We start from the raw sequence: 144,179 nt of genomic DNA, 5'->3' as shown, positions 1-144,179 counted from the left end.
TGCAGAAATTGCAATTGCATTTTGACTCAAAATCTTGATTTGACTTTAGTTAATTTCAGTTCATATATATAGCATGTTCATCCAGAAGTTGGTGTCTTTCCTACCTGTATCCTTAACAGACCTTTATTAGATGGCCCTATATGAGATTAAACTGGTGACAGGTCTCTTACAAGATGTCTAAGGTTTGCTACTCAGGTACTGTGCTTGTCCTATCTCCTGCTGTGGCTTCAGAACCATCTGTCTGGACACTGTGGCTTCCATTTGTCCTGGACTGTCTCCACTGTAAGGACTGGCAGGCACTTGGCACTGTCTTTTTCCACACTGGAGAGAACAATCTTCAGCTATATATGTCACTTTGGTTTATTGTTGTTCCTGGTGTCCTTTCTTAGGATTTACTGAAGTCTTTATGGAGTGAGATACACTCCTTTGAAAACTTTCATGTCATGATCTTCTACTAACAGCTAATACTAAAAATAGCTAACATTTATATAGCATCTACTATATACTAGGCATCTTGCTAAGTAAACACTTTACAATTATCTTATTTGATTCTCACAACAATCCTGGGAGGTCTGTACTATGATTATACCCATTATACAGATGAAGAAACTAAAGCAAAGAAGTTAACTGATTTAGTGAGTACCATATAACTCATAACTATCTGAGTCATTTTTGAACTCAGATGTTCCTGACTCCAAGTCAAGAGTTCTATCCACTATACCACTTAACTGCCTCTTCCAAATTCCCATGAACAAATCTCACCCAATCAAAAAAACCCCAAAACCCCTAAACCTAACTTTTATTGAAGTTTACCCCCAACCCAATTTCTTCAAAAATACTCTGGACATTTGAATGTTTGCTATTTTTCTTATGAGTCTTCCACTGTTCCCCTATATCTTGGATGATATATTTGTAGCAATGCTTTTTATTTTTTAATGCAATTTAAAAACCAATAAAATTATAAAGCTGAGCACAGAAGCAAGGAAGGAAAGCTGTTGTGAAAGACCTTCTTATCACAATGAAGAATTGATTGAAATATCTATCTATGGTCTCCAGAAATGTTGTTTTTTAAAAAATCAAAATAAAGAATCTGCTCTTAGCAAGATGAAAAAAATACAAAAGGGAGAAAAAGCAAAAGAGGAAAGCTGTCAACTGTTGTCTTGCTGAGCATGAATTAAATTAGGTGAAAGATAATTCAAACTACTCTATTTTCTTCCTGCTCTCTAGAAACATGCTTGTAGGATTTTTCCTTCATGGTTTGAATCATGTGGATTTCTGAAAACCCCAAAATATAATCTAGGATATGGGAGACAGTAAATAAATATATGGATATGTGCAACTTTTTAAATTGTAGGAATGGTTCTGATATTTCTCTATTGCATAATTCATTAGTTTTAGGAGTACAGTAAATACTTTTAATTGTGTATAGGAAAATTCCCTTTATATTTATGCTTTTTTCAAACCTTTTTTCTGAATAATATTTTATTTTTCCAAATACATAGAAAGATAATTTTGTGTTCCAAATATTTCTCCCTCTTTCCCTTATCTTGCCCTTCCCCAAGACAGCAATTTGATATAGATTAAATATGTGTAATCCTTTTAAACATATTTCCATATTTGTCATGTTTTGAAACAAAAATTAGACCAAAAGGGAAAAAATTACGAGAAAGAAAAAGTAATCAAGCAAACAAACAAAAAAATATGAAAATAGTATGCTTGATTCTCATTTAGTCTCCATACTCTCCCTCTGAATGTGGAAGGCATTTTCCATCCCAGTTCTGTTGATAATGTCTTGAATCATCTCGTTGCTGAGAAGAGTCAAGTCCATCACAGCTGATTATCATAAAATGTTGCTATTTATTGTGTACAATGTTCTGGTTCTGCTAACTTCATTTAGCATCAGTAAATGTAAGTCTTTCCAGGCTTTTCTGAAATCAGCCTATACTCATGCTTGTTAACTTTTTAAAAAATCATAAATGAATGATGGATTTTAACAAAGTATAATTCTGCTTCTATTAGTAGAGTCTAGGTTTTAAAAGTTCATCATTTATACTTTTAACATGTTGATAATTTTGATATTAAACAAACTTGTATGCCTATATAAACTCTGCTCTGATTGTAATGAAGAATTTTGTTGATATAATAGTCTTCTCTAATATTTAATTAGCACTTTTGAACTAAAAAAAATCACAGCTCTAGACCTTTCCTCCAAATTTTTTTATTTCTTTTAATAGAAGAAAATTATCATTCTCATTATTAATGTTATGTTTTTATCTGATTTTAAAATGAACAATATATTTGTTTTAGATGTTGTGTAATTTCTTTCACCATATTTAAGAATAATCTTCATAAATAGGGAATTTTGTTCTTAGAGAAAATTTGAAAGATTATGCCATAAATTTATGTGTACCAAATCTGGCCTTTTGGTGGGAAGAGGTTGGGAAGTATAGAAATTCTTTGGTGACTCTTATTTCTATTTAAAGCATTAATTTCCTGTGATGTTAGTTTTGAAAATTTCTTGAGTAACATTTGTTGTAACTTTTTGCTGAGTTGGAAAGTAGGTAGGCAAGGCTGTTAGGTGCTCTTATTCTCTCCCCATTCTGGCATTTTTATGATTGAACAACCTTCTCATGGGACTGTGATTTTCTATTCACTCTGTTGGTCTATTGCCCTCTGAAAGACTGGTTTTCCTTTGAAACCAGACTATGATAAGGACAGATATTTGCTTCATTAGCATCCTAGCCAGACAATTGCCCAAACACTGTTGCTAACTTATTTTTCCAATGGAACCCCAGTAAATATATTTTTCTATACTGATGAATTAATGAGCATTCTATCAAATTAGAATAATGTTAAATTGATTCTTATCCTCTAATCAACAAGGATACACTGTTCACACAATTAAGCTCTGTAATAGTTGCAGTCAGCAGATGGACTTCCCTCTCAGATGTATCTGTCTGGAACTTATGCTTATTCTAAATCCTGGTGACAATTTGTATGAGGTAAGGGTGTTACCTGGGGAGAAACAATGCTGTCCCTTCCTGTGATTTCTTTTGTTTACTCAAAGCTTAATACTTCAGTATCAAAGTCATTCAAGAAATTCTCAAAATTATGTCTGTATGACTTGGAGCTGCTCTTCTCTGGACTCAGTTCCTCTTCTCTATTTAACAGAATTTCCCCCCTGGATTTTCCCTGAGTCGATCTTGTTTTTTTTCTTTGATTAAATTCTTACTCTGCCAATGCCCTTAGTGTATATACTCATTCTAATTTTATATGTAATAATTGTTTCTTAGTGAGGGTCCCAGAGGGATCTAGCCAAGGTTCAAGATACCTGGGAAGTTGTATGAACCAATAACTCTCTTTTTCAGTGCTAAGTCCCCAGCTAAAAATCTCACTCTGACAAATATAAGAATTTTAAATTTTTTTCTCTCCCCTCCTCAGAAGTTTCTAATCATCTTCACACAGTGCTATATTCAAGCAATAGCATAAGCAATTCAGCAATCAACATTTTATCACATTTTTTGACTTAAAAAGAACATTTAGCTATTTCTCTTTGATTTTATTATTTTTCTTCTTGTTTATTTAAAAAATTTTGACTGAAATGTTTGTGGAAAAGCTGGGGTTCTCTGGGACCTAGGTATCAAATTTTGAGGCTTGCAAAATTCTCTGAATAAGATGAAGGTGTAATTGGGAACTGCCTAATAAAAGAAATAAAAGTATAATAAAATGTTGATAACATCGATACAGTTTTTTAAAGTCATTATGAACTTACATGGATTCTTATAGTTTGTTGGCCTCTTTTCCTATTTGAGTTTGACATTTTGCTTGTAGGACCTTTTATGTAGACCTCTTCAAAGCTGTCTCTCATAACAAATCTTAACTTATTTGTTTTTTTTAAATTATATTATATTATATATTAACTTGGACCAATTTTTTCTACCTTTTTTTCTTTCACTGCTCAACTTTATATTTTTGTTACTTAGTTGACATTTTCTTACCTGCTACATTTGGAATAGAGATAAATACTTGAAATGAAATGGATTCTCTACAAAGGGAGATAGGTTAGTATAGTATATCAAATGCTGAATTTGAAGGCAAGAGATTCAAAACCCCATCCCCATTTCCACCCCTCAAACACTTAATATATATATACACACACACACACACACACATATATATATACACACACACACACTGACCTCCTAAGTTTGTTGTGAATCTCACAGAAGATAATGGACATAAATTGTTTTGCAAAATGTATTATGATATGAATGCCTTTTATTAATTTTTACTTTTCACCAGGTCTAAATCTCATTACTTTAGCATACAAAAGACACTTCTAGTTAATTTCCCCTTTTGAAAAAAAAACAAAACAAATTTTTTTGTTTTGCTTTGTTTTTAATATTCATTTCACTTCTCTAGGTCATACTGCATCAAGGAACTTTCCTAGGTTTGTAGTGCACAGACTGGAGGTCATAACATATGTTTCTAATCATGGAAATCCTCAGGTAGATAGATGGATGAAATTTAGAAATACCCTATTGTTTTGTTGTTGTCATTCAGTTATTTCAATCATGTCCAATTCTTTGTGACCCCAATTGGGGTTTTCTTGGCAAAGATATTGGAATAGTTTGCCATTTTCTTCTCCACTTCATTTTACAGACAAGGAAACTGAGGCAAATAGCAATAAGTGACTTGATCAGGGTCCCATAGCTAGTGTCTAAGGTCAGACTTGAACTCAGAGAGATGTATCTGTAATGGGCTGAAAATGAGCAGATGCACTGAAGGTTTGAGCACTTAAGGCTAATTTCCAATTGGACAATACTCTATTATCATATGCTTGGAGAAAGAATGGCCCTGCCTACTACTCTCTGCAGGCTTGATCTGTTGGCATATAGAGAGATTGGTGGAAGAGTTAGAGAGTGGAGTAAGACAAGCAAGGTGACTCCAGGGGTAGAAGAAAGAAGAGATTGCTGTGTCTGCTCTCTCTCTCTCTTCTCGCTTCAACAAAGAATAAAGATCAAAGACTTTTGCTTTTGCCTGACTCCAGCTGTTTTTAAAGTATCCAGGGTGCTAACGTGGTCATCACATGCATCCTCCTCACTCCAGGTTCTGTCCTCTATAAACTTCTCCATTTAACTGTCCTTAGAAATAGCCTGGTAAGTCCATAATTATTGGGAATGAGAGGAGAGACAGGAACCAATCAACAAATATTTATTAAGCATCTATTATGTTCCAGGAACTTTACTAGACACTGAAGATACAAATATGAAGAACTGAAAATCCCTACTCACAATGAACTTACATTGTAATGGAAAAGGAATAAGAAAAAAGTAAAATCTGCATAAGGATGGTGAGCAGCATTATTATCCAAAATGGGGATCAAGCATTTAACTGATTAAGGTTATCTAGGATCATTACTGTTGCCTGGGTTCCATACTGGTGATTGAAAAGGTGTGGCAAGATAAAGAGAAATGTGATATATCAAAGCAAGCATCAAAAATGCTAGGTTCTAATCCTAGTCTGTCACTAACTAACTAAATGACCTTGGGCAAGTTAATTAAACTGTTCTGGCCTCAGATTCTTTATCTGAAAAATGAAGAGCTTGATTAGATGAGTCCTTTCTCATCCTGACTCCATAAATTTGCCATTTGAGGACATAAGAAATGAAATGGATACCCTAAAACTATTCTTTTCCCCTTTCAGATGCCAAAATTTCTCTCCCTTGTTATAATTTTGTATTTCATAGACTTAGACATCTGACTCAAATAGTTTTTTTAAGGTACCAGGTTTTATCTCATATACTCTAGAGCAGTATTCTTCATTATTGTGATTGTTTTTTTAAATGATAAAGGAAAGGATAGTTTTTCCCACATTGAGCATTTGAAAATGACAATGCCTGAAATGACTCATTAAGACAAGTTCTACAAAAAAAATGATATAATATGAATGATGTCGTTATGAGCAAATTTTCATATGTCTTAGGGGAAGAATAATTCATAACCTAAGAATAAAGCCAAATTTTACATATTTTGTATAAGTTATCAAATATCAGGCAGCAATAGCACTATGCTTGGTTTCTGCCTCAGAAACTGAATCTAGCAATAGATGAAAAACTTAGTTCTATTTATTAATTGCTATAATCATTGGGCTGCAGATAGATGAGAGATCAAATCTGATGGAAGACTAAAAATTTCAATTAATTAGAATATTCAGTAAGTGGCTTTGTTGTTGTCATTAATCATTTAAAGTTCCTTCTATGGGGAGGGGACATTGTGCTAAGTAGCACTGTTTTAGGTTGTACTATATGATTCTGAGGAAAAAAAAGATTACAGAATTTTCTATTTAGATCTAGAAAGGACATCACAAGTCATAGAGTACAATCCCTTCATTTTTAGATGAAGAAACAGGTCTAAAAAGGTTAAGTAACTTGCCTAGCATTACATAGCTGATAAGCATTTAATTGTATTTTTGAAACCAGGTGATTTCCTGACAAGTCTAGCATTTTATTCTCTATAATTCTTCGTCTTTTTTTTTTTTAATAATAGCTTTTTATTTTTCCAAAATACATGCAAAGATAGTTTTCAACATTCACCTTGCAAAACCTAATATAATGGTATGGTATACAAATACCATATTTTTTCTCCCTCCCCAACTCCCCAACTCCCCAACTCCCCAACTTCCCAACTCCTTCCTTCCTTAGACAAGTAATACAATATAAATTAAACATGTACAATTCTTCTAAACATATTTTCACATTTATCATGCTATAGTGCTTTGTCTTTTGAGATAGACAGATATATAGGTAGATAAGTCAGACAGACATAGATCTTGCTCTCTCTCGTATCCCACAATTCCTCCCTCTTGGATAAAAGAAACAGACAGAAGCTCTCGGTCAGATTTCAGTAGAGTTACGCCAGAAGCCCTCTCTCCGAGGCAAGGCAGAATAAGTGTTCTTCGGAGAGTGAAGATGCTACAAGTCGAGATTTCAGCGGAATGACATGAAGAGTTGGAGCTGGCTGGAGGCTGAAGAAAGCAGAGGAAGAGGCTGAAGGACCAGACCTTTGGATTTGGTGACATTCGGAGAGAGCTCTTGGAACCAAGCAGAGAGATTGGCCTCTAAGCTAACCGGGCTATATTGGGATAATAAAAGATCTGAACTTTTATCACCTGGCTGTGTTTTGAGAAGAAAAAGCTCACCACACTAACTTATTTTTCCAATGGAACCCCAGTAAATATATTTTTCTATACTGATGAATTAATGAGCATTCTATCAAATTAGAATAATGTTAAATTGATTCTTATCCTCTAATCAACAAGGATACACTGTTCACACAATTAAGCTCTATAATAGTTGCAGTCAGCAGATGGACTTCCCTCTCAGATGTGTCTGTCTGGAACTTATGCTTATTCTAAATCCTGGTGACAATTTGTATGAGGTAAGGGTGTTACCTGGGGAGAAACAATGCTGTCCCTTCCTGTGATTTCTTTTATTTACTCAAAGCTTAATACTTCAGTATCAAAGTCATTCAAGAAATTCTCAAAATTATGTCTGTATGACTTGGAGCTGCTCTTCTCTGGACTCAGTTCCTCTTCTCTATTTAACAGAATTTCCCCCCTGGATTTTCCCTGAGTCGATCTTGTTTTTTTTCTTTGATTAAATTCTTACTCTGCCAATGCCCTTAGTGTATATACTCATTCTAATTTTATATGTAATAATTGTTTCTTAGTGAGGGTCCCAGAGGGATCTAGCCAAGGTTCAAGATACCTGGGAAGTTGTATGAACCAATAACTTTCTTTTTCAGTGCTAAGTCCCCAGCTAAAAATCTCACTCTGACAAATATAAGAATTTTAAATCTTTTTCTCTCCCCTCCTCAGAAGTTTCTAATCATCTTCACACAGTGCTATATTCAAGCAATAGCATAAGCAATTCAGCAATCAACATTTTATCACATTTTTTGACTTAAAAAGAACATTTAGCTATTTCTCTTTGATTTTATTATTTTTCTTCTTGTTTATTTAAAAAAATTTGACTGAAATGTTTGTGGAAAAGCTGGGGTTCTCTGGGACCTAGGTATCAAATTTTGAGGCTTGCAAAATTCTCTGAATAAGATGAAGGTGTAATTGGGAACTGCCTAATAAAAGAAATAAAAGTATAATAAAATGTTGATAACATCGATACAGTTTTTTAAAGTCATTATGAACTTACATGGATTCTTATAGTTTGTTGGCCTCTTTTCCTATTTGAGTTTGACATTTTGCTTGTAGGACCTTTTATGTAGACCTCTTCAAAGCTGTCTCTCATAACAAATCTTAACTTATTTGTTTTTTTTAAATTATATTATATTATATATTAACTTGGACCAATTTTTTCTACCTTTTTTTCTTTCACTGCTCAACTTTATATTTTTGTTACTTAGTTGACATTTTCTTACCTGCTACATTTGGAATAGAGATAAATACTTGAAATGAAATGGATTCTCTACAAAGGGAGATAGGTTAGTATAGTATATCAAATGCTGAATTTGAAGGCAAGAGATTCAAAACCCCATCCCCATTTCCACCCCTCAAACACTTAATGGCTGTGTGACTATATATATATATATATATATATATATATACACACACACACACACACACACACACACACACATATATATATACACACACACACTGACCTCCTAAGTTTGTTGTGAATCTCACAGAAGATAATGGACATAAATTGTTTTGCAAAATGTATTATGATATGAATGCCTTTTATTAATTTTTACTTTTCACCAGGTCTAAATCTCATTACTTTAGCATACAAAAGACACTTCTAGTTAATTTCCCCTTTTGAAAAAAAAACAAAACAAATTTTTTTGTTTTGCTTTGTTTTTAATATTCATTTCACTTCTCTAGGTCATACTGCATCAAGGAACTTTCCTAGGTTTGTAGTGCACAGACTGGAGGTCATAACATATGTTTCTAATCATGGAAATCCTCAGGTAGATAGATGGATGAAATTTAGAAATACCCTATTGTTTTGTTGTTGTCATTCAGTTATTTCAATCATGTCCAATTCTTTGTGACCCCAATTGGGGTTTTCTTGGCAAAGATATTGGAATAGTTTGCCATTTTCTTCTCCACTTCATTTTACAGACAAGGAAACTGAGGCAAATAGCAATAAGTGACTTGATCAGGGTCCCATAGCTAGTGTCTAAGGTCAGACTTGAACTCAGAGAGATGTATCTGTAATGGGCTGAAAATGAGCAGATGCACTGAAGGTTTGAGCACTTAAGGCTAATTTCCAATTGGACAATACTCTATTATCATATGCTTGGAGAAAGAATGGCCCTGCCTACTACTCTCTGCAGGCTTGATCTGTTGGCATATAGAGAGATTGGTGGAAGAGTTAGAGAGTGGAGTAAGACAAGCAAGGTGACTCCAGGGGTAGAAGAAAGAAGAGATTGCTGTGTCTGCTCTCTCTCTCTTCTCGCTTCAACAAAGAATAAAGATCAAAGACTTTTGCTTTTGCCTGACTCCGGCTGTTTTTAAAGTATCCAGGGTGCTAACGTGGTCATCACATGCATCCTCCTCACTCCAGGTTCTGTCCTCTATAAACTTCTCCATTTAACTGTCCTTAGAAATAGCCTGGTAAGTCCATAATTATTGGGAATGAGAGGAGAGACAGGAACCAATCAACAAATATTTATTAAGCATCTATTATGTTCCAGGAACTTTACTAGACACTGAAGATACAAATATGAAGAACTGAAAATCCCTACTCACAATGAACTTACATTGTAATGGAAAAGGAATAAGAAAAAAGTAAAATCTGCATAAGGATGGTGAGCAGCATTATTATCCAAAATGGGGATCAAGCATTTAACTGATTAAGGTTATCTAGGATCATTACTGTTGCCTGGGTTCCATACTGGTGATTGAAAAGGTGTGGCAAGATAAAGAGAAATGTGATATATCAAAGCAAGCATCAAAAATGCTAGGTTCTAATCCTAGTCTGTCACTAACTAACTAAATGACCTTGGGCAAGTTAATTAAACTGTTCTGGGCCTCAGATTCTTTATCTGAAAAATGAAGAGCTTGATTAGATGAGTCCTTTCTCATCCTGACTCCATAAATTTGCCATTTGAGGACATAAGAAATGAAATGGATACCCTAAAACTATTCTTTTCCCCTTTCAGATGCCAAAATTTCTCTCCCTTGTTATAATTTTGTATTTCATAGACTTAGACATCTGACTCAAATAGTTTTTTTAAGGTACCAGGTTTTATCTCATATACTCTAGAGCAGTATTCTTCATTATTGTGATTGTTTTTTTAAATGATAAATGAAAGGATAGTTTTTCCCACATTGAGCATTTGAAAATGACAATGCCTGAAATGACTCATTAAGACAAGTTCTACAAAAAAATGATATAATATGAATGATGTCGTTATGAGCAAATTTTCATATGTCTTAGGGGAAGAATAATTCATAACCTAAGAATAAAGCCAAATTTTACATATTTTGTATAAGTTATCAAATATCAGGCAGCAATAGCACTATGCTTGGTTTCTGCCTCAGAAACTGAATCTAGCAATAGATGAAAAACTTAGTTCTATTTATTAATTGCTATAATCATTGGGCTGCAGATAGATGAGAGATCAAATCTGATGGAAGACTAAAAATTTCAATTAATTAGAATATTCAGTAAGTGGCTTTGCTGTTGTCATTAATCATTTAAAGTTCCTTCTATGGGGAGGGGACATTGTGCTAAGTAGCACTGTTTTAGGTTGTACTATATGATTCTGAGGAAAAAAAAGATTACAGAATTTTCTATTTAGATCTAGAAAGGACATCACAAGTCATAGAGTACAATCCCTTCATTTTTAGATGAAGAAACAGGTCTAAAAAGGTTAAGTAACTTGCCTAGCATTACATAGCTGATAAGCATTTAATTGTATTTTTGAAACCAGGTGATTTCCTGACAAGTCTAGCATTTTATTCTCTATAATTCTTCGTCTTTTTTTTTTTTAATAATAGCTTTTTATTTTCCAAAATACATTCAAAGATAGTTTTCAACATTCACCTTGCAAAACCTAATATAATGGTATGGTATACAAATACCATATTTTTTCTCCCTCCCCAACTCCCCAACTCCCCAACTTCCCAACTTCCCAACTCCTTCCTTCCTTAGACAAGTAATACAATATAAATTAAACATGTACAATTCTTCTAAACATATTTTCACATTTATCATGCTATAGTGCTTTGTCTTTTGAGATAGACAGATATATAGGTAGATAAGTCAGACAGACATAGATCTTGCTCTCTCTCTATATTGTCTCCTATTAAGGAATTGTTACTTACGAAATCACAGAAAATTCTCCTGATTAGAAGATATCTCATCAGCTATCCAACCCAACCTAGATCTAAATAAGAATATTATCTATAATATACCTAGTGTCCCTTCATCTATCCTTTGAATGGAGCTCTACCTCCATCACTCAGTAACCTTTACTCCTTTTGAAGTTCATATGATAAATATCTACCACTCAATCAAAATCCTGGTAGTTATTGTCTACAGAATCCCAGATCACTCCCTTTTCTTTCTCAAGAAGTTCAGTACCTGGCTCACATTTTTTTCTCTTCTGCTTATCTTACCTTCATTTCAACATTCCTATTGATTCTCCCTAAAATATCCTAATTACTCAGTTCCTAAAACTACTCATTTCCCATGACCTATTTCTCTATCCCACTTCAGCCACACACAAGCTAAGTCATATCCTTGATTTTGCCCTCATGCTCAAATATACCACCTCCATTGATTGGTGGTGATCTCTAAAATGTCCTTAACTAAACAAAATCTATTGGCTTTCTACCCCTCTCTTTGCATCCTCATTCCAAAGCCTACTCTCTCTCTCTCTCTCTCACCACAACCTCCAATCCCTCTACCTCTCAGTTCTTTTACAGGCATCCCTCTATATACTTGCTATTTTCTCCTCTTTTTTCTATCTTTATACCTTGGAGATCCAGTTCAGTTCCACATTGTCCTTTTCTCTTGAGTCCCTAACTTCATTATCTTATCTCTGATTACGCCCTACAAAGTCTCAGCTTTGGATGACTCCCACTATCCATTGCCTGTATTCCTATGCACGTGCTTCTGTACAGAGATGAGAAAATCACCTAATCATTCTGACTGGGTCTATTTCAAATTTATGTTACACAACCAAAACCAGATATTTACTGCTAGATTCTCAGTCCTAATATAACTTCCTTATCAAAAAACTCTAGCTCTTATACATCTCCCAAATAATATAAAAACTATTGTAAACCCAATTGGAAGAAATACACTGTTTGAATTTGTTTATTTACTGTCAGTGATCCCACTATGAACTATAACTACAACAGAGATTCAAAAGGGCATTCCACTAACAGTTTCAGGAGGACTGTCCTAAGATGATGATGCAGAAATTCTGGATTAAGTATCTTGATTGACGTGGAAGTGTGTATCTCAGGAGCTGATGTGAGCCAGAATTCATAAAAATTTGTGTTTTTCTCAGTCTCACCTATCTGGTCACTGGCAGGGAGCTCTGATTCTTTCTGGGCTTGACTAAACAATTATGGACCAGTGTGATTAGCTATAGAACCCCCTCTATCATCTTTCCCTCTGACATTTGAGCATGGCCCACCATTTTATGTCACTTTTTTGTTATCAACCTTTCTCTCACTCCCATACTAGAATAAACAACCCACCAAAATGTAATAACAGATAGAGTAGCAAATGCACCCTTTAAGGATGCTCATTTAATGATGAGTGGGATACTCTTAGAAAAATCTGGAAAGTCCTCCATGAGTTCATGTAAAATAAAATGTACAATGTACAAAGTAATAGTAATGTTGTGGGATGATCAGCTATGAATGATTTTGCTATTCTCATCAATATAATGAATCAAAACTACTCTGAAGGATTTATGATGAAAAATGGTATTCATACCCGTAGAAAGAAATTATATCTGACTAAAAATTGAAGCACACTTTTTTAAACGTTATTTTTCTTAAAGTTTTTTTTGGGGGGAGGTGTGGAGATCTATTTTTTATCTTTTATTTAAATCTATTTTAAACTTATTTTTTTATTTTTTGTCTTTTTATTCATTTATTATCTTATATTATTTATAATTTTTATTTTTATTTATTGTTATCTTTCATTTATATTTATATCTTTTGCAAAATGATTTATATGGAAATGTTTTGCATAATTTCACATGTGCCTTCTCAATTGTTTTACATGTAACTGAAAAAAATTGTGTGCGTGTGTGTGTGTGTGTGTGTGTGTGTGTATGTGTGTATGTGTAAAAGAAAAAAAAGTGTATTGGATCCATGTCTAACCTGACCTTGGGCTTTTCATTAAAAAAAAAATGATCATTTAAGAACATAAACAAGTATTATTAACTCCCTTATTTGAATTTGACTAGAGTCAAAGACAGTGTTACCTTCTTCCTATACTTATTAGTGCTCTAATGAAGAACAGATGAATAATAAAGGAATTACTCATAAATTAATTCACTTTGCACTATTTTGAACTTAAAGAATTGATGATATAGTTATTTTCTTTCATAGACTCTAAATCATTGGACTTTATCCATTTTCCATTTTAAATACATTATGTTTTAGGCTATTAGGGAAGCAATAATGCCCAGCTCTTTCAAGCACTGTAAATAAATGCATACTACTTCCTTGTGTATAATTTTTAAACATTTACAAGAATCTAAGTCTGGCAGTTGTGGGAGAAGATCCAGGGGTATGAAACATTTTAATGCCTTAGAGAACAATGGGGAAGTAAGCAACTGTCATAATAGAGGAGAGAGATTATCATCTAAAAAGTGATTCAAAATTCAGAAATTTCTACAACAGCTATAATTACAGCAGTTGGCTTTTACCGGATATTTGCAAAGCATCCTGTGTATATTATTTTACTTGATATTTAGAACAAATCTGTGACTTGCATGCTATTATTTCCAGTTTTCAAATGAGGAAATTGAGGCTTGTGAAGGTTAAGTGATTTACCAAAATTAAGTATTAGATGCAAGATTTGAAGTCAAGACTTCTTGACTCCTGATTTATAACACCTGATTAGTCACAATCTTGGTCATTTCTTTGCTACTGGTTTTGAGCTTTTCCCCTTTGAAAGAAAAATGAACTATCGCCAGTATTAAATTAGCTGATGTTTATATGGTTTTTTGCAAACAATTTTACATAATTTATCTCTTTCCTATGATTATTATCCTGTTTTTCACAGAAGCTCTAAGGCCATAGCTAAATGTTGAAGGTGTAATTCAAAACCCACTTCCTCCAGATTCCAAGTTTGCTACTTTTCCCACTGAATCATTATGCTTCTCTTAATGGAAGCCAGTTGATCAGTCAGTCAGTTACCTGCCTTTTATTCAACATTTATTATGTACCCTGAAGGTGCTGTAACTAAGCAAAGAATAATTAATTGGTCCATGCCATCTAGAAGCAGACAGTGAAATGAGACAACATGGAAATAACTAGGTGTAGACAGAGTAGATGAAGGTAATCTGGCAGAGGAAGGTATCAGACCACCAGAAAAATCTTCCTATATAAGGTAGCATTTAATTTGAATCTTGAAGAAAGCTCAGGAATCTAAGAAGCAGAAGTAAGAGGTGATGCCTTCCAAGCATGGGGAATAATTAGTGCAAAAACAGAGATAGAAGGCAATGTGTCAAATGTTCAAGGAACTGCAAATAGGCCAGTATATATAAATCCTAGAATACACGGAAGTAAAGTTAGGAAGGCTGGAAAAGTAGAAAGGGGTCAGTTTGTGACAAGCTTTAAATGCCAAACAGAAGAGTTTATATTTCATCCTGGGGATAATAAGGAACCCCTGGAACACTTGAGCAGAGAGCGTCAAGGTCAGAACTACAATTAGGCAAAGTCACTATGGCAGTTGAATGGAAGATAGATTGGAGTGGGGAGATATGAGGCAAAGAAACCAATTAAAAAGCTATTTGTGTCTATAAGAATAGAGAGGAGGAAATGTAGGAGAGATGTCATAAAAATAGAAAGGACAAGATTTGGCAAGGGTGAGTGACAATGAGGACTTCAAAATGGACACTGAGGCTTCAGCTTCAGGATACTTATGGAGCCCTCAAATAGTTATAGGAAAGTTCAGAAAGAAGGGATGGCATAGGGGAAAGACAGAGTTCTGATTTACATATGTCAAGTTTGCAATGCTTATAGGACATCCAGTCTGAGGTGTTTGAGCAGTAGTTGCAGATGCATTGGTATAGCTCAGCAGAGAGACTAGGAATAAATACATAGATCTGGGAATTATCTGAGATGATAACTGAACCCATGAGAGCTGATAAGTTCTCTAAGTACAGTATAGAAGGAAAATAGGAGTCCCAGGACAGAGCCTCGGAGCAGCCATGTATAATGGCTGTGAAACTGATGAAGGGTCAGTAAAGGAGTCTAAAAAAGAGTGATCAGACAGATAGATGGATAACTGAGAGAGTGGTATTATGAAGACGTAGAATAGAAAGTATACTTGAAAGAAGGTGATTGACATCATATGTTGCAGAAAATTCAAGAAAGGCCAGGGTTGAGAAAAGGCTATTAGATATAATTGTAAGATTATAATTTATTGTATACGTGCATATTATTATAATAATTATGAGATCATTGGTAACTTTGGACAGTTTCAGTTAAATGATGAGATCAGAAGCTAGATTGCAGAAGATTTACAACAAGGAAGAAAGTGGAGTCACCATTGTAGATGGCTTTCTCCAACAGTTTAGCCACAAAGAGGAGGAGAAATATAAACCAATGGAGAAAATAGAATTCATTTTGTAAAAAGTTATTTTCAATCAATGGATGCTGATTTTTAAAGGAAGAGTATTGATAGATTTAAAAATAAACAGTTATTTGAAAAAGTTATAGTCTGTATGGTGATTATTTTTTTCATACCCATACAACTTTCCTACATCACAGAATACAGTAAAAAGAGTAGTTTCACATATTTTTAAAGCTCCAAAATAAATGTGTACCTTCATAAGGAAAAATTACTGCTGTTATCATACACAGTGATAAACTGCTTAGAACTCTTGCATATTTAATTTGTTGAGGAAAAGTCTACTGGTTTTATTCTCTTTCTAATTAGGCTTTATTCATTTTGAAAAATCGCCCTTGACAACTTTAGCATTTCAAAAGACTACCTTCATGTTAATCATTTGTGAATAGTGATAGATAATTCTTGATTACTTTATTATATTGTATGACATTTTCCTCTATATGAGAGGCAGCATAGTTATGTATAATGAATAGAGAACTGGTCTTGAAGTCGCAAAGGATAGGGTTACAGCCTCATTTTAACACATCTTGACTGGATTACCATGTTCAAGTCAGTCTCTCAATGCCTCAGTTATATCTCTAGGATTATAAATTGCATTGGAAATATTAACTTGCATTGATAGACAAATTTCTTCACTATAATTTACTGCATTGGTGAAAGCGTATTTCCTATTTTCAAAAATATTCTTCTAAGAAGTAAAAACTATCTCCTTAGGGAGCCATTGGTTGAATCCATGCTTTATTTACTTCAAATGTACAACTCTGAAAGTACATAAACATGAAACTTGCTAGTTTATGGGGGTCTGTATCTGATTCCTTTCCCTTCTAAATTACATGACATTTTATCAACGCCTCAGATATGACCATAATAAAAGACAACTGACTTGACCTTTGATAGAAAATTTGATTAATGTTCATTCTTTATGTTTGACTAATAAACTTCTTCATGATGATTTTACACAAGTAACTAAAAGTTTTCAAATGTCTTTCACAATGCATTTGTTTTTTAATAAGGATAGATTATTGTTACTTGTAGTTAGTGTTAACAAAAATTGATGATATTGTATAAAATGGATAAATGAGCTGATTTTCTCAGTTGGTCTTTTTTTCCTGATTTTGTTTTTCTGGCCAAATTCTTTTTTTCATCCCTTTTTAGCTTATGCTTCTTTTGAAGATTGCATTTTCTGTTGCTCTAATCTTTTCATCAAAAATTATTGAAAATCTCCCATTTCAGGGATTGAAAGAGTCCTACCAAACTCCTTTTACAACACAGACATGGTACTGATACTTAAACCAGGTAGGCTGAAAACAGAGAAAGAAAATTATAGACCAATCTCCCTAATGAATATTGATGCTAAAATCTTAAATAAAATATTAGCAAAAAGATTACAGAAAATCATCCCCAGGATAATACACTATGACCAAGTAGGATTTATATCAGGAATGCAGGGCTGGTTCAATATTAGGAAAACTATTAGCATAATGGACTATATCAATAACCAAACAAACAAAAACCATGTGATCATCTAAATAGATGCAGAAAAAGCATTTGATAAAATCCAATATCCATTCCTAATAAAAAGACTTGAGAGTATAGGAATAAATGGACTTTTCCTTAAAATTGCCAGGAGCATATATTTAAAACCGTCAGTAAGCATCATATTCAATGGGGAAAAACTGGAACCTTTCCCAGTAAGATCTGGAGTGAAGCAAGGTTGCCCACTATCACCATTATTATTCAATATTGTATTAGAAACACTAGCCTCTGCAATAAGAGTCGAGAAAGAGATTAAAGGAATTAGAGTAGGCAATGAGGAAACCAAACTATCACTCTTTGCAGATGATATGATGGTATACCTCGAGAAGCCCAGAGATTCTACTAAAAAGCTATTAGAAATAATTCATAACTTTAGCAAAGTAGCAGGATACAAAATAAATCCCCATAAATCCTCAGCATTTTTATACATCACCAACAAAATCCAACAGCAAGAGATACAAAGAGAAATTCCATTCAAAATAACTGTTGATGGCATAAAATATTTGGGAATCTATCTACCAAAGGAAAGTCAGGAATTATATGAGCAAAATTACAAAAAAGTTTCCACACAAATAAAGTCAGACTTAAATAATTGGAAAAATATTAAGTGCTCTTGGATAGGCCGAGCGAATATAATAAAGATGATAATACTCCCTAAACTAATCTATTTAGTGCTATACCAATCAGACTTCCAAGAAAATATTTTAATGATCTAGAAAAAATAACAACAAAATTCATATGGAACAATAAAAAGTCGGGAATCTCAAGGGAATTAATGAAAAAAAAATCAAATGAAGGTGGCCTAGCTGTACCTGATCTAAAACTATATTATAAAGCAGCAGTCACCAAAACCATGTGGTATTGGCTAAGAAATAGATTAGTTGATCAGTGGAATAGGTTAGGTTCACAAGACAGAATAGTCAACTATAGCAATCTAGTGTTTGACAAACCCAAAGATCCTAATTTTGGGGATAAGAATTCATTATTTGATAAAAACTGCTGGGATAACTGGAAATTAGTATGGCAGAAATTAGGCATGGACCCACACTTAACACTGTATACCAAGATAAGATTAAAATAGGTCCAAGATTTAGGCATAAAGAACGAGATTATAAATAAATTAGAGGAACATAGGATAGTTTATCTCTCAGACTTGTGGAGGAGAAAGAAATTTGTGACCAAAGATGAACTAGAGACTATTACTGATCACAAAATAGAAAATTTTGATTATATCAAATTAAAAAGCCTTTGTACAAACAAAACTAATGCAAACAAGATTAGAAGGGAAGCAACAAACTGGGAAAACATCTTCACAGTTAAAGGTTCTGATATAGGCCTCATTTCCAAAATATATAGAGAACTGACTCAAATTTATAAGAAATCAAGCCATTCTCCAATTGATAAATGGTCAAAGGATATGAAGAGACAATTTTCAGATGATGAAGTTGAAACTATTACCACTCATATGAAAGAGTGTTCCAAATCACTATTGATCAGAGAAATGCAAATTAACCACTACACACCTATCAGATTGGCTAAGATGACAGGAAAAAATAATGGTGAATGTTGGAGGGGATGCGGGAAAACTGGGACACTGATGCATTGTTGGTGGAGTTGTGAACAAATCCAACCATTCTGGAGAGCAATCTGGAATTATGCCCAAAAGTTATCAACCTGTGCATACCCTTTGATCCAGCAGTGTTACTTCTAGGCTTATATCCCAAAGAAATACTAAAGAAGGGAAAGAGACCTGTATGTGCCAAAATGGTTGTGGCAGCCCTGTTTGTAGTGGCTAGAAGCTGGAAAATGAATGGATGCCCATCAATTGGAGAATGGTTGAGTAAATTGTGGTATATGAATGTTATGGAATATTATTGTTCTGTAAGAAATGACCAGCAGGATGAATACAGAGAGGCTTGGAGAGACTTACATGAACTGATGCTGAGTGAAATGAGCAGAACCAGGAGATCATTATATACCTCAACAACAATACTGTAGGAAGATGTAGTCTGATTTAAGTGGATTTCTTTGACAAAGAAACCTAACTCAGTTTCAGTTGATCAATGATAGACAGAAGCAGCTACACCCAAAGAAAGAACACTGGGAAATGAATGTAAATTATTTGCATTTTTGTTTTTCTTCCTGGGTTATTTTTACCTCCTGAATCCAATTCTCCTTGTGCAACAAGAGAACTGTTCGGTTCTGCATACATATATTGTATCTAGGATATACTACAACATATTTAACATATATAGGACTGCTTGCCATCTATGGGAGGGGGTAGAAGGAGGGAGGGGAAAAATCGGAACAGAAGTGAGTGCAAGGGATAATGTTGTAAAAAATTACCCTGGCATGGGTTCTGTCAATAAAGTTATTATAAAATTTTTTTTTTTAAATCCCCTATTTTGTTGAATGCCCATCTTTTCCCTTGAAGGATAATGCTTAGTTTTGCTGCATTCCAAGCTCCTTTGCCCTCAAGAATATCAGGCCCTTCAATCTTTCAAAGTAGAAGCTGCTAGGTCCAGGGAATTCTCATTGTGGTTCCTCAATATTTGAATTGTTTCTTTCTGGCTGCTTGCGATATTTTCTCCTTGCTCTGATAATTCTGATAATTTAGCTACTCTATTCCTTGGAGTTTTTATTTTGGAGTCTTTTTCAGGGGGTGATCAGTGGATTTTTTTTCTATAGCTATTTTACCCTCTGGTTCTATTATATCAGGGCAGTTTTCCTTGATCATTTCTTGAAAGATGTTGTACACACTCTTTTTTTTTCATCACGGTTTTAAGGTTGTCCAATAACTCTTAGCTTGTCTCTCTTGGATCTGTTTTCTAGGTCAGTTGTTTTTCCAATGAGGTATATTAAATTTTCTTCTATTTTTTTCTTTTTTTGGGGTGGGTGGGTGGAGGGGTTGACTTATTTTTTACGTCTAATTAAGTTATTCTCTTCCATTTGTCCAATTCTAATTTTTAATGAACTATTTCCTTCACTTAGCTTTTTTTAAACCTCCTTTTGCATTTGGCCAATTTTACTTTTAAAGGAGTTGTTTTGTTCATTGGATTATATTTTTTTCCATTTCACCAATTCTGTTTTTCAAGGAATTGTTTTCTTTTTCCATTTCTGCCAAATCTATTTTTTTTAAGAAGTTTTCTTCAGTATATATATTTCCATTTCACCAGATGTGTTTTTAAGGAGTTTTCTTCAGTGAATTTTTGTGTTTTTTTTTTCAAATGATCCTGCAAAACTTTAATTTCCTTTTCCCATTTTTCTGCTCTTTTAAGATCTTTTTTGAGTTCTTTCAAGAGAACCTTTTGAGTTGGAGACCAGTTCAAATCCCTCTTTGAGGCTTCATCTGGAGTATGTTGCCTTTAATGTCCTCAGGGTTTGGGTTCTGTTCTTCCCTGTCTCCATAGTAACATCTATAGAGCTCTTTTTGCGTTTTTGCTCATCTTTAAAGATTTAGGTCTGCTCCTAGAGCATAGGGAGATTGTCTCCCTGAGTTTTCTCTATGGGGTAACAAGAGTTTCTTGCTGCCTGGTAACCAATGCTGCAGGCTTCCCCAATGTGCTAAATGTGCCTGGCCAAGTCCTACCTATTATGCTGGGGTTCGGGGGCTCACTATTTGCCTTCTGTAGTTGTGCTAGAGATCTCACAATTAATCTGATGATCCTACTGGCCTTCTGATCCAGGATAAAAGTATCAACATTGTTGTATTTTAGCTAACAGCCTCCCACTATATTCCCTGCCTGGGTCTCTGCCCTGGGCCTCCCTGTGCCATGTCTCCACTGGGTCTTGTTCCCCCTCTGCCCAATTGAGACAGACTTTTCCTGAAGTCCTTCCAAGATATTTTATACTGAACATTTGTTGTACTCCAAATATCTGTGGATTCTGTCACTTTGAAATCTGTTCAAAGGCTTGATCTAGTGTTGATTCTGAGGGAAGCTAGGAAGAGCTCAGGCAAAGCCCTATGTACTCTCTGCCATCTTAACTCCACCCCTCTGGCCAAACTAATAGAATGTTGATTGACATCATTATGACATCACAGCACAGACTCTGGAGTCCAAGTATTTGGACTTAAATCTTATCTCTAATGCTTACCACTTCTGGAACTTTGGGCACAGCATTTAAAACTCCCCTAAGTCTAACTTGCCTTAGCTATGAAATAAAAGAGTTGCATTAGGTTATCTCTGGAGATTCTTTCATATCTAGAGCTATGATCCTATCTATGGGTTTAAGAACAGGAAGAATTTGGAAAGAAGGAAAGACATCCCCTCTCCCTCAGAAATGGGAGGAAAACAATAATAATAATAATATATTATATGTTTATTTTGGTCTATGATTTCATTGTTTTAGAAAACTCCCAGTGAGGGAAATTCTTCTACTAAATCTTATTAGTAACCATTCTATAGTTTATCATTTGAGTTTCCCTGGGACACTAAGAGATTAAATGACAAAGTCATGCTGTTTGCTTGCCCAGGCAGGGAATATAGTAGGAGGCTGTTAGCTATGTATTTTTGAAAGTAGTCTTCATGATTCTAAGGCCAACTCTCTATTGCATCAAGCAGCCTTTACTTATGGTACTTAACATATTTTTGTATGTTCATCATCACCTGTGAAAGTTATTTATTGTTATTCCTATTTTATAGATGAAGAAACAAACTCAGTTGTTATTTAACTTTTAAAAATTCACAAAGTGAGTGTCAGAGAGATCTAGGATGCTTGTGAATGGCTAATGTGGAGTTGAGCAGAGTAAAGTATTATGAGCATGTAATAGTAAGCATTCTTGTCTATAACAATGGGCATTGAACTAATAGGAAGTATGTATGTGCAATGAGGAGCAGACACATTATATTAAAAACCATGAAGCAATAAACATATAGCAGTTAAATGTTCACTTATGTTCCTTCTATTTAAGATCCTGATGAACTAGGGCATCTCTTTAAGTAGAGAAATTCTGATTCTGAAACCCTAACTCATTTTGTCTTCATTTATCTTCAGTTACTTCAGCCTGATCTACTTTGGCCATGAAGATCAGTTGCCTTCTTTTAGCTCTTTCCTTCATTATCTTGATACCTTTCTCAGGTAAGATTTGATGATAAAATAATCCATTTGAGTATATGTGTATATAAATAAAACATTTACATATATGAGAAAAACACTTATCTATCCAGGCCAATGAAACCACAATTTTGATTGTAACTATAAATTGTACATATCATTTTATCCAATGAAAGGAGAAGCAGCACCAGATCTGTGCCAATGAATTCAAAACTCATTTTAGAAACTTGTGAACTGTGCAAATATTGGCAAACCACTTACCTTTGATCTTTGGTTTCTCATTTATAATACAAGGATACTGATGATACCCATTTGTAATATAAGGACAGTGACAAGTATCCATTACAATAACCTTATGTTTGTTATGAGATCCTATAGTCCTGGAAATATAAAGACAAAAATGAAACCATGTGGTGCTGTGGAGGTTGAGGCTTGATTTGGCATCAGATAATGTATATTCAAAAACTGACTCAATGATTTATTATCTATAAGATCTTGGGCAAGTTAATTTCTCTGCCTGGGTCTCAGTTTCCTCATCTATAAAATTGGGAGTTGGGCAACTAATGGTCCTCCTTTTCCAGTTCTCTTGCATCCTCTGCTTTCCCTCCTGTCTCTATCTTGTTTGTATAGAGCTTATTTGCATGTTTTCTTCTCTATTGACCACCTTGAGAGTAGAGATTTTTTTTTGCCATCTTTGTATATCCTTTAGTTCCTGATATATATTAAGTGCTTAACAAAGACTTTTTGACATGCTGTGTAATTATCAGTGAGTTTGTATCCCCCTTAGTGCCCAGTGTATATAAGTACTTAAGATTTTTTGACTTGCTATGTAATTATCAGCTAGTCTTAGTGCAAGAAATATTTATGTGAGCTCCAGATACAAAATACTTTATATACAAGACACTGTGTTAGGTGTCCAAGTACACAAAAATGGAGAAAAAAAAAACTCCACAACTCTTGCTTTCAGAGAGTTTAGTGTCAGGTAAAGGTGAGACAATGTCATCAAAAATGATTAGATTTATTGGAAAAGTCAAGCAAAGCACTCTTCAAGAAGGGAAGAATTATATATAGGGATATTTGAGGGGAAAGGAAAAAAAAAGGAAGACGACAGGCATTTATGGTGTAAATATATTACAGGAGGCAAGCCTTAAAGTATAGAAAATATAGGATTTGCAACAATAAAAACAAAAAAGTGGAATATGGAATAAGGTGTGATGAAATTTGGGAATTGTAAATTGTTCTGTTAGGCTAGAGTAGAAAATACATTAAAAGATGTTGTGTATATTTCTATTGCAAACTCTTTATATGGCTATACAACCAACCTCCTTTGCCCAATTCAGATAAGATTGAAACTATCTGAGACACCCATTCCCTCTACTCTCTCCTGTATTTGTATTTATTCTTTTCCTCTTATACTCCAAATAGGAGAAATAATAGAGTGATGAAATAAAGACAATGAGGGATACTGGAGAGGTATCGATTACTTTGATCTGATCCCTGTAATGTGCTCATGAAATTCTGGTTTTATGCACATGCCTTTCAGATGAATGTGAAAAATTAAATGATCCTTATATTCTTCCCCTTTTCTCCCTTTAATTGGGTGTTACTTTGTTCTATTGTAATTTTTTTTTACTTACCAAGTTTTGTTTCTCAAAAATATATGTGGTCAACTCAGATATGTATTTCCTTGTGTACGTTATCATGTACATTACTTATGTACATAAGTGTACAGTGGGAGAGGTCTGGGTATTTTGTCAATTGACTAGGAAACTTTTTTAGTTCAGATCATGTTAGCATAGATCATGTCAGAGAATTTTAAAGTGAGGGCTTATTTTATGAGATATCTATCATCTATTTTTGTTCTCAATGCAGAAGTTCTCAAATGCAGAATTCAACAAGAGAATTTGAGACCTTTTACTACCTAAAACTAAAATAGCCAAACTTTTACTACTGATTCACTGCCTCTAAAGCAACTATGGGACTATGGGCTAAACCATTTGGATGGAGGCAAAAAAAGAAAGATGAGGAAGAGAAAGAGGAGGAGGAGGGAAAGGAACAGGAGAAAGAGGGGAAAAAAAGGGGGGAAGGAAGAGAAAGAGGAGGAGGAGGTGGAAGGACTAAAGAAAAAAGCCCTATCTCTGAGCTGTAGTTAGGATTTTGACCTCACCTCACTCCCCCACCCCCTTTCCTGATTTATATCTGGAAGTGAAGAGTGGACCAGCCAGCTTAATTTGCTCCCAACAGCACCACTTATTGCTATAGCATAATAATTGTTAGCTAAATGTTTAACCTCATCGAGCCTCAGTTTCTTCATCTATAAAATTAAGAGAACTGGGCTAACTGACCTGCAAGATCCCTTTCAGCTCTGAATCTGATCTAATGTTGTGAGGTCTCATAACAAAGATTCAAAATCCTCTTAAGTTGTTAAAGTTTTGTCTTGAACATCTGTAGCCTCTGCTTTCAGTTTTCTTTGCTCCTACTGCCATTCTATCCTTCCCACTGCCATCCTCAGGTATATGGTGTCTGTTATTTATACCTTGGTATAAATTTGAGTGTTGTAGCTTATATCTTTCAGAGACATTTTTATTTTTGGCCTTCTCTCTAACTGTAGAATGAAAGGTTATATACAAGACACTTGTTAAAGGAATTTCAAGCATCAGCCAATATGGAAGAGAGCTAAAGGGAATAGGGAACCTGACCAAAGTTCTTGAAATAATATAACTGAATGTATTTAAGTACAGCTTTGATGAGGCAAAAACTGTCTCATTTAATCTTTGTACTTCTAATACCTAACACAGTGCTTCAAAGTTCAGCTCAATCACCTCCAACTAAAAGTTTTTCCTGCACCACTCCCAGTGCTAATGCTCCCTTTTCAACTTGCATTTATTTTGTCTAAACTTATACAGAGTACCTACTTTTATAGACTATAAGATCCCTGAAGACAATGAGATGAACCAAATCAGTTCCAATAGAGCAGTAATGAATTGAACCAGCTACACCCAGCAAAAGAACTCAGGGAAATGAGTGTGAACCACTACATAGAATTCCCAATCCCTCTATTTTTGTCGTCCTGCATTTTTGATTTCCTTCACAGGCTAATTGTACACTATTTCAAAGTCTGATTCTTTTTGTACAGCAAAATAATTGTTTGGACATGTATACTTATATTGTATTTAATTTATACTTCAACATATTTAACATGTATTGGTCAACCTGCCATCAGGGGGAGGAGATGGGGGAAAGGGGAAAAATTGGAACAAAAGGTTTTGCAATTGTCAATGCTGAAAAATTGCATATATCTTGTAATTAAAAAGCTATAATAACAAAATAAGCAAAAAAAAAAAAAAAAAAAACAAAAACAAAAACATCGCAACAGCCCTGGTATTCTTTTTTTCCTCTCTTTTTAGAGGTTTTTACAAAAATTGGAGAATGCAGGATGGAAGGTTTAGAGTGGAAAGAAAGCTATATTTGTTTGATATGAAACTTGCTTAATTTGTTATTTATTTATTATTCTTTTATGACATATAATATACATAAAAAAGATCCCTGAAGGCAGCAACTATTTCATTTTCATCTTTGTATCCCCAGTACTTTTAAGGTAGTGTATAACCCTTTAATTAGACACTTAAAAATGCTTGCTCCTTGTTGCTTATATTAGTTGAATGATGAAAATGATTAATATTTGAATAGCTATAAAACTGAATAAATAGGTATTAATATAGGTATTTGGTATTAAACAGAATATTATATTATTATGTATTAAACTGAATAAGTATTAGATATTAAAATATAGGTAATAAGTATTACTTATAGGTAATTAATAGATATTAAATTGAATAATAAAGTCTCTTTTCAAACTGGAACTTTCAGAACCAATAATATCCAAGGTTACTGGGAGTGTTCCACATACCACAATTGTTCTCTAGAATGGAATATCAAAAAGCAAGAGGAGTCAGGAGACATTAGTTCTAGTCTTGATTATACTGCTAATTAAATGTGTAACCTTGGTCAAATCACTTAAGTTTTCTGAATCTTCAATATCATTTTTTTAAAGCAAGGTGGAAGGGAATGTTACTGAATTGTTACTACCTTCTTAGTTCTATAATACATTGAATCTATAAGCCCCAGAACTTCATATTTCTTATCAGTCCAGGAAAAAGTAAAGGAATAACAGGAATGACACATGTAAGGCTTTAAATATCAGCATATTTTCAGCCTTCCTTATAGTTTCCTCCCCTACTAGCTTTTCCTGGTAGAACCATATGCAGGGAGGAGAAAGGACCTACATGTGCAAAAATGTTTGTAGCAGCTCTTTTTGTGATGGAAAAAAAAGAGAAGATGTCCACCAACGGGAATGATTGAATAAGTTTTGGTATATGAAAATAATGGAATGTTATTGTTCTATAAAAAATGATGAACAAGCTGATTTTAGAAAGGCCTGGAAAGATTTATATTAACTGATCTGAGTGTAACAAGTAGAACCAGGAATACATTATACACAATAACATCAAGATTGTGTGATGATCAATTAGGAAAAACTTAGTTCTTCTCAGCAGTTCAGTGATCCAAGGCAATTCCAATGAACTTTCAATAGAAAATGTCATCTGCATTATGGAGATTGAATATAAATCAACACATGCTGTATTCATTTCTTTTTCTTTTGGTTTTTTTTTTTTTCTCTCATGGTTTTTCCCTTTTTTCTGCTTTTTCTCTCCCAACATGATTCATAAAGAAATGTGTATTTAAAAAAAATTAATGTATATGTATAACCAGGAAAAAAAAGTAAAAAGTAAAAAGGGTGGAGGGTAAAGAACCATTTGCGGGATAAGCTTTATTCATCAGAGGCCATTTTCTGAGGTAATGTAAATTCCAGTTTACTAGAAACATGTACATATACCCTTCATGAGGAATTTGACCTCTTCCTTCATGTTTTATCTATGAACTCTACTGAGTTCTAGGCCAATAATAAATTATATTAGTTTCTAAAATCCCATACAGTTACAATGATGAATTTTGTAACATTGGGCTTGGTGGTCTTGAGACCATGACAATTTTCTCTTAAGAAAGGTTGTAGCTTATAAGAATCTGAACATGGAAACCATTGCTGTAAGATTAATACTGCTGATCCTTGAGGCCATCATGATGGTATCCTCTGTAGGGAAGACGTAAGTTTATAGAACATACTCATGGGAAAGTATTGACAATAATATTTTCTCAAGATTAGTTGAACTCTTTGTCCCAAATAATATTTTGTCTACTATCAGCTTTTTTCTCCCTGATAACAAGCTCCCTAAAATAAAATTTTGCCCTGATTCTTGATATGCAAATCTGCCAGCTCCAAGGGAGACACCCAAAATCACAGTATAAGAACCCTACCCTCAGAAGGTTTCTTTGGAGGTAATACTTCCCTCCAATGGGAGCACACCTTTCCTTCTAAATGGACCTGTTTCTCTGCGCTTCTCAAGGCAGCTCTGCTCTTAAGTGAGTTGTATTCTGTTGGTATGTGTGTGTCAGTTGTAAAATCACTCTCCTTTTCTCTTTTATCTTACTATTCTTCTTCATTGCTTGCAATAAAACTTTGCACTGAAATGATTCCCAGGGTTTTATATGTTATCCATATATCATTATGATTGTTTTTCCCAGACTTATATCTGCCTAATCCTCTCCTTAGACAAAACTGGATACCTGAACAAGGACTTAAAACTATTAATGGCCACATCTACATAGGAAGAGTCTGGGTACAATGATCCCACTTGTAGAAAGCAAGGGTAAATACAGAAAATCCTACATCATCCCAGGAGGATACTGTCACATAAAATCAGATCCTTTCATAGGATAGCAAAATATTGGAGTGGTAGTTAGGATAGTTAGGGTTTGAATCCTATCTCTAACTAAATCTCATTACTTGTGCACCTCTGATAAGTCACAACCTACCCAAGTTTCAATTTCCCAATCTCTGAAATGAGAATAATCATAGCTATGGTACATACCTCATTGGGTTGTTGCTACCTATCTCATAGAATTGTTGTAAAAGAAAGTACTTTGTAATCTTGAAGTACTATATGTGTGGGGAATTATTATTATTAAAGATTTTATTTTTAATCTTTTTTTAGCCTCTCTAAAACTCACTTCCTATGTAGTTTGCAAACCTTTTCCTCAAAATTGCACTGCTGGTAATGGAACAAGCTGTATTGGTGGAGAAAAGACCTGCATCTTACATCTTAGAAACTGCTGTAAGACCAAGAAATAAAAGGCCAGCTCTTGGGAAGTGAAAAAATTCAGAAGGGCTGGAGAAGAAGAGATTATCAACTGTTTCGTCTTATTCAGAGTAAAAGCATTGTTTTCTTCTTCTAAAGTCTTCCCTCTAATTATTATTTGCAATTTATCTGGTATAGATTGTTTTTTCATAAATGTCTTCATTGGACTGTGAGAGAGCAGAATCTGTCATATTTCTCTGAATCCCCAGCACTTAACACAGTGCCTGCCATTTAATAAATGCTACTGACTGATTAACTGACTGACATAAAGCTTTTGATTTAGCCCAGATGAGTTAAGATGCTTTCCATCATATAACTTTTAAGCTAAGCAATACTGTGGACAAATTCTTTTAAGTTTAATTCAACTAGGTGGTGTAAGATGAAGTCCTAGACTTATAATCAGAAAGATAAATTCCAATTCAGCCTCAGAAATTTAATAGCTGTGTAACTCCCAGCAGTTGTTTACCTATTGTCTGCCTCAAAGTCTAATTAATAAATTTGGGGAAAATATTGTAGCACTTATCAGGCTGTTTTAAGAATAAAATGAGTTAAAATTTAAAAATAAAATAAAGCTCTACAAATCTTTAAGCACTCTATACAAGTTAGTTACAATTATGATAATTATTTTTAATTCTGTCAGTCTTACTCCCATTGCTCATTGTAACATATAAACAATCATGGGATCCTGAAAGGTATGTCAGTGGAACAACTATGGCAACCATTTGAATCTGAATTAAAGTCCTAAACTCTTCCTTGTGACAGAGAAAACAATTAATTAGACAAAGATATTTCCAAACTGGAAAGGCTCTAAGAATACATTTGGCACTAGACTACTATTAGAAGGCCAGCTAACTAAGTATGCAGAATTTTATCAGGACGTTGATAATAGCAATCAGGTATTTTTTTTTTTTTTTTTTTGCCAGAGGAATAAAAAAAGACTTTTTATTAAAACTGGAATGATTGCAACTTAAGTATATAATAATGAGGAAATCCTCAGTGCATACAATGAAATCCCTGAAGTAATGAACTAGTTGATTGATAAGGGCATTCCTGTGTTTTTTTAATTTCATAAACTTTTTTCAATTATGTGCAAATTTTTATGAATCATATTTTACAATTTTTTGAATTCCAAATTCTCTTTTCTTCATTGAAAAGATAAGCAATTTGTTATAGATTATACATATGCAGTCATGCAAAATATTTCCATATTAGTCATACATTGATTTTTTTTAAACAAAGAAAATAATCTACAGGATTTACTTAATATTTCTTTTTCTGACCTTTATAATTCAAATAAGTATATCCTGTCATAGACAAATCCTGCGAAGTAAATGAGATGTTTTAGGGGATCTCTTCTCCTTCTTTTTCGTTGGTGCTCTTCCTAAGAATCTTCCTCTTCAGACAGAAAATATCCTCTGACTACAGAAATACCTTTACTGGATGTTCAGTTTTCTCTCCTAAGAGCCCCATTTTTCAAAATTACTACCTCTATCTCCACCAAATTTCTCCTTCTCCCAGCTTCTCCAAGTGTGATGTAAAGGTCAGAATTCATTTCATTCACACTTATCATGAAAGGAGCTGACATTCCACCTAGAAGTTCTTTAAAAAAAGAACTTGTTAACTGATATGATTCATTCAAGAGATTTCAGGTAGTATTACAATATGAAGTGAAAATTTTGTTGTGAATGGTTCAATCATTTTCAACTCTTTGTGATCCTTTTTGGGGTTTTCTTGGTAAAGATATTGGAATGATTTGCTATTTCTATTTCTTCAGCTCATTTTATAGTTGATGAAATTGAGACAAACAGGGTTAAGCAAGTATCACACAATTCTAAGTGTCAGAGGCCAGATTTGAACTTACAAAGATGAATCTTTTTGACAACTGGCACAATATTCTATCCATTGAACCACCAAGCTGCCTCTGAAAAATTTTGGGGAATATAAAAGAAGTGTTTGGGGTTAGGAGTTCTCATCACAAATTGTCACAAAGAGATTACTATAAATCATAGCCAACCTTCTAACAAATTCAATTCAACAAGCAATTATTCATAAATATTGAATTAAGTTGAATAGATCAGATTGCTTTCTAACAAATGCAATGATGTAGTTTAGTCATGTTAAACTCAAATAGAAATGGAGACTATGAATCCACACATAAGTATCTCTGTGGGTCACATATTGGTTTAATTTTAAAATGAAACATTCTCTAGATATTGTATTTTTATTTACTTTTAAAAATATTTTCTACATATCTTTTCATCTGGTTCTGGTAGTTTTCATGACAACAACACAGACTGCATGTTTGATATCTCTGATGTCATTTATTTTCTTTACTGGAAATATTAAAAAAGTGCAGAAAATAAAAGCAAATGTATATCTCTTATTGAATAATTTTTCTATAATCAATAGAGTAGTCTTTTCCCCCACATTGAATATGTTAGAATGAATTACTAACATGTTTGGCATAAAAAACATTACTTCATGCCACAGGAACAGTGTAACATAGTAGAAAGATCAAAAGAACAGAGGCCGGAAGGTCTATGTCCTGTTCAGAGTAAACATTTATGAAGCATTTAAAAAAAAATTCTATTAATGCCTTTTGTCTTTAATTCATAGTTATTTCCTACCTATCTTCCACATTGAACTTTCTCCTGTGACCAAAAAAAGTAATCAGGCAAAGACATTTGATAAATATATTGATAAATATACCGTATCTGGCAAGATTTACTTGAAAAGATCTGAGGAGAATGTTTCATTGTCTATTCTTAAAGACCTTCTCTGGTTTTTTAATTGCTCAGTAGTAGCAAAAATGGAAACAAAATGTGTAATGAGTATACAAGCTAATGCACTGATATTATTATGCAATAAGAAATAATGAATATGAGAATTTCAGGAAAAAATAGGAATATTTACATGAACTTTTGCATGATGAAAATAAGCAGAACTAAGAGAACAATATCCATAAATATTTCAGTAATATAAATTAAAAGATCATTGAATAAACTTATTAATTAATAAATGAGTTTTGACTCTGCCATTTTATGTTTTATGAATGTACAAGTCATTGCATCTTCCTCAGTTTCATCATCTGAAAATGGGCACAATAATGCTGATTACTTCACCAGGCTTTTGTGAGGATCAAATGAAATAATAGCCATAAAATAGTTTTACTGTATGAAATGCTGTATATATGTCAGCTTTTATTATTCCCAGGAGAACTTTGTTTTAATATATATATATATATACACATATATATAATGAATGATGGATAACTCATATTAAAAGAAAGAAAAGCTAAGCTTCTTACATTTTTGCTCTTATTTAAAAAAAAAAAATCAGGCAGCAAAAGCCCTGTAGCTAGTGCTTATATTTATATCCAAGAATTAATTTTGTCAACTGATAGAGAAGTAAGGTTATAATTGCTAGTCCTATCAATTAATTGCAACTCTTTTTTAAAGACAAGCCTTTCTACCAAAGGAAAATGAATACTTTACATAGTTTCTATTATACACCAGACACTGTGCTGTGTTTCTTACAAAAATTACGTTATTTGATCCTCACATCAACTCTGGAAGGTAGGTGCTATTCTTTTGTCCATTTTAAAGTTGAAAAAACTGAAGCAATTTAAGTGCCCAAGATCATATAGTTAGTAAGCCAGAATTGAACTCAGATATTGCTGATTTCAGGTCCCCCCTATTGTATCCACTTCATTATTAGATGTCTATATCATGCTGGTGCTACTAAAATACAGTCGTGTTTACTAGGGTTATAGCTAGGAGAAGAAAAAAATTAAAATTTAAAATAGATTTTAAATAAAGTCAGGGGAAAAAAAAAACTAGAGTGTGGGATTTGGAATCAGAAAGATCTAGATTTGACACTTGCTAGTTTTTTAATTGTAGATAAATCACTTAACCTCTTAATTTTATATGTCTCTTAAATTGCAATCTAGTAAACAGTTTCCCTTACTGAGGAAATCACAATGCAGTGAACTAATTGATGCTAGTAATTTACATCATAAATATTTTAGTCATTGAGTATCCATGACCATAATCAATCAAATAAGCATATATTAAATACTTAATATAAGTTGGGCACTGTATTAGGCTCTAGGGATATATAGGCAAATGGAACAGTACCTGCTTTCAGATAGTTTGTATTCCATCTGGAGAGAGCATGTAAGCATACATATATGTAGACTTCAAAATATATACATACTTGCAGGGGTTCTCAAACTTTTTAAATAGGGGGCCAGTTCACTGTCCCTCAGACTGTTGGAGGGCCGGAGTATAGTAAAAACAAAAACTTTGTTTTGTGGGCCTTTAAATAAGGAAACTTCATAGCCCTGGGTGAGGGGGATAATTGTTCTCCACGGCAGCATCTGGCCCACAGGCTGTAATTTGAGGACCCCTGTCTCAGAGGGAGGTGTGAGAGTGGGTCCATACTGATAATTTGCATTTTAGGTTACAAAATATTTAACCATTCCTCGTGAAAGAAAAGTAGTTGTCACAATTGTTATTGAATTGCCAATTAATTTATGGAATTAATAATTTATTATAAATCAAATAAAGGAAAAATTCTCCTAGAAGGGGACACAAGATTCAGCTGTATGCTTTTGATTTCTACCCATGAATTCACTGTACCTTGCTTGTTCAGAGGTATGTGTAGCTGGGAGTAATGTATAGTTGCATCTCTTGCTGCTCCCAGTTTGAGTAAAGTAATGGGGTCACCAGGGGATTCCTTTGTATTAGGGTAGGGGCATGAACCCAGAATTTTTTTTGGATGCATGGGTAAAGAGCACAATGGCAGCAAGTGAAAAGCAATACATCAATCACAGTTTTATGAGGTGAAGAGTATCACTAAAGCACAGAAAGTGCAGAGGGAAACCGTATTGGGTTATGGAGATAAGATATTAAGAGATAGGAGAATTGGGCAGTAGAAGGAAGTAGCAGTGGAGAAAAGAATGGAAAGGAGAGGGGCACAGAGGAGTCCATCACTTAGGCAATATCAGGTTAGAGTTGGGAACACTCGAATTGCATGATCTGCAGCAGATGGGGGAGTGCTGGACCTTATTTTTATAGGGTTTTGGTGGTGAGGATGGAGTAACAATTATCCATACCAACTCAGGTTTAGTTCATTAAACATATCCACATCATTTCAAAGTTATCAGCAACACTTCGGAATGGGTCATTAGCATAACACTTTGTTGGTCTATGTAAGAAATGCTTTAGTCACTGAAATCTCTGTGCTAAACCAACTTACCTTTCCTTAAATTGTCTTCTGCTCATTCATTAAGCTGGACCCTGTACATTCTGCTAGAAGTAATTATATCACAAATCAGATAAAATAAAATTTATCAAGAGTTTCAAACTCTGTGACAATTACAAAGAACAATAGGGATACCTCTAAAAATTGCACATTTCAATTTCTCTAGTATTTTATTTTTCAGGAAAATTATTTTCTAGCTATTTACTGTAATCCCCTTTGCAATAAGCATTTAAAAGATATAGGCCCTATATTGCTTAATAAAGGGCAGTGCTCAGAAATACAAATTGATTTGTTTTGGAGAGAAAAAGAAAAATAATGAAGTGAAAGTCAGATCTCCTTACAACAAATAATAACACAAATATAGCAAAAAGAATTCCAAAGACCCAGACACATACCTTATTTCAGACCATATTTCATAGAAGCAAATAACTACCAAAAAAACCCAATCTTGAGATACTTTGCAACAGAATTTATGAGTTCCCAAATCAGAAGCACCAAACAGATATATCTTTTTTTCTGGGAAAGCAAGAGAAAGGTCAAAAGCCATGCTGGGAATTATTCTTATCACCTCAACATTTACTATTTGCATACAACAGAGGGGTTTCTGGATACAGGAAGGATAACTAAAAAGAATTTTCCTACCACTTTGTCTCCACTCTTTTTCTGTTTAAGGAAATGTAGGCTTGGTGAGACATTAGCAAAAGGAAGTACTAAATACTAAAATGAATTTTTTAATCATCATCTTGTTGAAAGTTAACAAAGACTCTGGGGAGAGCTGTAAAAAGTTTAATTCAAGAGAGTAGAGCTCAGAAGAAGTGGGGCAGTTAACAAATGAGCTCCATAAAGAGGTCAAAGAGCAAAACCAATCCTGGCACAGTTTGGCTTAAGAGAAGGTTCCCACCCCTAGGCTGAGGCAAGAGGAGGGAGAAAAAAAACAACTAGATTTCTGTTAAGGAAAAAAAAATGCATAGAGCTTTATAACCATTATCTGAGAGAAAGCTTGTTAAGAAGATGATAGATGATTACCTACTTCTTGGCAAAGAAGTCATAGACCCAGAATATACAATTTCTTTCAACCACATCTTTGATTATATTCCTGAGTTTACATCAAGGACAGAGAGATGTGGCTTGACAAAATGGGACAGTAATAAAGCAGAAGACCAATTACAGAATAGAATAAATTATTATTATGATACAGAATAATTTTATTTTCTTCTCTACTAAGAACTTCAAAAAGCCACGGGATGAAAGAAAGCTGAATGAAAATACTACAGAGATAAGCAGCAGCAGCTGTAAGACACATGATTGAAAAACTACTGAAATCTTGACAACTATGGGTTGAGAAGTTTTAAGTGAAAAGATTCGAAGGCTGATTGACTGAGAATACTGATTAGGGATAATTGTAATCAATTGAGCTAGAGAGTTTCCTGCTACTACTGAGAATGATGGCTAGAGGCTTACTGTATTCTCCCTTGTTTGGGGAAGGATTACTATCTCACTACCTCCAGTGAATGGAGAAGAAATGTGGATAGCACTGAAGAAATCCCTTAGCTGGGGAAGCTCCAGGAGTCTAACAGAAGAAACTGAAGGTGGCTTTTTAACCATAGCTTTTCTTGGCAGATAGTAGAAGTACCTAGAAAAGTTGGTATAGGAACTACAGTCACCACAACTATTGTGAATGTTGCTTTTATGTAATAGCAAACAAGCATTTATTAAGCACTGTGTTTAAGTACAGAAAATTCAAAGAAAAATCACCCAAAACTCCAAAACACCCAATTCCTGCTTTCAAGAAACTCAAATTCCAGTGGGGGAAAAACATGCAAACAACCAAGTAAAAATAAGATACATAAAGAACAAATTGAATTGTACTATATAAAAATAATTGGGAAAGACTTCTTGGGATTTTAGCTGAAACTTGAAGGAAGAAGAAAAACAGAAAGCATAGACAAGGAGGGACAGAATTTTGAGAAGGAGAACAACCAGTGAAAATCCGGAGTTGGAATTTTTCTGAATTCCACAAGGAACTGTAAGGAGGTAAATAAAATTGGATTTGGATAGGTGACCCTTGAAAGCATCTAGAGATGACCAGCTGGAAAGCAGTACCTAGAAAAGAACAGATCCAGAAGAGAACAGTGTGGGATAACACAGACTTCAGTACCTATATAGCACTGGGAATATAAGTTGCTCATGTCTATTCCTGTGCCCTATTCTCCTATGTTCCCTTTCACCAAGGTGCCCTGCCTGTATGTCATTACTGTCCATGAAAGCTAACTTTTCCTGCTGAATACGTATGTATGTATGTGCTATTTTCTCAATGTTTATAGAGGAAATGTTCTATTATTACTTAATTACATTGCTATCTAATTAAAAAAACATGAACTGAATATATCATTTGGTTTATGGTAAAAATTAAAACTTACAAAGATATATGCACATTACATAATTATATATTTGCTCAATTCTGAGTTATAAGTTTAGAGAGGGTTCTGACCAATAAAATAATTAGAATATACAATAGATAACTGCTAGAGGAAGGAAGTGCTGTAGCAGAACTAGATGCAATTTTAAGTAACTAGCATGTTCTTTCAGACAAAGAAGTAGAAACAGAAGATGAAATTGGATTTTCTCCAAGTGCTACATGACAAACAAATGAGCTATGTATTTTACCTTTGAAAAGAAATAGTATTTGTGTTTCTGGGATAAAAGAAAAGAAAATTCATTTAATGGATAATATCAAGATAGAAAAAACAATGTCAAAAGAAGTTTTAATCCTGGCTATGCTGTAAATTGTCTATGATCAGATCCTGATCATTCTAAGCCTCAATTTCCTCTTTTGTAAACTAGAAGAGTTTTCAGGTCCTTTCAGCTCTAGAAATCTCTCTTTGCAACACTAGATAATAGTATAAGTTTTGCTACCAAATAAAAATCACCACTTAGTGATAAATTTTTTTTGACTGGAGATGATAGTTCATCCCAGAATGTGCTTAGAGCTTTTTTTCCTTTCCTTTTCTTTCTTTCAGAGATCTTTCTTTTATATATATACATACATACATATACATATATGTATGTATGTATATATATAAAAGCAGAGTTTTGCAATGCAAAGAGCACTGGACTTATAAAGGGTCTAGGCTCTGCTACTTGTGATCTCTGAAACTTTGATTAACCTGGATCATAATTTCTTTATTTATAAAATTAAAGTGTGAGATCATTCTAGTCCCTTTTAACTCTAAATCCTATGAAATACATAAGTTATGAAATTAATTAGATGTGGTGAAATGAAAAGATCAGCGCCATGTCCTAGAGGTATTGGGGCAGGACCTTAGTGAAGAAATGAATGACACTTAGTAATTTTATTAAAAACAATAGCTAGTGCATTTAAAATGCTTTGTAAACATTGAACTTTTTATAACATAAGACTTTACAAATATAGTGCATCATACTTACATTATCTGACATATCTTCACAATTGTTCCTTGTGAGAAGAAATTCAAATACTGTTAATTTTACTTTGTGAATGAGGAAAAAGAGGAACAGATTTCGAATTGTAAAGGGATTTAGAGATGATCTAACTCTTCCACTCACCCCTGTCTCCACTTTACAGATGAGGAAACTGAGGCAGTTTGCCCTCAGCTTGCTGCTTGCCCAAGTATGGAGAGGCAGAGATAGGATTCAGAATGAAGTCATGATTCCAAATCTAGTAGTCGTCTCACTGTCTCTTGTCCCAGAAGGAGCTGGCCAAGGTCATTTGAACTGATCGCGTAGGCTAAATAAAAGGATAGAGACTCCGGTGCTCAGTAGAACTTAGTTTTTCGCATCCTGGGGGCTCTCTCCTGGGTCACACGCCGCCCCACCCTTCCCCATTGCTCCAGGCCGCCTTCTTACTCCATCAGAGCCAGGTTCCAAACCCACTATGACGCCGCCGGCAATTTAGATTCCAGCTGGGCTCCCAGAAGAAGCGCATTTGAGGGAGTGCAGAAGAATCTTCTGGAAGCTCAGAGGAACTCTTCCCTTTTCATTTCAAAATTATGGCTTACATCACGTCCCCAGGCCTGATTCTTTCACCGCCCCCGTCCCTCTCTTCATCCACTTCATCATCCCGTCCTTCAGTCACGCAGTCTGTAGAGAAAACGATTTTGTCCGCTCCTGCCACAATTTTGGTTCATCTTCAGGAGTCCGGTAGTAAAGCCTTGCGCAAAGCCATAGCCAGTGAACAAACCAAGTCCTGGTTAAAGGTAACGTGCAGACCCGGCCTGAGGACAGCTGACTTCTCCATTTCCTCCGCCTTTCCCTTCTCTATTTCCTCTTAACCCTTTTCCTCTTCCCTCCCTCCTAATTGTTCTTCCCACTTCCCCCATCTCTTCCTCCTTCCTGATCATCCTCCTCTAACTCCTTCCCCTACATCTTCCTCCTCTCCCCTGGCTCATCACCCCACTTTTCTTTGTTTCTTCCCTCATGGTCCCCTTTCTCCCTCTTCCTCCACCTTTCTCCCTCTTCCTCCACCTTTCTCCAACTTTTCCTCCACCTCTTCTTCTCTTCCTCCACCTTATCTCCTTCCATCTCTTCCTTATCCCTTCCTCCTACTTTTTTCTACCCCCTCTTCTCTGCCTCCTCCTCTCCTCTTCTCAATCTCTTCTCTTCCTGCTCTTCTTTCTGCTCCTCTTCTTCCATCTTTTCCCCTACCTCTTCTTCCCTTCCTCCACCTCTTCTTTTCACCTTACACTTCTGCTCCTCTTCCTCCACTTCCTCCAAATTTTCTTTACCTCTTCTCTTCCCCTTCCATCTCTTCTCTTCCTACTCCTCTTCTAACAACTTTTCCTTTATCTAGTCTCTTCTTGTTCTATCTTCCCTCTTCTCCCTCCATTTCTCCCTCTTTTATCTTTCCACATTCTCTCTTCTTTCCTTTCGTCCCCTTTTCCTCCTCACCCTTCATGGCCCCCTTCTTTTTCTTCTACTCCACCTCTTCTTTTTCTCTCCTTCCACTTCTTTTCTTCCAACCTCTTTTTCTCTCTTCTTTTTTCTTTGTCCCCCCATGTCTCCTTCCTTTTTTACTTCTCTTCTTGCTCCACCTCTTCTTCATCTCTTCTCTTCCTTCTCTTCCTCCATCTTGTCTCCTCCACCTTCACATCTTTCTCTCCTTCTTTCTCCTCTTTGTCCACCTTTAACTTTTCCTCCATCTCTCCCTCCTGTTCTAATCCAGGAAAACATTGGTTTCAGGGTATCCAGAAGTTTTTCTTCTGGGTTAACTAGAGAGAAGAATTACTATTTTAGACTTAGGAGATTTAAAGATCCTTTTATTTAATAGAAATAAAATTCCAGTGTTACACACAAAACACATCCATCTCAATCCAAGTGGTTAGTTTGTCACTAGATGTATCCTGAATGAATTAATCTCATGTGGTATATGGCTCTCCCCTGGTGCCTATTATTTATTAATATGTATATAAAATTTATTTTCTATTGTAAATCCATATATTCCCTGAGGTGAAGTCCTCATCTAAAGATTCATTATGATGTGGGGGGCAACTATTTCCCTTTAACCAATGAAAAAACTTAGGGCCTAAGAGGAGACCTGACTGGCCAAGGGAGTCACCTAGAGTAATGGCAAAGATAAATTTAGGGAGGTCTTTTGATTCTTAGTCCCTTATTCCATCCCTTTTTGAAATCCTGTGCTTTGGGGGGGAAATGATATAAAAATATAATAATGAATATTTAATTATTATTAATTTTAATTTTTTGATTGGTTAAAATCAATCAATTGGTTAAAAATTAATAACTAATACCATCCTACACTTTAAAATGCAATCTTTTTGTTGTATTTTGCACCTTTATTTGACAGATTAGACATCTTTTATTTGCACATGCACACAGTATCCAGTCATTCATTCAACTAACGAGTCCACCATGTGCAATGTGTATATTATGCCACATTTAGTTTTTGAAAGTTAGCAGCCTGCTTTATGATATTGTATGTCAAACCCAAATCATCAATAGTGAGGTCAATTCATTATTGTTATTTCAGCTTTTTGTCAATGGCCCAAATAAGTTGGGGGACAGTGATTCCTACCTTGGCAGCTGCTGAATGCTGAGCTGAAGTAATATAAACTACAAAGTACGCTGCAGAGCTTTGGAAAACAATAGAAAGACACATTGAAGTGTGAGGAAGTGAGGTAACACTTGAGAAGTTGAGAACAGCTGAGATCAAGTACTAAGAGGATGATTTAATATAAAATATAAAAAATGCATCTCTTCAAGTGAAGAGACAAGATACTAGAAGAAGCAACATACATCTAATGAATGTAGTTACTGAGCACATTAAATATGTAGCAAGTGTAGGAAAAGGAACCTTTCTGCTACAGTTAAGTATAATGTTTAATGGAAACAACTACAACTACAACAACTGCATCTCTGAGACTTCCTCTTAAAAATAAATAGTACTATGTAATAGTATACACAAATATTAACTAAAATGGAGGTAAATTTTTACTTTCATGAAATGTTGAAATGTTGATAAGCATTGTGTTCCCCTATTTTAAATTTAGTTGTAATTCAATGAAAGAAAATGAAAACATTTGTATTTTTAAATGATGTACAAAATGCAAATTTCTGCTTAACTTCTTATAAATGCATGTGTTTATGTATTTGGATATTTTATAAATAATGTCTAAAATTTAAAAACTCTTTTAAATGCAAGAAAACATCTGAAAGTTCACCAATAGTATCCTTTACTCCAGAGCCTGTCACATTTAATAGTTCAATATTTCAAAGGCCAATACAAATTTTAGTTAAACATTGTAATCTGTATTTATCTCTGGAATTAAACTGAATTTATATGTAGTTGTCCTTTTTCCTCAAAGAAATTGGAACCCAGAAGAATCTCATGGCAAGGTGAGGTGGAAAAGAAGGCTATGATTCCATTTATTGAAGCTGCACAGATTGATCTCCCACATAAACCAGCAAATTGAAGGACTTAGCTCAATGACACTTGCCACCCATTCCCCCAAATGTTATTTCACTCATCTTTGCCCAAAGAGTTGGGGGAAGAGAATGCAGGTTGTGTTATTTTTTTCTCTGTTCCATTCTTTGAAGCTAGGATATAAACTTGTTAAGGTTGTATAAGGACTTTTATTGCAAATCACCACCATCTTTCCAGTCATTCAGCTTTACAAACTCAAGAGGTTATCCTTATTTCTTTATTGCCTCCTTTACCTTTTGAATGATTTCCTGCATGCTTAAAATGCACTCCTTCCTCATTTCTATTCTTAGAATCTCTGAAGGTATTTCTTAATCTCCCTAGTTGCTGGACTCTCCTTTCAAATGATTTTGTATTGACTCATCTGCTAATATATTGTATCTTTAGGAGGGATCAAAACTTCTTGGGTCTTTTTTAGAGTCTAGCATCTGGAATATGCCTTGCTTGACACATAGTAGGTATTTAAGTGCTTTAAAAAATTGAATCATTACAAGGAAACATACTTTAATAGTTATTCCATAATTTCATTAGTACAGAAAACATCCTTAGAGATATAGTTTGCAACATTTCTAGGTCAGAACTCTCCAAATTTTGTTTCTGAAGCCAAAAAATCCCAATCCTGTCTAGGTAAGATGACAAATGAAGCTCTAGATTTATAGTTTCAGTTTTTGCTAAAATATCTAAGTTTCTTGACCATTTGTTCTGAACTAGGATTGAGAATTGGAAGGGACCTTATGTAATTTCCTAGAACCCCCTTTACTCCAGGTTTATTTTTATACTACACAAGGTCATTTTTTCATCGGTACTGATAGTTTCTCCACTATCAGTACCAATGAAAAAATGAACATAGATCTCAAACCCTTTGTTCATTAGTATATTTTATATTAGTATATATTAGTATATGTAATTTGATGTGGCAGAAAAACTAATCATCTATAACCAACCTATTCATGGGCCTTTCTCAGCTTAAGTTTGTCCTCAGATGACTGACAGTTTATCTCTGTGCCTACACTCAAAACTTTTCCACTTAGTAGAACCTTTCAGTTCTTGTGATCTACTGGTATAACTGTTAAAAATTCAAGTGTTTGCTCCAGGACTTCAAGGAAAACAATACAGATTTACCTCAAAAAAAAAAATACTTTTTGCACATATTAATTCATAACATGCAATTCCCTCTTCCTGATTAAGGGTAAGGTTATATTATCACCGTAGAGTAATTACCAGTCAGATTACATGTGTGACTTTGGAATTATGACTTTCTAGATGGTTTCAGCAAATTTTATTTGATCATCATTGTAGATGATTTTTCTTATCATTTAATTGGTGTTAATATATTACTTTAAGATTTAAAAAACTTTATGAATTCATTATTTCATTTGATTTCCCTAATACCAGTATCAGGTAAAAAATAAAGCTATTACTACTTTCATTTTACATAAAGGAAAGTGAGATCCAAAAAAAAGTAAGTAAGTGGCTTGCCTTTGGTCACATGACTAGTGAATGTAAGAGGTGAGATTTGAGCCTGGGTTTTTCCTAGCTAAAAATCAAAAATTTCAAAAATTAAATCTAAAAAAATCAAAAATCTAAAATTTCAAACCAATATTTATTAAACACTACAATCTGTAGGGAATTGGACTCTCTGTTTGTTACTGGTATTCACATCTTCCTGTTGACACAGAAAGTTAGACTACTATTGGTAGAAGCACTTTGAAAACATTCTGGAAACCTATGTCATCATTATCAATATGTAACTTTGTTGTTTCTGGGAGATTTTTCACATGGTCTTAAGGCCTTTGCAACTTGCAAGAGTAGGATTTGCTAATTAGAGCTATCCAAAAGGAGAATGGTTTGCTTTACAGGATAATAATCATTATCCATTCCCCTTTATGTCTGGCAATGTCATTATCCTATTCAATAAACTATAGTGTCGATATAAACTCTGTTTAGCTTTTAAAGTCCTTCACAAGCTAGCCCCAGCTTATCTTTCCAGACTCTGTATTACACTCCCTTCTGTGTCCTGTAGTCCAAACAAGTGGGGATCTCTCTATTTCTCACCCAAGACATTCCATCTTCTGTTTCCCTGCCTTTGTTCAGGCTGTTCTCATGCCTGGAATAGTTTCCCTCCTTGCCATTGCCTTATAAAATTTCCCTCTTATTTTAAGATGATGCTTAAGCATAACTTTACATGAAGCCTTTTTGATTCCCCTAACTGCTAGTCCCTTCCCTCCCAAACTACTTTTTATTTATTAATATTTATTAATATTAATAATTAATATCAATCTTCATATTCTGCATATATTTACCTATGTTCTTTTTTCTCCGCCATAAGAATAACTCACCAAGAGGAGGGATTCTTTCATTTTTTGTGTTTGTAAACTGTAAACAGTACTAGCATAGTATGTAGTATATATTAGGCTCTTAATAAATGCTTTTTGGTTGATTAACTCAAGCAGTACTCAGATGACTCAATCAGGTATGTTGTAGTGAGAATTCCTATTCAGTTATGTTTCTGAGATTAGATGGCTTCTGAGATCCCTTCTAATCCTGAGATACTGTGATAATAGGAATACAAGCAAGTAGTAGTATCACAGAAAGCATTGTCTTGAATTTTAATTTTTTATTAAATTACAAGATGTTTAAAAGGTCTTGCTATTATGGACTCATCAATGAAATTTAAGAGCATCACTCTGGTTTTTTGGTGTGTTTGCCATATTCCCTACTAAAAACTTCTTCAGGCTCAGTTTTGAGCCCAGTAATTTTTTTAATAAAAACTTTCATTTGCTTTCATTCTCTTTCTTTTTGCAGCCTGAAACAACCACAGTTTAATAGCAGATAGTATATTAGACATCTACATTGAAAGGAGAAAGGGACGATCATTATTTGCAGTAATTTGAGAGGAGGTTGGATTTGTATTCCACAAGGCCTTTTGCTTGATATAATGATAAATGAATTTAAAAATCTAAGCACCATCAAGTGTTTAGAATACTAAGAATAAGGCCAGGAAACAAGCATTACTGGTATTTCTATTATTTTATGCCAGTGGTCTTCCCCTGACAAGAAGGGCCCAGTTTAGTTTGGAGACTTTTATATTTTAATGAGTCATTTTTCCCCATTTGGTAAAATTGAGGAACTTTATTATTAGATGCTTCTCCAAGGAGAGCTATCTATCCTAATTTATAAGCATGCAGGCTCACATATTTTTTTAAAAAATAGAACACTTCTTTTTATTCCTCCTGGATCATTGTCTTGTAATGGCAGAGGGGCTTTCCAGGTTCATTGAAAATATGATCTATATCATGCAGGAATACCCAAGATGGACAGGTCAAAGTAGAGTTCTGACAAAAGGTGATCCACTAGAAAAGGAAATGGCAAACCACTCCAATATTTTTGCCAAGAAAAATCCAAGCACTGTATTAAAGTGAGATCAAAAGGTGTCCAATACACTACTGGGAAAGAATAGAGAACAAATACAAGTATCTATAATACTAATAAAAATGGCTGGGTCAATGCTGAAAGGAAGCCTCGGTCTGGGAGATAGAACTCCTGTAACCACAGACAAAAGATTCACAATATTATAAGGGAAGCATCAACAAAAACATTCCAAAGAAAAAGCACGAAAACAAAATGACTGTTTGATGAGGCTTTATAAATGGCTAAGGAAAGAAGGAAAGTGAAAGGGTAAGGAGAAAGGGAAAGATATAATCAATTGAATGCAGAGTTCCAGAGACTAAAGAGATTTTCCTTAAATGTTTTCTTAAATAAGCAATGCAGAGAAATAGAAGAAAACAATGGGATGGGAAAGACAGATCTCTTCAAGAAAATTAAAGTATACAAAAATAGTTATGATAAAAGACAAAAATGGTAAGGACTTAACAAAAGCAGATTAAAAAGAGATTGTAAACACACACACACATACACAAACTGTATAAAATTGTAACATCACTGATAATTATGATGGTATGATTACTGATCTAGAGCCAATCATCCTGGAGAATGAAGTCAAGTGGGCCTTAGGAAGAATTGCTAATAAAGCAGGTGAAAGTGATGAAATTCCAGCTAAGCTATTTAAACTCCTAAAAGAGAATGCTGTTAAAGTGCTACATTCAATACACCTACAAATTTGGAAAACTCAACAGCAGCCACAGGATTGGAAAATAACAATTTACATCTCAATCCTAAAGAAGGACAATGCTAAAGAATGTTCGAATTATCCAATAATTGTGCTTATTTCACATGCCAGCAAGATTATGTTTTCAGATTCTGCAATTTAGGCTGAGAATTACCAGAACAGGCTGGTTTTTGAAGAGGCAGATGAACTGGAGAATAAATTGCTACATTTACTAGATTATGGAGAAAGCAAGGGAGTTCCAAATATATACATACATATATATACTACTGATTCATTAACTATACTATAATCTTTGTGTGGATAAGAACAAAATGTGAGAAGTTTTCAAAGAGATAGGAGTACTAGATCATCTTAGTTGTCTCCTGAGGAACCCGTATGTGGCTCAATCATTAAAACTGGACATGGAACAACTGATTGGTTCAAGATTGAAAAAGGAGTATGACCCAGCTATATATTGTCACCTTTTTTATTTAGCATCATATAAAATGCCAGGTTGGATGAGTCAAAAGCCAGAATTAAGTTTGCCAGGAGAAATATTAACAATCTCAGAAATGTAGATGATAACACACTGATGACAGAAAATGAACAGGAATTAAGACGTCTTTTGATGAGTGTGAAAGAGAAGAGTATAATAGCTTAACATTAAAAAATCTCTTAAGATCTTGGATCTATTTATAGAAGAAGAAATGGATGCAATGTCATATTTTATATTCTTGGTCTCAAAGATCAATGCAGACAGTGAATGCAGTCATGAAATTAAAAGGCACTTGCTTCTTGCAGACGACAAATGCAGTCATGAAATTAAAAAGCACTTGCTCCTTGGAAGTAAAATGATGGCATATCAGCAAGCAGAGACACATCACCTTCCTGACAAAGATCTGAATAACCAAAACTGTGGGGTTTTTCCCGCAGAAGCAATGTATGACTGTGAGATTTGAACCATAAAGAAAAGATAAGCACTGAAGAAGTGATGCTTTTGAATTGTGGTACTGGAGAAGTCTTTGGAGAATTCCTTGAACAGCAAGGAGATCAAATCAGTGTATAAAGAAATTAATTCAGACTCTTCCCTTGAAGGTCAAATACATTTGGCTACAGAATGAGAAGATGGGACTCAATGAAAAAGACTCTGTTGCTGGGAAAGGTTGATGTAGAAAGGAAAAGGGGATATCAGTGAATGAGATGAAGAGAAAATTTCACGAAGACAATATGAACAGACTTTGAGAGATAGTAGGAGATGGAAAGACTTGAAATGCTATGGACTGTATTATCACAAATTCATGACTGACTGACTGAAAAACAATATTTGTATACTAAAGGACTCATAGTCAAGCCCTATCAAGTTAAGATTGCCTTGCAGTGAACTGGAGATTATAGATTAGGTATAAACAGTAATCTGGATTAGACATAGATTAAAAGGCAAAACTTGAGCCCTGAAACCAGAGATTCAAAACCAAGAGATACTAGGTTTCCTCTTTTGGTGGACTTATGCCATCTCTATTTGACTTACAGTGTTATTTTGATGGAGCCTGGAGGAAGGATAAAGGATTTGAGATTTACTCTTATAAGAATTACTCCTTTACTGGCAATATTCATGTAGGCTCTTTTGTTCTGCTACCACTTTCTGCATTGTGGAAGATATTTTATGTCTTTCTCTCTGACCCCTTTTCTATCCCGATTTCTCCACAACCCCTTTCTAGAGTTGCTTCTTTGCAGGAGATGATGCCGGACATAAAGTACCAAAGTTAGTATACTGGACTCTCAGCTGATAGCCTAATAACCCTTCATAGCAAGGGTCAAAATACTTCCAGTCCATTGAAAACTAGTTTTATCCTAGAGCATCACAGGCTCACTCTTCAAATGACTAGTGTTAAAGGCAGGAGTACAAATCAAAGTTTTTACTACTGAGGTCACTGCTCAATTATTCCAGGCTTCTTGTAATACAAGTATCATTAACCTTATTTCACAAATGAAGCTTAATGAGACTGAATGACCTTTCACATGGTCATAGTGGTTGTTATAAGTGGCAAAAAAGGAATTTGTATTGGTTCCATGTATTGTTTTCCCTTCACTTCTTCAAGCCATCTCTAGTCCTGCCCCTGCTGCTTATTTTCCTTTGTGATCTTGGGCTAGCTCCTTAATTTTTTCTGGTCTCAATTTTTTTGTCAATAAGATCAACTTAGATTATCTTTAAGGTCGCTTCCAAGTTTAGAATGTTTTGTTGCAATTCAATTCAACAAATATACCTAATATTTTATAATTTTGTATTTTATTATATTTAAATAATAGATAATAAAATGTATGTACTATATATTGACATATTAATTGGTATTATATATAATTATATATTACAATATTAAATATATTTTTAAATTTTTATATTATTTTATACATGTCCTTATTTAAACATCAAATTAAAAATCTCTTGATTTATGTCTTAAATTTAACTCACTTATATAATGGTACCACTTATTCCTCTAAAATGAATGTATGCACTTTCAAAATATGTTGGCCAATTTTTAAACTTTTTTTGATGTGAAAGGTAAAATAGATATCGGGGAACCTAACAAAGTTTTTAAAAAACTATTTTTATAGATAAAATCCCTAATGTTATGTTTATAATTTAATACCTTTCTCCTCTAACCACTATATGTTTAACTATTTGTCTATATATACATATATAGCTATTTTAAGAAATCTGAATTTTTCTTCTTCTTCTTCTTCTTTTTTTTTTTTTTTTTTTTTTTTTTTTTTGCTGAGGCAATTGTGGTTAAGTGACTTGCCCAGGGTCACACAGCTAGGAAGAGTTAAGTGTCTGAGGTCAGATTTGAATTCAGGTCCTCCTGACTTCAGGGCTGGTGCTCTATCTAGCTGCCCCCAACATCTGAATTTTTAATAGGATTTGCTACAATTATTTTGATGTCTAGCATGAATAATTAAAGCTTCTTAATTGTCATTTGTTTTCATCTATTCATGAGCTAGGGTTTCCAAATATAACAATTTACAACTGTTTTTGTGGCTTTGAGCTTTAAGTTTCTGACTCAGTAAAGTATAAGAAGGTATTAAAAAAAAAAAAAAAACAACTAGATCTCCCTTTGTCCCAATTTCTGTATTTATTCTTTCTATTTCTTTGTCTCAGTCTCTGTTTCTCTCTGTCTCAATTTCTGCCTCTTTTGTCCTGATTTTTTTTACTTAATACTTTTCTATTTTATCCTAAATTCATGAGTTTGTTTTTTTAATATTGCAATAGCAATTTCTGTACATTAAATTGTTAGACTATGCCTAAATGTGAAACCCAAAAACCCTGTTAAAGAGGACTGTACCATTAAGGGGTGGAGCAGTTCTCCAAAAGTTCCCACAGCTGTGAATCATAACACACTTGAAGCAATTGCAAATCAGCCTTTACTGATACAGATGTTGTTTGTGAATTGAGAATGAAATAAATCAGAGGCAAGATGGAAGAGGAGAGAGGTCAGAAAATGCAACTGCCTCTCAGTCTCCTTATATTGTTATCATTCTCTCACATGAAAGGATCTATTCTGCTGGTCAGAATTAGATCCCCAGAAGCCACTAGCAGGTTGTTCATGTAACAAATGGTGCCTAATGTGGGGCACAAGAAACAAGAAACAGAGAAGCAGCAGCTCTAGAGCTGTTTGTGAGTAGGATCCTCCCAGGAGAGTTCCTTCAGTAATCCTCAGGGAAAGAAAGGGAGAAGAGACCCAGTGAGACTTTTTCAGTAGGGATAATTTAATGGAACAACACATTAATGGGCTGAGCCAGGAGACTGATGAGGGACTTAAGAAAAATGCCTACTCTGACTATAATCCTATTCTTCTGTTTGTCAGAAAATTTGCCTCCATGATGAACTATTATGATATAAAAGCAAATTACATCTCACAAGATTCAATAACTTTTACAGCATCTTACCCTGCAACCATCCAGAGGAAAAGGATGGAAAAGATTTTAATAGTGCTGTTTGTATTCCTCAGCATGTGGACTCAGATAACAGCCGCTTCACAATATTGGACAAACTTACTGAGCATGCTGTTGAGGGAAAAATAATCAAATTCCCATAAAATAAAAACTGGGGAATTGTTAAGGACCACACCTAAGTGTGAAACCCCAGAAAGTCTGTAAAGGATTAAAAGGGGCTGTACTATTAAGGATGTGCGGCCATTCTCTGAAAACCCCTATAGCTGTGAATCATAACACACTTGAAGGAATTGCAAATCAGCCTTTACCTGCAGATGTTGCTTGTGAAATGGGAACTAAATCAGAGGCAAGGGGAGAGTGGTCAAGAGGATGCAACTGCCTCTCAGTCTTCTTATATTATCATCCTCTCACGTGAAGGGATGTATTCTGCTGGTTAGAATCAGGTCCCAGCAGTTACTAGCAGGTTGCTCCCATAACATTAAATAGCACTTTGAAAATAGTAGTTTTCCATGAACTATTTATTGATTAATTGAACCTAGAATTTTATCAGGCACAATCATTTCAACTATGAGAGTAATTGTTTGAAAAGCTAGAAATCTATTTTTAAAAATTAAAATCTTTTTTCTTTTTTTCTTTTTTTTAGGCTGTTGAATATTATACTGAATTGCTGGACATTGTGAACAAAGTTAAAATTCTCAGAATATTTGACACTGACCTGCCTTATGCTCAGCTGGTAATTTTTAATCTCTCTACTCAACAATTGAATTCCTGTATGAAACTTATATTTTATGGGTGCTATTCAATTTTTCCTGAAATATATTTTGTATTGTTGATAGAGTGTAGGGCTTCTTTGTTACTTCAGTAAAGTTAATGATACAAGATGAGAATAAGAAATTTTATTGGTTATGCAACCTTTTAAAAGTAATTGCTTTATTAAAATGATGACGTTCTCATGGATTTAATTACTATCCCTATGTTAAATATTCTCACATCTACTTATTCTGTCTCAACCTCTCTGCTGACTGCCAATCTTATATCTTTAACTGCCTCTCAGACATCTCAAACTGGATGTAGACATCTTAAATTCAACATGTCCACAACTGATCCCATCTTTCCTCTTAAACCCTTTGTGCTCCTATCCTCCCTATTAATGTAGAAGGCAATACCATCCTTTTAGTTCCTCAGACTTTGTAGCCCAAGAGTCATCTTCCATTCCTCCCTATCTCTCAACATCCTTCTCCTACAATATATCCCAATTGTTATCAAGGTCTGTTAACTTCACCTTTAAGACATTTCTCAAATACACTTCTTTCTCTGACATTGCCACCATTCTATGCAAGCCCTCATCTCCTCACCCTGGACAACTGCAAACGCCTAATAACAGTTCTGCCTGTCACTATTCTCTTCTTAGTTTCAATCCATCCTATATTCAGCCACTATATTCAGACCCTATATCAAGGGTCAAACATGTAATCATTCTCCTCCTACCTCCATTTCCTCTCCTTCCCTAGTAAATTCCAGCGGCTCCTTATTGTCTTTAAGATCAAAATCCTTTTTATTTTTATTTTTTGGCCCCTCATAATCTAGTAACAACCTTCTTATCTTTTCAGGCTTAAGCCCTATTCCCCACTACATAATCTTTGTTCCACTGACATTAGCATTTTTGCTATTTCTTAGAGTAAAATGTTCAATCTTTGGCTGTCCTCTATACCTGGAATGCTCCCCCCACCTCTACTTCCCTTATTGACTCCCCTTTCTCCTTTTGTGTCCTAATTAAAATCACATTTTTACAAGAAGCCTCTCCTAGCCTTTTACTTCTAAATCCTGTTTTCTATAAATTATTTTATATTTATACTATATATAGCTTGCTTTGTTTATATTAGTTTGCATGTTGACTTCTCCATTATATTACAGGTTCCTGGAGGGTCTTTTGCCTCTTTTTGTATTCCCAGTGCTTTGTAGTGCTTAGTATATAGTAGGCACTTAATACTTATTTGATTGATGAAGCTATCTTAATCATTGTTTTCACCTTTATGGGGCATAGTTTATAGGACTCAATAGGATAATGTATATATATTATGTATTTTAGTAAGCACAGAATCTCATAATCTGTTGAAAACATTTAGAATCTATTGGGGGGAAAAGTCCAAAACTGATATTGCGATATAGCTATTTTTAAGTGTTTTGTCCAAGATTTTTAAAAGAAATAAGAATTGTTTCCTCCATTAACTGTTTAATATTTTGATAGTTTTAGAATAACCTTTTACTTATTAAGCTTCATTTTTAATATAAAATAATGTAGATTTAATCAAGAAACAATTAAAATTCTTTTAATGTTACCCTACAGCGATCAACTACAACTGACTGATGAGGTTTAGGTTTTGGGGTTCCCTTTCAGGGAATCAAATGATGAGGTCTAGATTTAGGGAACCGAAATGAGATTAGGGTTTCTGAGGGAGTTAAAAGATGAGGTCTAGTGGCAGGTTCAGGGTTCAGGGAACCAAATAGAGAGGTTTGGCTCCCCTATACCCCCTTGGGATTCGGAGAGATTTGGGGAACCCCCTTTTGGCAGCATAGAGATTCTCTGTAAAGGAATTTACAGACCCGAAAAGGCTAGACTGATAAAAGAGGTTTATTATTAGCATTGGGAAGTCAGCCTTTACTATGTAAGAATAGAAAGGCTGAATTCCTCAGTGGAGGAGTTCTGACAGAGAAGTGAAGTTTAGATAAATCCTAACAGAGAGGCATAAAGTCTCATTAGGGAAATAGGTGAGGATAAAGAGAGGTTAGCACTGGAAGTGAATATTATTCCAGTAGGCAGAGGTTTCCTTAGCATAGCAGGCATGGTATAGCTGGCATGTCAGGACCTCTGCAAAGAAATGAGTTTAAAATTGATTCTTTTATAATAGAACCTTTGGCTACAAGCTAGGTTTTAGCTTGAGCTGAATTTGAAAAGAATTGAATGAGTCTTTTCAATTCAATAGGGTTAGCTCAGGACTGAACCAACCCCACCTAGATAACAGAATGAAGCTGTTTATCTTGTTTCCTCTGTGGGGAGGGGTCCCACAGACACAGGGTTCAAGGAGAATCTCTCCTTCAAGGAGTTTTAGAGTTTTGGGGTCCCTTCTTCATGACTGTTAATTTGGACTCAATTCACTAAGTGGCCACTCTTATATTGTCAAGAGAAAGAAGTAGTACTTTTAAAGCTCCAGCTATAGTTTGATCTTGCTCCTCTAAAACTTGGTCATATATATTAATAAGTTTTAAGTAACCTAATCTAGCTATCACAATTAAAACAGCTTTTGACATTTTCATTGGTTCTTAGCCTTCTTATAAATGTTACAACTTCAAGGAGCCAATATTAGGCACTATCCTGGGCATAAGTATTAAATAAATAGGGGTTGATTTGACATGAGGGAAATAAACAGTAGTCTAGAAAAATAAGATTTTTAGGGTAGGTTTTTTTTTTAAGTTATATGAGTCCAGTCTCTAGTATCTTCATTTTGTTTTTGTATCTTGGCTTATGGTAGTTTACTGTGCAGAGTTAGTTTATTATCGGGTAGTAGTTTTCCCAAGGAACTTCTGAATATCTGTCATATGCACAAGTTCCTCAGTCTTGTCACAACTGAGCCTAGAGAGTATGCAGGATGACTGCATTAGGAATGAAACCCCAGGAGACTAAGACAGTTGCAGATTGACAAGATGCATCATCTGAGTGGAGAAGATTCAGAAGAGACTCTTGATGTACACATTCAAGTACTTTAAAAAGCATTTAGTTTTGCTTTTTCCATGTCTCTAAAAGGAAGAAATAAGCTCAAAAGAGCTATTCCTCTTATAACTACCTGAATTCCTGAATAAATGACAAACATCTGTGACCAATAAAATTTGAGTGTTTCTAAAATCAGCATCATTTGCTGCTCCATAGGTAATTAAGATAATTGTAGAAATGAACAGAATATCAGTTTTGTACTCATTTTACAGGGTCACACTGCTGAATATTCAGAACTGAAGTTAAAGGACTGATGTTTTCTTAAAATCTTCCCTCTTTGTGACATAAAGAATTAGGGCTTGAAAAAGACAATGATAAAAAAAATTTATGATCTGTATTGTTTTTAGCCCAAATGGAATTACAGTCTCCCTTTCCCTTTATATGTATATCTCTGTGTGTACATTTATGCATATGTATATGTGTGCTTAATGTTTGCGAAGCATTTTAGATATATTATCTCATTTGACCCTTATAACAATCCTATCAAGTAGATGCTACTTGAGGAAACCAGGACTGAGAAGTTAAATAACTTGCTCCAAAGTCATGCTGCTAAGCAATTGAAATCAGACTTGAACTTAGTTTTTCCCTATTCCAAATCTGGCATTCATTGTATAAAGCAATTATTGAATGATAGCAGATAAAAATTTGAGTTAATAGGACTGTGTGAGCAATGTTAAATGAGCCAAGGAAACTCTAAGATTTGAGTTCTGGAGGAGTAAGATGAAAATAAGGAAGATATTGGAAATATGAGATGAATTTTTGAGAGAAAATGGCAAAGATATTATTGAAATATTAGTTTAATTTTGAAAAGATAGAGGGTTGAGGACTAGAACCAAATATCCAGAATTAAAGAATATGGGGAAAGGAGAAACCAAAAAAAGGGACAAAGGGAAAGAATCATATGAGGAGAGACAGATAGGGAGATTAACAGAATTAGATATAGTGACAAAGGCAAGAAGGAAGAAGGATGAATTTTAGATTCAAATAGGATAAAGGGAGGGAATAAGCATTTATATGGCACCTTTAACATTCCAGGGACCATGCTAAATATTATCTCATTTGATCTTCATAACCCTGTGGGATTATGTGACTTATCCATGGTGACATATATATCTATTCATATTTATATATTTATATTCATATACATATATATATATATTTTTTTCCAGGCCAGATAGGAATTCTGGAAGGAAATTGTTAATGACTGTACTTCACAGCATAATTGTAAATGCAAATTATTATGGATACTATTTGCACTTTTGATTGAGGAAAGAAAACAGGAAGCTATTTTTCCTACTGCTTTATGTTTGCCTAGAGCTGAATGGAGGAATGTGTATGCAGAACAACAGGAATTTTGAATTCAGGAATCATGAAGTTAAGATCCCAGTCTTGTAGACATGAAACTCTGATATTCAATTGGTTCTAATGAGCTGGCTCAAAAAATGAAGTTCCTCCTTTAAATGTGAAGGAAACAGTAGGCCAAATATAAAGATAAATTTATCAATATTACTATCTTTTTAATTTACTCAATAGTATTGACTGAGATCATTAAGTCACATCTCGGGTTTTTAATTTATTGATTTGGAGTCCCTACAGCTTGCTTAAGAATAAGAATAATGGATTTTTTAGCTTATTGGATTGTTTATCTGTTAATTGTCTAGCTGTTGTATTTAAATTAAGTACTTAAATTAGGTACAATGCTGGTGTTGCTGCTGTTGTTTAGCCTTTCCAGTTGTGTCTGACTGTCACTCCATTTGGGCTTTTTGTTTTCTATTTTGTTGGCAAAGATACTGCAATGATTTGCCATTTTCTTCTTTGGTTAATTTTATAGATGAAGAAACTGATGCAAACATAATTAAGTGACTTGGTCAGGGTCACACAACTGGTGTCTGAGTTCAGCATTCTATTCATTGTGCCACCTAGATGGCCATATACTGATCATATCAACCCAAATTCATTTTCATAAATTATTCTACATTGTCTGCCTATTATGTCCTTGAAATAAACTTTGCAATTATGATGAAAGAAAAAAATGATGGGCACATTTAGAATTAAAGTGCTTTTTTCTAGGCAAGATACTTTGATTTTCAGTTTGTAAAATTGTGACTTAGCAATTACTTGAAAATCTTATAATGAAAATGTTATGTCACAATGACGTAGGTGAAATGACAAGCTATATAGCTTATATTTTGTCTGGTTTGTTTGTTTTGAAAAGAAAAATAATAGTCCAAAATTGTTCATGGTCTAAAGAAAAATATTTGTATTTTTCAGCTATTTGAAACGTATTATCACTTAGCAGTAGCTTATCAAAACTTGAATCTCCATAGGAAGGCAATAGAAAAATTAACACTTGCAGAAGAGATTACATCTGTACCTAAGGTAAAACTTATGTCTATATAGCATATTTATATTTTCCATAAAAATTAATATTATTTTGTGTGGTGTTTTTCTTCTTTAAAATATATAATATGATGGTTCTCTTTGGGAGAAAGCAGGTTTCTCAGGGAGGTTTTCTGGAGGCAGTCTCAGTATCAGTTATAAGTAATAATCACCCAAAATGCAGCCAGGTGATAAAAGTTCAGATCTTTTATTGTCTCCAATATAGCCCGGTTAGCTTTTCTTAGAGGCCTCTCTCTCTCCTTGGTTCTGAGAGCTCTTGCAGTTTTGCCCTTTGCTTCTGCCTCTGCTTCCTTCAGCCAGCACCAAGTTGAATCTGTCTTGTCTCTGAAGAGCTCTTACAGCTTTGTCCTTTGCTTCTGCCTCTGCCTCCAGCCAGCACCAAGGTAAAAGTTGTAATGAATCTTTCTTGCCTCCGAGAGAGGACTTCTGGCTCTCCCAGAGCGCTCTGTGTCTAGCCCAGAGTGCTCTTCTCCAATGTAATTCAACTGAACTCTCTTCTGCCACCAGCCAGCCAAGTGGAAAATGGAATGAATCTCCCTCCAAGAGCCTCTGTCTGTTTCTTATATATGAGAGAGAGGAATTGTGGGATATGAGAGAGAGGGATTATGGGTTTTCTCCCATAGTGCTCTCTGGCCTTAAGAGCTTCAAGGGAGGTGTGAATTCAGATATCTCATACTAAACCCTGAAATCTCCCAAATGTGTGAACTCCAATGAGTAAAGGTGTGAACACAAGCATTATAGCAATTAGTTTCAGGTTCTGGCCCAAAACATCAACTCTAATGAGTTAGCAATTTGTAAAGATTCCAACAATTTTGTTATTCAACATATTCAGAAGAGCAAGTGGAGACAATTTTTTAAAAATTATTTTTTTCAATTACATTTAAAAAGAATTTTTAAACATGCATTTTAAAAATTTTGGAGTTCCAATTTCCTCCCACCCACAATTACCCTATTTCCTTGAGAAAACAATCAATTTGATACAGATTAAAACATGTGAAGTCATGCAAAATATTTCCATATTAACCACAATAAAAAAGAAAACAGACAAAAAAACCCAAGAAAATAAATTTTTAAAAATATTCTTCAATCTACATTCAGAAGCCATCCATTTTTTTGTCTGAAGATGTATAGCATTTTTCATTATAAAACCCTTAGAATCATCATGTTGCTGAGAATAGTTAAATCATTCAAAGTTATTCATGAGATAGTATTGCTGTTACTGTGTACAATGTTTTACTGATTCTGCCTCATTTTGCATGAGTTCATATAAGTCTTCTCAGACTTTCCTGAAAGCATGTGCTTATCATTTTCTTTAGCATAATAGTATTCTATCACAATCATATACCACAACTTTTTCAGTCATTTCCTAATTGAGGTCCATCCTCTCAATTTCCAGTTCTTTTCTACCACAAAAAGTGCTGTTATGAATTTTTTCCCCCATGTAGTTCCTTTCCCCTCACACCGACTTTTTTTTTTATCTCTTTGGGATATAGACCTAGTAGTGGTGTTGCTAGATCAAGGGGTAGTCAGATTTTATTGCCCTTTGGGCGTATTTCCAAATTTCTCTCCAGAATGGTTAGGTTAGTTCTGGAGAGCAATTTGGACCTCTATCCAAAGGGCTATCAAATTGTGCATACTCTTTAATCCAGTAGTGTGTTTACTAGCCTGTTTCTCAAAGAGATCATAAAGGAGAAAGTTACCCACATGTGCAAAAATGTTTTTAGCAGCCCTTTTTGAACTGGCAAGGAACTGGAAACTGAGTGGATGTCCATCAGTTGGGGAATGGCTGGATAAGTCATGATATATGAAAGTTATATGAAAATATATGAATATATGAATATTATTGTTCTTTAAGAAATGATCAGTTGGATGATTTCAGAAAGGCTTGGAGAGAAATGAGTAGAATCAAGAGAATATTGTACACAGATTATATGTTGATCAATTTTGATGGACCTGGCTCTTTTCAATGATAAGATGATTCATTCTCATTGGAGAGTCATTTGCATCTAGAAAGAAGATTGTCGGGACTGAATGTGGATCACAACATGGTTTTTTCACTTATTTTTGTTGTTTTCTTGCTTTTTGTTTTTTCTCATTCCCTCCCCCCCCCCTTGATCTGATTTTTCTTGTGTAGCATGATAATTGTGGGAATATGTATAGAAGAGTTGCACATATGTAATATATATTTGATTGTTTGCTATCTAGAGGAGAGGATGGGGAAAGGGAAGAAGAAAAAATTAGAACACAAGATTTTGCTAGAGTGAATGTTGAAAACTATCTTTGCATGTATTTGAAAATAAAAAGCTATTAAAAAAAAAAGAAAGGTTGAGTTAGTTCACAAGACCACCAAACAATTTTTTCCATATCCCCTCTAACATTTGTCATTTGTCCTTTTCCATTGCATATCTGAGATGTGTGAGCTGGTCTTTTGAAGTTGTTTTAATGTGCATTTCTCTAATCAATAGTGATTTAAAACATTTTTTCATATGACTATAAATAGCTTCAATTCTTCTGAGAACTGCCTGTTCATATCCTTTGAATATTTATCAATTTGAGAATGACTCATATTCTTACAAATTTGAATGCGTTCTCTACATATTTGAGAAATGAAGGTTTTATCAGAAAAACTTACTGTTAAAAATTTCCATCAGTTTCCTCCTTTCCTTTTAATGGCTGCATTAGTTTAATTTGTGCAAAAATGTTTTAATTCAATGAATTTAATGTAATCAAAGTTAACCATTTTATATTTTGTAATATTTTCTAGCTTGTTTACTTATAAATTCTTTTTTAAATCATTGATATCACAGGTAAAATTTTCATTTTCCATAATTTGTTATGATATTACCTTTTATGTGTAAATTATATACTTATTTTGACCTCATCTGAGAATATGGTATGAAATAGTCATACCTAATTTCTGCTAAATAGCTTTCCGGTTGTCCCAGCAATTTTTTTTCAAAAAAAATGAATTCTTGTGGTCAAAAGCTTGGATCTTTGTATTTATCAAACATTAGATTACTACCATAATTCACTATTGTTTTTTTTTAATAATTTTTTATTGATAGAACGCATGCCAGGGTAATTTTTACAGCATTATCCCTTGCATTCATTTCTGTTCCGATTTTACCCCTCCCTCCCTCCATCCCTTCCCCGAGATGGCAAGAGTCCTTTACATGTTGAATGGGTTGCAGTATATCCTAGATACAATATACGTGTGCAGAACCGAACAGTTTTCTTGTTGCACAGGGAGAATTGGATTCAGAAGGTATAAATAACCCGGGAGGAAAAACATAAATGCAAGCAGTTTATATTCATTTCCAGTGTTCTTTCTCTGGGTGTAGCTGCTTCTGTCCATCTTTGATCAATTAAGGCTCTCTTTATCGAAGAGGTCCACTTCCATCAGAATACATCGTCAAACAGTATCATTGTTGAGGTATATAATGATCTCCTGGTTCTGCTCATTTCACTCAGCATCAGTTCATGTAAGTCTCGCCAGTCCTCCCTGTATTCATCCTGCTGGTCGTTCCTTACATAACAATAATACATAATTCACTATTGTGTATTATGCATATAATCTATTTTACTGATCTACCACTCTATTTCTTAGCCAGTACCAGAATGTTTTAATGATTACCACTAGTAATACAGTTTGAGATTTGGTCCTGCTTAGCCATCTTCCTTCAATTTTTTGATCTTTTGTTTTTCCAGATAAATTTTGTTATTATTTTTTCTAGCTCTATAAATTCTTGGTAGTTTGATTAGTACGGTACTGAATAAATAAATTAATTTAGGTATATTTGTCATTTTTGTTATATTGCTTTGATTTACTCATGAGTGATTAATATTTTTCCAGTTGTTCATATCTGACTTTATGTAAAATTGTTTTATAATTGTGTTCATATATTTCCTGGGTTTGTCTTGGCAGCTAGACTTCCAGGTATTTTATATTGTCTGCTATTATTATTTTATCAAGTGTAAGGTAATTTATTTTGACATACGCAAGAAAAAAGTAAACATAAAGGACTCACAAGTCTGCTGTTATTTTAGATGGAATTTTTCTTTCTATTTCTTGATGTTGTATTTTGTTGGTAATATCTGGAAATATTGGTGATTTCTGTGGGTTCATTTTATATCTTCTATTTGCTGAGGTTATTAATTATTTCACCTAGTTTTTTTTTAGTTGGTTCTCTACAATTTTCTAAGTATACCATCAAATCATCTCTTCTAAGATTCTAATTCATTGAATTGCCTATTCTAATTTCTTCAAATTCTTTTTCTTCTCTTAATGTTATAGCTAGTCTTGCTAATACAATATTAAATAAATATAGTAATAATAGGTATCCTTGCCTGACCCCTGATCTTATTGGGAAGGCTTCTATCTTATCCTCATTACAAATAGTGCTTGATAATGGTTTAAGATAAATACAATATCATTTTAAGGGAAACTCCATTTATTCCTATACAAATATATTTTAATAGGATTTAGTATTGTATCTTGTCAAGAGCTTTTTCTGTATCTATTGAGATAATCATATGATTTTGGTTGTTTTGTTATGATTATGATCAATTATGCTAATAGTTTTTCTATTGAACCAACTCTGCATTCCTAGTATAAATCCCACATGATATTGTAAGGTCTTTGTGGTATTTGGCTGTATTTTCCTTGCCATTACTTTATTTAAAATTTTTGCATCAATATTCATTAGAGAAATTGCCTTGTACTTTTCTTTCTCTGTTTTTGCTCTTCCTGTTTGGGGTATTAGAAACATATTTGTGGGATAAAAGGAACTTGGTAGGACTACTTCTTTGACCATTTCCCTAAATAATTTATATAATATTGGAATTAAATTTTTTTCATTAGTATTTTATTTTTCCAGTTACAAGTAAATATAGTTTTCAACATCCATTTTTGTAAGATTTACATTAAGTGCACCATTTTATATGGGCACAAAACAATTACAATAGTAACAAAGTGAAGTTACAGTAGTAACTTCAAAGATCACTGTTCACAGATCGCCATACCAGATATATGATAGTAATTATAAAGTTTGAAATATTTGAGAATTACCAAAATGTGGCACAAAGACTTGATGTGAATACATGCTGCTGGGAAAATAGCACTGATAGAGTTGTTTCACATAGGATGCCCCAAATGTTAAATTTATTTTTAAAAAATATTTGCAAAATACAATAAAATGAAGCACAATAAAATGAAGTATGCATTGACATCATTTTTGCTACCAGAAAAACACTCTCACACTTTCTCTTTGTCTCTGTCTCTGTGTCTCTGTCTCTCTGTCCCTGTGTCTCTCTTTCTTTTTCTCTTTTCTTCTCTCTCTCTCTCTCTCTCATTATATACATACATTTATGCATCCTTTCTTTGACCTCTTTGGGTGTAGGCCTAGCAATAATAGCTGAGTTATACAATTTAGTAACTTTTGGGACTGTTAACAATTTTAGTGACTTTTAATAATTTTGGGAACTTTAGATCCAAGTTCTTTCCAAAAGAGCTGTATCAATTCACAACCCTAATAGGGCATTAGTGTTTGTTTTGTTGGGGGAAAACCTACAATATTTTCCTAGTTTTCTCTTTTGTCATTTTTGCTAATCTGGTGGGTTTAAGGTAGAATCCCAGTTATTTTAATTTGAATTACTTTCATTATTAATTCATTATTGGAACATTTATTTCATGTGGTTGCTGATAGCTTAGATTACTTCATTTGGAGATTGCCTTTTCTTAATCTTTGGTTATATAACTATTGGGGAATGGCTCTCAAATTACCTTAAAAATTGACATCTACTTTTCATATTTTGTGATATATTTATAGTTTAATAATAATGACATAAGTCATATATAAACCCTTTAATTAAATATCAGAACTGTTGCTGGTTTTTTTTCCCCACTTTTTCTCCTTAAAGATCTACATTGATTCTCATCAGTTTATTATATTGTTAGGTATGGTTTCTGACTTAGTCTCTTGAGTCCTAATGTTTTTTAAACTCAACACAACTAAAACAAAAACTCAGTACAATTTATAGGAAATGTCATAGTAGAATGATGACATATGTAATGCCCAGAAAAATTATATTTGTCCTGGAGCTATACTATAGAACCTGACCAAAGTGAATAATAACGGTGTTTTGAAGTAAATAAAAAATCATAGATCTTTTATTTAACATATCTAAGTCAGTGATATGATTTAATAGCATTAGCTTTATGATCAGTATTGCTTTTTTCTAGATATACCTATAAAATTGTTTTGTAAAATCATACTTTATACTTAAAGAATCCTAGAGAACCAACTAAAAAACTACAAGAAACAACTAACAACTTGAGCAAAGTTTCAAGATACAAAATAAATCCACATAAATCATTAGCATTTCTATATATTGCCAACAAATTCCAGCAACGAGTTTACAAAGAGAAATTGTATTTAAAATAACTATAGATAATATAAAATACTGGAGAATCTACCTGCTAAGACAAAGCCAGGAACTATATGAACACAATTACAAAACGCTTTACACACAAATAAAGGCAGATCTAAGCAAACTGGAATAATATCAAGTGCTCATATATAATAAATATAATAAAAATGACAATCCTATCTAAATGAATGTACTTATTTAGTGTTATACCAAGCAAACTGACAAGAAATTATAGTTAAAAAAAAAAACAAAATTAATCTGGAAGAACAAAAGGTCAAGAATTTCAAGGGAATTAATGAAAAAAAATGCAAATGAAGATACCTAAATATACCAGAACTAAAACTATTTTATAAAGTAGTGATCATTAAAACCATTTGGTACTGGCTAAGAAATAGAGTGGTTGATCAGTGGAATAAGTTAGGTTCACAAGAAAAATAGTCAGCAACTATAGTAATCTTATGTTTAGTAAACCCAAAGATTCCACCTTCTACTATTTGACAAAAAATGCTGGGAAAATTGGAAAATAATATGGCAGAAGCTGGGCATTGACCCATACCTAACACCATATACCAAGCAAGGTAAGGTCGAAATGGGTTCATGATTTAGACATAAAGAGTGATATTATAAGCAAATTAGAAGAATATAGGATAGTTTACCTCTCAGATCTGTAATGAAGGAAGGGATTTGTGACCAAAGAAGAAATGGAACAGATTATTGAATATCAAATTGATAATTTTGATTATATTAAGTTAAAAAGTTTTTGTACAAACAAATGCAGACAAGATTAGAAGGGAAACAATAAATTGGGAAAACATTTACATTTAAAGGTTCTGATAAAGATTTCTAAGATTCTAAGATATATAGAGAATTGACTCAAATTTATAAGAATACAAGCCATTGTCCAATTGATAAATGGTCAAAGGATACAAACAGACAATTTTCAGATGAAGAAATTGAAACCATTTTTAATCATATGAAAAAATGTTCTAAATCACTATTGATTAAAGAAATACACATTTAGACAACTTTGAAGATACCACTACACACCTCTCAGATTGGTTAAAATGACAGGAAAAAATAAGGACCCATGTTGGAGAGGATATGGGAAAACTGGGACAAACTAATACATTATTGATGAAGTTATGAACTGATCCAACCATTCTGGAAAGTAATTTGGAACTATTCTCAAAGGACTATCAAAGTGTGCACATCCTTTGATACAAAAGGGAAAAGGACCTACATGTGCAAAATGTTTGTGGCAGCCCTTTTTGTAGTGGCAAGAAACTGGAAACTGAGTGGATGCCTAACAGTTGGAGAATGGCTGAATAAAGTATGGTATATGAATGTTATGGAATATTATTTTCTGTAAGAAATGACCAGCAGGATGATTTCAGAGAGCACTGGAGAGACTTACATGAACTGATGCTAAGTGAAGTGAGTAGAACTAAAGGAACATTATACATAATGAGAAGATTGTGTGATAATCAATTGTGATGATCTTAGCTCTTTTCAACAGTGAGGTGATTCAGGCCAATTCCAATGCATTTGTGATATAGAGAGTCATCTTTATCTAGAAAGGAGACCATGGGGACTGAGTGTGGATCAAAACATAGTATATACCTTTTTTTGTTTGATTGTTTACTTCCTTTTTTTTTCTTTCTCATTTTTTCTTTTGATCTGATATTTCTTGTGTAGCATGATAAATGTGGAAATATGCATAGACGAATTGCATTCATTTAACATATATTGAATTGCTTGCTATCTAGGGGAGGTGATGGGGGGAAGGAAGGAGAAAAACTTAGGTTTGCAATGTTGAAAACTATTTGTATGTATTTTAAAAATAAAAGCTTTTTTTTTTAAATTATACTTCTTTAGATTTTGGATTTTTTCATTTCATTTTCAGAATGGCTGTGAAGTTGGGTGTAGCTATGAAACTTTCTACCATACCCCTATATTTTCTAGAAGAGCATTTTCTCACGTTCTATGTGGTAAGATACAATTATTTATCCTTGAACTAGATTGTTGGTTACCTTAAGGGTAAAGGATCATTTTATTTTTGTTCCTGAGTATCTCTGTTTTATCACAGTGTCTTGCACTGAGTAGTTGCTTTGGAAATGACTGAAATAAGGTAATTTTCGAACTAGCATTATGCTTCAATCAATAAAATATTATCCATAAAGAATGCAAAAAAATTTAAGAATTTAGTTGCTACATAGATTTTTTCAGGAAATTAAAACTATTTTTCTTTACAGGAATGTTTTATGAATTTTTAGCAGAATAATAATTATCATTATTTTCCTCAATGGCATTTGAAAGGGTAAAAGCTAAGTAGTTGATATGTATAGATACATTGTTTGAAAATACGAGAAGTTTTTTTATTTTGTGAAAATCAATGCTACGTTTGTTAGCACAAGTATAAACTAGCCCAATTTTTTCATAATTCAAAGGGGAAAACAAAATCACCATGTTTTTTGTCCTTTATTCTGATTTTTAAAAATTAAAATTAGATAAATTAAAATTAAATTAAATTTTAAAAATTTTAAAAATTCGTTCTCAATCAAGAAGATAATATAAATCAGAAAGTATTTAGTGAGCATTTATTGTTTCCTAGACAATTATGGTAGAAAGTGGGAACATAAAAACCAAAAAAGAAAATAGTCCCTGATATCAGAGTTTATATTTGATTATTAAACATGTATATATATATATATATTATATATATATATATGTATGTATGTCTGTATTTTACATATATGTATCATATGATCAATTAATAAACATGGATTAAGCACCTACTATGTGCCAAAAATCATCTCTAAGTGTTAGGGCAAAAGAAAGCCCCTGCCCTCAAGGAGTTTATAGTCTAATGGGTGAGACAGCATGTAAACAATTATATGCTATTTACAGAATAAATAGGAAATAATTAACAGAAAGAAGGCATTGTAATTAAGATAGATTAGGGAAGGCTTCCTGTAGAAAATGGCATTATAATTGGAAGAAAAGGAAATCGAGGAGATTAATAGGATAGAAGAAGGAGGCTATTCCAGACATAAGGGACAGTCAGAGAAAATGTCCAGAGCCGAGAGGTAGAGTTTTTTGCTTGTGGAACAGTTAGGAGGCTAGTGCTACCGTTCAAAGAGTATCGAGAAGTAAGGTATAAGAAAACTGGAAAGCATTTTTTAGGCACCTGCTATGTTCCAGAGTGTAAATTTGTTGCCTTTTCTATATGCTGGAAAATCAATCCAAATGCATTTTCTAATGTGTGTGGTTCAGTAGTATAACTATTGTATACAGAAGATAACTCCTTATCTTATTCCAATCAAACAAGTAAAACATTCAACTGTCTGCTTGGCTGAAGCTATCATGGAAAAGGAAAGATGAAACATAACATTTATATTGATTCTTTTCTAATACACCTTTGCTTTCCATAATGATTTCATTATGCATTGGAAATTAATATGTAATGATTAGTTTTTCATTAAACTTTTAATCTAGACATTTTGGAGTGTCTAGTAAGAAGTAGCTTTACATTGAACACCTCCCTTATCCTCTCTGAACCTCAGTTCCTTCATCCATAAAGTGAAGGTTAAATTAATGAATTCTAAAGTCCTTTCTGGCTCCAAGTCTATAATCATATATGGAGAAAGGAATACTCCCCATTGTGATGACATGTATTTATCCCCAGTCATAGTACAGTGGAAAAAGCAATAGCTTTAGAGTCACAGAACCAACTCTCATCTCTGATACTACTATTATGATTTTTGGTAAGTCACTTATATATAAAATGAGGCAGATGGACTAGATGGTCTTCAGACTGCCTACACACACACACACACACACACACACACACACACACACCCCTAACTCTAAATCTAAGGTCCTGTGGTTTAAAATTACAGATTTATGGGTAAATTTACAAAAGCTAAAAGATTTTTTAGAATAGCAATGTAAATGCTTTAGAGTCACAATGTTCAATTTGTTAGGAGGAATTGAACATTTTAAAAGAAATATTTTTTGCCAAGTTTACTTAGTTTAATAATATGTTTCTGCTATTTAGGGGAAAGAAACTTAAGAGTCAGCTGTATCATAAAATTGATCTCCAACTTTTTCTCTTCCTAGTTCTGAATTTTGTTCCTTTTATAATAATAATTATAGTTATTGGTATTTGCCTTGAAAAAGGCTGAGTATTTTAATGCCCAGCATCTTCTGATCTGAGTTTATGGAAATAATTCCCATGAAAACATAAATAGTAGTTAGATAACCAGAGTAGTTTATTTTTTGTTTTGTTGTTTTGTTCATACTTAATCACTTTATAGACATTTTTATCTACCAATACATTTTTTAAAAAATAGAATGGATTATTTCTCATTGTATCTTACCAATTGATAATTATCACAATATTGTGTGAATTTATTATCCCTATTTCTCTAATAAATAAAATGCAAAATACATATGGAAAATATGCTTAATGTAATTTTTTGCATTGATTTAGGTAAGAAGAAAGAAGCTATAAAGGATGCTAACAAAGCTATCAATTTGGACAGATTGAACCCAGTAGGTTTATTAATTTTGATATTAAGATAAATGGTACTTGAAAATACAAAGTTCATAAAAACTTTCCATATGCTCTAAACAGTGAGTATTTGTTACCTATTTTAATTACTTATTTCTTTTTGGAAAGCTGTCTTTTTGCTTTATATCTCCTTAGAACATGATTTATTTCTTCAACTGTTTTAAATCATTGGAAATTTTGCATGAAGGGCAACTTATCCCATTTTCAGATGAGAACAATGAAACTCAGAGGTTAGGTGACTTGTACAAGATCACAGAGCTAGTTAATTGCCAGGTCATTTCAGTTTCTTACCTCTTTTATCAATATTTACTACATTTACCTTCCTACTTTAAATTTTTTTCTTATGTAATTTAAAGATGACATCTTTATATTTATGCCTTCACTATTAAACTTTGCATTTTTCAGGATGTGTACTGTGTCAGAGCCCTAGTTTGGAACTCATACAAAGAAACTAACAGAGCTATTTATGATTTAAACAAGGGCCTTAGGCTAAATCCTTACCATGCTTGTGCTTTGATACTAAGAGGAGCAACTATCAATTCTCTTAATTCTAACATTAAAAATGACACAGAGAATAGAGATCATGAAAAGGTAAATACATTTAAAAATATTTTACTTATATGCTACCTTTTATAAATTGTATAGTTATAGTAAGAAATAAAGTAGAGAAAATTCAATTTAGAGTGATATTTATTTTCAGGAAATCATAAAATATAAATTTTTGAAATTAAGTTCTGATTAAATTCACTTACTCAAATGTTTTTTCAAAGCAGAATAAGAATTTTCAGGTATGACTTATAGTGATGGTCCCATAAAATGCCAAAATTGTCATATTTATTACTTCTTATTTTTCAGTAACTATGAAAGAAAAAATATGAATATCTCTATAAAAGTAATGAATTCATGACTTCAATCCCTATACTTCAGACTTTCTACTTGATAGTAATAATAATAATAGTAGTAGTAGTAATAATCACCTATAGTTGCTTTAAGGTTTATAGAGATAAATACAGATACCTATTTAGAATGTCAACTTTTGACATGATGGAAGAACTCATTTTCTAAGCTCAAACAATTATCAGAATTTCCTTTTTAGTGTCATAATAGAAAGTTTTAGGGACAGTGCTAATAATGGTGGTCATATTATCAACTTTCCTCATCAAAATAGTCTGGGCATATTGATCAAAATTGATAAGAAATAAGAAATCATACAAATGTAATACATTCTAACTAGAGCTAAATGGGCACTTGTAATATTAGAATAGACCTTTACTTAAAGAAATTTAAAATTTTTGTCAAGATGAACAATAATTTGAAATTATTGCCCTGGTAATTTGCCAGGTATGCTAACCTTACAGAGCAAATAACAGATTTGACTGAGAGTCTGCCAAGATTTATTTACTATTTTGATGATACCCTTTTTTATTTTGAAAACCTTAGGTAGAAAAATAGGAAGGCTATAATAGGGGCATAATTAGTGTTTTCATTAATCCTTTCACTAGAAGTGGAATTTTTTTTTGAAAAGAGAGAATGTAATAAGTGGAAGCTAACTATATAGATGATGTTGAGAAGCAATATTTCTGGAGCATATTTCAAAGATTTTCAAATGATTTTACAGTGATTAGAAAGAACATGTTTTGCAAAAGATTTTTCAGATTGGTCATGAGGTCAAGTTTAGTAATTTTATTTTAATTATTTTATTTTAATTTAATAAATTATTTTATTAATATATAAATAAAATAAATATAATTTAATAAAATTATAAAACCATATACTGATAGTAAGTCCCTGAACTCTGAAATTCTGTTCCATGATGACAAGTTTATCTCTCCCACTCCCTTGCTTTTTCTGAACTTGCTCCCTGACCTTATCCTTTAGTTCTTATTTATTTTTCCAATCCAGTGCCTTTTTTCTGATTCCTCTTGAATTCCTATCAAGCCTAAACCTCTTAGTCATTTCAGTATAGTGTTTATTTCCACCAAAAAATACCTTTCTCCTTTGACTTACCACCATTTCCCTCTTACTAATTTCCAACCCTAAGTAAACTAAATGATTCCCTTTCTTCCCCTCGTACCTAGGCTCTTAAGTGCTTTTCAAATAATCAATAAAGCTATGTGGATTTCCAGCTTTAAAGAAGTCTCATGACTTCAACTAGGCCCTTATCTCTGCTTTGCAACTTTCCTATGTCATCAACTCACTGTAAAAAGCTGAATAGTCCTCATTCTAAATCTCTTTTTTAAAATTATAACCTCATATCAAATTCTCAGCAGTTGAGTTGGCTTTATTTTGCTGAGAAAATAAAGGTAAAAGCTTCATCAATTGCCTCTTTCTTATGTTAAAATTTCTTTACATGCTTTTCTTCTTGGCTGTTTTAAAGAAGTGACTCTCATTCTAACTTTTCCTATTCATTCTCTATCTCCATTGACTCCTTAACACTATGCCTACAAATATGTTTGTTTTGTAATGTCGGAGAAACTGAGGCAAGATAGAGATTAGAGAGTTTTTAATATTTTATTAGGATTTCTGAGAGGGAGAGATTTTCTGGGACCAAAGGATCCATTTTGGTCCTAGAGCTGATGTCTTAAAGCATTCAGCATCAGCACTGAATGTGAGATTCCAATGAATTATATATGGCTCCAGAGATCAGGGAAAGAAAGGCAAGGGGTGGAGTCAGAACACTGGTAAATGGAGGAATTTCCATGAATGGACCATCAATCTGGTTCTGACAGGATGAGGAATGAGTACCATAAATGCTGATAACTTAGGAGGACTTAGGAGCCAGGATGTCTAAACTAGAAGATTCCTTATCTGAGATTATACATTTATAGTTTATGACTCTTTTGAAATGCCAGAGTAGCCAGATCTCCACAGCTCTAATTATCTCAGTCCTAATGAACAGGAAAGGGGGGTTGCAACCAGGGGATTGAGGCAAAACAATTTAGGGAAACTGAGGCAGAACAAACTGTGGGACAACAATTTGTTTAACCCTCTTGGGGAGAGAGGGATTTTCTTTCTAACGAGGATAAGGGATAAGGTAAGGATAAGCCTCTAGCTTATCCCTTAACCCACTCAATTTCCTCAATGTTGTGTAATCTGGTTTTATCTCCCATTATTTCACCAAAATCGTTCCCACAAAATTAAGTGGATGCCCATCAGTTGGGGAATGGCTGAATAAGTTCTATATATGAATATAATGAAATATTATTGTTCTATAAGAAACTATCAGCAGGTTGATTTCAAAAAGGCCCAGAAAGACTTACATGAACTAATGCTAAGTGAAGTGAGTAGAACCAAGAATAACACATTGTATACAACAACAAGAAGATTTTGTGATGATCAACTCTGATGGATGTGGCTCTTTTCAACAATGAGATGATTCAGGTCAATTCCAAAAGACTTGCGATGGAGAGAGCCACACTGTGGAGACTGTGTGTAGATCACAGCATAATATTTTCACCTTTGTTGTTGTGGTTGTTTGCTTATATAGTAATATATAACTCTCTTTCATTTCTCTCATTCCTTGCCCCTCCCTTTTGATCTGATTTTTCTTGTACAGCATGATAAATGTGGAGATATGTTTAGAAGAACTGCACATGTTGAACCTAGATTGGATTATTTTCTGTATCGGCAAGGGAAGGGGGATGTCAGGAGAAAAATATGGAACATGAGGTTTTGTAAGGTTCAATGTTGAAGACTATCTTTGCATGTATTTTGAAAAATAAAAATCTATTTAAAAAAAAAGAATCATCACCATCAGCTTCATCTCCACATTCTAAGAGTCAGAGGAATTTTACCTTTGACTTGCTACTGAAACCTTCCATACATGTTGTCTCATTAGAATGTGAGCTCCTTGAGAGTAAGGATTGTCTCTCCTTTGTTTCTATCTCTAGTGCTTAACATATGCTTTGCTCTCAGTGAGTACTTAAAAAATTGTTCCCACAAAAATCATTCCTTTTGGGCTATTAGCCTGATTAATTCTAACTTGTTTGTATAGGTATATATTGGTTGGAACTGTCCTTGGTTATGATTAAGTTGAAGTATATGTATGTGATCATGTCCTCGTCTCTCCTTTTTTTTTTTCCTTCCCTCTTTGCCCTCCATTCCTCTCCTATTAATGAGCTCTAGCTCCTTCCCTACTTTTCTTGGGTGGGTGGGGTCAGTTTCCTCTAAAATAAAGAAAAGTTAGACTGGATTTTTGAGGTCCTTTCCTATTCTGACAGTCTGAGCCCATATAAAAGACAAAAGAGAATGTTTTCTTGCACAATCCTCCATGAAGTTTTCTCTGACTATACAAATGGAAGGTTTTTGCTCTTGTTTTTTTCTTCTTAAAGTTTCAAGTTGTTACTTTTTTCTCTCATCTTATATATATTTTAAAAGTCTGATCTTGTAGTTTTATCAATATAGGAAATAACCAGAGCAGACAATCCTTCCATTGATAAACATCAGCAGCTATTACATAATTTACAAGTCTTAGAAGATTTCCTGGCCACTAAAGAGAATGTGACATGATCATATGTAAAAAGAAGCAGAATTTGAATCCAATTCTTTCTGGCCCCAAGGTTTAGACAAACATCCTGAGTTGTTTTTTAAAAAATCCCAACAAACTGTCAAATATGATTTCGGAGTTGTCAGATATTTTTGGAAGATCACAGAGAATAGGAGAGATGCAACAAGAGTTGAGAAGGGCAAATAGCTACATTTTAAAAATAAAAGAATATTGAGTCTATAAATTATACACCATTGAAGCTGACTTGAATTGCTAGCAGAATTATAGATAATAGTATCAAAGGGATGGTTAGTGGAAAGAAATCTATGATCGCAAAGTTTTGGCATTTTTTTATCTGGCAGATTATATTAGTCCTATCTTAATTTGTTGATGTTTTGATACAGGTTTACTAAAGTAATAGATAAGGGGAATAATATAAATATATATAACTGTATAAATACAGTTTACTTATATATTAATTTGATTTAAAAAAAAAAAACCTCATGGATAAAGTGGAGAAAGATGGAACTAGACAGTAAGTAGTTCAGGAAAGTAGATTCAAAACTAGTTGAATGACCAGACCCAAAACAAATAATTAATGGTTTAATATCAGCTTGAAAAGAAACTCTCTTCCTTTTCTTCCTCCCTTGAAATGGAGTACCCAGAAATCTGTCCTTTGCTTTGTAGGATTCAAACATTAAAAAAAAAAAAAAAAAAAAAAAACTTGAAGAAAGCCAAAGAAGATGATCTTGTTAAATTTGAGTATGACATGAAGTTAGGAGGGGTAGCAGATACACTGGGGGATACTCATAACCCCAAAGGATTTCATTTGGTTAGAACAATGAGCTAAATCTGACTGTAAATCCAAGGTCTACATTTGGGTTAAACTAAATACACAGCAGAAAAAGAATAGATATATCAATGTATGTGAGGGAAAAGTTGGTAGTTTTTAGTAGCTGAAAGTGCAATATAAACCAATACTCAAATAACAACTGAGAAAACTAGTGCAATCCCAGGCTACATTAAGAGAGGTATATTTTCCCAGAACCCAAAAGCATTGCTATGCTCTGCCTAATCAGACCACATGTAACATAATAGGATTTTTGGTATACCACATTTTGGAAAAGAGATTGACAAGGTAGTGTGCATCCAGATAAGGGCAGCTGGGGTGGTGAGAGGACTGGAGATCTTGCCACATAAGGATCAAATTGAATTCAGCATCCTCACTTTGAATAAGAAGTGACATGGTAGCTATCTTCAAAAGGTTTTGTATCTGAAAGGCTCACTAATGGAAGAGGGATTGTATTTGTTCTGTTTGGCCCTCGGTGACAATCACAATCAAAGCAATGGCTAAAAGTTACAAAGAAGAATATTTAGGCTCTAGCATTTATTAAAGTCAGAAGTAGTGAATCAGAGGCTTGATGATTACTTATTTGGCCCTATTGTAGAGAGGATTCTTGGTCTGGAAGTTGAATCAGCCTCTGAGATCCTTATTAACTCTGAGTTTCTGATAACATTTATACTGCTTCTCAGAGTCTAGCACGGTTCACTGCCCATGGTAGCTATTTTTAAAATGTTTGTGGAATGAACAATGACCATCTAACTACTTTGTTTAAAAAAAAACCTTCAGTGGTTCCCCCTTACCACTTCGATAAAATATAAGCTCTTAAGCTTATGTTTGGCTCATGATAGTGTCGTTTTAGCTGATTTTTCTGAATATTCCATATTATTCCCCTTTCTACATTATCTTTTCCAGCCAACCTGATCTATTTTTACCCTGAACTCAAAAATTGCATCTCCTAACTCATGGCCTTTGTACAGGGCACTTCACATATCTGGAATATCTTGGCTCTTAAAGAAATGTTGCTTCCTAATGGGAAGCCTTTCCTGATTCCCTTTCCCTTGAGTTTCTTCTTGTCTTTTCTTTCCTCAAATTATCTGATACTCAATACCTATGCATCTAAATCATATCTCTCTGGAGAAAGTTGTAAATTATTTGAGTACAGTAACCTTTTTTTTTTATCCTCAGCTTGAACACAGTAAATGCTTAATAAATACACAAATTTGTGGTGAATTGAATGGGAATAAAATAGAAAGAAGAACCCCTTGCCTGTTTTTGCCTTCTCTCCTTAAAAAAACTTAACATGTGTTTATTTTGTATGTACTTATATATGTATAATTTATATCCACTAATCAAATATAAATTCCTTCAGAACAGATATATTTCATTTTTTCTTTGTATCCCCAGCAGCTAATATGCAGTGAGCATTTAATAAATGCTTGTCGTTTGATTGAATAGGTTTCCAAAAATTAACATGAGAAAATAATTGGGATAGAAACAATACTTAAAGCTTCAAATATGTGTATGTGAACATATAATATTATTATAAACAAAACAAACTTGACATTTAAAAATAATTTGATAAATATGACCTCATAGATATCACTAAGACTTGGTGGGGTGTGATACATGATTAGATTAGTATATAATATAAAGTAATATATCTTTCTCAGAAGACATAATTTTGAAAAAAAAAAAAGTCAATAGTGATTTATTGGCCTACAATGTACATGGAGCTGACCACACTATTGTTTCACAGTAGTCAAACTCAGAGGATTCAGAATTTCCAGGAACTTTGAAATAATCTAAACCAACTCATTCATTTTGCAACTGAGGGAATTGAGTCTGTAAGAGAGAAAATGACTTAAGCAGGAGTCATATAGATAGCAAGTGGCTTTCAAAGGATTTTAACTCCAGACACCTCACTTCAAAAACAGTATTTCTGATTCAGGAAAGATTGGCCATATCTTGGACCTTCCAGTAATTAAAACTCGAGAAAAAAACTAAAAGAAGTAAAATTTCCCCTAAACTAGAATTTAAAAGATTTGCAGAGGGCTTCATGAAGCGAGAAAGTCAAATTGTAAAGTATTTGTACTTTATTTTCAGATACCATATTCCATATATATTTGCTGGTTTTTGACCATATATCTTTCTCTATGAATCCTTATGCTCCTCAATTTCTAATCTATATTCCCAGACCTTGGTTTCCAGAGAGACCTCTGGCCTCTGTTTTTTGGTGCTTTGTGAGAATAGTAAAAGCAATGGCTTTGGCCTCAGGACTTCCCCTTGTGCCTTGGTTCCTTATCGTTAAATAATTTTTGGTTTGATGTACCATGGAAAGCTCTGTCACCTAATAGTATAAATGACAGAATGATGAAAAAGATACATTTACTCTCCTTATGGAACTCAAACTCCAATGATTTTTAACTGAGAACTTTTACATCCACATGAAAACCCATGAAATCAAAAGTAGAACAATGGAAATGATTTTTTTTTTAAAGACAAAACAGACATTATATAATTGTAGAAATGTGCTAATGATTGCCTGACCAACTAAAGGATATAAATGATATTTTGCTAATCCAGATGATAAGACTAGGATAAATAGAGTATAAAATAACTTAGAGAACTGCAACTATCTGGCCAACTATTAAAAATTGCATTTCATTAAAACCACAGCATCTTTTAAATTCTTGATTTTTTTTGAATGGCAATTTCATCATTCAAGGTATTGCTACAATGAAGAATTGCTGTCCAGAGTTGAATAGTAACTCATAAAGATCTTGTAGTGCACTGGAAGTTAAAGGAAACTTGGCAACCCATATCATCTTAGAGATGGGTTGGAAATCAAGGAAGATTGTTTCATTCATTCCTCCCTGTTCTTTATTTGTCTTGACTTAAGCTTAAATAGTTCCAATTTTTGTCTTCAGAAAAATAAAGAAGTTTTTTTGTAAATCATTTGATTCTCAAGTGGAAAACTTCCACCTTTATTTTTCTTTTGAAGGAAAGAAGTTGTATATAAATTTTAAAAATCTGTAAATATCTGAACAGTTTGTCTTGGAAAGCAATGAAGCAATCAGTAATAAAATCTCTACCTTACAGCCATCTAATCATTGATTTCTATTTCTATTACCATTTAATATTTCTATTACTACTTAGTTATTTGAAATTCATGTGCTAGATTACTTATAAATTATAAAATCATTTTTGCACTATAGAGATAGATTTTATATAACAATTAGTGTATAATTAGTAATAATAAACAAATTATTATTAAAAACAGTAATGATTTTTGAGATTAAAAATTTGCCAACATCTTTGTTCACTCATTTGTTGGCACATATAGAAATCTCTAATGAAAACATCTAATAGAGAAATAGCTGGAATTTCTTTTCTTTTTTTTTTAAATAGGCTTATAAAATATGCCAGAAGAGCAATCTTTTCTTGGATGTAACCAACTTTAAGAGTCCTAAAATGGCAGAGTTCTTCGAAAAGTAAGTACTGAAATAGCTGAAAGTTTCCAAATAGCAAAAGAATCAATATTCATTTTTTTCCTTAAATAAGAGGCAGATTTTTCCCTTCCATTAGACAATATTAATTTTAAAAAGGGATTCTCTTACTCCTACTTACTTATTGTACAATCTATAGGAAAAAGAAAAGTACATTTTAAGTGCTTCTATCTTCTTTTCTGTCTCTGTGGCCATTGGGCAAACACCTTGGTCATTTGATAAAACTCATCCTATTATATGTGCTATTAAAAACCTACATTAAAACCACCTGTGAACTTTCCTGAGACCCCCCCCAAAAAAAATAAACATTTGATCATTATCATTCTGAGATGACCAACAATTTTTTTTCTGTGGGACTTAAAACTACAAATTTTAATATGTACATAAGTATTAATATAAATGGTCATAAAAACAGGTGACTTTTTTCATATAGCAAGAAAAAAAGGCAATAGATGGTCACTCCACAGGATACATTGGTTTTTCTGATAGGAAAGTAATTAGAGGAAGGCATCTAGTACATTGAGTGAATTGTCTGTGGAGAATGTATAGGAAAACATAAAAATCAAAACAGATAAAAAGGGATGGAGGAGTTGTGACCCATGTCAGTAAAGAGAATCCTCATAAAACAATGATCTTTCAAAATTATCAAAGTAAAGGAGCTTGAAGGACTTTACATAATTGGAAGGGAAGAATTAAGCCCATTATTAGGTACCAAGCTTGAAATAAATGAACCATTAAAAAAGAGAGAGAGAGCTTTCCAGACTCAGAGAAGACAGAAAAGATTAAATACTTTTGTTATTCTTTCCAAGCATAATAGAATTGACTAGAAAGTGTTTTCTATTAGGTTACTTAACAAATTATATTGAGTTATTCACTTTTTTTTTAAGTATCCTTAGGTTTTACCCCTAGCCTCTTTCCCTGATGAACACTTTTTATTTCATAAAAATGTGTATTCCTTTAAATGTGCATGAATATATGAGTGTAAGCACATGGGGGCATGTATGGAGGCTTAGACATGTGGTATTAGACCTAAGCTTTTATTAGTCTAGGAAACTAGGTGAGGAAATGAATATATCTATATCTACCAATATAGCTCTTTTGTAATTTACTGCCTTAGAGAGTTCCCTGGAGGTACTGAGGAGTTAAGTGGTCACAAAGCTATTCTGTGTCATAGATGACACTTTATCCCAGGTCTTCTTGATTCTAAGTTATTTATCTGCTATGCTATACTTCTGCTCTATTGTCATATGTACATATATACATACATACAAACAAATACATATGTATTACAAAATATCTGTCAGCATGATCTAATTAACTGAAGAGGACAATATTCAAATAGGTACATGCTACAGGTTCTTTTTGTGATGTAAAAAAGTGGGGGAACAGGTATAATTTGTATTTTGGTTTTATTTGGATGGTTTTTGTAAACAGATTTTTTTTTTAGTTTAATATGATACTATGTTTTTGCATGCTTCTCCTAAATAGTAAAGAGAGCAACATAAGTATTTGATGACAAAATTGTCTGCTATTGTATGAATAGGGATTTTTAATACAACTTATTACTAGAATTACTCTAAACACTTAGCCAAAAGAAAAGATTCCTTCAGTTATGAAAACTATAAAATCCCTCAGTGAATTGAACAGCTGTCTTTTCTTTGATCTTGCTTTTGATTTTTCTATTACTCTTTGAAATGAATGCTAAATGCCTAAATTATCATGTATATATGTGTAGGGTATCAACATAAATGATGCATCCTAAAACTGTTAAAAATGCATTTTGACCCAAATAGATTTTCCATGAGAGAAAGCAAACTACAATATTTTCTTTATGCATATTTAGGTACTAATATTCTGTTAGAGAGTGAAAAAAATCTAAATTTCACTCCTTTAATAAGCAAGTTTCTGATTTCTGCCAGTGAACCTTATTTTTCCTTTATACCACATTTTGTTTTACTTTGAGAAAAAAGTTTAGTTTTATCCTAAAAAATTTTTTCTGAGGATATGAAAATGTTCATTTTCTCTGGATTGGTCTTTATCAGATAGGCTTGGTACTGAACTGGGCTCAGTACCAACATTTTTAGATGCAGATTAGTGATACAATGAAAGTAGAAAGATGTTCTCTCCATCTGGCTTTTTTTTTCTTTGAGTCTCTTGGAGAGAAGATATAAAAATTGGCTAGCATTTCACCATTGGAACATAATATTTTCTTCAATCAGTCAGTCAATAAGCATTTATTAAGTGTTGGGTGTTAAATGCAGGATATTTAAGAGAGACAAAAGACAGTCCTTGACCTCAAAGAGTACAAAATCTAATTAGGGAGACAACAATCAGACAAATATATACCAACAAGTCACCTAGAAGATCATTAGGAAGTCAGAGAGGGAAAGCACTAGAATTAAGAATGATTGTGAAAGGCTTAGTGCAGAAGGTAGAATTTTAATTGAGTGGGAACTTGAAAGGAGCCAAAGAAGCCAGGAGGCAGAGGAGGAGAGAGAACATTCTAAGCCATTGGGAAATCAGAGAAAATGCCTAGAACTGAGAGATGTAATGTTTTGTCTGTGGAACAGCAAGAAGGCCAGTGTCATTGGGATGGGTGTGATAAGGATCATAAAGTGTGAGAAGACTAAAAAAGTAAGGAAAGCTACATTATGAAGGACTTTGAATGCCAGAGGATTTTGTATCTGAATCCTGGAAGTGAAAGGAATCCACTGAAGTTTATTGAGTATGATTTGGGGGAAGGGATGTAACATGGTCAGACCTAAGGAAATCACTTCATTATCTGACTGGAAGGTGTTTTGGAGTGGAGAGACTTGTCACAGGTAAATCTACCAGTTGGTTGTTATAATAGTCAAGGCATTAAATGATGAGGGACATGTATCAGGAGGATGGTAATATCAGAGAAGAAAGGGGAGACTATTCTATCAATGCTAGGAGGGTGGAATTGATAAGTCTTGACAACAAATTGTATATGAGAGATGAGAGATAGCAAGGAAGAAAGGATGAGACCTAATGAGAGAGCCTGGGGGACTGGGAGGATGGTGTTATCCTCAACAGTAACTGAGAAGTTTGGAAAGCAGGAAGATTTAGTGTTGGGGAGGAATAATTAGTTCAGTTTCAAACATGTTTAAGATGTTTACTAGACATTGGGTTTGAGAAGTCTGAAAGTCTATTAGAAATATGAGACTGGAGGTCAGCAGAGACTTTAATGAAAAAGGTAGATTTGAGAATCATAAGTCTAGAGATGATAAAAAATAAATGCATGGGAGCTGATGGGATTACCAAATGAAAGAATAAAGAGAGAAGAAAGCCTAGGACAGAGCCTTATGGAATGCCTACGATTGGTGGGTTTGAATTGGATGAGAATCCATTAAAATTGACTGAGAAGAAGTGCTCAGATAGATAGGAGGAGAACCAGGAGTGAGTGATACCCTGAAAACCTAAAGAGAAGAGAGAGGAACAAGGAGAATAGCAATCATAGGCTCCAGAGAGTTTAAACAGAATGAGGATTAAGAAACTATCACTGCTTTGTAATTTTGAGATCACTGGTAACTTTGGAGAGAGGAATTTTGGTGAAATGATGAGATTGAAAGCTGGATTGTAGGGGATTAAGAAAAAGGGAAGGAGAGGGAGAGGAGGCACCTTTACAAAGAATTTAGTCAAAGGGCAGGATATAATAGGGACAGAAGGGTCAGTGAGGGTTTTTGTGCGATTGAGAGAGTCATTGGGCATGTTTATAAGTAGTAAAGAAGGAGCCAAGGGACAAGATAAAAAGAGATCAAAGATAAATGATAAGGTAGGGGTGGCAGAAGGTACAATCTGTTGAAATAGATGGGATGGAATAGGATCACTTGTGCAGGTAGAGAGGTTTACCTTGAAAAAGAGAAGGGTCACATCTCTGTGCGAGATAAGGATGAAAAAGGAGATAGTGGCAGAAGTGTCACTAAGTGATATGAATATGAACTAAGGAAGAGGAGAGAAAAGGAATCTCATAATCAACAACCTCAATTTTTTTCACTAAAGTATAAAGTAAGAGAGGAAGGGGAGAATCATGGGTGGTTTAAGGAAGCATAAAAAGATTTGTAAGAATCACTACAGAGAATAGTATAATAAATTGATAAGGGAGATATAGCAGGATTACCTAGCAGCAATAAAGACTTAATTGAGGTTATTATAACAGAAATTTCAAGTGGCTTTACTCAAAATGATTGCACAATTTTCTCTACCTTGATGTACTATCACATGTGCAGGAATGAAGGCAGTAAACATTGGAAATAGTATAAGGCCGAGGTTTGCAAGGGTGCAATATAGTATAAAGGGTCTGGGGACTAAAGAGAAGAAGGCAGTATAAAATTGCACTGGTTCATCAAGAAGTCATGATGGTGAAAAGAGAATATAGTGGCTAGTGCCAAGATGATGGCCTGGGAGAAAACTGAGAATTTAGGGGATCTGTAATCACAGTGTGGACAGATTAGGATTTGGTAGAGGAGTGCTGAGGGAAAGGTGGAAAGCCAATAGATTATAATCAAAAAAAGAAACACGAAGGTAATACATTTGTGGGGGGTACTAGATCAAGATCTTTGTGAGTGACTGGAGTGGGGTGGAAGATTGAGTCATGGGAAGTAAATTGGTTTAGGGACTAAGTGATTAGAGTGTTTGAGGGTCTCTGTATCTGTCTCTGTATATGTGTGTGTTCATACATGCATACATACACACATATACATACATACATACATATATGTGTACATATATCCCCTAATATGAATGCAGGAGTTGGGGAAGAAAGATTGTGGACCAGGTATGGAATTTGTTGAGGAAGGAAAGAGAATATCCTGGAGGTCAGTAGACAGTATCTACTAGGATTTTAATTGAGTGGAAAATGTGGAATATACATATATATGTCGACCTTAAGGTAAAAAAGGTTACTGAGTGGTAGAAGTAGGGGGATAACCAGGAAATGGTGATGGGAAGCAAGGAGTGTTCTAAGTCCCCTATCTTGACCAGTGTGACAAAGGGAAGGAGTGGAAGTACAGTAGCCAGTGCTAGAAAGGGGGACTGAAGTCTTGATGATTACTAGAAGATGGAAGAAATGGGAGAAGAAAAGATAAAAGAGGAAGGGAAGTTCATTGACTATGGAACAGTCATTCCAGAGGGCACAGTATAAAGGATGGCTAGCATTTGGTTGGGACGTTAGAATAGGAGAAGTGAAGGATATAAGGAATAAGAAATCAGGTGGTGGTGGATGGGACATGGGGGCTAAAAAGTGGTTTGCAGGAGATTAGAATCATTAGGATGTGTAAGAGTATGGCCAGCTATGAGTATGTTTATCATTAAGTGGAAGGTGTCGCTCCTCTTTCAGAGGAGGAAGATACAAGCAGCACAAGATGAAGTCAGCTGGCCAGCACCATCAGATGGGATACTCCTGTTTTGGTCCTTGTTGCTCCTCTCCTCTTCTTCCCTCAAAAGGATGGAGAGTAGATCACCCCGAAAGAGCTAGAAATTGAGCCTGCAGAACATAAGATGGAATGACCCCATTTGGAGTTTTCTTAGCAAAGATACAGTGATTTGCTGTTTCCATCTCATTTTACAGATAAGGAAACTGAGGCAAACTGGAAGAAGTGACTTGCCTAGGTCATAGAACTAGTAAGTGTCTGAGGACAGATTTGAACTCAGGTCTTTCTGACTTGAGACCCAGTACAATATCCATATGCATATGGATCTATATCATATTGTTTGCCTTCTCAAGGAGGAATGAGGGAAAGAAGGGAGAGAACTTTTACCTCAAAATTACAAAAAAAATGAAAGATACTTTTGTTTCCATGTAATTGAGAAAAATTTTTAAATGTAAATGTTAAAAATGTAAGTTAGAATTAAATCATAGAAGACTTTGAATATGGACTAGTGAGTTGATTTTAGGGAGTGGTGGGCCACCTTGAAAATTTCTGAGCAGGATTGGAATAGCCCAAATTTTAGTGAGAAGTAATGAGGGCCTAAACTTGACCAGTGTCAGTGGGAATGAAAAGGAAGGAATAAAAACAAAGATATGGTAGAGCTGGAATCCACAGAGTTTAGTGAACCATAGTGGTTTATATCAGGTATTTTTGGATTCTGAGTCAGAAGTTGGAAGGGATACTATATTGTAATTTTGATAAGTTTTTTTGGGAGGGTTTGACCACATTGATTTGGGATGAATTAGCTCTGGTCAATAAACTGTACTTTTCAAATGTGTTTTCATTAAATAACCTCTGATTATGCCCAGCCTTGTGGCAGATAATCCAGGATCATTGTGAGCCTGCAAGAGCTACAAGAACTGCAAAAGCAGCTTAAGGAACAAAAGCAGTTTTAAGACCCATTTTTTCAGACTTATCAACACCTATTCCTAAAGTAGTTCCATCCCACCAGAAAAAAAATCTACAAATTGGCTTGTCAACAACTCCAGGCAACGAAGAAGCAAGATTTCTTTGCTTTCCTTCCATCCCCTAACTGTTGTTACATTCACCCATCTTTTCTAACCATTAAAATTGAATTCCAGGGATATAAAGACTGTGGATCTCAGCTATAATGAGCTCAACAGCCTGGTGTTTGTACATGGACAATGATAAATTTGAACTATTGATCTGGAGTTAAAATCCTTGCATGTACTTGTGGATGACCCTATAATGCATTTAGCTTAGTGGTTCGGGAGATCCGTTGGCTATTGCAGCACATTTGTGAGACTTGGGAAAGTCATATTCCATTCTTGGACTTCTAGAAGCATTGTGTAAACTAACCATAATGCCTCTAGTTAGTATAATCAAGGCAGAAAAGCTGACTCCACATAGAACATTTGATGGTTTAACTGATCTATTTCTAGGAGCCCCTGTGCTGAAATTCAGATTTCCTGATTGGTCTATCCAAGGAGGGTAGGCAGCCCTGTCAGAGACAGTGAAGGTGTGTTATCTGATTCTCTCCTATTCCTCTTGGAATTATTCATCAAAAAGAATAGTAAAGAGCAGAGACTTTACTCTGACTAAAAGAAGACTGTTTAATACTATCATTCTTCAAAACTAGTATATGCTTTTCTATAGACATGATTTTATGGACCAACAGGATTAACCAAAATTACCAAATTAGACATCAAGAAGAATGTAGAACTCCATCTGGTTCTAAAAGGAAGACATTGGCCTTCCATATCCATTTAGAGCTGTTACTAATATTAGCTTATGCTATTTAACTCATGCAATGACTTTGGAAGTATTTGAGAAGTTGATAAGTTTCTTGTTTTAAGATTTGTGGGAAAGATTATTTTTAAGGAAAACAAACTTTATAAAATGGATCATGAAGAAGGGTTTAAAAGAATATAGAAAGAAAAAGGAAGGAAGGAAAACATAATAAATTGTTCTTTTCTCAAATGAGGGAAAGAGAAAAGGGACAGGGAAGCAGAAACAGATTATACCAAATATAGTGCACTCATGCTGAACACACACATCTGTCACTACCCTTTATTAAGCAACAGTGGGAAATAGAAAGAAGGAAAAGTATAAGAAAATAGGATGGAAGGAAATTACAATAGTCATAACTGAATGTGAATGGAATGAACTCACTCATAAGATGGAAGGTGATAGAATGAATTAGAAACCAGAATTCAACAAAATATTGTTATTACAAAAATACATTTGAAACAAATATAGACAAAATAAGAGACTAAGGCTGTATTTATTATGCTTCAGTTCAAGTAAAACAGGTAGGGATAACAGTCATGATCTCAAATAAGGCAGTAGCAAAAATAGTTTTAATTAAAAGAGATAAACAAGGAAACTACATTTTGCTGAATTATAAATCTAAATTAATAAAACACCAAATTGACATAAATATTAAATGTATGTATCAGATGGCTAGCATCTACATACTTAAAAAAAAAGTTAAATGGTGCATAGGGAATCACCTTGGACTCCTTGCTATCCTTTTCTTCCACAAATACATATATCTAATATGTTGCTAATACCTGTGGATTTCACCTTTTGATTTCATAATCTTCTCTTGAATACTACTGCTCTCTTCTGACATAGCCATCACTCCCATGCAGTTTTTATTGCCTCTTGCCTGCAATATTGCAATAACTTGCTTTTTGAGAACTTTTTACTCATTTGTCTTTTGAGAACTATTTACTCATAAGCTCTGCAAACTCTTATCTATTTGGGAATGGGTTTTGTTTGAAGTTGCTCCCTGTTATTTTTTGACTTTAAACACACTTTTTATTCTTATGCCTTATCCATTTATTTCTTTTCTGTTTGTCAAGTCACTATTGTATAATGATCTGCCATTATCCTTGGCCCTTAACATACTGACTGCTGTGAAAGAAGGCCATAAAAGGGTCATAGCTGGTACAATGTCTCCTTTGCCCTGCCTCAGCACAAATCCTATTCTCAGGTCAGTAGTTGCCTCTTCCTCTTTTCTTAGGATTTCTGTGTTTGTGTCTGTGCCTATTGGCAGTGCTACTTTCTTTCGACAATAAGTCTAGCTGGAGAACAAATAAAATATTTTTATCATATTTTTTCCTCTGGGGCTGAAATCACTATTTTGGCATTTGAATTTTTGATGAGAACACTGACCAAACTAACTAAACACTGAAAAGATTTCCTTATCTCTAGCTTATTCTCCTATCTCCCAAACAGCTGGCTTTCATTGAACACTGATTTCTTCTGTTTTCAATCCAAACTCCAGGTCAAAAAGTTGGTTAAAAAAAAAAAAAACAAACTAGAAATTTGACAATATTGAAGGCAATGCCTGATATTAAGGCAAAGGCTATCTTTTCTCCTATTTTATATTGCCTACTAAGTTCAAGGAGTCTTCTGTTTTTCTACATATATTGCCAGCAGCCACAGAGATCCAAGACTTATTCTTGAGTTCAGAGTGGTGCCAGGTTCTGATATTCTGCTCAAGCTTTGACAGAGAATGACCTTTCTGAAGTTCTACAGCTCCAAGAAACATCCCTTTTAAAGTGTCAGGGGATAACTGGTTTCCACACAGCATTTAGGCAAATTGCCTGGGGGGAGAGAGAGTCCAATTACTCTTGGCCCTCTATCAAAAGGAGAACCCAGAAAAGATAAAGAATCTCTAAATTCCTTAAAGAGATCCCTATGGTAGTTTCAATTCAGAGAGGTTTAGCAACTGCAATATATAAATAAGGTTCAACATGAAGCTATAAATTAAATTCAAATTTTAACAAAAATCTAACCCTTAAGCTTAGAAATCCTGCCTAAAAAATAAGTTTTCCATATTACTGAAAACAGATACACATATACACCTCTATAAATATACATATACACATATACACTTACAAACATGCATGCAATGAAGTTTCTTTTCTGGGAGATTGGATAGGGAGCAAGAAAATAAATGTTAGTAGAAAGAAGGAAACAAAGCATTATTGGAAATGTTTTTGTCTTTTGTAGTTTTTCTGTTTAATTAGATTGTATTGCTTTTTAGAAAGCCCTAAAGGTACTTTGGGATCTGTGAAATTTAGACACAGCTCCCCAAAGGTTACATATGAAGATAAGTCTACTTAATAAAGGTGAAGTTCTTTGAATTCCTTAGAAGAGAGGTATTGTGTAAATTCATCATACCATCCTCATTCTGGTCATATTTGCATATCTGCATAGAAATATCACAATCATGTTTTTCCCTTATGCAATTAATTTTTTATCTGGATTACTGGTGATAGAAGATTTTAAAACATTCAGTTCCACTAACTTTGCTACAGAACAGAAAATAAAACACCAAGCAATTTAACTAGAAGAAAGTATCAAAGGAAATGAAACCAGATTTGCAATTACCTAAAAAGGAATCTGTTCAACAATTTGCTTCTTTCATACAAGTTTTATTTTACATTCTCCAATTAACAGTGTACCATTTTCAGTCCAGAAATTAAAAATTGTAAATCTCTGATTATACTCATCTTGTTAAATTGGATTTCGGTTAAAAATAAAATTACCAGGCTTTCCATGTAAAGTAAAAATGCCATGCTGTTGGGTTTTCTCTGTACATCAATTATATTTTTGGCAGTATTATCACTAATTGATATTTTCTGAATATCCCAAATGTTCTGGTCGTTATCGAATGTATACAAAAGTCAGGATCCTTGATTTCTAAATCAAGTATGCATATCTTAATCCTAATATGAATATAATTCCTACTATGACGACAACTCTTTTATTATCATCACCCTTTCTCCCCTCACCATCCAAAGGCCCCTTATGTAGTCAATCCTAACTCTCTACTTTCATACTTTGGTTGCTTTCAAAACACAAAGCCAGATTAATATGGTGTTTGAGAGCAAAGGGTCCTTAAGCTTTTTCTTTGCACAGTTTGGAAATAGTGATAGAATCATAAGCTCATTAACATATTTGTTAAATTGAATTGTCTGCCTATAGCAGTGTTGAGCAGCTTCGTGATGCTGCAGTGGACAGAATGCCAGGCCTTGAGTCGGGACTTATGTGCTTTGAGTTAAACTCTAACCTCAGGACTTACCAGTTGTGTGCTCCCTGGGCAAATCATTTCCCCTGTTTGTGTCAGTTTCCTCATCTAAAAATAATCTGGAGAAGGAAATGGCAAACCATGGCATTATCTTTGCCAACAAAACTCCAAATGAGGTCATGAAGAGTTGGACATGAATGAATACTAGTAACCTATAGCTCTATAAAACAAGCAAAAAACCCTAATCCATGCCAGTAAAAATTATAAATACTGAGAGAGGACTACAGTTCTACTTTTCTTTCCTTATGTTCTTACAAACACTTCCTTTTAAACCTAATTACTGTTTCCCAGTTCATTAATTTACTATATACCCAAGGCATCAACCAGACTGAGGGGTTAAAGGTAAGGCATAAATACTTGTCTGATAAATCTGATTCTCCCTTTTACAGATAGAATGAAGGAGCTTCTTTAAGTACAGATTTGGGCACAGAGAACAGAGTATCAGAAATACTTTATCATATGGAGGCAGATAGGTGACACAGTGAACAGAATACTACAACTTTCCCTTTATGCCTTTCCTGTTACCTTCTTGAAAAAGTCAAGCAGTTAAAAAAAAAAATTTAAAAGAGAGAAGAAAAAACAAATCACTTAACCCTAATTGCCTCAGGAAAAAAAAGGCAGAAGGAGACATCAAGCAATTGATATAGAATATATATGTGAAGTCATGCAAAATATATTTCATATTTGCCTTGTTGAAAAAGAAAACAGAGAAAAAACAGACACAAAAAATAAAGTTTAAAAATTATGCTTCAGTCTGCAGTCAGACTCCATCAGTTCTTTCTTTGGAGATGAATAGCATTTTTTTCATCATAAATTCTTTAGAATTATCTTAGATAACTGTATTGCTAAGAATAGCGAAGTCATTCACAGATCCTCATCATGAAATGTTGCAGTTACAATGTACAATATATTCTCATTGTTCTGCTCATTTCACTTTGCATCAGTTCAAAAAAGTCTTTCCAGATTTTCATGAAAGCATCCTGCTCATCTTTCTTCTAGCACAATATTTCATCATATACTATGCAATTAATTTGTTATTTTTCTTTTTTTTTTAGTAACATGCTCAATTCAATGATCTTTTCTTTCTCTATTCTATTGATAAAGGCATTTAGAGATAATAATTTTATCCTAAGGATTGTTTTGGCAGCATTCTAAAATTTTTGGAGTGTTGTCTTATTGTTGTCATCCTGTCTAATTAAATCTATTATTGTTTATATGATTTCTTTTTTGTTTCTTTTAAATACTACATAGTTAGATTCTAGTTTTCAATTCACTCTGCTATTTACTTCTGTGAGTAGATGAGTTCTTTCCCTTCCCATTCCCAATTATGATTACACTGTTATTTTCCTTCATTCTATTTTTTCTCTGGCCTTTTCTCTCTCTCTCCCTTCTTCTCTTTCCTTCCCCTCTCTCTTCCCCTGTGTCTCTCTGTCTCTCTGTCATCTCTCTTTTCTCTCCCTCCTACATCTCTTCCAGAATATGTTTGGCTTTTGACTACTGCTTCACTTAATTCATCTTCCATTTTTCCTTCTTTGAACTAATCCAAAGGCACTAAGGTTTAAACATTGCCATCGCCCCAATCCCATCTTCCCCCCCACTGTAAAAGTTCCTCCCTGTTTTTCTCTTTTATATGAGATTTATGATATATGATTTGTGAATAGGAGATCCAGACTTCCCTCATTCTAGCTCTGTCCTATCCCTTCTCCCGGTACATCCCTCTTTCCTTACCCCTTAAGTATTTTTTTAAACCATCCTGTCATAGTCAATTCCAACCTATGCCCTCTGTCTATATATACTCCTTCTAACTGTCCTAATAATAATAAAGTTCTTAGGAATTACAAGTATCATCTTTCCACATAAAGTAAACAGTTTAACCTTATTGAAATCCTTATGACTTTTCCATATTTTTTTATTGCTCACGTCTTAACAACTTTTAAAAAATGCATATTGATTATATTATTAATTCTCCTTGACTACAATATATTCTCTTCTAAATTTGTCATAAAGTTTTAAAGGGAAAAGAGAAAATCAACAAATAATGTTATATGGGAATAGTGAAACTGAAGTTCAGGAAATCTGTGAAAAAGAATCATAGATATAAAATATAGGACCTCTCTCTTAGTATAATTTAATGTAGTGAAGTTTAAAACCTGATCATTTGCTGTAGAGGGCCAGAACTCTGGAAAAAAGTGTACTTAAAACAAGTGTTAACTCAATGGAATTGATGAGATAATGGTTCTCTAGTTCACATATATACTTAGTACTTAGTATGGTAATGTAATGGTTCACTAGTTCACACATATTCAGTATGCTGTAATGATGTATTTGTACTAAGGTATATAAGGGCTGAGAAGGACTAGAAATGAGACATTTTATCTTTGACCATCCTGGTGGCTCTCCTGCCTCCTCCACTCAGACCAAGAACTTGGGCTGATCCCAAGATCCTCCAGAAAGCTAGCTCAGACATTACAATTTGCAAAAGGAATTCCTATATAAATAACTTTGTCTTACTATACTCTTTTCATCATGATCAGAGATTATAGTTTAGAGTACCTTCTACTTAGAATTATTCACTTTAACAAATCATTAGGTCCAAAGCTCTGGGATTATTTATCTTTGTATTTTCTTCAGCACCTAAGATGTTGTACCTGCCCTCAATTAACTTAGGAATGTATTCTAGTGGGAGAAATAAGGTATGGACACAAATAATTGTAGTACAAAATAGATTTGTGAATAGTATATTCAAACCACTTCTTATGACTGGAGGAGAAGATAAGATCTAGCCTGGGTAGAATCAGGTAGAATCTTGTATAGTTAGATTGAAAAATTCTCAAGAGTTTTAGATTGAAGAATTCTCAAGAGTTAAAGGAGAGAATTCTAGGCCTGATAGAATATAAATTCCCTGAGGGTAGGAACAATCTCATTTTTGCTTTTGTTTCTCTATTAACTAGCACAGTGCCTAATAAGTAAGAGATGCTGAGTAGATGTTGCATTATTTTGGGAATTTAGCTGAAAAAAATCATGTTAATTGAATAAGTAGTTCATTATGGCTAGAATATTAGGATACATGAAGGGGATTTAGTGAGAGATAAATATAGAGGAACTTGAATCCCAGTCCAAAGAGATTTTGCTTTATTCCTTAGAATAAAGTCAATGGAACTTTGATCATAGAATAATAGATTTAGAGCCAGACGAATGAATTCATCTAATTCAACTACATAATTTTATAGGTGAGGAAAAAAGAGGCAAAATTTGAATCCATGTTTTCTGGTCTATGACTCTTTCCCCCAAACTTACACTCTATCAGTGAAAGATTTTTAAACAGTAGTGTTATTTTGAATAACATTTGATTCTTTGGAATAGGAGAAAAGTACATGGAATTAAGATGTAAAATGATTTTAAAAAATAATTTTAGAAGGTTAAAAAGCAGATATTCTTTCTTGTCTATTTTGTACAGATTTCTATGGTCCCTCAATGTTCCTCACACTGTGACATCACTGAATCTATTGGAAGGATATTCAGCCTATTTCTCAAACTTCCCATGTATGTATGCTTCTCAAGGTTGGAAATAGATACTAAGTAGAGAGTAAGCTCAAGTGTGGAAAATTAAGAAAGAAGGAAATTAACAATATTGTTATGATTAATATGCCAAGAATAATTGGAAGAAATCAATCAAATCAAGTTTAGATTATGATTCTATGCCCTATTCATCTAAATGGTTGTTCATTGGAAAAATCAGACAAGATAGTATATGAGCAAAACAATTAGCTAATTGGTTAAATTTCTCACTTTTTCAAAACTGTTGTTTTGGTGTTATATAAACACAACCTGTAATGAAAACTGCAAAGTTATGAATGGTAATAATAAAGCAAACATTAGATGGGGAAAGGAAGACGTTATTTTAGAACTCATCTCTGGAAATTGTTTAGATAACCTTTTTTTCCCCATGTCTTGTTCCTATGATTGCCATGATTATAAAATTCACTAAACTAAAGATACTGAAAATCCATTTTCAATTTACAAGCTTACCAACTAGATTATTAAACTACCCTGGTTATAGTCTATTTGCTCATTTATTTCTAAATTAAAATTCTTTACTATGCAAAATTCATCTTTAATGGTTCTTAATTAAGTTTGAGAGATTTTAAGTAACAAAATTTATTTAGCCTATGGCTCTTTAGAATGGACAATGGCATAATTCTTTTTTTCTGAAATGCATATAAAGCTTATGTATTGTATTCACTGGTGGGAAGAATAGAGATCTGGTCAGTTTGCCATTAGCAAAAGATGAAATACTTTTCTCAACATTTCTAATGACAACATTGTTGAGCAACAGCTAATGTAATCAAGTATCAGCAGTCTAAAAGAACATAATGGCAATTCTCTGAGTATACATATTTTTAAAGAAAATTTTATTTGCCTACAGGGTTAATATGCATGACTTTCTGATACAGTAGAGAGATTACTACATATGGGTGGAGTCAAGAGAAATCTATATTCAAATTGTAACTTTGTCTGTACAAGTCCAAGGAATCTATAGGCATAGGTTCAGGTGTTGTAAAAACCATTAGTTTTTCTAAGCTCTACAACCTCAAACTTAGCTTAGTCATCATCTCAGAAGTACACACAGCAGGAACTAGAAGAAAACATGTGAATAGATCCATGCAAATGCAACACTTCTTGGAAAACAATTCAAAGAAAATATCTGGCTAATGAAAAAAGTTAGTAACACAATTTTTTAATATAATGAACAACATGTTATAATATTACTATTCTACCAATATCCAGCCTGGCAAATGATGGAAAGTAATTTAAAAATCAAGCTACAAAAGATGGAATGAAATACAAGAAGAATTTTTGAATATCATAAAAATACTTTGTAATATTGTACGTTTGAACATAATAGTTAAACAACAAAATAGTTTAAAATCTAGATTGTCTACCATTTTGAGTACAGTAGTTATTATGATTTCAACTGGGAAATTTACCTTGAATCTCAGAGCTGGAGAAAGAGGCTGGCACATGAAAAGTGTTAAAACATGGGGCTCGGGGCTTGCTATTACTATTAGGGAATTCGGAAGTCAGATTTGAATGTTCTGTTAAAGGAAGAGATCAGGGGAAGACATGTTTTCCTTACAGTTATTTAATCCATCCATGAATACTGGATTCCCATCCTGGCCAAATTGTTCACATAGATTAATGATATAGGGGCTTTCCTTTTTGGGTGTTATAGTGTCATCTTAGTATATATAGCTAATGTTTAACAAAAAAAAATCTAGAAGATGGGAGAAATATGATACCATCATTCACTTTGAGTAAATTGGTTTTCAAAAAGATCAATTAAAATTATTATTTCATAATTCTCTTAGTGCATATAGGAAAGTAACAAAGATCCATCTAAGCATGGGGTACAGTGGAAAGAGCATTAGTGAAGACATAGGTTCAAATCTCTACCATTTATTGTTTATGTGGTCTTCAGCAAAAAACATTTTTAATCCTCAATTCTCTCACCTGTAAAAAATAAAATCTTTGTCCTCAAAGATTCCTTCTAGTTCTAAATCTATGATCCATGATTTCTGTGCTTCATTTGAATGTCCTGTTTAACCTTTTACTTGAGCAACAGAAACTACCTTGTGGAAAAATTAGCTAGTGCCAAGATTAATTTTCTTTTTGCATTTAAATTTTATCTTTTTTCTCAATTAAGTATAAAGAAAAATTAACATTCATATTTTCTTATTTTTTTCTCAACAGTATTTTATTTTTCTAAAAACACATAGTTCCAAACATTCATTTTGATAAGATTTTTAAGTTCCAAATTTTTTCTTTCTTCCTCCTTTATCTCCCCCTCCTCAAAACAGCAAGCAACCTTATGTAGGTTAAAGATGTACAATCCTTTAAATATATTTCCATATTTTTCATGTTGCACAGAAAAAAATCAGATCAAAAAGAAAAAAAAAACACAAGAAAGAGAAAGCAAACAGCAAAAAAGGTGAAAAAACCATGCGTCAATACATATTCAGTCTCCATAGTTGTGGATGTGGATGGCATTTTCCATCCCAAGTTTATTGGAATTTAGTATTCATTTTCTAAAAAATTGAGTTCTATATTTTTCCTTTTTTTTTTCTTGTCCCCTTCTTGAGAAGGCAAGCAGTATAATATAGATTAAACATGTGAAAAGGTATACAAGACAGCTCCATATTATCCATGTTAGAAAAAAAAAAAAGCAGAGCAATAAAAAGAAAAAAATTATAAAGTGATGCTTTTGATCTGTATTCAGATTCCATTAGTTCTTTCTCTGGAGATTAGTACCATTTTCCCTATTAGTACTTCAGAATTATCTCAGTGTTGTGAAAAATGCTGTCATTCACAGTTGATTGTTATACTAATATTGCTATTACTATGTACAATGTTCTCCTGGTTTTGCTCACTTCACTTTGTTTCAGTTCATGTAACTTTTGCCAGGTTTTTCTAAAAGCATGTTGTTCATCATTTCTTTTAGAATAATATTTTATCATAATCACATAAAATCACAACTTTTTTAGTTACTCTTTAATTGATGGACATCCCCTCAATTTCCAATTCTTTGTTACCACAAAAAGGGCTACTATAAATAATTTTATATATACAAATCTTTTTCATTTTTCTTTGATTCTTGAGATAGTATTCCTGGGTCAAGGGATATGCAAGTTTTATGTCTTTTCCAGGAGTTCCAAATTTCTCTCTAGAATGGTTGGATCAATTCACATTTTCTTCCAATAATGTCAATATTTTTCCATATTCCCTCTAACATTTATCATTTTCCTTTTCTTTTACATCTGATAGGTGTAAGGTGGTACTTCAGAGTCTTTTTAATCTGTGTTTCTATGATTATAGTGAGTTAGAACATTTTATACGACTATAAGTAGCTTTGATTTCTTCTTCTGAAAAATGTCTGCTCATATCCTTTGATCGTTTATCAACCAAAGAATGATTCATACTCTTAAAGATTTGATTCAGTTTTCTACATATTTGAGAAATGAGGCCTTTATCAAAGAAATTTGCTAGAAAAGTCTTTTCCCAGTTTTCTGCTTTTTTTTTTCTAATCTTGCCTATTTATTTGTGCAAAACCTTTTTAATTAGATGTGATTAAAATTATCCATTTTACCTTCACCAACATTATTTTTAAAAAATCTCCATGCTTGTGATTTTATAAGTGTAAGGAATATAGACCACTTGAAATTTTGTAATTTAACAATTTTACAGAGTTACCTCATAATGGGGATCCATTTGCAATTCTATAATTTAACAGTTTTAGAGAGTTACTTCATCATTGGGACTTTAAGTGATATTTGCCTTTAACCATAAAGCTAGTTTGCATCACAGACTGTATTTGAACCTAAATCTCTCTTACTCAAGGTCCACTTTTTTGCCTTCTTCATATGCATGTGTTTCTGTTTCACCAGAGGAATTTCTTTTTCTGTGATAGAGGTCTATGATGGCAATGAACATCTTCCCCATCCTCAACACATATACATAGCCAGATCCTTTGAATTTACTTTATCTTTTATATTGATGTATCTATTGTTTCTTCCCTGATTTAATGTAAGCTCCTTGAGGGCAGGAACTTGGTTATTTCTGTATCTAGCACATAATATTAATCAATTACTTCTTTAGTGAATGAATGAGAGGTCATATAGTGTTAGAACTTCAGCTCTAGAATACAATTTTATGATCCGTCTCAGCTAAGGGATAAAACAATGATATCATTCACATGCTGAAAATATAAAATATATTGATATTGCACTGTAACTCTTCCTTAGTATTCAGCAGGGATGCAGGACTGGAATGATACATAAAATATAAGTAGAGAAACCTTTAAGTACTTTTGTCCAAAGTTAGTTAAGTCTACAATTTATTAATGAGAAGCACCCTAGTTGGAACTTGAGGTAATAATGTTGAAAAAAAGATATATATGCATATATATTTACACTTATATTTGTGTGGCATATATGTGTGTATGTTTTATATATGTATGTATATACCCATAGGATTATTCCTAGAAATCTGAGAACAATTATTGGTCTGGCCAACTCAGCCTGTGAATGTAGTACAAGTTGAGTGTGACACAGAGAAAGTATTACATTTATACTTACCTATTAATTGAGCATTGTCTGCCCTGTGACAATGTTCATTCCCTGAAAATCTCAATTTCCCTTCCCCTACTTTCTTTGTGTCCCAAATGCTTAGGAAAATATTTGATATGTAGTATATACTTAATAAATGCTTGTAAATTGATTACAGACTAGTAATAATAATAGTAATAGTCTTTAAATAGTAATAATAAATAGTAAATATCAATAGTCTTTAAAAACTCTTATATTTATATTTACATTCACCAGATTCCCCCAATGAAGCAAGTTGTGGTCCCTTTAAGAAACTAAATTTGTGATTCCTTTCAGATTGATTTATTCCTTTTAGATTCCCAGCCCCTCCTGTCGATGCATTATCAGTCCAGGAAGCCAGGGCCTTTGATTCACAAATCCTGGTCAAAAATACCCCTTTGAAGTCCAATAGGAGATTGGGGCTTTTCCCAGTCCCCACCAGATCTGAGATAACTTGGGCTGTCCCAGCCCCCATTCTGATGATCTGCTCAGGCTTCCCAATCCCCATCAAGACAAGCAATATAATGAGCTTCCATCAACTAAAGCTTTATGCAGATGTTCCTTGGCAGTGCCTTTTACAGCCAGGATCTTTCTGCCCACTGGAATACTGTTTCCAATGCTATCTTCTCTTTACCCTCACCTATTTCCTTAACCAGACTTAACCTTACTTCAATCCCCATAATAAACCTCTTTTATCAATCTAGGTTTTTGGGTCTGTAAATTTCTTTACAGGGAATTCTTGCTTTGCCAGAAGGGAGTCCCCAAAACTCTCTACCCTTGAGCCAAATCCAAAGGAGTTGCAGGGGACCTCCATTTGACTCCCTGAACCCCAAACCTGCCACTAGACCTCATTTAACTCCCTAACCACCAGTAACCCTAATTTCATTTGGGTTCCCCAAATCTAAACCTCATCACCAATACTCTTTCCTGCCAATTAACTCTCTCCTATACAAATATATACATATTCTCACAGAGAAAGAGGAAAAGTTGAATTCTTTTAGAGGATATTTTCCTGAGGCTTTAATCAGAGACTAAAGAAAATAAAACTTTCTCATGACAAATGTCATGTCCAAATTATGTCGTGCTGAGCCATAAAATGGTAAGGACTGGGTTTATATATAGCATATACTATTTTAGTAGGGAATATTTCAAACAAACCCAAACTGGATGACTAGATTTTCAATTAAAATGTCAGATTGTTTACTCTGGATACAAGATTTTCTAAGTTTTGTTTCTGTAGGGTGAGTAAATGAGTATGTGTATGTGTGTGTGTTCATGTTTGCATTTCTGGGATCACTGAGAGATCAGTGAAAGGTCACTTTAAAATCAAGAAGTACATAATTTATATCCTTTAACATTTCATTTATATTAAATCCTTTACAGGCAAATGAAGTATATTTCTGATACCATCAATTTCTTGGAAAAACACTATTTAAGTCTTTTAGGTTAACATTGGAGTAAGCAGAAGTCTTAAGTAGATCTGCATATAACATTGCTGGTGAATTTATAATTTGAATGTTGTCAAAGGAGTCAGGTTAAATTCTTTTCAGTTTTCATTTTGTCTCAACCATACACCATGCTGAAAAATGAGATCACTGAGCAAATGAGATAATGGAAATAGTTCTTCATAATTTTAGAAAGCAGTCTATCTTAGAAAAATCTTTAGTTCACAAATTACTTTGGATATGGCCAACTAACTTGTGGTTTTCTTTTCTCTGTATTAATATTCACTTCTCAATTCTTCATGTTTAAGTTAAAATCTCACCTTCTACAAGAAGCCTTTCTTATTTTCCCTTTAATTCTAGTGGCTTCACAATGAGATTATTTCCAATTTGTCCTGTATGTAGCTTGTTTTTATACATGATTGTGTGTTTTCTTATCCAGTAGATTGTGAGGTTCTTATAAGAAGAATTGTATTTTATCCTTCTTTGCATCTCCAGTACAGTGCCTGATTCAGAATAGGTGGTTAATAAATGTTTACTAAGTATGTGATCCATGTACTTGACTGACACTCGGCAGTGCATCTATACTTGAACAGCTTCAGACATCTTCCAATTTAATAATTTCTGAACTTCAAATGTGATTCTGTAATCAATTTAATACTTGCATTTTTCATGTTCTTTTAAGTCCCCTAAGATGATAATAACCAGGTAAACCAAAATCAAAGGTAGTTCATGTGATCTTCCCATTTCCCCACCAATCTCTGCAAGTTATGAACAAGTGGCAGCTGTGACCAATATGTTCAAGCAAACTACAATTGAGAAAAAATATATTTATATATACTTATGTAGATAAAATACATATATGCACACACACACACACTCCCTACACATATACATGTCTTTCCTATCCCTGCTGTCTCTTTAAATAAATTCTGCTCCACAACTTGCCTTGCTATTATTTAACTTTCCCCCACCCAAGAAGCCCTTCCTTGCCTTTTTTCCCTCACCTTTTGCTTTCCCATCTGTCCATCCTTCCCTCCTTATTTCTTTGTAGATTTTAAAGAATGCTATACCCTTCATAATATATATGTTGTATTGCCTATTGAACTCATTCCCAATGTGAGCAGATTTTCAGAATTATAAGCCTCCTCCCTCTAATGTTTGTGTTTATTCTTCCTCTGCACCTCATTTGTATAACCTGATTACTATTTTTACCTTGACTCTGCCAATATTTCTTTTGAGATACCCTATTGTTGATGTAGATCTTAAACTATATATAGTTTAAGTATATATAGTATATATATACATTTTCCCATGTTATATACATTTTATATACATTTATATACATTTTCCCATGTTAAAAAATAACAAAACATAAATAGTTTGTCCATCTTCAGTTTGTTCATGTTAAGTTCCTTAAAATTGATCTTTCATATTGACTTTTATATGTTAAATTTTCTGTTAAGTTAGGATTTGGTTGATAGAAAGTCCTGAAAATCTGCAAATTCATTGAATGTCCATTTTTTTCTCATTTAAAACTATAGATAATTTTGCTCTGTATGATATTTTTGCCACAGGCCTAGTTCTTCTGATTGTCAGTAGAAATGATTCCGGGATCTATGGTCTTTTATTATAGCTGCTGCTAAGTCTTGTACAATTCTAATTGTAGCTCTAGCATATTTGAATTGTTTCTTGTCATTTTTTATCTCTTTTATTTCAAAAGTTGGCAATCATATTCCTGTGAGTTTACCACAAACATTCTCTTTGAGAATGATGATCAGTGGATTTTTTTTCTATTTCTACTTTCCCCTCATGTTCTATCACTCCAGGACAATTTTCTTGGATTATTTCCTGCATTATTGTGTCAAGGTTCTCTTTTTGGTCACAACTTTCTGGCAGCCCAATTGTTCTTATGTTTTCTCTTCTTGATCTGTTCTCCAGATCTGTCATTTTTCTCATAAGATATTTCACATTCTATTTTTTCATTCTTTAGAATCTTGTTTTGTTACTGCTTGGTCTCTCATAACCTCACTACTTCCCCTTGCCAAATTCTGATTTTCAAAGAGTTATTTTCATCTTTGAGACTCTATACCTCTTTTTCTAGTTGGTTAACTTTTTTATGTAAGCTTCTTGTTTTTCTTGGATGGTTTTTATTTTATTTTTTAAATTTCTCCTCAATTTGATTTTTGAATTTTTTTTGAGTTCTTCTATAAATTCTCTCTGGGCAGGGAGCCATTTCATGTTACTCTTTGAGGGAGAAGCTTTTTTTTTTTTTTTTTTTTATTTTTTTTTATTTACTATAGTGTCCTCTGGATATGAACCCTGGTCTTCCCTGTTCCCATAATATGTTTCAATGATAGGGTTCTTTCGTCTTTGCTGAATCATTTTAAAAAAAATTTTTATTAAAGCTTTTTATTTACAAAGCATATGCATTGGTAATTTTTCCAACATTGACCCTTGTCAATGTTGTTTCAAATTTTCCCCTCCTTACCTCCACCCCTTCCCTTAGAGGGCAGATAGTTCAATATAAGTTAAATATGTTGTATTAAGTCCAAACTAGCTCCCTGGAGGTCTCAGGATCAGCCAGAGTCAGGATAAGTAAAAGACCTTGGTCTGTAGCAGGAGAAGTTAAAAAAGCAGACAAACTGCCAGGAGTTTTACCAAAGATCTCTTCTTGATTCTGGAGTCTAGAATCTCCATCTTTCTTTTCCTCATTCTGCTGCCAAGTAAGTCTCTGGCCTCTGTCACCTGGCCCTCTAATCCTTGCCTAGGATTATCTTAACCCCAAACATTGAGCCAGCACCAAACAGTGAGAAGGGCCACTTATCCAAACATATGCTAATAGAGTCCTTGTCTTATATTGAATAGGTAATTAGCCTTATGTGCTTGGTTGTCTGATTCAAGCATACCTTTTTGGAGTTTCAGCCCTTTACAATGTTGAAATATATATATATATATACATACATACACACATATATATACATATATTTATACAGTTATCTTGTTGCATAAGAAAAATCAGATCAAGAAGGAAGAAAAAGAAAAAGTAAGAAAGAAAACAAAATGTAAGCAAATAACAAGAGAGAGAGTTGAGAATGCTATGTTGTATTCCCCATTCTGTTCCCATGGTTCTCTCTCTGGGTGTAGAGAGCCAACTATATTGAAGCTACTTTGCTCTCTTCATTACTGCATAAGTGGATCAGGTTTGAATCATCTCAATGTTGAAGAGAGCCACGTCCATCAGAATTGATCATCCTATAGTCTTGTTGTTGCCGTGCATAATGAACTCCTGGTTCTGTTTATTTCACTTAGCATCATTTCATGTAGGTGTCTCCAAACCTCTCTGAAATCATTCTGCTGGTTGTTTCTTATAGAACAATAATATTCCATAACATTCATATACCATAATTTATTCAGCCATTCTCCAATTGATGGGCATCCACTCAGTTTCCCTTGTCTTGCCACTATAAAAAGGGCTGCCACAAACATTTTTGCACATGTGGTTCTCTTTCCTTCTTTGAAGATCTCTTTGGGATATAAGCCTAGAAGTAACACTGCTGGATCAAAGGGTATGCACAGTTTGATAACTTTTTGAGCACAGTTCCAAATTGCTCTCCAGAATAGTTGGATCTGTTCACAGTTCCACCAACAATGTTGATGATTCATTTTTTTTCTAATAAGAGGTATTAATGTAAGCACCTCTAATTGTGGGATTGTGGGATGATGCCTCAATCATCTTTTCATCTCTCCACTCTGACCAGGAACTCCAAATCAAGAGCTCCACATTCCTGTAAGTGCCCACAACCAGCAGCATCCCTGCCCCTTCGTCTCTACACTCACTGGGTGCTGGGTTCTTCTCACTCAGGAGTGCATCTCAGCAGCAATCAGCCAAGATTCATTCACTCTTCCCAGACTCAAACCCCAACTGGACATACAGTCCAGGAGGTGAAAGTGTTTGTGGTGAGCCTTCAGCTAGCCCAAGAGATTCCCACTTCTTGTTTCTACCAAGCTAGCCCAATGGTGTTTACACTTCAAACAGATTATTCCTCAGCCCAGCATCTTTCTTCAGATCTTCTTGGGGCTGTATCAGGAGGACCCCTATTCTGTCCCAAGTCTTCTTGATTTTTTACCAGTCTGTATTTGTCCTGAGGCACAAAGTTTTTCTGTTTGTGGGGGAAATCTGGAAAGCTTGCAATTTACCAACCTACTCTGCCATCTTCCCAGAATCCTCTAAATTCATATTCTTACAGTACAGGTCTGATATCACTGTCCTATCTATCCCTGTAGTTGAGTATATATTACTTCCTCAAACATACTCTATTCAAGCCAAACTGTTCGTCAAGCACAATTTTCTATCTTCATGCTTCTGCACAGGTTGTCCACTTGCTTAGAATGCTCTTTTTCTAGACTACTGGCTTTGTAAACCCTTAAAAAATCAGTTTATATGATACTTACAAAAAAGCATTTCATTAACTAGTATCCAACCCTATTATTAAAATGCTTACCTATCAGGACACTAATGCTCTCTTGGTGTAGTTGTGAACTAATCTAATCATTCTGAAGAGCAGTTTAGAATTATGCCCAAAGGACTATAAAATCATGCATACCTTTTGATCCAAAAACACCACTACTAAGTCTGTATTCCAAAGAGATCTTTAAAAAGGGAAAATGACTCATATGTACAAAAATATTTACAGTATCTATTTTTGTGGTGGCAAAGAATTGGAAATTGAGAGGCTACCCATCAATTGGGGAATGGCTGAATAAGTTATAGTATATGAATGGAATGTTCTATTGTTTTATAAAAATGATGAGCCATCAGATTTCAGAAAAACCTGGAAAAACTTATATGAACCAATACTGAGTGAAGTGAAAAGAACCAGAACATTGTCCACAGTAACTGCAACATTGTGTGATGATCAATTATAATAGACTTAGATCTTCTCAGCCATATAGTGATCCAATACAATTCCAAAAAACTTGTGATGGAAGATGCCATTCTCATTCAGAGAATTATGGAGTCTGAATGCAGATCAGAGCCTACTATTTACTTTTTTAAAAAGTTGCAGTATTTTATTTTTCCAAATACAAGCAAATATAGTTTTCAATATTCACCTTTGCAAAATCTTGTATTCCAAATTTTTCTCCCTCATTCCCCAAGATAACAAGCAATCTGATATAGGTTAAATATGTGTAATTCTTCTAAACATATTTCCATATTCATCATATGCAAGAAAAATCAGATCAAAAGGGAAAATGCCATGAGAAAGAAAAAAAACAAAAAGATGAAAATGCTATGCTTTGATCCATAGTCAGTCTCCAGATTGCTCTCTGGATGCAGATGGAACTTTCCATTGCAAGACAATTGGAATTGCCTTGAATCACTTCATTGTTGAAAAGAAAATCATGCTATTTTCACTTTTTAAAAATTTCTTTTTTTTCTTTACCATGATTTTTCCTTTTTGTTCTGATTATACATTCAAAACATGACTAATATAGAAATATGCTTAACATTATATATATATATACAGAGAGAGAGAGAGAGAGAGAGAGAGAGAGAGAGAGAGAGAGAGCCTAAAAAATAAAAAGTAAAATCCTTTAATATCCCACTCCTATGATATACTCCTGATGAGGAAACTACTATTGCTAATGCTCATCAGCAAATTCCCTATACTCTACAACTTTAGAGAGCTAGAACACTAAAAGATGTAAATTCCTTGCCTGTATAGACATAATGTGTCAACAGTGGAACTTAAATCCAGATCCCAGATTTTCTGACTCTGAGGATAGTTTTCTAGAGTCTATACCATGCTGCCTTTTTTTGTACATAGTTTACATTTACTCATCTGTGCACATAATATTTTTTTCCCAGAATAATGCAGGTTCCTTGAGGGCAAGTGATATTTTGTATTTGTATCACAATGGCTAACACAGTACTTGATACATTCAAAGCACTTAAATTCTTGCTGAATTGGATTGGATTGGATTAGATTAAATATTAATTTAAAACTCATTTCTACCAAATTATAACTTTATAATGTAGTTGGAGGTCAGGTAATTATATGGCTCATTCCTAATTTTAAAAATGCTTTTCCTTGAGATTCTAAATTTTTTGTTTCTTCAAAAGAATTTAGTATTCATTTTTTCTGGTTCTATAAAATATCCCTTCCATGGAGCATTAAACCTACAAATTAATTTAAAGAAATTTATCAGTTTATTACATTGGTACTGCCCAATCAGGAACATTAAATAGCTGCTCTACAATTAAGTCAGTCTTCTGTTATCTTTTAAAAGAGTGGTCTATAGTTTTTACATATAATTCTACATGTACCTAGGTAGGGTAATTACCAGATATTTCATGCATTTTGTGATTATTTTAAAATTTTATTTAATTTAAATTTAGATAGAAAATAGGAAAAGGAAAAAAAAAAACATTGTTCATAGCAGAACATGAGAGGATTCAAAATAAAAAGCAATAAAAGTCCATTTCAAGAAAGTCTATGCGATAAATACTACATATTGTGTTTAGAGCTGCCCATCTTTTCTTTGCTTCCTTGTGGATTTTCTTTTGTTCTTTCCTGTGTATTTTTTAGTTTATTATTTTTTTCTACCTCACCCCAAGAAGGCTATAATTAAACTTAGGTAGATAGATAGATATGTGTGTGTGTGTGTGTATACATATATATGCATATGTAAATATATATAATTTCCAACACACATACCTATATTCCATACACATATACATGTACACATATATACACATATGCTCAAACATATATGTACATACATATATAGTCATATACATATATACACATACATTCATGTGCATCTATGTAAGATTGTACTTCTGTTTCTCTGAAGATAGATAGCATATTCATAAGCCCAAGTTTTTCCATATTTTTCTAACTCCATCAATTCATCATTTCCTATACCACAGCAATATTCCAACCTTATAACCTTTAAACATCTACTTATTTTAAACAGTCTAAAACAATGTTAATCAATAATGCTGACATATAGTGTAGTTTCCCTATTTTTATCTTTTGATTAAATCCATTTTAGCTTTGACTTTGTTTGAGATCATGAGTACTACCTCTGCTTTTTTTGCATAATAAATTCTACTGCGATCTTTATTTTATGTCTGTGTATCTCTTATTTTCTATCCCCCCTGACTCCTCTGTTTTGCTTCTATCTGCCACCTTGCCCTCCTATTACTTAACTTGCCTCACCTCTAGGATCCCTCCCTTATCCTCTTTAACTTAACCATCCCTCCAAACATCTCTCCCTTATCCTCTCCCCCCACCATATCTCTGTAACCCATTCCTGTTAATTTCCATACCCTTTATATCCTCTCATCCTATTCCTTCACCCTCTTACTTTTAAAAATAAATTTAGAAGATTTTTATTTCCTTCAAAATGTATATGTTGTTCCCTCTTTAAACTGATCTGAGTATGATTCTAAAAATCTCTCCTTTATCCTTCTCATCCTCCCCATTCCCTTATCCTCTTGTTTCTTCCTGAATTGTCTCTAAATTCTGTACACACACACACACACACACACACACACACACACACACACACACATTTCCCTCTTTAAACCATTCCAAATGAGAGTAAGGTTTCAGAACTACCAATTCTTCTTTCTAATTCCTCTATGTCATTTCTTCCTCTCAAACCCCATTTGTAAAAGAAAATTAATCTCTTTTACATTTTCCTAAATAGTTTTGCATCGTATCCTCACATCTCTTTCACACTACTCAATTATTGACAATTCTTTTTCCACATATAAAACATAAACATTTGTCCTTATTGCATCTCCTGTAATTAACCTTTGATGTTTATATTTTTCCTGGATCTTGTATGTCAAATTTTCTATTAAATTCGGGGGGGAGGGGGGAAGTTGTAAGAAAATTTTGAAAGCCTGGCAAATGAGCATGTCTTATTATTGTTGTTGTTCAAAATTAAACTTGTTTTCTAGATATGATATTTTGGACTGCAACCCTGGTTCTTTTGCTCTTCTATGTATAGTGGTCCATGACCTATGGTTTTTAATGTAACTACTGCTAGGTCTTTTGTGAGTCTAATTGTCTCTACCATATTTGAATTTTTTCCTTGTTGTTTATAATATTTTCTCCTTGACCTGAGGGTTTTAGAATGTGCTTATGATGTTCTTGTAAGTTTTCCTCATAGGATCTCTTTCAGAAGGTGGTGATTGGTGGATTTTTTTTCTATTTCTACTTTCCCCTCTTGCTCTTAACATTTTAGGACACTATTCTTTATTTCTTGTATTATTGTATCAAGATTCTTTTTTTAAATCATAGTTTTCAGGTACTCCAGTTAATCTTATGTTTTCTTTTCTTGATCTGTTCTCCAGATCGACTGATCTTCCTTATATGGTGTTTCACATTCTCTTCTATTTTTTTCATTCTTTATATTTTATTATTTTTTGGTCTCTTATAATTGTGCTACTGGCTTGCCCATGCCCAATTCTAATTTTCAAAGAATTATTTTCTTTGAGACTGGATCTTCTTTTCTAGTTGGTTGACTTTCTTTTCATAATCTTATTTTTCTTGTTCTTATTTTTTTATTTTCTTCAATTTCTCTCATTTGATTTTAAGTCTTTTTAAAGTAATTCAATGAAATCTTTTTGAACAGGTGACTGTTTGAAAACACTGGGGAAGGAGAAGCTGTTTTTTTTTTTTTTTTTCCACTTCAATATCATCCTCTGAAGATGAATGCTGATCTTCTCTATTCCTATGGTAACTTTCTATGGTTAGATCTTTTTTTGTCTGCTCATTAAAAAAAAAAAAAATTAGCAGCCTCTACTTATGGGGTTTGGAGGATGGTGCCTCTGCCCTCAGTTCTATCTTCTGGTCTGGAATTGAAACCAAGAATTTCACTTTCTTGTAAGTACCCACACATAGCGACATCCCTGCCCCACTGCTTCTACATTCACTAGGTGGATGCTGGTTTTTTCTTGCCCAGGACCACATCAACACAGCTAGCTCTGGTATTCCTTATATGTTCTCTCAAACTTCTCTGACTCAAATGCCTCACTCTCACACTGATTGGGGATTGAAAATTATTGTGGCTGGGGCTGAGATTACTTCCTCAATCTAGTTAGCCCCAGGGCTTGTTGCTTGTTGTTTCAAAGGAATTAGCCAGAAGGTGTTTACCAGTCAAACTAGTTCTACCCTAATTCTAGTTTATTTTTATTGCTCTATCTTCATCCCGAGGTGTTTTTTTGTCTTTGTGGGGGAAATTTGGAGATCTTGGATTTTTCTGACTTATTTTACATCTTTTCAGAATCCTCTTCCATTTTTAATTATTTCATTTTTTAAATAATAGCTTTTTATTTTCAAAATATATGCAAAGATCTCAACATTTACCTTTGCAAAACCTTGTGTTCCAAATTTTTCTCTTTCCCTTCTCCCATCCCTTCCCTAGATTGCAAGAAATCTAATATGTTAAATATGTACAATTCTTCTAAACATATTTCCATATTTATCATGCTGCACAAGAAAAATCAGATTGAAAAGGGGAAAAATGAGAAAGAAAAAAGCGAGCAAATAACAACCAAAAAGATGAAAAAACTATGTTGTGATTTACATTCAGTCCCCACAGTCCTCTTCCTGGATGAAGTTGTCTCTTTTCATCACAAGTCTACTGGAATTGGTCTGAATCACCACATTATTGAAAATAATGCCATCTCTATCAGAAATGATCATCCCATAATCTTATGGTTTCTGAGTACAAAGTTCTCTTGATTCTACTCACTTTACTTAGCATCAGTTCATGTAAGTCTCTCCAAGCCTTTCTGAAAACACCCTGCTGATCATTTCTTATAAAACAATAATATTTCATAATATTCATGTATCATAATTTATTCAGTCAATTATTTTAAAGGAAATTTTTATACTGTTTCCTTCTAATTTTGTGAAGTATTTTATAGGAATGATGATTTTGTGGGTTTTTAGTACTACTATTGAAGTTTTCATCTCAATTAGTTTTTCATTAATTCTCTGGAATTTTCTAAGTGATCCATCAAATCATCTGCAAATGGGGTTAAACTCTTTCTACTTTGCCAGTGTTTAGAATCATAAGAAAAAAGCTTTAAAAGTTGGAAGGGACCTTAGATATAATCCAATCTAAACCCTCATTTTATAAATGAGGAAATTGCAATCCACAGGATTGCTACAGAGGGTATACTTTTTTGGATAGGGTTTGGATTATTTCCAATTCTGTCATTTCTTTTTCTTAGATTAGGTTATTTCTGATCTCATCTCTTGTTTTTGTTAAATTAGGTATTTTATTTGTGTGTATGAAAGACTTAGATATGTGGATAAAAAACTGACTTTGAAGTCAAGAAGATAGGTTCAAGTCCTACCTCTAATCTGATCTAGCTGTGGGACTAAAAACTACTCTGTGACTATGAGTTGCTATGATGATCGGCAATATTGTAGAAAATTCCTACTGCGAGCTCCCAATGTGCATAAAATCACAGATCCAAACAAAATTTTTAAAAATCATTTTTATAGATATGTATTCACTGCCTTTGAATCCCCAGCTTTGCTACTATACAATGAAATGAATGTAGTAGTTTCTGCTAATATTATTTATTCTCTGATGGTTATAAATTTGCCTGGTTCATTTCACATTTTGGTAATTTGAAATTTCTTTTTTAAAGTGGGTTAATTAATCAATCTTAGCCCATCAGTTTTTAGTTTAATTTATCAGATCTATACTCAAAATATTCAAATGGATCTATGATCTCATTGATTCAGAAGTTCTCTCCAATAATGCTTGCTCATCCTGTGCAACTTTTGTCCATGACCTCATTAAGTCTGTCACAGGGAGTTCACTCAATGTCATTGATGACCTTTCAGCAGCTAATAAGAACTAAGATAATGTCCATATCTTTGGTATTCACTTCCTAATGTTTCGGTATTAATCAATTCCTCAATGTCTCTACAATTGTCACTTCTAGATTGGATTTATTTTTCTATTTATACTTGACCAATAAAGATGATTTTTCTTCTCAGTACCATTTCGATCTCTGCTAGAAGTAAATACATAAGTGCATATAATGTTAGGGTCTAAGTGCAGAGGTTCCATTACACTTGGTCAAGGAAATTTGTTACAATGATTTTTATATATCTTTTCCATTATTATTCTGTTTGTTCTCCTTTACTTTTTGCCCTTAAATACTCCCAGAATTCCTTTGTTTATGTGAAGGTCTTATCAAACTTTATATAAACTAGCTTTATCCTCCACTGTTTCTCTCTAATTTATAAGATGATGATAGATCACATTTCCTGTTAAAATTTTACAAATTTATATTCTAATCAATGCTATTTTTAACGAGTCTCTTGCTCTCTTTAGCAACAAAAAGATGTTTGCTGATTATAATAGTTTTGAAGCTCTTTTAATATGCTTGCTTAGACAATTTATGCAAAATTATATAATTGGAATAATTTCTGTTGTGCATTTTCCATATTTACATCCTGTTTAATTGAGAATTTAGTTGTTTCAGTTTTTTTTTTCATTTTTCTTATTGCTTTTTTATAATTCTGATTTTAACTCTGATAGTTGATAATCTGACTTTATATAGACAGCTAACTCCTTCATCAGAAATATTTTCCCAATTGTTAAGATATAATCTATATAATTTTCTTTTGATGGTATTTGATATTCTCCATTTATTCACTAATTCTTTTCTCAACAAAAGTTTTATGGTAGAAAAGTCAGAATGTCATTACTACTTAGTAATGATAATGTGTATTTATTTTTTCTATCTTTTTACAATTATTTATGATTCCTGTACACTCTAGTACATTATCGCTCTTTCAAAGACACTATGGGATGCTAAGAACTTATTCTTTTATTACAGAAAACTTAATATTCTTTCATATTTCTATTCATTCCACAGGCATTTAAAACTAATTAGCTCTGTTGAGCTAATTGATTTCCTTCTTATTTATTTTTGTTTGACTTATCAATTTCTGACAGAGGAATATTAAAGTCTTCCATTTCCACACTTCCACTGTATTACTAACAATGTCCTTTTTTTGTAATCACATAACTTTGCTTTCTAATTTCCCTTTTTCTTTTCCTTTCAATTTTGTGCCATTTGCTACATTTATTATTGTTGTTTTTCAGTTATGAGTAACTCTTTGTGATTCCATATGGGGTTTTCTTGGCAAAGATAGTGAATGGCAGTCTTACTCTATACTTTTTCCTAGACTTATTTTTCTGGGCACTAGCCTGTTCTCAGCAATCAACTTTCTTCTGTACTTAAGCTAACTCCAAGGATAATTGAATTCACAGGATCCAATCCATTAAGGAGATGAGGTAAAGCCTTCTCGGATATTACTAAGGTTTTATTTCAAAGAGATTCTGCCTAAAATTACAGTAGGAAATGAGAAAGGTAGGGCCATATGAGAAAGCACATAGAATAGATAGGTAAAAGCACTTTTGAAGCTGGAGTACCAGCAACAGTGGTTCAGGGAGGTAGTCTTCAGTTATTTCTTTCTGTAGTAATTACTTTGTGGTTACTTGTTTCATTTTTCCTCATCTTGTCTTTGATGTTTTTAGTTGCATTTTTGAGTGCCTTGTTAAATTGAGCCAGTAATGGGAAAACTCAGAACATGTTGGGGCTTATAGACTACAAAAAAATTCAAAGCTCCTTTTGATAATATTTTGATAATATTTGATAATAATCAAATAATAATATTTGATAACATTGGAAATCAAAAATCTAGCATAGTGAAACAAATGAACATTTGTAACTTTGTTTCTAAGGGAATCCCAGCAGTTTGAATTTTCCCGAATTGAATAGTCTATAAGCCTTGGCATGTTCTGAATCATGAACCCAGAACTCAACTCTTTCTAATTGATGAGCTGGAAGAGAAGGGCTAGGAAGATAATTTAATAGTTGTGTAGTTCTCTTGGAAATATGAATTTCATCGGAAATTTCTTCACTATCATGTTTTGGAGGCTTTCTTTTTTTTAAAATTTTTGTCAGTGTTTTTTTCAGTTCAAAGTTCTCTTCATTTCCCCGACTCTTTTCACACTCTTAAGAAGGCAAGACAAATAAAAATTATTATAGATATATATAGACCTGCAAAACAAATTTCCACATTAACCATGTTCCAAGAAAAAAAGTCACAAAAGAGAGACAGAGAGAGAAATAGAAGAAAATTTTATTTAGTCTGCATATTGAAGTTATTAGTTCTTTTTCTGGTGGTAGATGGCATGTTTTATGGTTGGTCATTGTATTGGTCAGGGTTACTAAATCTTTCAGAGCTTATTATCTTTATAACATTGTTATTAATATTAAACTTTTTCTCCATGTTCTGCTTATTTCATTTTGTATCAGTTCATACGAGTCTTCCAGATTTTTCTAAAACTGATCCCTTCATCATTTCCTATAGCACTGTTGTATTCCACCATAGTCATCATATATCATAATTTCTTCAACTATTTCCCAAGATTGTGGGCCTCTCTTCAATTCTTTGGCACAATAAAAAGAGTTATTATAAATACTTAGTACATATGGGCCCTTTCCCCTCTATTTTGATCTCACAAAGTATAGAGTTTGTAGTATTATGTAGTTTGTAGAGTTTGGGTCCAAAGATATATAGAGTGTAATAGTATAGTTCCAAAGTGCTTTCCAGAATGATTGAACTAGTTCATAATTCTACAAATAGTATGTTATTGTATCTATTTTCCAAGATCCTCTCCAGCATTTTCTTTTCTTTTTTTTTTTTAATCAAATCAACTAATCTGGTTATTGTGAAATGGCACCTAATTTTAATTTGCATTTTATTATTAGTGATTTAGAACTTTTTTTCATTTGTCTAGTGATAGATAGCTTTGATTTCTTCCTCTGAAAATTGTCTATACACATCCCTTATATATATTCATCAATTAAAGAATAACTCTTATTCTTATAAATTTGGTCCTATTCCAAATGGTTTTTAAAAATAACACATAATAAATATTCAGTAACTAGAGAACAAGTTTTACAATTAGTATTAGGCAATTTCTAAACAAATATTGAAATGTAATTCTGTGTGAAAAATGATCGTTGATTCCTTAGGCAGAAAGATTTCACAGAATCTGAGAAAAGTTCCTAGAATGCCTTCCATATTATCCACACGAAGAGATCATTTGAAGAAATCAGCCACAATATCACCTTATTCTTTAAGGTAAACAAAAATTTCTTTCATTGAAAATGAGATGAATATGGCAAATAACAGAAGAAACCAATTTACTCAGTTCTTAGCAAATGTAGTTTTATCACTATAAAAATTTTCTATACTAAAACCCTTTTCTTAAATGCCTCATCGTGGTATATCTATGCCCTGTGTTCTCAAAATCTATAACATCTTGCATGTCTTTATGCAAGCCCTGTGTTCATGACCAAATTAACTGAAAGGCAATATTTTAACCACATCAACTCTTAATGACCATCTACTAAATCGTGAGGCCCCCCACTGCTTTGGTGGAAGGAAGAAACACACTGATGAAATCACGGATTTTTTGAAGTACTTGAGGATGAGATTGAAATAATTGGGTTTTTCTTAGTTCCTATTGTTTGTTAATGACAGAAAAAATTCAAAAGTGATTCTTAATTTTCACAAAATCCACTGTAAGGTACAGGATAGCTCCCTGGAGGGCCTCATAGTCAGCCAAAGTCAGGATAAATAAAAATCCTTGGTCTTTAGGGGAAAAAGTGAAGGAGGCAGGCAAGTTAAAGATGTATCCTGGATTCTGGAGTCCAGAATCTCCAGCCTCTCTCCTTCTCATCCTGCTGCCAAGTGACTCTGACTTCTCCCTGCCCCCCGCCCTGCTTCCAATCTTGCTTATGATTATCTCACCACCAAACATTCAGCAAGCACAAATGATGAGGAGAACCATCACATCACCATCTCATGTAAATATGTATTTAAAACCATTATCTCACATTGAATAGATAATTAGCCTTAAGTGCTCAGTTATTTGATTCAAGCATATCTTTTTGGAGTTTCAAACCTCTACAATCCACCAGTCCTTTCTGCTTTGTGAGAATGCAGTCAGCCTCATCGATATTCTCAGTTGTTTTGGTTTCTACACCCAACGAATGAGCACTGAAATACTCTTTTGTTGCCTTCTCTGTACAATATGAATAAAGTTTTTAGCACTTTCAGCAATAGAAGAGGCAAATCTAATCAACTGTGTCTCTTATGAACTTCAGCACCCATCCTACCCTTTTCACCAATCCTTTCCCTGCACCAATCCTTTTCCCTACCACAGCACTAATATCTCTGTGCTTCATTTTCCTTATCTATAAAATAAGGGGCTTGGAAAGATGATCTCTAAGATCCTCTTTTAGTTTTAAATTGTGTTATTCTGCATTTTCACATATTCACTCTCCCTTTACTAGCTCCTTATAGAGGCTCATTCAATAGCCTAGATTCCTTCCTTTCCACACAAGGGGAAGTTCTGATTACTTACAGCTGAAAGTGTTGTAATTATTATTTTTACTTTCTAGTTATGTGAAGGTAAACCAGTGGCTATGAGACTCCAAGGAGAGCAGGTTAGTCAAATCTCTCACACTTTTCTAAATAATTCTTCTAATTAAACAAAATATAAGGATACATTTCAGGGACCAGTTTCTTAAGTGGATAGAAATAAATATGTTTCTCTTTTTTTTTTTTCCTTACTGATTAGATCCATTATGGTTCTGCACAAAGAGGAAGGAACTCAGATATGAATTTTCCAGAATTTTGAAGAGTGGCTTGCAAGAACAGTGCCATGCTGGTGTCAAACGAGTCTTTCTTTCAGGACTAATAATGTTTTTCTTTTAAAATAGTAAAAATGAATGCAGTGCTTTGCCTTGGCATATTATGCTACGGTATCATCCAAGCTGATATGGTTTTATTTCAATCTTACCTTGGTGTGGATCACCAAAAGAAATAGAACTTAGCCAAGTCAACAATCAAAACTATGTAATGAAAATATTACGAGGAGTGGATGACTGCCTTTTTCTGGTGTGTATGACTGCTGGAAAAGCAATGGAACATTCCTATCTATGAGCATGGGAAGCATACTTCTGATGATCTCACTAATCTATATACTCAATGTGTGTAGGATTGAAGTGGGCAAAACAATTAATTTGCAGTAAGGATCTAAAAGAAAAGGGGGAAGAAATAGTAGCCAATTTTAACATAGCAAAAACAAAACAAAACAAAAATATCAAATGTCCATGCTCTTATGCCTTCTCCAAGTTTAATGGATATCTGGATCTTCTGGGTCCAAGAAGGGCTGGAGATTTGTGGTATTCAATGGTTTTATCATTGATTTGGATGAAATTATATTTGCTATACTTGTCACATTTGGAGATGACATGAAACTTGATAAGATAGTTTAAACTATCAATGTTGAGATCCTCCAAAGAGCTCAAACAGAATAACAGGCAAATAGCGTAAAGTTAAATTCTATAAATAGGTTCAGATTTTTTTTTCATAAATATAGAATAAAGAAGATATAACCAGACAACAGTTCATGTGAAGATCTAAGAATTTTATCAGACTTTGTTTTAAGAGTCAAATACTCTTGGCTAAGAAATAGATTAGTTGATCAGTGGAATAGGTTAGGTTCAAAGGACAAAACAGTCAATAACCTTAATACTCTAGTGTTTGACAAACCCAAAGACCCCAGATTTTGGGATAAGAATTCACAGTTTGACAAAAATTGCTGGGAAAATTGGAAACTAGTATGGCAGAAATTAGCATTGACCCACACTTAACACTGTACACCAAGATAAGGTCAAAATGGGTTCATGACCTAGGCATAAAGAATGAGAGTATAAATAAATTAGAGGAACACAGGATAGTTTATCTCTTAGACCTGTGGAAGAGGAAGGAATTTATGACCAAAGAAGAACTAGAGATCATTACTGATCACAAAATAGAAAATTTTGATTATATCAAATTGAAAAGTTTTTGTACAAACAAAACTAATGCAGATAAGATTAGAAAGGAAGCAATAAACTGGGAAAACATTTTTACAGTCAAAGGTAATACAGTAAATAAAGGCCTCATTTCCAAAATATATAGAGAATTGACTCTATAAGAAATCAAGCCATTCTCAAAAGATAAATGGTCAAAGGATATGAACAGACAATTCTCAGACGAAGAAATTGAAACTATTTCTCGTCATATGAAAAGATGCTCCAAGTCATTATTAATCAGATGCAAATTAAGACAACTCTGAGATACCACTACACACCTGTCAGACTGGCTAGAATGACAGGGAAAGACAATGCGGAATGTTGGAGGGGATGTGGTTAAACTGGGACATTGATACATTGTTGGTGGAATTGTGAACATATCCAGCCATTCTGGAGAGCAATTTGGAACTATGCTCAAAAAGCTATCAAACTGTACATACCCTTTGATCCAGCAGTGTTTCTACTGGGCTTACATCCCAAAGAGATATTAATGAAGGGAAAGGGATCTGTATGTGCACGAATTTTTATGGCAGCCCTGTTTGTAGTGGCCAGAAACTGGAAACTGAGTGGATGTCCATCAATTGGAGAATGGCTGAATAAATTGTGGTATATGAATATTATGGAATATTATTGTTCTGTAAGAAATGACCAACAGGATGAATTCAGAGAGACTTGGAGAGACTTACATGAACTGATACTGAGTGAAATGAGCAGAACCAGGAGATCATTATATACTTCAACAACAATACTATCTGATGATCAATTCTGATGGACCTGGCCATCTTCAGCAATTAGATGAACCAAATCAGTTCCAATAAAGCAGTAACGAACTGAACCAGCTACACCCAGCGAAAGAACTTTGGGAGATGACTAAGAACCATTACATTGAATTCCCAGTCCCTATATTTTTGACTGCCTGCATTTTTTATTTTCTTCACAAGCTAACTACAATATTTCAGAGTCTGATTCTCTTTGTACAGCAAAATAACGGGTTGGACATGTATACTTATTTTGTGTTTAATTTATACTTTAATATATTTAACATGTATTGGTCATCCTGCCATCAAGGGGAGGGGGGAGGGGGAAGGAGGGGAAAAATTGGAACACAAGGTTTGGCAATTGTCAATGCTGTAAAATTACCCATGCATATGACTTGTAAATAAAAAGCTATTAATTTTTTTTTTAAAAAGAGTCAAATACTCCAAAAGCATTTATTAAGCATTTTCTTTGTGCTGGGCCTTATACAAAATGCTTAGGGAATCAAAAATGAAAAACAGTCTCTTTCCTCATAAAGCATTTAAATTCTTTTGAGACCGATATACATATTTGGATTTGTATTGATTTATACAAAAAGATAATTTGATGGGGATGGGTGGAAAGAAATAGCTGGTGAAAGAATTAGGAAAAGCTTCATGTATAAGATTGTGTTTGAGGTGAACTTTGAAGGAAACTAAGTTAGTCTTTGAACTGGAAGTGAGGAAGAAGATAGTCTATGCAAAGGCATGGAGATAGCATGGACATGTCATGTATGAGGAATATCAGTTTGCACTACAGAATGTATGAAAGAATATTGTGGAATAAAACTGGAAAGTTAGGTTGGGGCCAAATTTTGAAAAGCTTTAAATAGCAAACATAGAATACTGAAGTGCATTGAGTAGGCAAGTGACAAAATAATAATCAAGGAAAATCACAACAGTTGTTTGGAGCTATTTTGAAATGAGGGAAAAGTCTCTTGAGATAAGATGGCTAAATAGGTTTTGGCAGTAATCTAACCAAGAGAAGAGACCCTAAACTAAAATGGTGTCCATATAAGTAGAGGGAAGAGGTACTATATAAGAAATATCATGGATAAGATTGGGCAATTGACTGAATATGTGGGATAAATGAGTAAAAAACTGGAGAAGACAGGAAGCTGTTCACAGCTAGTCACATGGGTGACTAGAGGTTGGTTATACTTCAACAAAAATAGGGAAATTTGGGAGGGGAATAAATTGAAGGGAAACTCAACAGTGTAATATGAAAGTAAAAAAAAAAGTACTAATGTTATTTTAGGCTGTATTAAGATAGGAATAGTATTAAAAATGAATCCTACTATTCTCTGCCCTGGTCAGAATACATCAGAAATACAGTATTCAGCTTAGGCAATACATTACAGGATTAACTTTGACAAGTGGGAGCATGTCATGTGGAAAGCATCCAGGTTGGTGAGGGATTTGGTAGTATGTAATATATGTACTCTATCCTTCACTGAAGAGACAAGGGATATTCTGGAGAAGAGAGGATTCGGTGGGGACATATAATTGCCTTAAATATATGCAAATTTATCACATGGAGGGGGCAGATAGGTAGTGTAGTAGGTAGAAGGCAGAGCTTGGAGTCAGGAAGACCCGAATTCAAATATGATGCAAGTCAACTTACTTTGCCTCAGTTTCCTGTAATATGAACTGGAGAAGGAAATGTCATACCACTCCAGTATTTTTGCCAAGAAAACCCCAAATGAGTCCAGGAAGAGTTGGACACTGAAGAACAACATGTGGAAGAGACATTAAACTTGTTCTGCTTGGCCCCAGAGCACAGATGTAGGAGCAATAGGTGAAAAATGTGGACAAGTAGTCTCTTCTTGATATAAGAAAAACAGTTTTAAACAATTACAGCTGCCCCAAAGTGTATTGGACAACCTCAGAAGGAGAGAGAAACCTCCTGTGGAGGTTTTCAAATGAAGGCTGAATGACCACTTGTCATCAGTGCTGAGACTTTTATTTAAATGTGAGTCAGACTAGTTGGTTTCCTTGGTTCTATTCAGTGCTAAAATTTTATGATTCTGGGATTCTTTAAGGTAAGATTTGCCACTGCTCAGAGATAGACACATGTTCACAGGGTGAGGGAACTAGAGCAAAAATATGGTGAGTAAAGATAAAACATACCATAGCACTATGCCAAAGTTGAAACCAGGAATTCTTGGGAACATCATCAAAGGGAAAGCCAGAAGAGAGGAGATGGGAATGTCCGGCTGGTCAAAAAGTAGATTGAGAATGTAAACTGTTTGCATTTTTGTTTTTCTTCCCGGATTATTTTTTACCTTCTGAACCCATTTCTCCCTGTGCAACAAGAAAAATGTTCAGTTCTGCATGCATATATTGTATCTAGGATATACTGTGACCTATTTAACATGTATAAGACTGCTTGCCATCTAGGTGAGGGGGTGGAGGGAGGGAGGGAAAAAGTCGGAACAGAAGTGAGTGCAAGGGATAATGTAAAGGAATTTTTTTAAAAGAAAAAAAAATGGATTTAACAATCAAGAGTGGGACCTGGAGAGTGATGAAGAACTAAGAACAAATTAAAGTAAAAAAAGTTGGATCTATATTAATAGTTTAAGAGCTCTCAATAATCATGGTGAAGTGAGACAGATTGCTATTCCCAATATATGCTCCATTATGGCTTTCTTTTAAGGATTTCACAAACTCTAGTTTTGGTTTTTATGGGGCCTCAGTGGTCATTTAGTTCACACTTGTAGGAAGGAATCCCCTGTGTTGTACTTACTTTCAAAGGGAGGTTCACTCTATTTGAAGACCTTTAGCGGGAATTCAGATCACATTTGAATACCTTCTGTTATCAATGTTTCTTTCCAAAGAAATTTCCTGAAATTTCTCTCTGAAACTTTCACCTTGGAATTAGTATCTTTCTAAACTATTAGAAGAGAGCAGCTGCTTAAGACTTTTAAATATCCCAAAGATTATCAACCATGAAGCAGTAGCAGGGCAGACAAACATAAATATGAATGATGCTTAAGTTAAATCAAAAAGCACTTATTATTTGAGTGCCTGCTGTGTGCCAGGGCCTGTGTTAGGATCTAGGTATACAAAGAAAAGATCAATTAGCTCCTGCCCTCAAATCCTTTTCAAGAGTCCCTGAAATCATTGGTCAGCCTGTCTTAGATTACGATCAATCCTCCATTGTCCCTTAACTAAGTCTCAGGGAACTTCTCCCATCATGACTGGTTCATATTCCTTCCTGCAATTTAGTGGCTTGTCAGAAAACAACAAGCAGGCAAACCATTTTGAGCAGATAGACCTACTCCTAGCATACAGTAAAGATGCTAGTTTCTCTACGCTACAGCAAAACCTCCCCAAAACTCATCTCTTTGATTACATCTTTAGGTTATAAAACTAAGTGAAGAACATGCAAAGAAACCTCAAATATTTCACTGTCACTCAACTTCCATGTCACTTCATCTCCTCTAATAAATCTATGGGCTTGTAGAAAATCTTTGCTTAGCATGCCATCAGAGTATGGCTGCTTAGGAGAAAGTTAATAGCAATAAGCTTCACAGTATTAAGTTTATCAAATATCAGAATATATAGTCTCTAGGTCAGAATGTTTTAATTTGTTATTCTTTTCCAGTACAAATGAGAACGGCTTTTTTTCTAACAAGAGTATCCACAAAGGTTATAATTAAATTCTTACTCAGCTTTCTTTTCTTTAGGGTATTAGCCCTCTTCTTTTAATCTTTTTTTCAAAGACCTATTTTTATTGTTCAATTATTTTTGTTGCTTCCCACTGAGTCTCTTATAATAGTACCTCAATTCTCTCTTGTTCCTTGCCTTAAAATATTTAAAACAAAAATGTGATTTTTACCTTAATCCCATACCCAAGGTCATTGAATTCTTATTTAGGGCAGAGAACTAGATGGCATTTCTGGCATGGATAGGTTCTTTTATTGCTTTTTCTCTATGTTTATTCTTTATTTTAATGTAGGTACACTTGATATCATCTAAAGTTTTCTCTGGACTTTCCTTGTTTTCTTGTTCTTATCTTTAGTATTCCATTTCCTACTCTTCAAATACTACTTTGTTGTAAAGAAATGATTAAATGAAGAAAAAACTATTTTGCCTATTTTTCTAATAAAACTGGTAGTGCCTTATCCCGTCATTAATGATGGGGAAAAATCTATAATATCATGAATTGTACATGGTATTTATTTCCATTAGAATTCTAGGATATAATTCAATTTAACCATTCTAGAAAGTAATTATCTACTTTCATTATCTCAGGAACAAAGAGAAGGCATCTGAAAATATTACCAAAGCTGCACAGGGAGATGGCTGAAGCTTACATATGGGCTAAGGGAAGATTTCCAGTGTTTCTCACCCCTAGGGTATCTTTGTTAGGTCATCTTTGCCTATAAATGAAAAAGCTAAGGAGCCCAGGAAAAAAGAATTTTGATTGAGGATCTATTGGGAGCTCAGGTTTGAATAGCAGAATGTTCAATGTGGATTGGGACTTGTGCCAACAAGAGGCACAAATAAAGTCTAGAATCTGAGGAAGAAAAGCAAGGTAATCATGGTTGCCTTATCATTTAGTCCCAGAATCATACCTCATGCAGATGTCATCATAGAGAAACACTCTTCACCATAAATAGCAAAACTAGCCATTATAGTTTGTGTAAAGGTTTCTACATTTGCTTCAACAAAGTAACCAGAAAAATAGAATGAAGGCAAAAGAGTATTTTAGTGTTTAGTACATCAATAAGCAATATTCAAATCTTTAAAATCCTTATAGAGAAGAGTTTTGGTTTTGGATTTTGGTTCGGTTTTTGTTTTTGTTTTTGTTTTGTTTTGTTTTTGCTCAGAGGACAATTACAGAGCTTTTCCATATTTCATAATGAATGAATCCAGATTATAAGAGAAAATTATGTTTATTGCAGGTCTGAAACCCAGGATAGGAGTAATTATTAGGATTGTGCTTGTATATAGAGTTAGATCTCCTAGCCATGTTGATAAAGGTTGAGGGAGCTATTTTGGGAAGACTAGAATAGGCAATCTAGAATTTGACCAGACAGTGTAATTTGTCAGATTAAAAAGGAAAGGTTAGGGAAAAATTAATATGGGCAAGAGGAAGGGAAAAATCTTTTAAGTCTTTATTTCCACAAAAAAAATCCAGAATAAAATAAGATCCAAATAAGTTTGCCACTTTTCACTAATTGTCCAAAGTGCTTAGTGGTAAAATTTAAGCAAAGAAAACATGCCTATTTAAAGAGCAGGGCAAAAGATAAGGGAAAGGCCATTCTTCATTCTCTACCATAGGCAAATTTGAATTACAAGGATACCCAGTTTTGAAGAGGCAAATCACTGGCACTAAGAACCCATTAGGGGGTGCCAGTGAGCCTACTCTGTGGGTTTATTGTTGAAAAGAGTGGGGTTACAAAATAATATTTATGAAATGTTATGCTTCGTTTCAGATTCAGAAAGGAACTATCAGTGAGAATAGTAATGATTTTAATGCTAAAGATAAATGAAAGCTAGTTCATTGGGGAATGAAATTAAATGAATAAAGAATTAGGAAGCTGCCATTTAAATTAACTTTACTATCTAGTAACCTTATCGGTTAAGCTGGTAAGCATCTGTTGTTATACAAATAATCTGCTTAAAGAAAAATGGTTTTAACAGCAAAATAACATTTATTTATTCCCATGTATTTGTTTGCCATGATCTGAAAAATGTATTGGACATGCAGAAATGTGAAATTGGTTTAGTAATTCTATTAAAATTTGAATACTACTTTTAAAAATGATAGATTGAGTTTCTTAGAGTGGTGGTCAATCTCCTGAGAAAAAAGGTAGAGTTAAAATAACAATCAAAATACATTTTCTTATGACCTAGAGATACCTTTAAAATATTTTGGTAGAATACTTTGATTTCTGAAACTGAAAATATCTAAAATATGGCAAACTGCTTAATAGTGGAGTAAAGAAGCTTAAAAATTCTGTCAAATAAAAGGTTTCTCTCACTTCAAGACTTGATTCAGAACTTCTTTACTTACACCTATGCACTGACCTTGGGCTTAAAGTGATCCCGCTTTTAAATTTCTCATACAACTCTACCTGAATCTCTCCTTTGTATCATAGTTGTTGTGTACATGTTGATTCTCTCCATTAGATTAAAGCACATTAGGAGAAAGGCCTATGCTACATCTCAGCACTAAAGATAATTGATACTTAAATGTTTTTGGATTAAATTAAAATCCACATGTACTTTCCATTGCTTTTTTTCTCTATATTGGATTTCAAGGCAGTAAATTAAGTATGCATATTTTTAACATAAGTTGTAAGGGGAAAAAAACACATAACTGATAAATTTCCCATCTAAAAGATACTAAACTAAACTTTTAAACTTTTAAAAAATCTTTCTCATTACTTATTGCTAAAAATTGAAAATCCATGACTTTTCAACTAAGATAGCAAAGTGAAAGACTGAAAGCCAGGTCCTTTAAAAAAAAAAAAAAAACAAGAAAGAAGCATGGCTTCAAACACACACACATACAATCAAAATTGAAAATTAAAAAAATGCTGAGGCAATTAAAAAAGAAATACAACTGAATAATGGAAACAGCTTAAGTATCAGAAGTGGCAGAAATGGAAAAAGAAGCAATATAAAATGTCCTGATAAGTTTTCTAGTCGATAAATGACATGATTAAAGAAATAATACAAAACTTAACACTGATAAGAAAATAATAAACCAAGGAAGATATCATTGGAGAAATTAAAATAACAGCCTAATACAAATTAAGAAGCAAGAGCCATGAATCCAGAATTATCTATTCCCCAAAACTCAGTACAATACTGAATTCAAGAGATAGGCATTTAAGATTAGATCTAACAATTTGCACTATGACATGCCTTTCAAGAAAGGCTTTGATCAATAACCAAGCCTCCAAGGTGAAAAGATAAGAATAGAAGTTGTAGGGACAAAGATTTTGGATAGATTTAGGGAAAAACTTTTTTGAAACTATTCAGCAGTAGGATGATCTGTCTGGGAAGATTATGAGTGCTTTATTTGGAAAGTCTTAAAGCAGAGGCTTAATGACCACTATTACTGATTGATATTGCCTAGGGATTCCTGTTCAGGTACAGGTTAAAATAGCTAATTTCTGACATTGCTCCATCTTTCTGTGTGTCTCTTTTTTTCCCCAGATACTGTAATATCTCACATATATTGCTTTGTACTTTAAAAAGCACTTTTCTTATAATGTGTGAAGCTGGTAATTGAGTTACTTTTATGCCATTTTACAGAGTAGACTGAGGCTCAGATAAGTTAAATAATTTGTCTGAAATCATACAATTATGTGGCAGAGTCAAGACTTAAAGTCTTCTGACTTTTGAATATAATATTCTTTTTCACTGTTATCAAAAATACATACAGAAGTGTCCAGCACATGAGCTGGAGACAGATTTCCAATGTTTCTTGACTCCAGAGTGTCAGCCTATAGTGACATTCTTTTGTAAAACTGTCAGTCCCTTCTCTCTTCACTTTCCTGATAACTTGTTCATTCTTATTGATGATTTTCATGCAGATTAATGAACAAGAACAATAAATTCACTGAATTTCTATATTTCTATATACTAAATTAAATATTTGAAAAAATGGTAATATTATGTTCTCTTCTGACTATATTACAAAGTGATACAATCTAATTAACCTGGGCTTCTTCCCCATAGAGAAGAGTTGGAAACTAGAAAAACAGCTAGAATGACTGAAGAATATTAAATCTGGTACCAGACACCCAAGGAATACTATCAATCCCTATGTTTATCCTCAGCTGTCCTATTTCTAATGGTGTGATGAAAGGTTGCTCTTTAGGGTCTGATTACTCTGGATTGGCATCATTTGTAAAGCCTCCAGGTCTCTTTGTCTTCTTAGGAAAAAACAAAAAGGGAATAAAGAAAGAAAGCAAAACGAGAAAACAAAAAGTCCATCAGACTTTAAGCTTCTCAGGCCATCTTGAAAATCTTGTGCTGAACTGGCCTAGTTTCTTGAGACTTTGGAGAGTGCTGCTTTATCTCTTGGAGCTAGTACCAGTAATCAAGACACCGGTGAGGGCCCTAAAGCATGCTCTTCCATGTTTCCTCTCTATACTTTGTCCTCTAGATCCATTTACATAGAGTCAATAAATTCCATAGTTAAAGTGACTGAATGTGATTTTCTGTAAAAATTCCATAGTTAGTGACTGAATGTGATACTCTATTTCTGTACTTTCAAATCAAAAGATTCAATATGAAGAAAAAAATTTTTACAAGCAAATCTTTATTTTCTACATTTTTTTCTACAATTTCTACAATTTTTTATGTCATGAGCAATCCCTTCTGGTTTCATGAAACCTATGGATCCATTCCTCAAAATAATATTTGAAGGAAACTATGTTGAAATACACTTATCAAAATATCTTTTAAAGATTTTATGAAACCTCAGATTAAGAAGCCTAGGACTCTAAATCTGTACATCATGTCCAATATAAAATTTTGTCTCGGGATTACTTTTAACTAAAGCTATTAATTGACAGTGGTACTTTTAAAATGGAATGTTTAGATTAGGGTTGTTAGTAATCATATCATATAAATACAAATCTGTGATACAAACCCAGTCTAAAGTATTTGGTCAAGACACTGGAACCTAGAAAATGTTTCTTCTTGGTATATGTATTGTAGTTACCCTGTAAAGACATGGATAAAAAGCAAGAGAACTGTTAGTAATATCTAATCAAATAGTCAATATTTCAGAGGAAAATGGCACACGATATTATTATACTTCATGATCAGTGGGCCCAAATGAACATTTTAGGACCAACTAGATTTTTTCATTGTTTCCCTTCCTCTTATACAGTGCCTTTCAAATATTATTCTTTTCTTTTTATCTGAATTCCTCTTCTATTCTCTTGTGGCTTTCAGTCTCTTTCCTTTTCCTTTTTCCTTTACCTTCATCTGTTTCTCTTCTCTTTCCCTTATCTTGAAAAATTTCCCCTCTTTCTCGCACTTTTACCTTGCCTTAATATGGAATTATGCATTTTTAAATGTATTTTAAAAACATTTTTGTAGTAATTTGTTTTATTCTCCCCATTAATGAAAAACTCATGAATTTACCTTTTTGTACTACCTTAAAAAGAAAAATCTGAATTTAAAAAATATTCCAGACTATGCCCAAAGGGCTATGAAACTGTGCATGCCCTTTGATCCAGCAGTCTCTCTACTGGGCCTATATTCCAAAGAGATCATAAAAAAGAAAAAGGATTCACATGTGCAAAAATGCTTATAGCAGCAAGGAATTGGAAACTGAGTGGATACCCATCAGCTGGAGAATGGCTGAATAAGTTATTGTATTTGAATGTTATGGAATATTACTGTTCTATAAGAAATGATTAGAAAGATTATTTCAGAGAGGCCTGGAGAAACTTACATGAACTGATGATAAATAAAGTGAGTAGAACCAAGAGAATATTGGACACAGCAACAAGATTATGTAGTGATCAATTCTGATTAAAGTGGCTCTTTTCAACAGTGAGGTGATTCAGGCCAGGTCCAATAGACTTGTGATGGAGAGAGCCATTTGTACCCAGAGAGAGGACTGTGGGGACTGAGTATAGATCACAACATAGTATTTTCTCTTTTTGTTTGTTTGCTTTTTCTTTCTCATTTTTTCCTTTTTTTGATCTGATTTTTCTTGAGCAGCATGATAATTATGGAAATATGTATACAGGAACTGCATATATTTAACATATATTGGATTGCTTGCTGTCTAGGGGAGAATATGAGGGGAAGGAAGGGAGAAAAAAAATTGAAATACAAGGTTTTGAAGGGTGAATGTTGGGAACCATTTCTGCATGAATTTTGAAAATAAAAAGCTAAAAAAAATTCCAGGCGAATGTCATTTTCCTCTGTGTAAGCTGTTACAGCTGACATATCATGTTTTCCATCACTTAGCTCATTTTATCCTCAACCCTATAAAGGAAAGCATTAAAAGTAATGTTCTCATTTACAAATGGGGAAACTAAGGCCCAGGTTAAGCAATTTGCCCAAGATCATCCTGCCAGCAAGTATAAGAATCAGAATCTGAAGCCAGATCTCTACTGACTTCAAGACTATCATTTTCCAATGAATGGATGCCCATCAATTGGAGAATGGCTGGATAAATTGTGGTATATGAATGTTATGGAATATTATTGCTCTGTAAGGAATGACCAGCAGGATGAATACAGAGAGGCTTGGAGAGACCTACATGGACTGATGCTAAGTGAGATGAGCAGAACCAGGAGATCATTATACACTTCGACAACGATATTGTATGAGGATGTATTCTGATGGAAGTGGATTTCTCTGACAAAGAGACTTAACTGAGTTTCATTGGAGAAATGATGGACAGAAACAGCTACACCCAAAGAAGGAATACTGGGAAATGAATGTGAACTATTTGCATTTTTGATTTTCTTCCCGAGTTATTTTTACCTTCTGAATCCAATTCTCCCTGTGCAGCGGGAGAACTGTTCGGTTCTGCAAATATGTATTGTATCTAGGATATACTGCAACATATTTAACATATATAGGACTGCTTGCCTTCTTGGGGGGGGGGGAGGGAGGAGAGAGGGAGGGGAAAAAAACGAAACATAAGTGATTGCAAGGGATAATGTCGTGTAAAAATTATCCTGGCATGGATTCTGTCTATACAAAGTTATTATTAAATAAAATTAAATTTAAAAAAAAAAAAGACTATCATTTTCCAAATTACACCTAAGTATATTAGGAATAATATGTTGGCTCTTTCAAGATTAGGAATAATAAGTGGGCCAATTTTATGGAGCAAGAAAGGATAAAGAATCAGAGACTTTTCTTTCTCTTGGAACTTAGCCTTCCCAAGTTGCTTAAATTTTCCTTGAAATGGAAATGAAGGTAAGTTTGAGGCCAGAATGTGCCTTGAATCATGTTCCTTCCTTTCCTTAACTCCTTGTATTGAATCATGAGATCTTTAGTCCTTGAGGAGACCAAATTTCAATATGTCAGAGTGATGGTCTGACTATTAAGAGTCTTGAGATTCTAGTTTCTATCCTGCAATAGCCTCTTTTCCCCCTGAAAAATGAGATATTGGAGTAGGTGATATCTAAAGTCCTTTCAATGACTGGCAGTCTATGAATCTGCAAGATTTGGATTCCATTTGAGGATAGTTCATCCTCAATTTCAGGAAGAAGTTGTGATGATCAAACTTGTTCCCTTCTTTGGAGCCTCAGCTTCCTTTTCTGTAAAATCAGACAGGTTAAATGCTCTGGGAAGTCTCTTCTACTTTGTGTTATACTAAGGAGGAGAAAGGAAAACAGACTGACTTCATGACTTTTTTTCAGCCCCTTCCCAAAAAAGTGTTTGTTTGCAATAGATGTGATCAGTCTAGTCCAACCCTTACTTCAATAAGCCTTCCAGGATAAAGAATCAACTAATTAAACGAGGTATTAGAACTGGCTTAAATAATTCACCAGTGCCTCTTTTTCTCTAGTTGAGACAGAGGTAGGCAGCCCCCTTTGTAACTGGGTATTTGTCTTCAACTCTCTATCGCCAACTACTTTTGTTCCTCTTGCCAAAAACACACACACAAAAATCCTAGTTGTGTGATAAGATCACTATATAACAGAGTTGTCATCCCACATGATTTAGGTTCATTTTTTTTTCTCTCCAGAAAGACAGCTTAACTGTCTCAGGACTTAATTGGCCCAGAAAGATAAGGATCCAACTTTCTTTCTCTTGATGGGAATAGCTTCCTGGTAGAATCTGGTCATATTGCTATGGTTTCCTACTCATCCAAAGCGAGTAAAAACCCTTCAGAGTTGAGAGATGTCCCATGCAGATAAATTTTTATATGGAGACAAAAGAGGTTGCCTATTATTAAATATCTTTTCTACACTGTAGATAAGTAACTCTAGTTTTGCTAACCACTGAAAGACTTAAAAGTCCCCCATTTTGTCCTAATATTGAATCCAAAGTAAAAGAGTTCTATAGACTTATTCCTTAAGAACTTGCATATGATTATTATTTCCATTTTACAGGTGAGTAAATTGTGGATTGTGAGTGGGTATTCAATCCATGAGCCTGGGCTATTACCTTTCACTGATTAGGAGTATTCTGACAAGGGAAGGAATGATTGATTGTCCTGAGGTAAGTGGGCAATAGTTACCACTTCTCACAAAGGTTCTGACAAAGATCACAAACTGACAGTAAATCTGCTTTTGCCAAAAGATGTCTTCATCATCTTATTAAGTTCTGGGGAAACCCAAATTTGAAAATCAAATGACTGTGCATGAAAGGGATTACAAATGTCTGTAATTATTAATTACATCTTCCATTCTCCACAAAGGGTTATTAAGATGTTCTCTTCATCATGGTAATCCTTGTTTGACTTGGCAGGTTGAGATCCAGCTATTGGATCACAAAAGAATAAAATATCAAGGATGCAGAAAATAGAATATGGATGGAAAGTTAATGTCATAGAAAATGTAAGTAACTATCTACGTGGTCTAAGACAAGTTATCTAACTATTGTGTACCTTGGCTTTCTTATTTATTTAATGGAAATTGTGTGGGTCAGAAGGTGAGCAATAATAATATGATGGCCTGAGTTAATCTGAGCAAGGAGATTTAGATTAGTTTTTTCCCTCCAGAAAAATAGCCAAACTGTCCCAGAACTTAATTGGCCTAAGGAATCAAGGTTCCAACTTTCCTTCCCTTGATTGGAAACAGCTGGTTTCCTGGTAGTATCTGGTCATATTGCTATGGTTTCCTGCTCACCTAAAGGGATAAAAAGGCCAACCTACATGCAGTTGAAACCCTTCAGATTTGAGAGATGTCTTATGCAGATAGATTTTCATATGGAGACAAAGGGAAGCATATCTATCCAAGCTAAGTGCTGGAGTTTGCCTGTTGTTAAATATTTTTTTCTACACTATACATAATTAACCCTCCTTTTGCTAACTATCAAATGACTTACAAGTGTCTCATTTTATTCTGATATTGAATTTAAAGTGAGAAAGTCTCATAGGCCTGTCCCCTAATATTGTGCATATGATTATGATCAGAGAGTGAGTACTAAAAACTCTTTGTGGTCTGTGAATTGCCTTTGATTTACTATACCAAGTTCTTGAATTAGTAAGCTGGGTTGAGTTCTATTGAGTAGAGGGCTAATTCCTAAATCATAACCCTTTGATCTATTACTCATATACTAAAAACATTAGAATATGTAACTCATATCTAGGCCTTCCTTTTGAGTAGAATTTCTTAACAATACACACAGGATATAAAATGGTCTATATTTCACCCCCCATAAAATACAGAAAACATAAATCAAGAAAATGTCATCAACAAACCTTAATGATGTTTCTCCTTTGCATCAGAAACTGTCAGTTGTATTCTCCTTAACCTGCTTAAAGGAAGAGTCTGACATTATCAGAATCAGGTAATAACCTAGTATTCAAAATGGCAAATTTATTTGTTGTAAATGAGCCATCCTAGGTGGTTTGTCTCCTAAGTAAATCCAGGGACATTGTATTTGACTTGTAGTTCCTTTTAATAAAAAAGAGGATCTGTTGCTCAAAAAAATGCCAGCAATTTAAAAGGAAATTCAAGAAAGTATTTGATTATACACATGGGACTTGAGATAATACTTTAGAGATACTGAGTATAGGGTAGTTCTCTGCTAAAATACTTGAATGAATTACGAAATTTGAGAGCCATTTGGAGTTTAAAAGAGGAGATTCAAATTTCCATACTGAAGAAATAGACTTCAAGCCAAATAAACAAGTTAAATAGCCATCTTCAATGATTCCCCAAGTGACAGTACAAACTCTTACATGTGGCATTTAAAGCTTTCTCTATATTTACAAAGACTTTCCCTTATGCCTGAAATAAACACCATTTTCACCTATAATTCTCATAAGTCTTGTCTTCCTTTAAGGTTAAACTCAGATGCCTACTTCCATGAAACCTTCTGTTACCTCTCTTCTAGTCATTATTCTAGTCATTCTTCAATTTTATTTTTATTGTACTTGTTTATGTATACGTTGTGTTTGAGTCCATTTGGATATTATCCATGTGATGCCATATTTCATTTGATTTATTTTTGACATAATAGTGTTGGTGATATATTTTAAATGTAGAATCATTTTCTATATGGCAATCAAATACTCTAGCATTCTCATTATACTTGAGTTTATTTTATTTATTTGTACAAATAAACCAGAAGTTCAGAACTCAAAGGATTTGCAATACTCAACAAAAGCAGCAAAATATAACCCTTTTGAGCAGCTTGTTCAACAGTTACTAAATTGATAATAACTTGTTCTTCGCACCCATGGAATTTTTGTTTTTTTTTTTCTCCTTGGGCAATATGGTATTTTCTTATAAGTTTCCAAAAAGGAAAAAAAAATTAGCAATATCCAAGACTGCTTTGTATAAAGTACTTTTATTGTTCAGTCATTTCAATCATGTCTGACTCTTCATGACTGCTTTTGAAGTTTTCTTGGCAAAGACACTGGAGTGGTTTGCCATTTCCTTCTCTAGCTCTTTTACAGAAAAGGAAACTGGGTAAATTGACTTACCCAGGGTTACATAGATAGTAGGTGTCTAAGGATGAATTTTGAACTTAGATCTTCCTGACTTTGGGCTCTTCAAGCTCTCTCCATTGTGCAAGCTAGCTGCCCCTATACAAAGTATGCAAACATACTTGGCTCACTTTTCTAGAGGCATCATCTTCTAGTAGTAAATATGTGTTGCCTTCTGTTAAAAAAGATGTGATGGAGTTTACATCTGAAAGGAAATTGATAATTCATGTACCACTGTAAAATGTTTAGTCAATAATTAAGGATTTTATATGTCCATCACTTCAGAGTTTTGCAGAGATGCTAAAGTTTCAGGCACTATCTTGAAATAACTATTCTCTCCTTAATTGTATGAATACTACCAAAACTTTCGGTTTCTCATTTTATCTCATAGGCATTGTTGTTTGGAATTCTTGTGACCACATTGATCAGACATATTCCATATATTCTCCTTTGAAAATTGTCTCAACAAATTTTCTTCTCAAGTTATAATAGCAAAGTTTGTTTTTGATGTTGAATAATTGGTATTGTTATTTGTACTGTTTTGACTTCTTTATTTCTTTAACATTTTGACTTTTGAGTTGCTGGTTAAAGGCTTTTAGAGTTTCTAGTATGCTTTTTCTTGCGGGGGGGAGGCAGATTTCTTTCCACTTGCTTTCTTTTTGTTTTTAATTGAACATTATGGTTGTTCAAGTTTACTATACTGTGTATTTGTTAGATATGAAAGTAATTTCTTTCCTGCAGGTCTTCAAGTACTCGCTCAAGTAGTTTTTTCATTGATGGAAGATTTCCTTAAGGCATTGCTTAATAGTACCATTTTCTAAGGATTCTTATTGTGGCAATGCTAGAAATACATTTTCCTCTGTGCAGGGCCTGAAATGTTTATGCTTTCTGTCTCATTTAAGTGAAGGATATGTTCACTCATGATAACAAACACAGCTTTTGGAAATTACTATTTTCATTATTATTATTCCTATTATCCTTTATCTCTTTTAGGGGAAGGACAAGCAAGTATAAGCCTAGGGAACAGATGTACTGGACTTAAAACTGAGATAGAAGATGACATTAATTTTAATACTTTGAAATGAAATCTTCCTGTAAGGCTAGATATGGAGTGGGACAGTCATTGTGATATGATGTGGAAGATGTGATATGAATCCTCTATTTGGAAGGTGTTAGGGAGGAATTTTGTTGGGGGAGTGTGGGAATACTTGAAATAATGAGATTATAATTAAGATCTAGAACTGGAAGAGATCTTAGAAACTGAGAAAATCAAATTTATATTGTCTCCATTTTTGTAATTGATTCTATTCTGTATCACCACTGACACTTTGTATACTGCCTAAGTCATTTCTTTGCTTTTGAATTAAGTTGAGCTTTCCTCCCTGAGTTAATCAAGTTTTAGAAATTCAGTTTTCCTGCTAATCTGTTTCATTTTTATAAGGTAATTCCAGACATGATCTGCTTGTCATATCATTGTTTCACACAAACCCCCACACCTCCCTCCACACAATCATACTAGCTATTCTTTTATGGTAACATAATGAATATATCAATGATACTGATGATGGTCAGATTCATCCAGTGAACTCTATCACCAAGACAATCTGATCTTCTAATGGGAGAATATATTGTGAAGAATATGTCTCTAGTTTTTAACTTCTTAAAATAAAAAAAACAAAAACCTTATTTGTGGGTCTGTTTCTATAAACAGACAGTGCAGTATATTTTATAATGTAATTGTCAGTGGTTTAGAGACCTTCCACTGTGATGAAAATTTATATTTATTATTGAGCCAAGTTATGCATTCTAGTAGGCATATTTTTTTCTAGACAAGGTAATAGATGAATGGAATCAATGAATTATATTTTGGAATTAAAAATACTGCTAGAAGATATATAGCCCAATCAGTTTAGCAGATTTGCATTTCTAGCAGTTGTCAGATTATAAGAAAATCCTAAATCTCCTTTTATTGATAAGAAATCAAGTGTGAAATGGGTAGAATCAAAGCTCATCAGATCAGTATATATCAAGGATGCTAGTAGCATCCATTCTCATTTGGAACAAATTACATATCAAGAAAACTTCACAATAAATGGTCCCTTCTTATAACTATAATATTTTCTTTAACTCATTTAACTATTCAATTAGCAAGCATTTATTAAAGCACCTATTCTATGCCAGACACTATGCTAGCACCAGTCAATGAGCATTTATTAAGCACCTACTATGTGCCTGGCACTGTTCTACATTCTGGGGATACAAAGAAAAACAAAAGAAATCTCTGTTAATCTAGAAATTTACAACTTAATGAATACAAATATAAAAGTAATACAATCCCTTCTCTCAAGGATCTTATATTCTATTGAGAGAGCAAACCTTGTTCACAGATAAATAGAAAATAAATTAAAAGCAGTTGTGAGGGAGAAGTAACAATTTGGAAAGCCAAGAAAACACCCTTAAAGGAGGTAGCCTGGTTACCTAATCCAGCCCAGCTATTCCTGGCGGTATATGAATGACCTTAGAGTATGAGGAAAGCACCAGCTCTTTTACAAAAAAGGAAACTGAGTTAATTGACTTACCCAGGGTTACACAGATAGTAGGTATAAATATCTTGTCTATATACTTTTATTAAAAGGAGGAGGAGAGATGGGAGACAAAAGAATAATCTGAATGTTATAGGTCACTAAGCTTGATTTCCATTCTTGAGAAAATTCCAGAATGGCTTATTAAAGAAACAACCATAATACTGTAGTCAGTTGTGGGAATCACAGTTTAGGAAGGACACTGAAATGGAGAGTCCAAAGAGGAAGGCAATTAGGATAATGAAGAGGCTTGAGTCCATGTCAGGTGAGGATGAAATAATGGAACTGGAGAAGAAAATAATAATTGTCTTTAAATATTTTAAAACCTGTCTTGTAAAAGAAATCATATTTAACTTAGAGGAGAGAATAGAATCACAAGTAATGGGTAAAAATGCAAAGAGGAAAATTTAGGTTTGATGTCATTATTTCTTCCTTATTGAAGCTTTCATACAGAGATTGGGGTGACTTTTTACTGGATGTGTTGTATAGGTACAAGTGGGAATACATGTCATTCAAATAACTTCCAATTCTGAACTGCTGTAACTGCATTTCTTCCTAACCCATTGCTTATCTTTTGTCTCTGTTCCATCTGTGTACAAAAGCACACAATAAAATGTTTGCTAAGTCCCTTGCTCTTTATATTTCTCTTACTTATTCAACACCCTCATCAATCTTATTTTCAGCTATGTTTTCTTCTTATGACCAAATTTTCAATAAGTCTTTCTCACAGCAGATATGAATAGTGTCACAATATCTTTAATAGGGAGTAAGATCTTGGAGATATAGTTTAATTTTGATTCTAGGAAATATGCCAATAAGTTGTCAAAGCTGGAAAGATACTTTGAGATGTACAGAGAAAAAACTAGAGAAAACTATCTTAAGAGGCAAAGTTGACTATCTTTTTCAAAATGATTGAAGACATATATCCTGAGAGACTTGAGTTTTAGCTCTTACATTGTGAAGATGATATCCTAAAGAGAATTTGTTAAAAACTGATTGCCAATCTAAGAGATAGGACTTTTTCTAGAGTTGAGAAGTCAACAGTTGTAATTGGTAGCTTAAAGAGATAATTCCCATTTTGATCTTTTTCACTATGATGCATAGTTGAAACATTCAAATATTTCACAGTTGTTTCTTAATAAATTGTAAATCTAGCAACTTTAGTTTTTAAACACATGAGTCTATGAGTTTAAGGATTTTGAGAGGAGTGAAAGCTTATGGGAAAATATATATCTTTGATTTATTTTATTAACTAAGGTGAACAATCAGAATTAATTAACAAATTAGAGTTCATATACTTCTATTAATTTATGAAGAATGTCAGAACATACCACTTGATTGCCTTAGGATACTGGAATGAGATTTAATAAATGAATTGGTAATGACTTAAGACAAGGGTCAGATGTGAAAAAGAGATGTTACCCCCAAATACTGTATCTATAAATGACAAAAGGGAGAGAACAATTCAATACCAGATGACATTTGGAATATGGTACTTTTACATTTGTATTTCTTTTTGTTAAGGCTTCTAATTGGTTTTTAATTGTGAAAGATCTCAGAAATAAATCTAGACTTTGGAGTGTTTAGAATGACAGATAATAATATCAATAACCTTACTTAAAAAACAATTATCAATTCTCCATATTATTGCTATTTCACCATAGTATTCCATGAATTCCTCCCCTCTTCTTTTCTAAGAGCCATCCTATATGAAAGTGTTTTTTAATAGAGGGGGGAAAAGTCAATACAAATGATTAATACATCAAAAAAGTACAAAATAATATGTGTAAAATGTAACACCTGTGGACTTCCCACTTACAAAAAAGAGTAGATTAGAGATATCTTCTCAGATCTCTTCAAGTTGCATTTGATCTTCATAATTTTGTTGCATTTACTTTTGATTTTTGGCGTTATTTTCATTTACATTATTGTGGTAATTATATATATTATTTTCTTGGCTATTCCTACTTCACTCTGCATCACTTTTCTGAATTCATTATACACATAATTTCTTATAAAGAGTAGTATTTCATTACATTTTTGTATTTATTTTATTTATTAAGCCATTCCCCAATCAATGGATTCTAATTTGTCTCTAATTCTTAGCTATCATAAAGTGCTTCTATAAATATTTTGGAATAGATGGGGAATTTTTTTCCTTATCCTTGGGGCATAAGTTCAATAACTGAGTCTTTGATTCAAAGGGTACAGATATTTTAGCCACTTTATTTGCAGAATTAAAAATTGCTTGCACCATTTCACAGCTCTACCAACAATATAAAATAATTCTGCTAGGGAGCCATTTTAATTTTTTGAGAATAATTTGTGAAGTGTAAGTATTGATTGTTCTTTAAAGCTTTGATAGAATTCTCCTATGCATCTTTTATGTCCAGGAGATTTTTCCTTTGGTAATTCTTTTAAAGCTAGATTTATTTCTTTTTCTGAGAGCAGGTTATGTAAGATCTATTCTTCTGATAGTGTGGTGTTTTTTTTTTTTTTGGAAGATATTTTATTCCTTTTATAGTCTCAGTTTTCATAACTCATAGTTCTACATAATATATTAAATAGTCTTTATTTCTTCTGGTATGTTGTGATTTTAACCTTGCTCATCTGCTATTTTATTGATTTAATTTTCTGCTCTCTTCTTTTTAATCACATCAACTAAGGGTTTATCATTTTGTCAGTCTTTTCAAAGAAACAGCTTTTAGTTTAATTTATAATTTTTTTTAATTTCCCCTCTACTTTTTCAATATCTTTTTTGTGCCAATTTATGTGTATTGGCCTAATTTTTTAACTTTTAAAAGTGCATATGCAGTTCACTAATCTTCCCTTTCTCTATTTTATTAATATATGATTGTAAAGATATGCTTTTCCCTGCTCCACCTTCACACTATTTTAGAATTGAGAAATTTTGCTATGTTGTGTCATTATTATGATCTTTTACATACTGATTTTGTCCCATGATTTATTTTTTGATCCTTTCATTATTTACGATTTCATTGTTAAGTCTCCATTTGGGTCTGTATCTTTTACTTGTACCAAGGTCTATTCTTAATGAATTGTGGTCTCTAAAGATTTTGTTGACTATTTCTGCCTTTTTACATTTCTTTGCAATATCCCTGATATCAAGTACATAGTTAACTTTTGTAAAATTCCATGTGGTGCAGAAAAATATATATATATTATTTGCTGTCCTATTTTAAAGCATAAGTCTTTAAATTTTAATTTTCAAAAAAAGTTTGTTTCCTATTTGCCCTTTTACTTATTTTTCCTAATTAAATATTATTATAGTATATCCAAAAATATTAGAGGGATATTGTAGTTTCCTATCACTATTGTGTTATTATTTCTTCTTGAAAGCATTTGGAGCATATACTTTTATTACTGGTGTTGGTATGTTTGAGTTTTTGTTAGTATTATATAGTTTCCTTGTCCCATTTTATTTTTGAAAGTTTTTTTTTGTTTTTTTCTGATGATTGTAAGACTTTTTTATTCATTTGATGCATAATAATTTTTTTTTCCATTTTCCCCACTTTCATTTTGTTTGTCTTTGTTTTATAAATCTGTTTCTTTAAGCAGCAGATTATAAGGTTCTGCTTTCTTAATTAATTTGTCACTTGGATTGTTTAGATTTTCTTCATCTGTTTCTGAAGTTTTTTTAAGTTGATCCCTGCCTTTTCCTGTTATAAACATAATATTATGTTACTTCAATTATTTTACTTTAATCTTTTTTTTTAAGGTGGTCTTGTTCCCATTGGTTCTCTTCACTTTCCTCCCTCAATTCCTCTTCTCATTTGTTACCCCTTTCTCCTCAGGATTAAAAAAAAATTGTTCCTTTCACTTGCTTTTATGTGGTTATTTCATTCCCTTCTATTTTCTTCTCAGTCATGCAGATTTCCCCTCCTCCTCTTCTCCATTAGCTAGTCCAACCCTCAGTTTTATTTATTAATTTAGTTAGTTTTTTTACTTTCAATTTTATTGATCTCTACTTTTATTTTTAGCATTTCAAGTTTAGTATTTGATTGGATATTTTTAATTTGCTCTTTTTCTAGCTTTTTTTTAGTTGCAAGCCCAATTCATTGATCTTGCCTTTCTCTTTTTTATGCAAGTAAGCCTTGAGAGACATAAAATTTCCCCTGATTACTGCTTTGGCTGCATCCCACAAATTTTGGTATGTCATCTCCTTATTGTCATTCTCTTGGATGAAATTATTAATTGTGTCTATGATTTGTGTTTTACCCATTCATTCTTTAGGATGAGATTATTTAGTTTCCAATTACTTTTTGGTCTATTTTCCCCTGGCTTTTTATTGAATATAGTTTTTATTGCATTGTGATCTGAAAAGAATGCATTTACTGCCTTTCTGCATTTGATTTGGAGGTCTTTAGGTCTTAATATATGGTCAATTTTTGTATTGTTTCCATGGATTGTCGAGAAGAAAGTATATTTCTTTCTGTTTCTATTCAATTTTCTTCAAAGATCTATCATACCTAACTTTTCTAGTATTCTATTTACCTCTTTAACTTCTTTCTTATTTATTTTGTAGTTTGATTTATTGAGTTTTGAGAGTGCAAGGTTGAGATCTCCCACTATCATAGTTTTGCTATCTATTTCTTCTTACAGTTCTCTTAACTTCTCCTTTAGGAATTTAGATTTATATCACTTAGTGCATATATGTTTAGTGTTGATATTGCTTCATTATCTATGCTATCCTTTAGCAAGATATAGTTTCCTTCCTTGTCTCTTTTAATTAGATCAATTTTTGCTTTTGATTGATCTGAGATCAGGATGGCTACCCATACTTCTTTTTACTTCATCTGAAGCTTTTTTTTACTTCATAAAAAGTCTTTTACCTTTACTCTGTATATATCACCCTGGTTTAATTGCATTTCCTGTAAACAAGATATTGTAGTATTCTAGCTTTTAATCCAGTCTGCTATCCACCTCCACTTTATGGAACAGCTTACCCCATTTATATTTATGATTAATTCTGTATTTCTTGCCATTTTATTATCCCCAGATTATACTTTTCTCTTTCCTTTGCCCGTTATTCCCCTCTCTAGTATTTAATTTATGGGCATCACTTGCCTCAAGCAGCCACCTCCCCCTCACCCCTGCCACTTTAGAATCTGTCACCCTTGAGCCCCTCCCCCTTTCTTATACCCTTTCCCTACTATTTCTGTATTCCCTTCCATTTAGCCTACCCCTTCCTTTTTCAATTTTCCCTTCCCACTTTTCAATAAGGTAAGAGAAGTTTCTCTGTAAACCAAATATGTCTAATATTTTCTCTTTGAGCCAAGTCTGATGAGAGTAAGATTCACACGATGTCCATCTCTCTTCCTTCTTTCCCTCACATAAAATAGATTTCCTTTGCCTTTTAGTGGGATATAATTTCCCTCTTTTAACTTCTAAGTTTCCCTTTTTCTAGTACAATCCCCTTTCCACTTCTAGTTCCTTTTTTATAACAGTAAAATCAAATTATACATGCACTCTTATGTATCCCCATAACAGAAATACAGTTCTCAAGAGTTCTCTTTACCTTTTTATGCTTCTTTTGAGTCCTATATTTGGAGGTCAAATTTTTTGTTTAGCTCTGGTTTTTTCATTAGAAATAGATGGAATTCACCTATTTCATTGAATGCCCATCTTCTTCTCTGGAAGAAAATATTCAGCTTAGCAGGATAGTTTTATTCTTGGCTTCATTTCAAGTTTCTTTGCCTTTTGGAATATCAGATTCCAGGCCCTTCCATCCTTTAATGTGGAAGCTGCTAGATCCTGAGTAATCCTTAGTATGTTTACTCAGTATTTGAATTGTTTTTTTCTGGCTGTTTGTATTTTCTTCCTTGGTTCAATACTACTGGAATTTATCCACAATATTCCTTGGAGTTTTAATTTTGGGGTTATTTTCAGGAAGTGTTTAATGAATTCTTTCAAAGGTTATTTTACCTTCTGATTCTATGACATCTGGGAAGTTCTTTTTGATTTCCTGAAAAATAGTGTCTAGGTTCTTTTCTTCATCATGATTTTCAGGGAGTCCAATAATCCTTAGATTATCTCTCCCAGTTCTATTTTCCAGGTTTGTTGTTTTCCCAAGTAGGTATTTAACATTTTTTCTATTTTTTCACTTTTTTGTTTTGCTCAACTGATTCTTGCTGTCTCATCAAGTGATTCATTTCCATTTGTTCAGTTCTGATTTTTAATGAATTATTTTCTTCATTTTTTTTTATTTTTTGTATTTGTCTAATTGAATTTTTAAATGCGTTGTTTTGTTCTATGGAATACTTTTTCCATTTCACAAAAAAAAAAAAATTTTTTTAAGGAGTTTTCTTTTTCCAATTCACAAATTCTGTTTTCCTCAGAATTTTTTACCTTTTCCAATTCACATATTCTGTTTTTCGGGAGTTTTTTTTTTTTTTTTCAATCTATCTTTTAATGAGCTATATGCCTTTTCCAAACCTTCTTGCAAAGTTTTCCTTTCCTTACCCTATTTTTCTTGTAGCTCTCTTTTAAGATCCTTTTAAATTTCTTCTAGGAGAGTCTTGTGTGGTGGGGACCAAATTATATCATCCTTTGTGGCTTCATCTGGAGACAATCTGCTTTTAGTCTCCTCAGGATTTGAAATCTGTTCTCTTTCACTATAAAAGCTGTCTATATTTAAAGCTCGCTTTGCCTTTTTACTCATTTTTTTTTTTAAGTTGGAACCTACTTTTAAGGCACGGAAGTTCTAAGCTTCCTCTTCAGACCAGGAAATGTCAATGGCTACATTGGGATCGGGCTGAGTCACTCCTGGTGCTGGGTGGGTGTGGCCAGGTCTTGTGAGACTCCAGTGCTTTAGGGTTCACTCTTTATCTTTTGTGTTTGTGTTGGATGTTTTAGAACAGTGGTCCTCAAAGTATAGTCCAAAGAATTGTTGGGGTCTGTTCTTCTTCTAGTAATGTGCTGTACTCACAATATTTGTAGATTCCACCAGTCCAGCACTATTTCAGAGGCTGAATTTTGTAATTAGTGTGAGGGTAGTAGGAGAGCTCAGAGAGAAGCTTGTGTCCTCTCTGCCATCTTGGCTCTGCCCCCTAGACATTTTCAAAATAAGACCTCTTGCTACTTTTTCAGTTATTCCCTCTCTTTATCCACTTCCATGTAAGTTCTTTGCTTTTTAAAACCACAAAAGTCACCTTTACCTCACTGTTAGCTCTTGATTTGACCTTAGTTTATCACTTAATCTTTATCTCCCTGCTCAATGTCTTCCTTTCATACATTCATTTGTAGCTTTCTTTGGGTATTTCTTTAGAAATGATACATGAATTCTTTCAATTGGGATTGAATTTTCTATGTTCAGAAGTTCTGGGTATTTCTATTTTCTTCTTCCAAGTGTTAAGGGTTTTTTTTTTTTTTTAATTATTGTTTTGTCTTTTCATATTCTCCTCAAAGAATATAATGTTAGATTGTTTCTATGCATCTTGTCTTTGAGATCCATAGGTTTTGATGGTGTGAGCACAAACACACACACACACACACACACACACACACACACACACACACACACACACACACTTAATATTCTCCTGTTCAGCCTCTCTTCTAAATTATCTTGTGCCTTTGCATATTTGCATTTCGAATCTATTCTTTTTGGTAAGACTTATTTCAGATTCAAATTTTTCTGTTCTGTTCATGATTGTTGCTATGCAGGACACAAATTCTGCTCTCATAATTCTAATTTCTCTTTTAAACAGGAACAGCATGTTGTGGTTCTACATTATTGTCAAATTGAACAGGATCCTTTGAGTCATCAAGGGTTGGATTGTTTTCCTTGATTTTACAGTATGTATTTATAAATGCCTGAACTCATTTATGAAATATGAAGGTCATATTTTCTTCAGTCGTTACTGTTTTTCCTGTTGACTTGTGTGTTTTATACTCAAGGTCTTTGAGATTTCTTTTTTCTGAAATCTTTGTTAATTTAAATCTTTCTTCCTCCTCCTGTTTCCCTCCCTCATTGTTTTCCATATCATTCACTTTCTAACTCTCTTCCCACTGATTGCTGGTTTTCTTCTGGATTGAATCTCAAAGAATCTCAGCCTCTTTTCACCTAGGCAATTTATACTTCATCAGCCTGGGTCTCTGCTCCAACTGACTTTTGGGTGGTCAGAACAGACTTCCCAGTTAGATGCAGTCCTCTTTCCCTCAGTCTTGATAGAGTGCTGCACAGTCCCCAACATGTATAGTGTCTTGTACTTGTGACCTTTCCCACTCTCTGTTACTTAGTTCTCTGGCTTCACATCAGCAATTCAGAATTTCTCAGTACTGGTGCTTCTAGATTTGTAGCCACTAGCAGAATTTTGTTCCTAAATAGAACAACCTGGCTCTCAAAACCTAAAGGAAATTCTGCAGCTTTGAACAAGGATAATTAGTAGCACTGGAAAGATGGAGAGTGGACTGAGCTCAATATTGGGTTTTGATGTCATATCCTTGGTTCTGCTAGTGCAGCATTGCTGCCAATCATCTGTGTTGGGGCAGGAGGAAGAGATATGTCTTAAATATGGAAACAATTTTAGTTGATTTATCTTTACATATAATGTCTGTTCTGGAGAGGTTTAAGAGGTAGCAGGTAATTGTGATAATCCAGGAGTCAGAACTATTATTTAATCATTTCAGTCATGTGTCTGACTCTTCATGACCCAATATGGGATTTTCTGGGCAAAATTACTAGAGTGGTTTGCCATTTCCTTCTACAGTTCATTTTACAGATGAGGAAACTAGGCAAACTGGGTAAAGTGACTTACCCAGCATCACATGGCTAGTAATTGTCTGGCAGCAGATTTGAATTCAAGCAGATGATTCTTCCTGACTTTGGGGCTGATGATCTATCTAATGCATCAGCTAGCTGTCCCAAGATTCATAGATAATTAAATATTGATTACACCATTGCAGGGCTTATCACACAGGTTTTTATCTAAAAAACAAGTAGTAAACATGCATTTTCTTTAGTTTCTGAAATAGTACATTTTCTATGATTTTGAAAGAAGCTGATTAATGGACAAGAGAAATAGTAGCTCGCAAGCTATTTTGGAATTAAAATTTGATTTTTATGCCTCTCCTAGGATTGGCTTTTTAAAAAATTTATTTGATGTGTTGTGTAATTTCATTGTCAGAAATAAACATAGCCACATTTAGCTACAGAAGTTATACCCAAGCATGTCTTTCTTTGCTTTAAAAAAAAATTAATAGAGTTGGAAGAGTCCTTAGAGATCATCTAGTCCAACCTCTTTCTTTGTCTCATAGATGAAGAAACAGGGATCAAAGAACCCAGATTCTAGTCCCAAATTTGGCCCTCCCTCTGCTATAATACATTGCCTCCTTTTGAAAATAGATCTCTCTGCCTAAGTGGATGAGACATCTGTGATTTAAGGGACACCAAATATCCATTGGTCAAAATAAAAATATCAGAATAGTAATATAAATAATAAGGCCTGTTATGATGTTTGAATTCCCATAGTATCCATTCCTGAGGGTGACTTATGTCCTATTTGTTAAAATATAAGTGTTATTTAAAAGGAATAATAGATTATCAGCTATTAATATGTAAGCTGTGCCTATTTTAAATTTTGGCAATTTTGCTAAATGAAAGCGATAAAGACAAATATGAGACTCGCATATAAAAAAAAAGACTAAGAACTAGGCCCATAGAGACAATGCGGTAGGTAAAGACTGCCTCGTTGCCTTGTTTCCCAGCTGCTCATAAAATCAACTAGAGAAATTTGGAGTTTAAAAACCAGGGAGCTCTAATCTCCAATGCTTTTTTTATTATTAGATATGGTTGTTTGGTACTTTTTTTTTCCTGACTATGGCCTGGCCTATGGAGATGAGGATTGGTAAATATATAGTTTGATCATACTAAGTCTAAATAGGGTCTCTAATTCAAAGAAACCCAATCCCAAAGTAGGAAGGTTAATCAAGGAAAAGAACTCAGAACTTGGTGGGAGGAAAGATTAGCTATTCCCTAAAGGAACTGCTTGGTGAAAGATATTACATTGCTTTGCATTGCTACCACATGCCTGAGATGGGAATACCTCTCAGAAATCATCAATAGAACATTTGGTGTCCTGGTTAAGGAATCCTGTCTTTTCTGAAAGAACCCCATCCTATTCCAGCAGTAAAGAGGTCTGGCCCAGTAGAAAAGCAAAGCAGCCTACCTTAGCAGCAGAGCTCCCTATACAAGTGCCATGACCACTAATGAACTGTATGAGGGAAATCCCAGAAAAAGGAAAGGACATCAAAGACCAAAGTTGTAGGGTTGTAAGTTGCTTAGGTAAAGTGTTTATTTCCTATTTCCTATTTTTAGGAATACTAGGTATATATGAAAGAGAGTGCACCCCAATTCTGGAGATGGAATATTATATAGTATCGTATTCTTTTGTTCATGGCTATTTTATGTATTATCTACATTTTTTCAGTATCTCTCTTTTCCACTTCCAAAGAGTCATTCCATATAACAAAGAATATTTGCAAAGAAAAAAAAAAGAAAGGAAGGAAATGGGGGGGGGGGGGGGGAGGGGGAGGAGGAATCTGATCAATGTATCAAAAAGGTCTGAAAATGTATTCAACCTTTTTTCCCTATGAAGCTTCCACCTTAGATCTTTTTTTCTTTTCTCTTCTTTACAACCCAACATTTTGGATTTTTTTTTTTTTTTTGTAATTCTGCAACCCTTACTTTCAGTTCTGTGCTTTTTTCATTTATATTGTTATAGGTAGAGAATAATGAGCCTCAAATCTTTGATGAGTTAGCAAAGGAAGAGGTCCCCCTGAGGGAATGGGTGGAAGAGGACAATTTTTGTTCCAATAGCCATGAACATATTTGAAGTGGGCTCTGTGGACGGCAGCAGAAGTGACTACAGCTTGGTCAGACATCAAACTTGCCAAAGTCATCCATGGCCTGCCTATCTAGTCAGCCTGACTTGTGGCTACCACTGGACTTCCTGGCTCTGGAAAACAACAGAGTGAAGCCGAAGACTATGCAACTCTGCTCCCTTAAATCCAATTCACCCCAAAGTCAAGATGTCATGTATCATATCATGTTGTCATTAGTCTTCAAAAATGAAAGATTAGTGGTTCTGCTTATTTGGTTACATCAGTTCATTTAAGTCCATGCTTCTTTATGTTTATCCTATTTGTCATTTCTTATAGCACAGTAATATTCTATTACCAGACAATACCTGAAAGAAGTTATAGTAACAAAGAACTGGAAACAAAGTTATGCTCCTTGATTGAAGAATGATTTTAAAAATGGTGGTAGAAGAGTTCAATTCTTATAGAGAAGAAAATCTGAATGTGGGTGGTCCCCTTAAATTTAGATCCAGATGAAAGCACTATATCAGATCTCCTGAAAGAAAGCACTATATCAGATCTGAAAAATTATAGAGTAAGGAAAGAGTGAAAAGTCCTATGTCCTAGGCAGGGAGGAGGTGCTTTAAAAAAAAATGGAGCAACATTGAACAACAACTTACTACATAATTATTTAGAAAAAAAAGGATATTTTCTCTTCACAATATTTTATATAGTATACCTACAATATGTAATATCTTTTTTGATTTAAACTGATATTTTCCCTTCACAAAATACTTTGTTGCTGTAGATAAATCTCACTATCATTAACTATCAACAGTTAATATTTGAGCAATCAAGTCAGAAACAGGTTTGTTGTTGTTGTTATTGTTGTCATGTCCTTTTAGATCATAATTAAATCTTATTCAATTAAACTAAAGTGAAAATAAGGGTCTGCTTTTAAGGGGCTCACATTCTACCCAGAGGGGAAGGACTTTACAAGCTAGATCACTAGAGGCAAAACCCCACTGCAAATGCAAGTTTTATTTCTTATTTATGAACTTGGATAGAAGACCTCTTAATTTTTGTTGTTGAGTGAAACAAAACAATGGAGGCAGCTAAGTGGTCCAGTGGATAAAGCACTGGGCCTGTGAGTCAGGAAGATCTGAATTCAAATGTGACTTCAGGTACTAGCTATGTGATCCTGCAAGTTACTTAACATCTTTTTCCTGTAATCCACTAGAGAAGGAAATAATACCATTCCAGAGTTTTTGCTAAGAAAACTCTATGGACAGTACTGGCATGCTGTGGTCGAGAGAACAATAGAAATTGTCTTCTACATGATTTTTTTTTTGGGGGGGGAGGCAATGTTTTTTCCTTTTGCTACCTACAGAAGTGTAAGCTCAAAGCTTTGCTTCTAGAACAGAGGTTATATTTGTAAAATAAGGCTGCTTTTACAACAGAAGATATGTAAATAGATAAGACAAAAAGGAAAATGGACCAAAAAAAAATGAGCAGAATTAAGAAAATAATGAAAATGAAGCTTTGGCTTTCATCAGTACTTTAATCAAAATAATTTTCAAAATTGAATGAATGAATGAGTTAATGGACAGATAGGTGGGAAAGAAGCACTTACTATGGACCAAGAAGTCATTCAGCAAACATATTAAACAGGTAAGTGGTGAAAAGGATTGTATTCTGGGCTTCAAATCAAGGAGACCCGACTTCAAATCTGGCTTCAGTCACTATTTATGTAACCATGAGCAAGCCACTTAATTGCTGTCTGCCTCAGTTTCCTCAGCTACAAAATGGAGGAAAAATAGAATTTAATTCACAGAGCTTTTGTGAGGTTTGTTTTTGCAAAATTAGAATAGCGCCTGGCATGGGGTAGGCACTTAATAAGTGTTTGCTCCTTTTTCCTTTTTCCCCATCTGCTATGTATCAGATATTATACTAACTGCTGGGGATACAAAGAAAGGCAAAGAGGGAAGGAAAGGGGCAGGGAGTGAGGGGGGGGGAGAAAAGAGGGGGAAAGGATGGAAGCAAGTGAGGAAGAAAATAAAATATAGATTCAGAAAGGCATAATTAAGGAGGGAGTACAATCTAGGCGTGGAAAACAGTTTATGTGAATGTGCTTAAGAAGAAAATGGAATATTGAGATCAAGGAATAGTCTAATTTTACTGGAATATGGAATATGTGAAATTGAAGTAATAGACTGTGCCTTTAAAAATTGTATTTTGAACTGGCATATATATTGTGGAAAACTTTATATGCTATGTTGGAGAGTTAGTATTTGAACTTAGAAATAATAAGGAGACAAAGCATTCACTATGAATGCTTTTTTTGTTATCTGCCTAACAAAGAATTATTGTCTGAATAGAGACCAAAGGAACTAATGCTATTTTATGCTAACATGGTAATAAATGCTTCTTGATGGACCAATAGAGAACCTACCAGTGTTAATCAACCAAAGCTCATCCAAATCTCTTAGTACAGAAGAGCAAAATTTCATTAGATAAAACAATTCCATTCTGATGGGCCAGTTCCAAAGTTTCCCCTATGCATCTTTAATTAGTTCTTAACTTGGTTCTTGTAGTTTCAGTAAGAAACCAGTACTTTTCTGGTTTGGTTCAGAGTTTAATAAATTTTCTTAGGACACTCCAATTAGGACTTTATAGACCTATCATTTTTGCCTTCAGGAAGCTGATGTTTCCTAAAACAGCTATTACTGAGAGCTGGGGGAGAAAGTCATTGAAATGATTTTTTTCTTTAGTCTCCTGAACAGGAACTTTTAGTGTCCACTTTGGTTAATGAGCCAACTTGGTTTACTTCAGGTCAGCTTTGCTCTAGTATGTGGAAATTTTCAAATCTTTATCTCAAGATCTGCAGTAAATGTATTAAAACGACATTGTCACAACCCCCATTCCCCAATCCTACCAGTCAGGCTCCATCTAACATTTGAGATCTTTAAGTTAAGAGTTAAAAGACTACTGAAATATAGCTAGGGAAAATAAAAAGACTTTCTGATTTTCTGGCAACCTAAGTCATGACATTGGCAAATTTCTAGATTATTTCAAATAGCAATGGCAAATTACACTTGTTTGTTTGACATTTGATTCTCAACTTGAATCACCAGAAAAATTAGCTTTCTATTTTTCCTCTTGGGGTGTTTTTTGGTTTCTGAATGGTGGACAATCCATTCCAAATGAGGAATTATCAGGAAAAATCCAACTAAAGATTCCAACAGAGAAAATATGACCAGAAAAGAAAATGGACT

The 144,179-nt window shown here is 33.7% G+C and overlaps 1 protein-coding gene across 2 annotated transcripts; it reads left to right on the top strand.

Moving 5' to 3' along the window:
- The first annotated feature begins 37,924 nt into the window (after positions 1–37,924).
- LOC127538001 (uncharacterized) lies at positions 37,925–111,012 on the top strand. Of its 2 annotated transcripts, XM_051961445.1 has the most exons (11): positions 37,925–38,201; positions 49,642–49,731; positions 55,039–55,146; positions 63,500–63,584; positions 66,089–66,150; positions 66,575–66,760; positions 74,908–74,990; positions 88,978–89,063; positions 109,205–109,313; positions 110,639–110,683; positions 110,818–111,012. In XM_051961445.1, exons 1-10 carry the CDS (start codon positions 37,995–37,997, stop codon positions 110,664–110,666), a joined length of 1,044 nt encoding a protein of 347 aa, XP_051817405.1. In that variant the 5' UTR covers positions 37,925–37,994; the 3' UTR covers positions 110,667–110,683; positions 110,818–111,012. The 2 variants fall into 2 exon arrangements, with proteins under 2 accessions (XP_051817405.1, XP_051817406.1); XM_051961446.1 differs by lacking the exon at positions 66,575–66,760.
- Positions 111,013–144,179: the final 33,167 nt, after the last annotated feature.

The sequence above is a fragment of the Antechinus flavipes genome, chromosome 5 (genome assembly GCF_016432865.1).
Source record: "Antechinus flavipes isolate AdamAnt ecotype Samford, QLD, Australia chromosome 5, AdamAnt_v2, whole genome shotgun sequence".
Taxonomy (NCBI): domain Eukaryota; kingdom Metazoa; phylum Chordata; class Mammalia; order Dasyuromorphia; family Dasyuridae; genus Antechinus; species Antechinus flavipes.
The sequence above is the reverse complement of the archived record's forward strand: the minus strand, read 5'-3'. Positions and strand labels throughout refer to the sequence as shown.

What these genes read in the sequence shown, in the direction of transcription:
- LOC127538001 (XM_051961445.1), top strand. Translation starts at nt 37,995, where the DNA reads ATGGCTTACATCACGTCCCCAGGCCTGATTCTTTCACCGCCCCCGTCC. An exon ending in ACCTGCCTTATGCTCAGCTG is followed by an intron (nt 49,732 to 55,038) that starts GTAATTTTTAAT and finishes TGTATTTTTCAG; the next exon opens with CTATTTGAAACGTATTATCA. An exon ending in ATATCACCTTATTCTTTAAG is followed by an intron (nt 109,314 to 110,638) that starts GTAAACAAAAAT and finishes TTTACTTTCTAG; the next exon opens with TTATGTGAAGGTAAACCAGT.